The sequence below is a fragment of the Takifugu rubripes genome, chromosome 1 (genome assembly GCF_901000725.2).
Source record: "Takifugu rubripes chromosome 1, fTakRub1.2, whole genome shotgun sequence".
In the NCBI taxonomy this organism is placed as follows: domain Eukaryota; kingdom Metazoa; phylum Chordata; class Actinopteri; order Tetraodontiformes; family Tetraodontidae; genus Takifugu; species Takifugu rubripes.
The window spans coordinates 10,435,384-10,548,975 of record NC_042285.1 but is presented as its reverse complement, the minus strand read 5'-3'; the positions used below and the strand labels follow the sequence as shown (position 1 = coordinate 10,548,975).

The 113,592-nt window shown below is 42.5% G+C and overlaps 10 protein-coding genes and 1 long non-coding RNA gene across 15 annotated transcripts; 8 read left to right on the top strand and 3 right to left on the bottom strand.

The window, feature by feature from the left end:
* Positions 1-1,194: 1,194 nt before the first annotated feature.
* On the top strand, positions 1,195-33,407 carry fam20cb (FAM20C golgi associated secretory pathway kinase b). Its single transcript, NM_001280087.1, is given in 11 exon segments — positions 1,195-1,706; positions 1,849-2,024; positions 4,247-4,325; positions 28,472-28,564; positions 31,619-31,734; positions 32,253-32,433; positions 32,527-32,636; positions 32,731-32,812; positions 32,899-32,958; positions 33,032-33,182; positions 33,291-33,407. Coding segments are annotated over 11 exon segments (1,677 nt in total).
* A 4,647-nt stretch (positions 33,408-38,054) lies between these two features.
* foxl3 (forkhead box L3) lies at positions 38,055-40,005 on the top strand. Its single transcript, XM_011604558.2, has 3 exons — positions 38,055-38,281; positions 38,790-38,958; positions 39,060-40,005. The coding sequence occupies exons 1-3, from the start codon at positions 38,175-38,177 to the stop codon at positions 39,528-39,530; spliced, it is 747 nt and encodes a 248-aa protein (XP_011602860.1). The 5' UTR covers positions 38,055-38,174; the 3' UTR covers positions 39,531-40,005.
* Positions 40,006-43,422: 3,417 nt separating this feature from the next.
* Positions 43,423-53,339, bottom strand: tom1l2 (target of myb1 like 2 membrane trafficking protein). Of its 3 annotated transcripts, XM_029841564.1 has the most exons (16): positions 53,223-53,339; positions 52,754-52,838; positions 52,106-52,184; positions 51,860-52,009; positions 50,884-51,018; positions 50,462-50,611; positions 50,201-50,317; positions 49,954-50,087; positions 49,824-49,875; positions 49,144-49,152; positions 47,821-47,980; positions 47,509-47,638; positions 46,910-46,979; positions 46,183-46,242; positions 45,665-45,701; positions 43,423-45,569 (listed from the first exon to the last, which is right to left on the bottom strand). In XM_029841564.1, exons 1-16 carry the CDS (start codon positions 53,272-53,274, stop codon positions 45,421-45,423), a joined length of 1,569 nt encoding a protein of 522 aa, XP_029697424.1. In that variant the 5' UTR covers positions 53,275-53,339; the 3' UTR covers positions 43,423-45,420. The 3 variants fall into 3 exon arrangements, with proteins under 3 accessions (XP_029697424.1, XP_029697431.1, XP_003961390.1); XM_029841571.1 differs by lacking the exon at positions 46,183-46,242; XM_003961341.3 differs by lacking the exon at positions 49,144-49,152.
* A 485-nt stretch (positions 53,340-53,824) lies between these two features.
* atpaf2 (ATP synthase mitochondrial F1 complex assembly factor 2) lies at positions 53,825-56,623 on the bottom strand. Of its 2 annotated transcripts, none has more exons than XM_029845656.1 (8): positions 56,521-56,623; positions 55,891-55,935; positions 55,616-55,764; positions 55,299-55,396; positions 54,880-54,960; positions 54,619-54,731; positions 54,322-54,437; positions 53,825-54,046 (listed from the first exon to the last, which is right to left on the bottom strand). In XM_029845656.1, exons 3-8 carry the CDS (start codon positions 55,622-55,624, stop codon positions 53,909-53,911), a joined length of 555 nt encoding a protein of 184 aa, XP_029701516.1. In that variant the 5' UTR covers positions 55,625-55,764; positions 55,891-55,935; positions 56,521-56,623; the 3' UTR covers positions 53,825-53,908. The 2 variants fall into 2 exon arrangements, with proteins under 2 accessions (XP_029701516.1, XP_003961546.2); XM_003961497.3 differs by lacking the exon at positions 56,521-56,623 and adding an exon at positions 56,022-56,430.
* Positions 56,624-56,674: 51 nt separating this feature from the next.
* Positions 56,675-59,601, top strand: LOC101065567 (glucose-induced degradation protein 4 homolog). Its single transcript, XM_003961342.3, has 6 exons — positions 56,675-56,952; positions 57,316-57,375; positions 57,585-57,692; positions 57,778-57,879; positions 57,978-58,108; positions 58,222-59,601. The coding sequence occupies exons 1-6, from the start codon at positions 56,761-56,763 to the stop codon at positions 58,283-58,285; spliced, it is 657 nt and encodes a 218-aa protein (XP_003961391.1). The 5' UTR covers positions 56,675-56,760; the 3' UTR covers positions 58,286-59,601.
* Positions 59,602-68,895: 9,294 nt separating this feature from the next.
* Positions 68,896-71,763, top strand: LOC101063856 (NADPH oxidase organizer 1-like). The gene is made up of 8 exons (XM_003961498.3): positions 68,896-69,036; positions 69,142-69,222; positions 69,313-69,385; positions 69,571-69,754; positions 69,858-70,051; positions 70,149-70,256; positions 70,531-70,648; positions 70,735-71,763. Exons 1-8 carry the CDS (start codon positions 68,962-68,964, stop codon positions 71,339-71,341), a joined length of 1,440 nt encoding a protein of 479 aa, XP_003961547.1. The 5' UTR covers positions 68,896-68,961; the 3' UTR covers positions 71,342-71,763.
* Positions 71,764-75,703: 3,940 nt separating this feature from the next.
* Positions 75,704-84,731, bottom strand: tex2l (testis expressed 2, like). Its single transcript, XM_029851540.1, has 12 exons — positions 84,598-84,731; positions 81,088-82,459; positions 80,307-80,507; positions 79,651-79,969; positions 79,159-79,436; positions 78,634-78,783; positions 78,428-78,527; positions 77,795-77,927; positions 77,221-77,352; positions 76,731-76,940; positions 76,295-76,415; positions 75,704-76,208 (listed from the first exon to the last, which is right to left on the bottom strand). The coding sequence occupies exons 2-12, from the start codon at positions 82,426-82,428 to the stop codon at positions 76,026-76,028; spliced, it is 3,168 nt and encodes a 1,055-aa protein (XP_029707400.1). The 5' UTR covers positions 82,429-82,459; positions 84,598-84,731; the 3' UTR covers positions 75,704-76,025.
* LOC115253390 (uncharacterized) lies at positions 76,102-77,539 on the top strand. The gene is made up of 3 exons (XR_003891727.1): positions 76,102-76,168; positions 76,924-77,031; positions 77,231-77,539. It is a non-coding gene; the product is annotated as an uncharacterized lncRNA (long non-coding RNA).
* Positions 84,732-89,420: 4,689 nt separating the features above from the next.
* Positions 89,421-91,263, top strand: neurl2 (neuralized E3 ubiquitin protein ligase 2). Its single transcript, XM_029842031.1, has 2 exons — positions 89,421-90,328; positions 90,711-91,263. Exons 1-2 carry the CDS (start codon positions 89,578-89,580, stop codon positions 90,824-90,826), a joined length of 867 nt encoding a protein of 288 aa, XP_029697891.1. The 5' UTR covers positions 89,421-89,577; the 3' UTR covers positions 90,827-91,263.
* Positions 91,264-91,567: 304 nt separating this feature from the next.
* Positions 91,568-92,906, top strand: LOC101065796 (methionine-R-sulfoxide reductase B1-A). Of its 2 annotated transcripts, XR_012451194.1 has the most exons (5): positions 91,568-91,710; positions 91,897-92,039; positions 92,117-92,234; positions 92,409-92,546; positions 92,661-92,906. XR_012451194.1 is itself a non-coding variant. In XM_074084942.1 (4 exons), the coding sequence occupies exons 1-4, from the start codon at positions 91,656-91,658 to the stop codon at positions 92,423-92,425; spliced, it is 333 nt and encodes a 110-aa protein (XP_073941043.1). In that variant the 5' UTR covers positions 91,568-91,655; the 3' UTR covers positions 92,426-92,906. The 2 variants fall into 2 exon arrangements, 1 of the variants encoding a protein (XP_073941043.1); XM_074084942.1 differs by having other exon boundaries at positions 92,409-92,906.
* Positions 92,907-100,752: 7,846 nt separating this feature from the next.
* Positions 100,753-113,327, top strand: LOC101064528 (heparan sulfate glucosamine 3-O-sulfotransferase 6). Its single transcript, XM_011604623.2, has 2 exons — positions 100,753-101,579; positions 112,084-113,327. The coding sequence occupies exons 1-2, from the start codon at positions 101,116-101,118 to the stop codon at positions 112,700-112,702; spliced, it is 1,083 nt and encodes a 360-aa protein (XP_011602925.1). The 5' UTR covers positions 100,753-101,115; the 3' UTR covers positions 112,703-113,327.
* The last annotated feature ends 265 nt before the right edge of the window (positions 113,328-113,592 follow it).

Genomic DNA, 113,592 nt, shown 5'->3' with positions numbered 1-113,592 from the left:
TGGTGCTTTGTTTTTTTTTTTCTGATTCACCTGTCCTAAGAGGCGAGGGTGAACGTCAGCACTGGAACATCCTGGGAGCGAACAGGGTTCGAACTGGCCTATCATCAATCGAGGAGACGTTTCTGAGGGACGGCTTTATGATGGGGGTGGTGAAAAAGCTGCGTGTCAGCCAGTGGTGAGACGCCCTCTTGTTGCGCAGCCGGGATGTGCAAGGAGGATTTTATTCCAAGCGGAACACAGACGAGCGGTTATACGCTTCACATGCTGGCCAGGCCAGTGCCACCCCCTCTGCCACCCCCCCACCCCATCGCGCTCTATCTCTCTCTCTCTCTCTCTCTCTCTCTCTCTCTCTCCGTCTTTCAGCCAATCTTCGCGCAGTGACGCTGCGCAAAAGGCTGGATCTACCCTCAGCTTCATCATCATATTTAACGCACACACCCAGATTCACACATGCTACAAAGGGCGCATTCTCGCCGCACTCCGAGAGATCGCCTGGCCCTGCGGGAGGATTTCGGAGTCCTACCTGTGCGATTTCGATTGGCTCGCCTCCGGATGTAACAGAAAATACGCTCCTTGGATTGCCGTGCACACGCGTCGACTACTTTTCGGGGACTTCCAATAATAAAAAAAAATATATATTCCGAACTGTTCGCGTACTATTTTTATCCCGTTCCTGGGCACAAGTCCCATGCGAGCTCGGGGTATTTTTTCCCCCGCACAGGATCGAGTCTGGATGTCAGATCTATACGCGCCCCGGAGCCTTTTGGACACGCACGTTTAATTGATCGTGCCAAATCTGAGTCGTGGTCACGCATCTGCCGGTCAGCGCTGCTTCTGAAATCCTCGGCCGGGGACCAGAAAGCGGTAGAAGAAAATGTAGCTTGCGCAATTTGGCCATTGGTCTGAGTTTCCTCGACCTGCTTTACCTGAACGCTTGCGGATGGTTTTCGCTTTTTTTTTTTTTTTTTTTTGCGCTTTTGACTCTTCTCCGGGACAGCCGCGCAAATAAACAGCTCTGGCTGAACACTGTATTACTTACTCAAAACGGCAAGTGAAGATGGCTCCTACGTGTTTAATGTTTATTTCATTAGATTGGCGTCCAGTCTGATCAATATCATCAGCGATGTAGTCAGCTTATTCATCTGCGTGCTGATCATTTGCAGTAAATATTCCTATCTGCTCCGAAGGGAGACCATGAAGATGATCTTCCTGCGCAAATTCCGCTTTTTGATCCTCATGGTTTTCCTCATTGCATGCTCGATGCACATAATGATAGACTTGTTACCGAAGCTGGAGAGGCAGGGCAGCAGCGGCTGCTCCTGCTCGCACACGCCGGACGAGAATCCACAGAGCTGGGGCAAACAGAGCCGACCCAACAAGCACACCCTGCGGATCCTCCAGGACTTCAGCAACGAGCCCAGTTCAAACGGTTCCTCCCACTCCCTGGAGAGAGTCGCGGTTCCAGGAGACAAAACCCAGGCGCTGAGCGGGACGGAGCATCACGGCCAGCGTGGGGAAAAGAAAAGACAATTCATCCAAGACGCAGCGGTGACCAAGAAAATACCGGTGAAGGGGTCAAAGTTGTCGGCCCTCTTTGACCATCCCTTGTACAAAAGAGCCTTGCCTCCTCTGTCAGATGAGGACACACTCTTTAACGTCAACACAGACATCCGATTTGACCCCAAAGCAGCAGAGGATCAGGGATGGTAAAGTCTTTAAAAACTATTACTCAATATGTTATAATTTAGGGAGATTTACAGGCTCAGCTCTGCTCAATCATGTTACAGCAAGTCTACCATGTGTTTAATAGCCTGTCATAACCTCTCTCTTGCTGATTTGCCCACCCAGGAATACTGAAGGGACCGTAGATGAGTTCAGCCCGACGGGGGAGCTGACAGCAGAATCCTACCCCAACTGGCTCCGCTTCCACATTGGGATTAACCGATATGAGCTGTATTCCAGACACAACCCAGTCATCGATGCCCTGCTGAAGGACCTGATCACTCAGAAGATCACCAGCGTAGGTGAGTCAGACGTGAAGTGTTTCAGAGCAGCGGTCACATCTGCGACTCAAGTGGAGTTTGTTTATTTGATCTTGAAGGTTAAACTGTGAAACTAAAGGTATCAAAACATCAAAAAAAAAAAAGAGAAGCCTGTCGTCTAAAGCCTGAAACAGGTTATTTAGTTTGATGAAAAGCTAACCTGGCAACCCAGGCTGGTATCAGGTGACATGGAAAGTTCGGAATTCCACTCAACCTGTAGTCATATAGCAGGGTGAGAGTACAGGAACAACCAGGCGTTTGCGTCAGCGTGCAGAGCTGAATGAGCAGGAGTGGTGGCTGTACAAGTTTGCCCACAAACGGAGAATACATTTCACAACACCTGATGTCACAATCTCACCCGGTGGCTTTTTTATTTGATTGACAAGTGCACTGTAAATCTACCTTTCAATCGAAAGCAACAACTCCTTTTTTAAGTGGATGCCTGAAAGAGACCATAATCCACATGGGGTCAGTTATAGGAACCCAGTTTCTGCTTTTTTCTTCTTCTCTGTGGCAGCTTGTCTTTCTACTTGGCTCTGTCCAGCTCCCACATTCCAGGAGTGCTAGCTGACTCGAGGTCTCCCGTGCTTGTGCTCATCGTTCAAAAGCAGATTCCATGTTAGTCTGCCAATGACAAAACTGTAACTGGCCCTCAGCAAAGATTAAATACTTATTTTAGGAGTGGGATTAGCTGTCTCCAGAACTAGCATCCCTGCTCCTTCACAGAAGGAGGAATTCAGGGCTTGTTTTTCTACTCCAGATGTTCTCTTATTTTTGTCTGATTCTCTCCCTCTTTTGTGCTTTTCGTGTCTCTCGTGCAGGGCAGAGTAAGCAGTCCCCGGCGTCATGAGTGAGCTAAATACATGGTGGCTCTGTAATTACAGAGCCTTAACAGAGGCCTGGGGCAGAATACCAATATGAGCCAAATGCAGTCACTTATTATCTAGACTTAAAGATAGGAGCACTTGGATCTATTATACGCTAGAAACTCTATCAAGCAGTATTTATCAATGAAGACAGCAGGCAAAAGTTGTAAATGCAAGTTCCAGACAATGCGAGCTTGTAATATATGGCTCCAACTAAAATTGGGGTAAACAGGTTACCCGCATAACATCTCAAGAAAAAAAGTTGTTTTTGTTTTGATTCTATTCTGAACACTTCCCTCCTTAAAAGCGCCATGTCAGCATGAGGGGTTGTTTTTCGTTGGGGGGGTCCTCCAAATCACGGCTCTCAATGGATCATTTTAAGAAGAACACACAGCAGCTGTTTGGCTCTGTCATAAGGGGGATTTATGATTTTTTTTTTCTTGCAAGTTCTGAGACCAGCGCTGAGATCAGACTCACAACATCCCTGCACACTGTTCTGGGAGGGAAAGCTGAGGAAGATACCAGGATAGAGAAATATATAGACTGAAATAAGAAAACAAAACAGCATACAAATATGAATATTTTTAATGAATGAAATTAATTTTGAAAGACTCTATAGTTGTATAGTTACAAATGTCAAGGGCAAGAAAGAGCAGGATGTTTTCTGGCACATTTACCTTTAATATTAAGAGTATTGCTGGTTTGGAATGTTCTCTTTTATGTGCAATATTACACTTTTCTTTCCAACAATGATGACTTCTCTGGAGAATATTCAGGATTTAAATACCACCAAGGTTTAAAGTCTACAAATCAGGTGGTGTTTTGTTGGAAATTAATCTTTATAAATGAAGCTCCATTCATCAGAATTTAGACTGAAAAGCTAGAACCAAAAGTTAAAAAAAAGGGTTTTCATCAAAAGGTGTGAACGCGACGAGGCTAAACAGAATGCATCCATGACAACATCAGAGAGAGTGCACATCGTAAATCCCACTGAGGCGTTTGTGATTTGTGATTCTGGCCCCCATAAATCAAACTGACACGTCTTGGCTAAACAATAAACACCTGACTGTTTCCTGAGAGCAGAGATGTTGAACAGGAAAGGGAGAGGCGAATGTCTTCCCTTTACCACAGAAATAGAGAACTGACTGGCTCCTCTTCCTCCCTGTCAGCTGTATTGAGCCTTTTTGGCTATTTCACATCACACCCTTGTAGGTCTGGACATCAAAACAACATTTGAGGCCCATTTTCACTCACAGGGCGAGTCTGCTGAAATAGTAATAGTTGCTTTAAGTTAATAAATGCATGTAGTAACGTGGTTTTGTCTGTTCCCCTCAACAGCGATGAAGTCTGGAGGCACCCAACTCAAGCTCATCATGACGTTTCAGAACTACGGCCAGGCTCTGTTTAAACCCATGAAGTGAGTCATTTTGCGTGTTGTCTGCTGCTGTTTAACTGTCAGAGCTGGTCTGTAAGAACTTTATAAGAACTATTTTCTACTTATCCTCTTCTCAACTTCAGTCTTATTTTCCAGTTATCCTCTCATGTCTGATCACATGACTGTCACTTCTGTACAGCCTTGTTATTTGATTTAGGGCCCACATAATTCTGCTGTGTCAGAGCCAAATGTTGAGTGGGCATCTCGTCACGTAAGCCTGCCTGGTGCCGTCTCATCCCTTAACAGCCACCTTAGTGTTGCGCTACCCTCAGGCATCACTGGCTGTTATTAAACCACTGACTCATCAGTTTTTCTGTGATTTCATAATATTAAACATATATTAGTTGGTGTCAAAGGGTTTAAACACAGAGCTTTTTAACCATATAGTTGTGTTGGCCTATAGTAAAGATGTAGAGGTGGTGAAGGATGGTGGTAATGTTTTAGTTGAGCTCATAGTTCTTCCCCTTAATATAGAAGTAATATTCACATTAAGCATTCTGGTGAATCCCGTGTTGTTTTCACGGTGAGGCCAAGACATTTAACATGAGAGCCAGTAAAATCCTTCTGGAGTCAGGCAAATTAGTGCTGTTAAGCTCAAAAAGCACAATTCACATTTTCTGCGCATACATACTGTATACATGCATATTGTCATGGAAACCAAAAAGTGAAGCAAAGCACTTTGAACGCCCTCCTGTGTTGGGCTGCAGTATAGCTCATAAGTCCTGTACCTCTGTCAAGTGTAAATGAACAAACAAAAACATGTAAACCATTTAAATATATTTTATTTGATAGAAGCAATTTCAGTTGTGCGCTCACAGAGCAGTCACAGTCCTGAAATGCCATCAGTGGAAGTAATATTGATCGGTTCACTACAAGCACAGTGTCCTGCTGGGGAAACCATGGATACAGGCGTTCATGTCCATCTGCTCCAACAGCCTTGTAGACTATCCACACCCCCTCATGGTAATAAGCAAAGGACAATGTGTCCTGCCAAATCACCAAAACTGCTCAGAAATGAAACGTTACGATGAAGTTAAAGTGTCAAACTGGCCTCAAAAGTCTCTCGAGATGGACAAAACGTAAAGATCGCCATCGCCAGCAAACATCTCCACCATTAAAGAGTTTAGACTTTAGACTCTGTTCATTATACCTTTTCAGGATCCACACAGAAATAAAAATTCTGAACATTTTATTTAGCCCTGACATCAGAGGCATATAGCCATAAAAAGCTATATCTATCTCTCCATAGGGAGAGTGCCTTTACATACTGCGAAGGTTTCATTTTCCTCTCGTCCCTACCTTTTTAGAGTCCCACACACAATTGCAGAGAATTTTTTTTTATTTTTATCTAACTGTTCAGGCATTGTTCCTCCCTTCAGCTCATTTTCAGATGCTGTGCCAGCAGTAGCAGCATGAAAGGACCAGAGGACTTGAGCATATCATTAGTACCTCATAAAAAGAGCTGAAGAGCAGTGAAAGCAAACTCTTTCCTTTCCCTTTGAACCCAAACTCTGCAAACCTTGTCATACACTTAACTAATAGTGCAGATAAAACTGCCTCCAAACTGCCTCACTGCTCCACTCTGAATAAATCAAATATTACCCAGTATCCTCTGCTAGATCCTGCGTATCGCTTGATTAATTCCCATTTCCTATGTTCACACTCACATATTTAGACTATAATACGTCCCAAGACGGGCACTCTCTGTTCATAATCCTCCGACTAATGTTGGATTTAAATGTCACCTATTATTTGTAATGGTGAGTGTAATTTAATTGCAGGTTAATCGTTTTTCAACTAAAAAAAACCTGTCTGCTCCCCATACATGTTAGCATGGAGGGGTTAGAGGTTAAGAGTGCTGATGGAAGGGAGCAAGATTTTTCCTTGAGAGGAAAAGCTATTTGGAGATGGTCATAATTACTGTTTCAATCGCGCGACACTAAGTCAGGCCAGATGCAACAAGCTTGAAATCATCCTGACAGGTGGAGAGAAGGAGCAATGAGGATGAAGTGAGAGAAGGAAAAGGATGAGTACGTGGGGAAGGACGACGGGGCGAGGGCTGGAGCTGAGGGGAGACGCGGGAGGTGGAAAGTGTTTTCAATGCATGCACTGGGTCAGAATCCGGAGATTATCTCGGTGGGCTGCCTTGAGTTAACTCAGAGGTGGAAATGTGAATTGACATTTAGTAAGGCAAACAGGAGGAGGCAGAATGGGATGTAAACCTGTTGCATGAGAGTTGTGGCTGTCGAAGCCACCATGATGTTTGATAATTCTGTTGAAGTATTCTTGCTTTAGTACGCTTGCCTTAAACAAAATAGGGCAAATCATTCTGGTGTGTGTGTGTGTGTGTGTGTGTGTGTGTGTGTGTAGGAACTTTAGATTGCAATCAAGCTTTGACAGAACTGTGCAGTCATCACGTTGATCTTTACCACTTCCGTCACAGAGGTCACCCATATTCACTGAACGTCATGGCCGACCTCTGAGAAATCTTTGGGTTTATTTCCATACAGTGCATCAAAGAAACACAGGCTGGGAGATCAAAGAGTTTTCCGGCCGTGCGCATCTGTTCTGCCCCCTTTACTCTAATGCAAATGTGCGTTAGGCAGCGTATGCGGGCATGAATGCACGCGGCGTCCCGCTAACAATGGACTCTCCAACCATCCATATCTGTGAAAACCTGCTCTCTGTGTTTACCCTCAGTATTCTCATCCTTCTCTGCTCGCAGTCTCCTCACATCTGTTTGTTTTCCTTTCTTGCAAGCTCTTTAATGAACAGTGCAGATGAAGAAATCCATTAACAGCTTTGCTGTATCGATCCTTCACGTATTCTCTCCGCTGCTTTTCCTCAGACAGTGAGTAAGGGATCGGGTATTCATTCAGAGCCTGTCGCGTGCTCACATACGTACTTTCACAGTTAATATGACGCACAGCAAATGTCACAGGCATCTTTGTTGAAACGCCACAAAAATGGCTTGCGGTACCTGCATGCTGTGATGTAACGAATCATCCCACTGAGGCCTCGTCTGCGGTGCCACTTTCCAGACATTTAATAAACCCATTCTTAACATGTCTGGTCTAATTTGGGGCTTTTGTTCTTGCGGCATTTGCTGTGAGGCCTTCCCGTCAGAGGAGTTTTTAATACTAAAGGTTCCAACATTGTTTTTGTTTTTTTATGAAAGCATAACACAGTGTGGTTCATAAAAACACATCAGGTCTCCCAAGAGATTGTTCCTAAAGCTTATTGTTCTCCAGACATCAGTGCTCCGGTGTGAAATTGGCAACCGTGTTACTGGAGATTTAATCTAGATATTATCAGTTGAAGTCAAGGTCTAAATACATCCGAGATCAGATTGATTGCGACAGGTTGCATTAACTCTTGACGCCTCAGTCTTGACTCTAATCTCTTTGATGCTTCTGTGGGGTACTCGCTGATCCCAGGCCAGTGAAGGAGCATTTAAAGTCCGGATTGGACGATTTACCATTTTAGTTGAGGAGCTAAATTACTTTGGCATTCAGAGCAGGGTGGTGCCTTCAAGTGTCTCTCCAGGTTAGTCATATTCCTCCCTCCTAATTTGTAGCCACAGGGCATCCCTCCATATTTCTCCATTGCAGTTTTCCGTTCTGCCCAATTGTAAATACAATTTCCACATCTGGCTGTTATTTGCAAAGCAAACACTGAAAAAAACCTCATGGTGATTTTATCACCTCTTTAAACAGAAGCATAAACAATCAACAAACAATTGCTCTGCAGTTGTTACATGTCGACAGCCATCTTGCCTCGACACATCGTAAAATACACTCATAGTGATCTCCTCTCAACTACTGACATCGAGTCTTTGCTTTATTTGGATCCCTGAAGTGTTTCTATTATTGTCAAATATATGATTGAAATTGTTATGATGATGCAACATGTGTAAAGCGAGGGTGTCTGTTTCTACTGCCATCGTCTGGTGGACTGCAGATGATCTGATGTAACAGACCGAAACAGCCTTGTGTAGTCAAGGTGACAGCTCAGAGTGGAGGTATGGAAAATAATGGGTAGTCTTCAAAACAGCACGTTTAAGTCTTTAAATCTTTCTAACCCCTTACTCGTGTGACTTTTGAAATCTTCATGTACTGTTTAGTGTTTGCATGCATCGTGGGGGCCGACAGGGACATTCGTTTCAAAGCTCTGGCATCTTCTCACAGCTCTGTGGTGTGTTAGGTCCCAGCCGTGGCCTCTTTTGAAATCTGCCAAAGGGCATTTGATTTTCATGTTGGTGCTGGCCCATCATAGATACAAAGCTCATTTGCTCAGGAGAGACAGTGTTTGACAACAAAATGTGGCGGAATGACTAATGATTGATGTAATGATGGTATTCCGTTCCTTCTCACTTCCACTTAATTGTATTGCTTGTCAATCAGAGGGCTGTTTGCTCAGGCACAAGCAGATCAATCCAGCGTCTCATTCCCTCTGCACATCCCACCACTGACTGATCTATAACTGTGATGAGCCAAGATTTTGATTGACACGCTGAGGCCTGTGAGGGAAACCCAATAATATCACTTCATTTGTGTCAGGAGCATATTGACAGTAATGCCGTGACAGCATGGAGGAAACGGCTGTGTTAAGTGTGAAATGTGAGCGGAAACTCTGCTGCGTATGCTTGTATCGTCGTGCCGCGTCGGTTGTGGGAGGTGTGAGATTTAAGGAGCTTTGTCTGGAGATGGGGAGGGCATGCCTCAACAAAAACCCTTGTCCTTGTTTCATGTTGTGCAGATTTGTTCTGGAACAAAGGGATGGCTCTGCACGCTTTTGGCCACAAAATGCATCAGAGGATCTGACCAACCTGTTTTTGAGCCCTCCTTTTTGGCCTTATATGCAAGTTTGTAGGTTTTTATGTTGGTCTGCTTGCTTATTTACTGGGCAGCGCTTGTATTTCCAAGGTCTGCTGTGCCTGTGCTTTGACTTTGAGTCATGAAATGCCTCAGGACAAGTCATTCAGAGCAGATATCTGCAGCTCTGTTTGGAAATAGAACCGATTCAATGCTGCACACTGGCAACACAGGAGAAGCAGAAAGTACAGAAGGTACGATTAACCCTAAAAATGCTGGGCACCCTCACCGCTGCAATGAACTATTTAGTGTTCAGCTTTCATGAACAATTCAAAATGTCAGAAATCCTTTCACACTTTTTCACTCGTTGGTTGTAAATTCCGATTGCGTTATTCATATAATGTCATTAAATGGCAACAAATCTGTCTCAAATTCCAAAGTAATGAACTTAAATGTCAACTAATTTGTTCACATTAAATGATTCAATGAAAGTGTCCCTCAGTTCAATTCAAATCTATCAGTGTTTATCAATATGTTTCTTATTGTTTGATGAGAGACGCAACAACAGTATATTTTGGATAAAACTGGTAGGACGTTCAGAAGTATCATGTATCAAAATATGCAGGTCATGCTTTGCCTTAAGGTTATCATCATAACCATTAACCTTTTTGATGTGGTGGTGGTTTTCGGGGGGGGGTTCATTTTGAGGGGGGTTTCCATGAGGGTGTGGGGTGTAAATATGTGGGTGGTGCAAAGAATGAATGCCCAGGACAACACATTGCGATGTGCGATTTTTTTCTTGATGTTGCATCTGATTGGTACATCTTAATTATTCCTGTGTTTTGTGATTTTGCACAATTCTTTTCTATATAAACTCAATTTACTGGTGTCCTTCTATACATACATAAACATATTCATAACATAATGCAAAACAGTCTGTATCTCTTAGCCACTGTTCTTCATGACGATAACATCCATCTAGACAGACCGTATGCAAATGCAAAACATTGAGCATGTTCTCCGCAGAACACTTGACCACCTTAATCTTTTTGTGCGTCTGACCCGCGGAAACATCTTTGTTCATGGTTGGGGCTGCAGAATAATGAATCCAAAATTACAGCCACTGTGAAATGTGAGATTTATCAGCACTTAAGGCTCTGTGCTGCACCCTGTTCCCTGCTTTGGCTGTCATAATCTTTCCACCAGGCTATCACTATTCATACTCAGATACACATTGTGGTGCTACCTGAGCATATCTTCAGTGATAGAACCAGGGTCACAGGCTCTTTCGGATATTACATCAGACAGACTCACCTGGGTGACCCAGCCTGGAGTGATCAGGCCCCACTGTGTGTCCAGGTAATGCACAATGCGATGCATCCCTTCTCAACCAGAGCCAACGTGAACCCCCTTTAGCAGCTTCCATGATGTTCTTCATGGCCTTCTACTGTTCTTGAAATTCATCCATCAAATATTCAGAGAGTACAGCTGGCTCCAGTAGCACCACAACTGGCCGGAGTGTTGAACCTGCAATGATATCCAGGGAGTTTAACTCCTTAAGTCCACCAGTAGTTGCCAGACCCTTGCTGTCTTCTTTGGGGGCTAGGGCATCTCGTCTGCTTGAGCAAAGGTGATGATGTGCTGGGAGGGATGTTGTTTCTTGCTGTTGATGCCTGTACTGCTACTGTCCCTGCAGCTTGGCGTTATGCCCGCCGAGTACAATGCTGCTTAAGCTCCTCCCAGCTACCAGTATAGGAACTGGGTAATCTTTTTCTAAAGATGTGGCACCAGGGTGATTGGGACTTTAAAGACTAGCAGCTAGTATGTTCTGGGAGCCATTGGGTCTATTCTGGCTCAGCTCCTGCTCCATCTAGTACTGGCGCTGTGTTGCACCACATTCGTTAAGCAGCTCATCTTGGTCTGGTGTATCTTCAACCCTGTTGGATTTTTGCAGAACTCGAAACATGTGCACTCGTAGTCCATTGAACAGAGCTGTCCATTGTCCCTGCTGTTCTTACCTCAATTTCCAGGTTGTCAGCCAGCCTTTTTCTGCCAGTCAATGGTGCTACCATGCTGGATTAGTACTGAGCTAAACCTTGTTGTGCAACCTGGACCTATCTTCAGTGATGTAACCAGGGTCTTGCACCAGACACCCTCACTTTGTCCTGGAAAAGAAATAAAACTATTCCCCCTGGAAAATGATTATGCTCAGATGAATAAGAATGACACACATTGACTAGCAATCATGCTCAAATCAAATTCATTGTACTGTAGCTGAATGTGGGCTGGCTTTAGAGTACAGCAGAGCAATATCTATGATCAAATAAACCCTTATGGGTAAGTATTCCAACCCTCTTCTAATCTACCCTGCAGAGACTTTGTCCTCACTGGTGCACCATGATGAGCACAGCCAACCTGAAGTTCTTCCTAACTGCCAGAATGTGTGCATTCCCAGTACAGCATTGTTGTCTGATTTTGTTCCTGATGACGTCTGTGGCAGAAAAATGTTGCTTATCTGATTCCAGAGAAAAGGAAGACAAAGCTACCTCGTTGCCAGCGGGAGCTCTTAAGATAGAGTGCATGTGTTTCAGCGCACACTGGTCAGAGATGACCTACATGGGAAGGCTTTTTAGTCCATCTACTTAAAAAAAAAGAGAAAGAAACTACAAAATGAACCACTATCCCTGAACAAGGCAGAAATAAATAATTCTGGCTCCTCGAATGACTTTTATATTGTAACGGAAAAGTGGCAGAGGAGCTTTTTTATCAAAAAGGTGTTAAAATAGCGAAAGGATGTGAATTCATCCACTGTAAATAACCTGTTAATGTGTTAAAAATCAGGTGTGATTTTTTTTAAAAGCCATTTTTCATTTATTCAGCGTCAGTTTAAAAAAAGCATAATTACACTGATAGATGTTGTCATTCCTTCTTTTCTCTGCCTTTTTCCCTTCACTGTATTCTCTAAATACTCAACATCCAGTCACCTCCTGCCCTCCCTGGTGTTGCCGTGTTTCCACTACTGCCGCTTTGGATGCACAACAATTCATACTGTCACAGTGTTCGTGTTTCAATTGAGACAGATCATGGTCGTGTCGCTCCATGTGCATGCCTGTACAAATCTGCTCCACTCTGCACTGCTGCCAAATGTATGCAGGCCCAGCTGAGGGCTTCCAGCAGCAGTCTTGATGATATTATCACTCAACCGCACCCTTCAGGTAAATATTATCAGCGCTAATTTTGTGCCGACGGAACGATAATAGGGCTGCAGCCAGCAGAAATGACATGCCAACATTCAATCTGTATTTCAAAGCCTTAGTTAAATGCACATGTGTACGCGCATGTCTTCCTGGCCTGCCACAATTCTGCTTAATCCCAAGAAAAAAACAGTTTTATTGTTTTTTTGGTATTATTGTTGAAGAAATAATATAATAGCAGCTCAATTACGGGGCTTCAACTTTTGAGAAATGCAGTTCGATGTCCAGGCAACCGTGGGAAGCCAAGCTTTGATGCCATCTGTCATCCTGTCGCGTTGCTTTGAAGGATCTGCCAGTCAAAGGGAGGCTTCGCTCCCTGTCTGGATGGAGCGCACCTCAGCTGCTGATGCGACAGCTGCAGCAGGCATTCATTCATCTGGCCTGAACCCAACCCTCTGTGCTGCCTCTCTTTGGCATATTGGGACTAAATGGAAACACCAGCAAGTCAGGGTGAGAAATGCAGAGGGAATCAAATGGAACCTTTCACAGTGGCATGAAAAGCATTTTTTTTTTAAGATTTTGCTCTTTTTATGGCATGATCACACTCTGGCACTTTTTCCTGCAGATCTAATCCAAAATTAAATTGGATCCATGTTTGCGGGACTAAAAGCAAACCCGAAGTTAGAACCTAAAGTCATGTTGACTCACAGCTGGCCTGTTGAGTTGACAGAGGTTTGGAAACCTGACATGTTGTGAGCTTAAACTTGGCTACAGGCTACAGCCAAAGAGAAATAACTGTGTTTGTGCATCATTCTCGGCTGCATCCTGTTTGGGTATCATGCATCAGGCACACTTTGCACTTTTGCGTGTTGTCCTACATTCACTGACTTTGATGCTGTTCTATGACAGAGAAGATCAACTCACCCTCAAATCTTAAATGCAGGATGACTTTTATGTCATCGATACCCTGTTTTCTATACCACTTTGTACATACATTTAATGAGATTTAAACTTTGAATCAATATGCTTTTAAAAATATTTTATTCGTAATTAATAATCTGTTGCAGCTACCTGCTAAATTCTAAATGCCATATTTGTTCCTTAGATGATGATACTTATGGAAAGTTGCCAATTCCATACTGGCATGCCACAATTTCATCATTACTCTCTTCTTTAATGGAATAACAGGTTTTTCCTTTCACTATTTATGCTGGTGGATTTTTACATTTAAATGCGATGACACTAATAAGCACAATCTGTTTGTAGCTCGGCTCTCCGGAACAGAGCCGATCATTTAAAAGTCCTGGCAGACCAGTGTTGACAGAAGAAGATGAGACCTCAGAGACCGCCGCACTTTTTAGTAAAAGCATTCCCACCTATCTGGCACTGATCTTTAAGGAAACGGGCCCAAATCTGTCCCAATTTTTTGAAACACAACATATTCGGCCACGGAGAACTGACAGGAAGACATCAGAGCTTCACTTTTTAAATCTTCGGATGCCTGAAAAAAACAGCTGCTCGACGTTCTCCTTATAAAACACACAATATCTGTTCTGCCAAGGCAGCTGTCGTTTCACTGGACTGCTCGGCGTTTTATGGTGTAGTGCAGCTTCATTCTCTCCAGGTTCTTTCACAGCTCTTCCTCATTTCTGTCCTCACCTTCGCGTTGCAATAAAGCTTTCCATCTCTTCGTGTTGTCCCAACGGCAGAAACTGATCCCTTTTATAAGCTGTAGTTAGTGTCAGGGGAAACACCTTGGGGGGATCATTAGACTGTAATGAAGCAGGAGGAAAAAATACCATGTTCAGCCATTGCTCTCCAACGTTCCTGATTGTCAGCCTTAATTATAGCGCCACAAGGTCTTTTGGATGTTAGGGTTATTTTTGATGCGCTTATCTCATTTCTTTGGCGCGACCTCTACCTCGCACGCTCGGCAGATGGACACTTGGTCTAATTAGGCTTTTTATTCTGCATGAAGAGCGACTCTTTGAGACAGGGAACGTGGCGTTATGAAGCCGTGTTGTGATACGTAATTAGTAAACAGCAGCGTGCCGACCGAGGTTATGGTGGGAAAGATGTTGTGTCAAGCACAGCTGTCAGCACTCTGGCAATGGTATAGATGTGGATTAAACAACATCTGTTTTGTGCTGCTGCATTCTGTAAGAGCTTGATTAAAGCAATTCTTCCTTACAATGCACCATCGTGCATTTCCCCCCTGAGCTCCACCAGTGACATCAATTCCAGAGGAAGAGGAGGCTGCAGAAAAAACAAGTGATGCAACCATCCTTAGATGGAAGATTAAAAAGCCGTAACTTCCAAGTCCGGCACTGAGTTGCTGCCTCGCATGAATTCCAAAACAGTGCAAGATACTGTGTAGCAGTCAGCCCTTCTTTAATCTGTTTTTTCTTTTTCTATTTTTAATTACTGTTTCCTGGATTTGCTGAGTTTTTCCTCCCTGTTTTGTTGCCTAAGCCATAGAAACACATGCGTGAAACTAAAAACACCATCTATGCAGATAATACCATGCTGTTTATCGTAGCATTTTTGACCCAATTGTCACATTGTTTTTTGTCAGACTTTTCCACAGACTGTTGTTGCTACTGTAAAATATTAGCATACTAATGATTCTTCAAACAATCTACTTCAGTGAAAATGAAAAAAGCCAAAAGAGGAAAAATAACCAGGATTATTTGAATGTGGGAAGCATGTTTAGCCCTATACTGTCTCCCTGCTCCTACTGATTATTAATGTCAGTGGAGGGCGGATAGAGAACGGATAAAGAATAGACCATATGGTCGGTCTCACCAAAGGATTATGATTTGTTGTTATGCTCAAAAAAAGGAAAGAGAGGGAGGAAAAATTGACTTCAGCATTGTTGGGCCCAGCGAGGAGAAAGCAGCTTGGCAAAATGGCACGGATTAGCATGCTGTGAGAGGGAGCGCTGTCCTACTGACAATGTTGTGTTGTATTTCCAGTCCAGGGCAACGGACTGGAAGAGGGTGGGTGAGGAGGAGGAGGGGTCATTTATGATGTTTGTCCAGCGCTTATTCAAATATGAGCTTTGGAGTTAAACTTAGGGGGGAGGAGAGGGTGTGTGTCTCGTGTCACGTCACAACAGGGACTTTAACCTTTATTTCCATATGATCAAAAGAGGTCGATCCTCTCTTTCCAAGCAAAACACTTCTTTTTCTTATTAAGGGCAGAGTAAAAGCAGTTTGTGCTGCTGTGATCGCTGGATAAGCTGCAGTGGGGTGAAGCATCTTCCACACTGTGTATTTGATGTTTTTGACTGTTTTTATTTGATGGATTAATTGTGCTTGTGTGGACATTTGTAAAAGCTCTTTCTAGCTTATATTGCAGGCCTGGTTTTCCTCTGTTCTTCATTTTCATTGATCCAGCATGTGGGAACTGCTTTAAAGCTTGAATAAAAAGTGTACACCTCTCCTGTAATGCGTTTAAGCCGTGGGGATGATCTCACATCTCCCACGGTCAGAATCAGCTCATTAAAGCACCACCTTTTATCTTCCTTTTCTTCCTGCCCTCATTGTTTTTCTTGCTTTTTTTTCGTTCACATCCCTGCCTCTTTTGCAATCATCCCAAGGCCATTGCCAGTATTTTTTTCCTTCTCTTTTTTTTGTCCCCGTCACTCTTTTTCCCCATCACTCCTACTGTCCTCCGGCCACACCTCTCATTCTTCCATCTTGGGAGAATAGAAAGAGAGGGCAGGGCAGCGCTGTCGCTCCCCAAGACGCTGCCGCCACATCATTTTCTCTTGATTTGATTTGAGGGATCCACTCACTTGCCGTTGCCGCCTTTCCCTCCTCTCTTGCGACTTCCTGTTTTTCTGCTCACGTTCCCGGAAAAATCTAAATCTGTCATTTATCCCCCCCCCCAAGAAAAACTAGTTTTCTGCTTCTCTTGAATTATTTTTCAAACAGCTCTCATAAATGCTTAACAAGGTCAGTTTGGGATTTCCAGCAGCATCCATCCTTTGTGTTTGTCTCGTGCCTGCGGGGTTTACAAAAGCAAGCCTGGAAGGTTGGAGTCGTACGCAGGCTTTCACTTTTATTTACTGTTGTTACGTAGGAGAATGACTCATGATGTGAGGTGGACCTCTTCAAGTTTATTGGTGTGTTTTATTTGTTAAATCTGCTGGATGTTATCCTCGTTCCACCTGTTTACTTCAGCAACATTGCGCATACAACAGAAATGATGGACTGACCGAGAGGCATGATGGTTTGAATTAAACTGGGAATGAAGGCAAGTGTGGTACAGCACACTGTAACACCACAGAACACACACACACACACACACACACACATATATATACAGTATAGGGACAAAACAATGAACTTCTGCTATACCTCTGCATCCTTTGCTCAGTGTCTTCCCTCCCATCATCCGCTCCCTTGCCAGTAGCAGTCCCAGTGGCTCCAGGTTTTCTCTCTGTGCATTGGTGGTGTATTTTTAGGCACTGAGCCCTGTTTTCTGTCTGCTTATCAACAGCCACTGTGTGCCCCACCCACCAATTTAGCAGACACGGCACTGAGTTTTAGGGCACCACAGGCTGTGGCTGCAGTCGCTCACAGCCAACCAGACCTTCATGCCTGTCCTCCCCCCTTCTCATTTGATTTGTGTCCCACTGATCCGGCTCAGCCCTTGTTATTGTTTTATTTCTATATTCAGAGCAAATCTGAGGGGTTTTTATCTAGTAAGTCCAGCGGAAAAGACACCATCCTAAACGTTCTGCTCCTCTGCCACTATCACGCTTTAGCTCTGAGGCGTGAACTGCGTTCCACAGAGATTTATATGTCATAAATCCCTCGCCTCCTGAAATCACATCAGCACGCATGTTTTGTGCAATCTCAGTGTTTGCCCTTTTGCAACAGCGTGTGAGGCAAACGCACAAACGGGCGAGGTAGACTATACAAACAACCATAATTGTCTTTGCTATAAATTTGAACCCAGACGTGAATTTGGGAATTTCTCTTCTGTAATTGCTCACGTAGTTTGTGGCGAATGTCGAGACAGGAGACGCACCTTTCATGTGTGGGAAGGGTGGGTTGTTGGTGATTGTAGGCCAGAGTTGATGATAGTTGTGGCGTGGTTAAAGGAAATTGAGCCGAACAGCCCACAGGTCCTGGAGGCCAACTCCCTGGGCTGCTCCTGCTGGAGTTAGTGGAACACCATTAATGGATACAGGAATGGTTTATTCTCTCATGTCTAATTTAGCTCCACTTTGTGAGGCCTTTTGAATGAAGTGAGGCTCTACATTAAAAGAAGGTCCTTTTATCCCATCCTATCATCACTAATGCCTAGGTGAATTCTGCTCTGACAAATTAGACTCCACATCTTAAAGGGAAGAATATTTTCACTTCAATATTAAAAGATAGCAACATCTATAATTACACCTCTGGGATTGTTTGATGTATTTAGGTGTGTTTGGTTGTTTTTCCCTCTTTCTTTTTAACTGAGACTCAAATGGGATGACTAAAGCCTCACACAGACAGTAGATTCAGGTTCGTGGTGATTAAAAGAAATCCCCTTTAGTTTATGAATTACCTCTCGTAACAAATCACTGCCCTTTCCATCAACAGCATCAGAGTAATTTCTTTGTCTTTCAAGTCCAAAGACAGGAAACAAGGAAAATCCATTAACTCAATGGGTTTTAGCAGCCCAACACACACATGCACACACACACTGTACTTACATGAGAGTGCAGTTATGCCCTGTGGGCCAACATGACAGGAGCAGCGGAAATGGCTGCACATTAACGGCAGCTTTGATTACTCTCCCGTCAGTAATGCAGCGAACATGAAAGACAAGAATTGGAGAGGGATGACTTCAGCCCCAATCACATACAATCCGACAGCGTCTCAGCGTAGTCGAGCCATTTGGAGGTAACAGAAAGGCTTGGAGAGCACATATGCACATTATTCACTCCCTGAACACCTCTCATCTGTACACTCAGATGATTATTTTGCAGAGCTCTTTGCAGACCCAGTGATCTAATCTCTGCCCTTCTTCTACCGTGGACATGCTGGGTGTGGCAATTGCACAACCTGTTCTAAGTCTTCCCGTAAACTTACAAAGATAAAGAATAGACCGTCTGTTCATTGTGTGTTCACCGCTGCATGTGTAGGCTCACATAAGACTCTCTGTTATGTCAACAGATTTGAGGAAGAGAGAAAACAGAGAGATTTTTCTATCCTTTTCCTCCAAAACTGCACAAAAAACACTAATTTAAAGGTAAATACATGTTCACTTGTGGCCTATGAATGTTTTGTGTCTTATCATGTTAAGAGCTAATTTAGTGATGCGCTACAGAGAAATAAAACAATAATTAAGATATGATTAAAAGTTAAAAGACAAAGAATTACTTATTTATTTTTCTTGCTCTCAATAACTTTCTCACTTTGCATTCAGTTCTATCCAGTGAGATTGGGGGAGTTATTCTTCCAACTTTTTATACCTCCTGATTAGCTGTGTTTACCATCCCATCACAAAAGGCAAGAACACATGTTACTTACTCAGACTGTGTCTGAACTTTAGCTCAAGTGTCACCAATGACAGCCACAGTGAACAAGAACATGCTGTTCGTCCTCTAAATGAGACTCTGTAATTCAACCAATTTGGCACATGAAAAGTTCTGGAGTCCTGAGAAGCAGGAGCAAAAACTGTTTTCCAGAGGGACAAAGCTGTTAATTAGACTTTAATTATCTAGGATAAAAATGCAAATCCATATGCCAAAGATTGGCCTCTCTGTAGTACCAGTATGTATCTGTTCATATAGTCTTAGTACAGCATGTATATACAGTATAAGCACTGCGTGTACTGCAGCCAGGAACATCCACATCCTTGTCTGTTTACATCCATATGCTCAGCATTTGATTCAGCCCTTCACCATCTCTCCTCTTCAGTCCCACAAATGAATGGCAGACTCCCCTCAGCATTCCTCCTCTGCGTCTGGGAGTTCATTCAGTGTCAGTGTTGGCCATATTGCCTGCAGTCTGTACAATGGCGACATATGTCCACGAGACCTGCCTGCCTCCGCCGGAAAGGAATCCGCTCTCAACAGAAACATCGCCGCCATTCTCCTCTCCTTTCAAACCGTCTTCATAATTCTATTAGTGCCTCCTATTCAGGAGTGGCCTGATAAGTCTGCAGGACAATGAGCGGCACGATGGAGGGGGTTCTTCTGGGGGTTGGATGGCGCTGGCCTGTGTGATGTTTGAGAGAGCCGCGGTTTTGTTCTCAGCAGTGTAGCCCGTGCTGCTGATACATTAAGCTGCCGCCTATCAGCTCTGAGAGGCACTTGATAAGCTGGGAAAACGCTTGCGTCTCTGCTGCCCCTTTCATGCTCTGGGTCTGATGCAACCAATGGGCCGATGTATTGTCTTACATGTGTGTCTTTATGATTAGTACAGTATTAAACGTTAATGAAATGAGCAAACAGCCGCTGCAAATACTGTACAGAAGCACATGCTGCATCTAAGAATGGATAGAGTGACTGGGCCCCTTGCTCAAATAAAGATTAATATGACTGACTGAGTGTGTATTGATGCCATTGAACTGTGTCAAACATGGCCATAATCTGGATTTAGCAGTCTCTGGCATGAATATAATCTGACTGAGTCATCACTATTTGAGGTTATGTCTAGACTAGATCTGCTGGCAGCATATGATACATAAGTTCAGTTGTTTAGTGAAGTAAAACCCTCAAATGTCACACTTGAATAATAACAACAGTCCAATGTAGATAATTTACTTCTCTCAAAGTAAAAATCCCCATTTAAAACTTTGTTTAAAACCGTACAAATGTAGTTGTTGTCATTTTTCATAAATTTCTCGTGACTGGGTTGTACTGTTGAATTATATATTAATGAAAACACATTTCTTAATTAAAACTGCAGGGTTCCAACCTAACACAGTCTGCAATTTCACTAAATGTAAATACACTGGGGTTAGTTTAACCCCATAATTTAATCAAATGGCCTGAACATTTTCTGCCAAGAAAAAATGTGCTTTAAAATCTCTAAAGCGCAGTACTTGAGTACATTCCATCAAAGAGTGTGTTAGTGTCGTATGAGATGAAGAATCATGTTTGAGATAGTGTCGAGAAAATGCAGTTGCTTCTCTTTGCTGTCCCGTTTGATAAAAAATGCATTTTAAAGGACATGCTGTGGCACTGCTGCTATGTCTTCACATCCCAGCAAAGATACCATACCAACCCAGGACAAGCCATGCGTGTAGCACAGGGTTATAAAAGGTCCCGGCAAGTAAAAACCATGGGAAATGGTGAGGAAGAGGTGGGCATGACTGTCCATGCTTCCATCAGGCCTGGCAATAAGCCGGAACTGTTGGTTGAGTGTTAAGAGGGTGGCTGAGCAGCTAATAATTAGCAGTTAACATGTTTCAGGGAAAGTTCACTTGGCTCCGACCTTGTTTAGTTACACCACATCAGTTTTCAAGCTCTCAAACTCAGCAAAATGTGAAATATTCATAGCTGAAGTTCTTATAGAGCTTTCATCTAAGCCGAAACCTCACAAAGGGAGCCTGCTACCTGCTAACCCTAACCCCTACCCTTCTAAAGCACAAGCTACAAGAGCCCGCTCCCCCACCACGTGTTTTACCACCCTGTGGGTATTTGGAGAGTGAGAGAGAGAGAGAGATGCATATCATCCAAGAGAGGGTGCGGCCAGTATTAGTTGTAAAGAATCGAACCTGTTATATAACCTGGAGATGGCTTTAAACTTCTGCTGATTGTGTGGATATAAGTAAAACCTCTACCTAGATCCTGTCAGGTCTAGGCTCCCAAATAACAATTTTTCGTCAGTTACCCATAAAGAATCACACTTTAAAAGGAATCATGTACCAGCAATTTATTCATAAAAATGTGCTTTGAAGAGGTTTTGCTCATGGTTATGATGATGTATACCGTAACTAACATTTCATCCCGAGGCGTCAACGTGCATCTCATTACTGCAGACAATAGCAATCGCTTACAGAACCCCACCAGTTACATGGATGAGCTGCTCAATTCCAATTACACTCTGGTGATTGCAACACTTTCAGCGAGCGCACAAAGGCCGGTCAATGATGTGTGACCGCACACGTGCGCGCGTGCGCGCACACACCAGAGGAGGTTGCATATTGTTGCTGTAAGGAGAATTCAGAGAGGCTCCATCAATCTTGTCATCAAAAATCAACATTGCTTGTTAATCTCTGTCCATTGGTGCGTATGTGTGTGTGCATCTAAAAAAAATGAGATTCACCTTTCGGTCTGAGCGAGGTTTTACTGGACTGTGGGTCGATAGATCAATGTTGGGTGGAAGGCACACACTCAGCAGAGTCAGAATAGCTCTGGAAAGGCCACTGCAATCAGTCTTACCCGGGCCCGTCTCCTAATCATCCAGCAGAGATGCTCAGTCTGAATGGAGGCTATTTTTACAAACTGGCACTTGAACTACGTCCAGTCAACTCAGGTATGTGGCAATCATATGGATAATTGAATGGGATGACGTGCACCCTCTTGAGCTCCAGATGTGTGTTGGAGGCTCTTATATTTACAGCTCAAAAACTGGACATTTATTAACCCCAACAGGTCCGACTTTTAGTTAATCTAATACTCGGGGGCAGGGGCGGGGGCAAAGGGCGGCAGATAAGTGCAGCTAAAATGTGGCCCGGCCAACAAAATAAAAACAACACCCAGATAAGATCATGCAAATTGGTTCTTATTGTGTTCTTTCATGTCTATTTACAACCACATTTTTACTTTAAACAGCAAACGTCTGCTGCTGTTTGGCCCCCCTTCGCCGTCACCACGTAAACACCATTGTGTAAACAGTGACATCATAGCCCCACCTCGACCGTGGCTGCTATATGTCATACATGCAGAAACACGCTGTCCTAGTACTTCAACGGTTGTAATCATCCCTAATGTCATATCAAGACAAATACGCCACCACCTGTTGGCCTGGCAAACTAAAACATTTTTTATTCAGCTCTTTCTGACCTGTTTGCAACATCCATGTTCTATAAACCTGTACATCAAAATGGTGAGCTGAATTCCATACTCCAAGCTGCTCTGTCAAGTCCACTGATGGTGCCATTACCTCGCTGGTGTTGATAACTGGATGAATGGTGCAGATTACAGAGAAATGCATCATCTTTCCATTCAGTGATTCATTCAGTCTCTACTTTAAAAATGGCGATTAGGGAGATATTCTGGCTGTTTTCTGAGATGGGGTTTATCTCCATAATCCATGCTCACCTTCCGATAAGAGATTCCATCTTCTGCATTTCATCCTTCTCTGAAAATCAAAAAGGGTTTTCTCGGCCCATCGGAAGTCACAACCTTTAATGAATCGATCTAACCCTTCCTTCATCCGTTGGCTTGAAGGTGACAGACAGAGTACACGGGGAAATCCGAGCATTGTGCAGTAATTACATCCCAAACTGAATTCATAATCCAAGGCAATTTAATTAAATCTGAGCCCTTCCTGAATTCCCGCTGGTTTTGATGCATTCCACACAAAAAGGAAAGTGATTGGATGTTTCTACGAGTTTTCCAGCACTGGCGTGTGGGACAAGCCCTCGACCTTTAATGTCAGAGCTGCTGTATTGGTTGAAGGTAAATAAAGCATCAGGAATTCTGTGTTGCCCATGGATACAGAAGCAGTGTGGATGCCTCTGCCAGTCAGAGGCAGCTGGCTTGATGATCTGTTTCACATGAAGTGAAGGAGACAGAGAGCCAAAGATGAGATAGGACCCGCTGTTGTATCAGGAGGTGCGAGGCTGGGACCACCTTTCCCCGCTGTACTGTGGCGGTATATCTGTCATCGATTATGTTGAAGCGATGTCTTCATCGTCTGGCCTGTTTATCTGCCCAGGATATTTACGGGCTGGTGTGATAAGAGCTCGGTGCAGTGGGAGGAGCGCTGTAGCTCCTGGCGTATTACGCTCTGTGTTTACACACTTCTCTATGAAAGATTCATGCAAAAATAGGCCTGTTAGACTCTGACTAATGCTATTGCTGTAGTCGTGCCAGGGTGCTCTCCCTCTTCTACCTCTTGACATTTCACACTGTCTTGCCATGCTTTAGACCCCCTCATAGGTGTGTTTTTCCCTCTGTGAAGCCCATTTATTTCCTTGCTTCACAAAGAATAGGACTGTTTGAAGTGGGTCCAAATGAGGAAGCTATATTAAAGGCAGGAGATTAAAGGAGCTGGCTTCTGGATGGCATCATTTAGATGATGTTTTACCCCCAGAAACGATAGAAATGCTTAAATAGATTACATCTGTTCAATTCATTCAACAATTTTCACGTGTGTGATATTTATGAATCAAGCTCGCATTGATACATTTCCCTCAGATAGAGGGTGTGTTTTAGTTCTCTTTCTCTGGACGTGCGCGTGTCTAACAAATTTATTATTTTTTTCAAGTCCAAAATCAGAAATCTTGAGTAGTCGCTTTGGCCTGTGTGTGTGTGTGTGTGTGTGTGTGTGTGTGTCAGGGGAGGGGGAGGGTGAGGGGGAGGGGGGGGGGGTGGTTCTTGAAGGAAACAGCTTTCTCTCTGCATGTCAAGCCCGAGATCTGAAGGGCTATAAGGGAGGAAAGGAGGAGGAGTAGGAGGACAGGAAGGAGGAGGAGGAGGAGGAAGAGCACCGCAGTGTCTGCAGAGGCATGGCAGCATCACACTTGTAAAACTGCGACACACAGAACCTTAAGTACACATGAAGACATGACTGATACCTGAATGACTGTGTTACGGTTGTTTTGAGGGCCATTTAAATATTTGCTGTTAGGTCAATGAAAGAAATCTGTTGACGCCATGTGTTTATAACCGTAGAGAATATAATATAAATTAGACATCATCCACATGGCAAGATGTGTATTAAATGTAGAAAAATAAAAATGGAACACGACTAATCTACGGTCACTGTGTTTTTCTGTTAACAGAACGTTTTTTTTTCCATCTATTAGTTTCTGTTTTTTTTAGTTTAATGTAGAAGTTAACAGGGCAACTCAGGACAACATGTTCTTTCAGCAAAGAATTCAGTACAAAAGAAAATCGGAAGCCTATATAACATCTTATATAACATCTATACAACTTGTTGCTGCACATGGTGTTTCTTCATATTTCCGCTGCACTCTCCTGTTCCCCTACCTGCAGAACACTCTCTCACACCCTTTACAGTCCTATCTCTGAGCCGTGTGTCAGTCCCTGAGATCCGGTTCAAACCCCCAACGGTAACTCTCGCCTCGTCGGAAGCAGGTACGCCTGCCTCATTTGCCGCCGAAAACCTTTTTCCTCTCAATTTATCAAATGCCATCGCGCAAAAAGGTCAGCGTTTGCATCTCGCTGTGCTCAAGATGAAGCGCATCGCCTCCCCTCGTTCCCAGTTTCGCCTGCGATTTTTCTTTCTCTTAATAACTGATTTGGATTCTCCCCCTCACGTGCGTCTCAAGGTTTACACGACTCCTCACACCTCCACATCCTTCTCTTGAGGCTTACTTTACGGTTTAAAAAAACAATGTGTGTGTGATGGTACAGTATGTGAGTAATAATGTGGTGTGTGAGCCTGTGTTCACTTAGCCGTGCCCACGGGTTTGATGGATGATGTGTGACAAATGTGTGGAGTCAGCCCTTTGGTGGGGACCCAGCAGGGCTGGAAGATGCCCTTGTCTCTTTATATTTTACAGCATATCTTTTTACTCCTCTTCCTCCTCGCTGTGCCCCACCCCTGTCGCTACTGGCTTACGTTGATCGATTGACAGTTTGACTTTGAAATTGCATTTTTTTTAAAAACTCCCCTAAAATTCACCCTGACAGAGATGTGATGCACCGACGTGGGCTCCGTGTTTGCTCCCCTTGGAAAATCCAATGAAAATCTTAAAATGGTTTGTTGGCTTGGCTAAACGGAGATAAATGCTCGAGCAAGGATTGTTTAAACGTCAGAGAGAGAGAGAGCGTGCATTCAGCTGCGGGGAAGGAAGTTAGCGTTCATTTATAACACTGAGCTGTCCCACTGCTGGCATCCTTCAAAATGAATAACTTTCAGTTGCCAGGATGAAACACAAATGTCTTCAAACCCGACACAAGGACTATATATATTATAGTCTATACTACATATTTAAATATGTAGTATTATAAACATGACATGGTTGCATGCAGGTTTGGGATCTCAGAGTCCTGCTTCTAATAAGAGCCTGACCTTTGACCTTTGATGTTGCCGGCATGCTAATTTCTGTCAGTGTCTCTATGAAAATCAGGGGCCCAAATTCCCACTGACATACCTTTTTAAAGCTCATGTAATTGAGTTTACCTGACTGTGGGTCGTTAGATGTGACCACCCAGTGTTTTGCTTTACTGTGGACGACGTCACCTCCAAGCAGACGCCGAAGGAAGAAAAGGCTGATTGTTATTTGGACCAAGTGAACTGGATGAGAATTTTTTATTCTGTAGCATGAGACCGAATACCTTTTCTCAGCTTGATGTCAATAACGGGGCAAAAGGAAAAGCTTCCGTCTCACCCCCCCCCCCCATCTCCCGCTGCTGCCAAGGCTGTCCGTGCCTTGTTACACAGGTAGATTTTCCAAATGCACGCTTGTCGTCTCACACTGCAGTGTGTTAGCCACGAGCCCCTCCTGAGCGGGGAGTGGAGCCAAGAATCTCCCTGACCACCCAGAGTAAACTTTGTGTTTACAGCAGATCAGGGGTTACCAGGCGCGCTTGGATCAGAGCCTCCGTGATGAAGAATCTGACAGGCGAGACAGAAAAAACCTTATCTGAATCAGGCTAAATGAAAGAGACTACAGTACCTGCTTTATTTCCGCCTCCTCAGTGAGCCCAGCACATACTGTGTGCTCAAACATTTATAGACTTTATTATGTGGTCATGCATTTATGTAGGCTTCCTCTGCTTCATGCTTCCTGAAGACACGTGACGGGAATATGCCCAGAGTGGCCTAATCACAGGTGACGCTGTGGCTGGATTCAAACACAAGGTTGCGTAACATGTAACGGCTGCATATTTGTTAGTTCACAGGACTCAAAGAGGCGTTGAGTTTTTCCTCTCCCCATTATTCTTCTCATTTAACTCGCCGCTTCTGTCACATTAATCTCCTCTTAATCTCTTCCCTCTCTCTTCATTTGCCTGCTCCCCGGTCAGCAGGGGGGGCATGCCCTAAATAACTTTATTGACATTTGAATTGGATGTGGATCATGGCAATTACCCAGTCTTCCTGCTTCCTGGCTGGCATTTGGCAAGGTGGGGGGAAGGATCTTAAGCCAGTGCCACAGGCAGAGAAACGAGTTTTAATTCCATACGCATGACCGTAGTTATACGGTCTTCTCATATATTAGTATTAACGGGCACATAGGAAAGCAGTGACACGTAACATGAACACCACCTCAGGCACACGGCTTTATAGCTTATAAATAAAGAAGCTTAGCGTGGTAACTTCCCCTATAGACGGCACTATAGTAGGTCTATGTGAAGAATGCTTGTTGCTTTTTAAGGCCAAACATTCCATCAGTCATACAACTATTTGCACAAGGTTAAGGAAGTATCTGTGAAGACACAAAACCCAACTGTCAGCTTTGCTGTCTGCATTATGTTTTCCTCAAAATTGTTCATTTTGTTTGGTGATCTTGCATGTTCTGTATCGTGTCGTGCTAAGATAAATTAGTTCAAGTTAAATTTGAATTTAAAAAAAAGTCACATTCGAAGTAAATGTTACAAAATTTGGAAACACAACTGAATCCTCATCATGAAATTACACTGCAGTCACCTTTGAAAACAGCTTTAGTTTCCTGGATGCCATGATTCACCCCTGTGAGCAGCACTGGTCTGAATAGATGCAGCGTTGTTGTTATTTTGTTTGTTTTTTGCCTGATAAAACAAATTGAGGAACGTCAGGATTTGGTTCACATTGATGAGGGAGGGGTCCTGGTAGCGCAGTGCAACTTCTTTTCCTCTGAAGCCCACTGTAAAGTGATTGTTCTGCAAACTGGAAGAAAGCGCACGTGTGTCTGACTGCAGGGGGAATGTGGAAAGATGACAAAGACAGAATGAGAGCAAGAGAGAGGGAAGAACACTGAGGCATTTTTAGTGGATGAGTGTGTTTCTGGGCTCCATGTTGTGTTAGTTAATGACGGGTGCATATGTCAGCCACGCAGCTGTGGAGCTACAATCAGCCAGCCAGCTGAGGAGCGGAGCGATGGATGGAAGAGGGGGGGGGAGACCGAGAGAGGCAAATATGGAGCGCTGGATGCGGAAAAAAAAGTGAAATAGAGGATTTTTTTTAGCCATATAAACAGAGAAGTGCATCCAGAGGGAATAGAGGGAGAGACGGAGGGAAAGTTGCCAAGACAGTTCGTCTCGTTCGTCTTGCTGGAGCAGGGGCGGCAGAGCGGCAGCGCTCATGATTACACTCAGCTGCTTTCCTGAAAAGTCCCGGCAAGACAAAGTAAAAAAGCAGAGTGAGAAGGGAGGAAACGAGAGTTCAACTGTGCATCTCCTCTCTTTTGATTGTAGGTTAGGTGGCTGTCCTTGTATTTTCCAAAGACTGGCATTTGTCCTTAGATGGCCACTTCTTGGGGACTTTTCACTTCCTCTTCCTTTGACTTCCTTGCTTTCCTTTCCCCCCTTGGCCCAGCGGGCTGTCCTGCCCTGTCCTGGCCCGGACTCCCATCAACTCAGGGATTTAAGCCTTTAAGAGCCTCTTTTCCCTCCAGTAAGAGCTTTAAGGCGGAATGTGTGGGGAAAGCAGTTTTTTGGGGGGAAGGATCAGAGCCGGACAGAAATAGGTACGAGAGCAGGAGTGGGAGGACGGCTTTGACCTTCACTTGTCTCCGACGGCAGCAGCGATGAGGCCCTTTCGACAGAGCAGTGTGTAGCTCAGTGTAACTGTGGTTGCTATGGAGAAATCTGTGCTGTAACAACACAGTAATACATCTGTTTTGATAAATCTGCATCTAAATCTGAAGTGTGATATTTGGATACATTAGCATCTATTGATTTTGTTTTCTTTTTACACCACGGTGAGGGTCCGAACCCTGGTGTTCTGTGGGGGTTAAAACTGACGTCCCCTCCTGTCCTCCTGTGTCTCTGCAGGCAGACCCGAGAACAGGAGACCCCCCCGGACTTCTTCTACTTCTCGGACTTCGAACGGCACAATGCTGAGATCGCAGCCTTTCACCTTGACAGGTGAGTCCAATGTCTGTCCGCCCGTCCCTCTGTCTGTCCGTCTGTCTGTCCTCCTTCCATAATAAATGTGTGTGCAGCTATGTAGAAGTTTCCTTTGAAACAAATAATAACTTCTGGCAAATAATTTTGTGAATAAAAGTGCTGAGTCACACCAGACTGTCGCTTTTGGGTAAAATATGTTATAAATGATTTCCCCCCACACACATTGCCTAAATAATACATAAGATATGAAGACAAGTTGGGCGAGTTTAAAGGGGTTTGACAGGACAGCTTCACACAAAACAAGCAAATAAAAAAACTTACAATGTTGACACTCGTCCTTAAAGCTTTATAAAGAAGCAGTCACACGGTTCACATTTTACTGTTCCGCGTTTTAGTGTCTCTTAGAAAGTTCTGGTACACTTCCCACTGCGTTACTGGCAGCAATTATGTTTTCATTATTCGCTAATGTTTTATCCACTCATGGTAGCATCGCGGCTCATTTTGAAGGTTATATAACTGACAACTATCCATTTGCCAATTCTCCAAACTATGAAATGCTGGTGGATTTTAGGAGAATTTCCACAATTAAAGAAACATAACAATTCTACAGAGCGCTACACATGCTTTTTATTGCTAATAATACAAACAAGGAAAAGTTTGTGGTCCGCTTGGTTTTAAAAGGCCCGACAATGGGGGTCAAGTCTGCTGGTAGCTGATAAATCTGTAAATAATAAATTAAAGGGTTTTATGTCCATCATATTTCTTTATTTAAGAACCTAATAATAATTAAAGAAACTTTTTTTTTCATTTGCTCTTTATTTGCTTTACACTTCAAAGCTTCAGGCTTAAAAACACAACCTGATGTCTGTGGGACAAACGGCTGTTTGTTCAAGGTGTTTGTGGTGAGAGCCACCTGAGCTGGAGGGCCAGTGTCCTGCAGGGTCTCCCTCTGGCGTTTCTAATCAGCCCTTTCTTGTGTCAACCTCCCGCTGACCCCAGGAACAAGAGCCAGCAATATACCTGAAGGGTGTGAAGCGCTCGCGTGGGTTTTAATAATGACTCATTAGGGTCTTTATTTGTACGCCTCCCTCCTACACCTCAGTGTTTAACTGTATGTCTGGATGAGTCTCCGTTATTGTGTTCATTAATGCGCATCGACATGTTTCCCCGCTCTGTTTCACCCCCCCTAAACTAAATGGTGTTCAGACTGGGAGGTAGAGGCCCACAGAATGAATTCCATCCTCCTGCTGTTTGAGCGCATCTGACTCCACAGTGGCGCCATCGGCCATGCTTAGGTAACCACCACACTCGCTGACCTCACCGCCTTGACAAAGGTTAACGCTTCATGGCCTGCCTGCTGGAGGGACTCTAATGGAAAGAGAAAAAGCTCATGAGGATCTGTGATGGATCAGAGAAGGCGTTGCTTTCAGAGCTCCCGCTGACGTCCCTGTTGCAGTTGCTATTGTGAGCAGAAAGACCGTACTTCAGCACCAGAGCGCTGCCAATATGTAGTGATCCCGAGGTCACGCGCTCGCTTGACACAGGGCCACGGAGGGTGATGCTGAATCTGCTTTTCCTTTCGGCGCGATGACACCGTTGAGCAGCCATCGCCGGCTCAGCCACTTATCCTTTCTTATATAGTCTGCGCTGTTGTAAGCACCATTAATTATTTGATTGAATTTGAATGGGCCCTCGCCGTATTAAGTGGAGGAGAGACCACAAAGCAGCCAGCCTGGGTAGAAACTGTAGCTCAGACACCCGCTCAGAATTCCTACCCAGGCAGCAGCTTCCTCATTTCTTTTTCAGCTGGGTTTTATTGAAACGATGGTTCCAACATTGTTGTTCATGTGCACCTTTGAGCTGGCCTCCTAATCCCACACTGAATAGAGCACAAAATTAAAATGGCTGCACGCGAATGAGGTTTATTAAAAAAATGGAGCCGACAAGAGGAGTCAGCTGTTGACGTGGCGACGGGCCCGGGACCAGTCAGGCGGCGCGTCAGCCCGCGTCCGCAGAACGAGTTGCGTCCGCGTGTGTCTCACTTCGCCTGCCAACATTCAACTTGATGGCATCATTTCTGTGGCGAGCTCTGTTCAGCCTCCATTTCTTTCTCCTCCACTCTCTGGTTCCCTCTAAGTCTCTCTGCCCTCAGGCCGTGGCCATTAGGTGTTGTCAGGGGCATCCATTTTTAAAGATTGTGTGATGTGGTAGTCCAAGCAGTTTTGCTGACAGGGGCCACACATGCATGAAATAAGAATGTGGCACGCACCCCGGAACGGTCCCACGCCATCTTTCAGTTAATGACATTTTTTACCCTTCCTCTTTGCACCCCTGTGTAGATATTACTATGTAAATATACACAGTGACCTGTTCAATGAAGCAAAACCTAATGGCCATACATATTAAAATAGGAACTATAGAAACAATTTAATATTTTAGAATGCAATGCATAAATAAGCAGTTATGAAATTTTAAATAGTGTAACAGTGCCCCCTATTGGGATGACTATATTGGATTTGGATACAAGTGGACTGTGAAGGGATCCGGAACCAGGGATCAAGCGTTTTAATCCCATTTGGGGTGATTGTTAGTCTATAGGCAAATGAATCTTTTCAAAAGTTTAACTCTTCTATCATTTTTCAACCTTCTACCTTTTAAGATAACATATTTTTCCATCATTTACTATATGGGTTGACATGTGCCTACCAGAATTCCTTAATTTTTAATCCACTTTCTGTCTTCCTTGTTAAATGTTTAACATCTTTAATGTTAACGTTAGTCATTTTAAAGAGTCGACTCAAAGGATCCTGCGCTGAAACGGAGACTTATAAGGTTGATAAGTGTGATTTTTGGTTAAGGCACATTAGCTTTGCATGTACTGTGGGCTGCAGCTTCTGACTAGTGTCGGTACAGTCGCTGTATTCCCACTGTGTTCAGAGCACATGCAGCTGTCCCATTTATATCCTGCTGTAGCTTCGATTCATGTCCCACTGGCTCTCCCACGCCTTTATCTTCCCCTTCAGTACCCACTGGAAAAGCTAACCCCTGCTCCAACGTACCTGTGTCTTGCAGAGTCCTGGACTTCCGCCGCGTCCCCCCTGTGGCCGGGAGGCTCGTCAACATGACCAAGGAGATCCGTGATGTCACGCGAGACAAAAAGCTCTGGAGGACCTTCTTCATTTCACCTGGTATGGGCTGAGAATGGACAGAATTATTCATAGGCACAGACAGATTTAGAAATAACCAACGAGTCACGAGATCGAGGCCTAAAAACAACCGCCGCGTGTCCAGAAGAAAGACGGATGGTGCGGTTTTCAGCAAGTTTTTCTCCCCACAAAAGTTGAAGCCGAGCAAAAAGCAGAGTTTTCTTCATAACGTAGACTGATTCTGTGCCCTGAATTACTGCGCTGTTCATTTGCATCGGATTAATATTATCAGGGGACTCTTGCTTGTGCCAGTTTTCCTTATAGGCTGGCTGTATATTATACACCTGAAACGTTTTTACAGGATTAAAGATAGAATTACTGAAAGCCTCAGCAATTAATACAACTGAATAAATGCCCCCAGGTCATTGGAATCTTGTGTAAATGGTTCTTTAAATGAGTGGGATCATTATATGAGAGAATAATTAGCTTCTTTTTCTTTCAGCTGTTATTATTAATGATCTCACTGAGCAGCCACAATGTGTTCTTGTTCCCAATCCCAGCCAACAACGTGTGTTTCTATGGGGAGTGCTCGTACTACTGTTCCACTGAGCACGCTCTCTGTGGCAAACCCGATCAGATAGAGGGGTCCCTGGCTGCCTTCCTGCCCGATCTGGCACTGGCCAAGCGTAAGACGTGGAGGAACCCCTGGAGACGCTCCTACCACAAGCGCAAGAAGGCAGAGTAAGACATCATCCGGCATCCTCTGACATGGCATTTAAAAACTGTACTGTGGGTTTAAATGCATCAGTGCTGACTGACACTGATATTGCTCAGGTGGGAGGTGGATCCAGACTACTGCGAAGAGGTCAAACAGACTCCACCTTATGACAGTGGCACGCGGCTGCTGGACATCATGGACATGACCATTTTTGACTTCCTCATGGGTGAGACAGGACATCTGACACCACAGGGAAAGCCCAAAGAGTGAGAGGTTCCCATGCTCCCGTGGCTCAGTTGTGTGTTTGTTTGCCAACACAGGGAACATGGATCGTCACCATTATGAGACCTTTGAGAAGTTTGGAAACGAGACCTTCATCATCCATCTGGACAATGGCCGAGGGTACAGCACGGCTCTGCTGCCTGTTATTGCGCCGTTGGGTGTTTTGCCTGCACTTCTAAAATCCAACTTTTTCCATGTGACACTAGATTTGGAAAGCACTCCCATGATGAGATGTCCATCCTGGTGCCGCTGACCCAGTGCTGCAGGTATGATAATGAGGACAACGTATCTTATGTGTGAATGTGCTCAGAGATTTAAAATCACCTCCTCTCATTGCAGGGTGAGGAAGTCGACCCACTTGCGTCTGCAGCTGCTGGCGAAGGAGGAATACAAGCTGTCCACGCTCATGGCTGAATCCCTGGTGAGGGACCACCTGAGTCCCATCCTCATCCAGCCACACCTGGAAGCCATGGACAGGAGACTACGCCAGGTCTGCACTTCCATTCTTCAGATTCACAACTAGGTTTTATTTTGTTTTAATTATTCACCTGATTGCGCTCAAATACTCACAAAACTTGTTTATGTTCATCCTCTACAGATTCTGAATGTTCTGTCAGAATGTATTGAAAAGGAAGGGTACAGTTACGTCGTAGAAGACGACCTGCAGGAACAACAAGGGACCGACCACGTCCCCACCAGCCCGCGGTGGAGGTAGCTCTCTCCAGAGGCACGAACAGCCATCGAGGCAGGAGATTCGGTTGTACCCGTAAACTGGACAGGCATCTTGTAGCCCGGACAAGACGGCGTTTGTGTAGAACTGGCCCACGTGCTTGACATGTCTCATTTGATTTTCTCGGAATTGCGGTGAATCCCATCTGTCTGAGGTCAAAGCAGGCAGTGTGGGTATGGAATGGTTGGACTGGATTCACCAGCGGAATGGCCGGATCGCTGCGAGCGATGCCGTAGACATCGCCAAGACTCTTTGAACTCTCCATCCCTGACTGTAGGATCACAAATGATCCAAACAAACAACTCTTCCTCCGCAGCACGGCTAAAGCCTGAAGGTCTTGCAAAAGGCGCCCTTTTTTTCTTTTTCTTCTTCTCCTCATTCAGGACCCATTTTTTGAATTCAGTGAATTCCGCGGGGCTCGTAAAAAGCCTCATGAACCCCCCATCCCACCCTCACGCGTTGAATCATGTGTTGCTGTTGTTATTAAAAGTGTTTCATTTGATGGTGGAGGAGTTGGTGGTGGTTGACTTCCTGTTGTCTTAATTATTATGGGAAATTGTTCTATGGATCTGCACAAGATATGTTTTATTGCATCGTGGGATTTACGTTTCTATTTGTTGTATTTCTGTCATAAAATTTAAAGTTGTATATGATTTGGAGTACAGGTTTACTCCAGATTTCGTCTTTTAATTTTGCCCATAAGTCTTACTTGCACTTAAGAGAGTATTTATTTTTAAAAAGAAAATCATATTTATTATTTGGAATTGATTCTAATCAGCAAAGTCATTATTTCTGTTTGCGTTTGCCACCACGGTGCAGTTCCTCATCGGCCCAGCAGAGGACAACAGCAGACAGCAAAGGGTTCTTGTCTCGGTAAAATGAAACTAATCCATATTTCACACCGTTCTGATCTGAAAGCTTGTTTCAAAACAAATGTTGGTTAGAGCAATTCTCTGCCTGTGTTTACATTTAATTCAACTACTGTTTTTTTTTTTTAAATTGCAACCAATATGAGGTTAGATTTACAGTACCAAAAGCCAAATGTGACAATAATAGTTTTATATTATTATTTTCTTTGTAACATATTTGATGTTGAGATGTTGCTGTTGTGGAGAGATTCTTTTTCAGGATGTATATTTCATTCATAGCCAGCAGCTTATAACTCAAATGTGGGTGTCAACTCTTCAGTCTCTGGCTGAAAGTGAATATATTCAGTAGGAAAACTAGTGCCTGTGCAATGATAGAAAAATACTTGAATGTCAGGTTTCATATCAGAAAGGTCATGACTCCCTCTGGGTACGAATTACAGATAAGAAGGCGAGGCCTGTGTGCGCTGACTCCATCTGTTCAAACTTTTATTCCACAGGTTCCCATAGCTGGTGTCAGGTCAGTTCAGTGTGTGTGTGTGTGCTGGTGTGGGTGGGCAGCGGAGTGCCTCTAGATAATGCCATGTTAAAGTGAAACGCTTCTCTTTTCTTTCATTCAACTTCTTTCTGTGGATTTTTTTTATTTTTTTGTTTTATTTGCATCATGGTAAAAGTGCAATAAAACAAACAAAAAATAATAAGAAGTGCATTTATTAACACCCAATCATGGTGATTGAAACAAGAATGTGTCAAATTTTCCTCACAGTGTAGATTAAAGTAATAATTAAAATGTAATTTTTCTTTTAATGACTTAAATATTCAAAGCAAGATCAGGTTAAGTCACATGAGTGTGAAATGATAAATACTTTTTTTTAAATAAAAATACTTTTTAAAATTATTAAGTTATACTGTTTTAAAAGTTAGTTCTTTTTATTTTTATACTTAAACCTGTTCAGATTTATACGTGCGTTGTAAACCAAGAAACGAATTTGACCTAAAGACAACAGAAAGAAAAACAATTTTAGAGAGAGAGATAAAAATCTCGACTGAATTTGTGACTTTGTATCTTGTAAGGCTCAAATTTGAGTGGATGGGTGATTTGGTTATTTGTAGTCACCAGATACTTGGTATCCGGTTTTACTGGGGTCGTTTTAAACTTTTATTGCAAAGCCAGTAAGATCCCAGTAACAGTCCTAAAAAGCTCTGGCTCACATTTCTTCTCTGATTTATTTTTATCTTTGCACGGAGCTCTACCTCCCCCTTGTGGTGATAGAGGAGAACGCCATGCAAATTACACGCACCGTAGATTAAAAACATTTTATATCTCCTAATTAATTGGAACTAAAAAGTCTGTAATACCTTAGAAAGAATAATGCTCCATTAATATGATACAATATTTAAGTTGGAGAAATTCTTATTCTTTTTATTATCCTACCAGTATTAATACACAATAAAAGTAATTTAGTGCTTATTCTAATTTATAAAGCGGCAACAAATATTTCTATATATATATTTAGATCAACATTTTCACAAGCTGCTTATTGTTTGTAAAACAACTTTAGATGAGCATCTTGATTGACTTTAATAAAATTAGAAATAGTAATTGCTCAGAATCTGACCACCAGAAATAATATATATAGATTTAGTTTCTATAAATAAATTCTTCTGTTTTCAGTATGAAGTTGTCGCTGCAGAGTGAACGCTTAAATAAAGGCATGCTGGTGGTGGTCAGAGCAGTTGAACGGTGCAGTGGCCCTCGGTGCTGTGCTGTTCACAAGCATGTTTACTTTCATAACCTTTCTTCACGGAACAGCCGCCGGAAAAGCTACTTGGCTGGTTTACATAAACATACAGTACACACACACACACACACACACACACATTCAAGCATGCACGGAGGAAGCAAAGTCTCAGACAACAATCAGAGGGACAGAGAGTGACCAGAGATGAAGTGAGAGCTGTAATGAGAGCAGCCCACCGCAGACAGGACGCCGAAGGAAGCCTCGTCATGGGAGTGAAGCATGAGGTGCTTATCAGATCTCCAGGCTAATGCAGCGACCTCCTGCTCTCCCCTCTCTGCCCAATCTGTAACTTCACTTAACTTAGACCTCAGTCTTAACTTGCCAGCGTCCAGCCCATGCTTAAGATGACAGTACCAGAGTCATAAATCTTTGACTCATGTGCGCATAAAACAGTTGAAAATAATGAGGAAAAAAAATCTTCAGTAAAAACAGAGAACACTGTAGAGCTGTTTAATTCTCTATAAGTGTAATGGGACTGACTACAATCCTGAGATCCAAATCACACACCAGAAAATATACAAGTTACAGGTTTTACGTGTAAAAGTAGACAAAATGCCATTTAAAGTTTAAGAATTTTCAATGGTTTAGGAAAGGACTCTGATATAAGGTCACGTAAAACACGGCTGCACTGATCAAGTCAGCGCAAAAAGAACAAAAGCCTCATTTCATGTGTAAAGCGGCGAAAAAACATTCCTGCAGATTTTAGTTATGAGGCCAAGAAAAGATAATTGACTGTTTTCCCGCTTCATTAAGCAGTCAAAAATAAGAACGACCAGGTTTAATGTCTCGACTGCAGCCAGTGTAAGCCTCTCTTGTTTCAGCAGGGGCCACACACGGAGGCCCCGCAGACCTCAGGCTGTTTTACCGGCCTCTGTCGCCTCACAGGAGACCTCCAATTGTCCCGTAAAGAGCCCTTCAAAATACACATCCCCCTGTTTTATAGAGACGGAAACAATTTATGGCCATTAGAGAGCATTATAGATAAGATCTACAAAACTTCCCGTTGTTGTCTAAAAATCTGCCAGAATGCACACACACACACACACACACACACACACACACACACACAGACACACACGAGAGAGAGTTAACAGAGGGAAAACAAAAACAAAGATTCAAAGGATGTTGTTTGTTGGTTTGGGATTAGCTGTTCTAAGTACATTTGCACTAATTTAGACCCAAAAAGAAGCAAAATAAAACATGAAGGCGGTCTGTGAATTTACCAGACCACCCAGAATCCATCTGTTTGTCCAGGACAGATATATACTCAAGGTTCAGTGGGGCAGATTAGCGCTGTGGAACCTTGAAAGCACCAATATTTATGTTATTTAAATGTTTCCATCATGCGTAGTTTTAATGGTGCAGCTTTATTGCTAAATCTCAGAGGTTCTAGTTCCAATAGAGCCTGCAGCTCATTTCATTTACTTTATTACTGCGTGATAGGACATTTTACTCAATTTCAGAGGGCAACCTATTATTTTACTCCACCGGATTTATTTATTGCATGTATGGCTGCTCCATGTTGATAGGAGTTTGGGAAGTGTTTCGTGCGAACACCACTAACCACTCCCAAACAGCCGAAGATTGTTTCTCCCTGTCATGGATGAACACTGGCGAGGCCCTAAATTCACCCTACATGCTTTGTTGAACGTTAAGTTGATTTTAATGAAATCAAACAACATCCTGGAAGTTCTAAAATTCCAAACTACACTATCTTGAGTTAAAAATCTGTTAGTTGGACGCTAGGAAGGTGCATACTGACTGTTCAGTTTTAAGATTATCTTGGGAAAATAAATTACAAAAAAAAAGAAGAAAGAAATACTGAAAGAATGACATTAAGGATTTCTGTATATTTGTGAGGGTGATCACAAGCACAGGGCCCAGAGACCCGGTAGAGGTGGTCCCGGGGCTGGGACGAGGAGGGGGGGAGGGGGATGTGGAGTTCAGAGAGAGTGAGAGGCAGCTGGCTGAACAGAGGATGGTGGCAGAGTGCAGCAGCAGGACAGGCTGTTGCTGCTGGGCTTCGACGGGACATTCAGAGGAGCCCCACACTTTGGATCCCACATCCCGCTCAAAGTGGAAATATGTTTGATAACTCTCACTACCCCTTCAACTGCTTTAACTACGATGGAGACGGATACCCTTCCTCCAGCACTGATGAAGAGAAGAAAATGTGTAGACCCGCCTACAGGTAGGAATGATGTCCTTCTACCTGAGAGGTTTATGTGGGGAAAAAAGGGGGGCTGGGGGGTTGGAACTGTGTTTAATATATATAAAACATTATTAACAAATTTTCATTATTCTAAACTCTAAAAGGAAATTTCCATTTAATTAAAACTTTTAGATCAGTCACCAATTTACCATGAAGAAATAAAAAGAGGGCACTGTTTCATTATTATTATTATTGTTGTTGTTAATAATAATAATAATAATAATAATAATAATAATAATAATAATAATGTTATTTTAAAGATCATCTATGAAAGTTGATAAGCTAATTGTTGCTTAAGAAAATATCATATTTGAGAAGGGTTTCAATTTTTTTCCATTGGTTAAAGTGCTACCCGACCAGACTCTTTACCAGTTGTGTGTGTTTGTGTGTCCATGTGCATGCATGTGTGTATGTGTGTGTGTGTGTGTGTGTGTGTGTGTGTGTGTGTGTGTGTGTGTGCGTGCACGCGCGTGTGTGTGTGTCTCAGCTACATAGCTCTGATTGCCATGGCCATCCAGAAGAGTCCAGAGCAGCGGGTCACCCTGTCGGGCATCTATGAGTTCATCATGAAGAGGTTTCCCTACTACCGCTCCAACCAGAGAGCCTGGCAGAACTCCATCAGACACAACCTGTCTCTGAACAGCTGCTTCATCAAGGTGCGCCAGCAAAACCTTTGCACCAAATATTTGCACCGTTTCCTGTGTTAACAATTGAGACTCCCTCGGTGGGTTGTTAATGAAGTGTTCATCTTGAACAGGTTCCTCGGACGGAGGGCAATGAGAAGGGAAAAGGGAACTTTTGGACTTTTGCTACTGGGTGTGAATCCATGCTCGACCTGTTTGAAAACGGCAACTTCCGTCGTCGCCGGCGCAGGAGGAATATGAAAATCGGTCTTCATCGCGATTCAGCAGAAACCCCCTTCCACCCTTTGGAGAGCAATCATCACGCGCCCGCAGCTCGCCTCCCCGATCCCGACTGTGCCCTCTGCCCTTTGGACCCTGAGAGGCTGCAGCCAGGCCCCCAGCAGAACCACCTGCTCCAAAACACCAACCAGCCGGGCAAACCGGAGTCAGAGATCAAGTTCAGCATTGACTACATCCTTTCCACTCCAGATCCACCCCTGCCTGGGTTCAGAGCCCCTCGCGGCCCCGTTCATAGAGGAGCCGTGGCTCCGGCGGTACACGTCCTGGAGCCCCAGCACCTGAACCTGCACTTCTGGACTCTATAGGAGGAGACAGAACTTGTATCATTTAGCGTCGCCAGTGAGAAGATCAGAGGAGAAGAGAAACACCACAGGAGGGATTTTGCAGACACGGAAATGTAAAGGGGCTCAAAGGTAAAGGTACAGTACCACGAGCTTCATTTTAATCACGCTAAGAATTTGTCCGAAAGGTACAAAAGTGAATACAACTGTGTTTAAACTGTATGTGCGGTGAAAATGTAGAATAGATTTAAGATAAATGTAAATGTGGGAGATGTGAGCTTAAATATGATGACTTTAAAGAGGCTTCAACAAAAGATGACATTAAATTAACCTCGCATCATTTTAATTTTAATGACTGTGGACAAATGGAAGTAACCATTACTGGCTATTGTTGCAATATTTGCTTTTCTTTTTCCCAAATATTTCCTATGTAAAGCTTCATCATTGCTTTAAAACCTTGTTGAAGGTATGAATCTGTAAATATATTATATTTTGTCAAGGATTTTTTGTTTGTTATAAAATTTGACTATAATTTTTCTCATGAAATAAATCCAATTTATTGTTGTGTAGAAAAGCCAAAATGTCAACTCCCACAATCAACGGCCGAAGAGAAAGCTCACAGCTGGAAATGAATCCGTGGTTCCACACGAATCGCCTTCAGATTTAGCATCTCAGCCACTCACACCAGGAATTCTGCTGAGACTGTGATAAAAGATCCGAGTTGACAGTTCGCGTCCTTAATCACCTCGTCTTTTATGTCAATAGTACGGAACTGGGATGAAACACTTCCTCGAACCCAGCAGCCCTTCCTTATCCCTGCTACAGCATTTACCTGGAGCAGGCAGACGTCGGCAACGCTGTGTGTGTGTTACAGATTACAGTTTGGAATTAAAGTTCAAATGTAAAATCAAATAAATAGTGGGGTAGAGTGAAGAGAGCCTATTTTTTCCTAATTGTGATCCACAGCTGCCTCTTGTCTTCAACGTGCAACAGCTCGCCGCCGCCTGGGGAGAACGTTCCGTGTTCCGTTTGGCTTCTCTGCCCGCGCTCAATCATTCCAGACCGACCTCTTTCCTGCATTTTCCTAATTTTGTCACTGACCTTTTGGAGTCCTGATTGACTGACACTTAAATTCTAATCCGCTGGCTCCTCATTATAACTTATCGCTGCAACAAACTTGAAGCCGATTTCACCAAACAGGGCTGCCCAACAGTTCTTGCTTTTACACGAGAGATCAATCATGCTGTTGTTCCTGTACCGTTGAGGGGACATTTTTCAATTTAACCTTTAGATTATGTCTTGCCTACATCAGAGGAGGGCTTCGACACACTTAACATGAGTGGCATTTAATATAGCAAAACACTTGCAAGGTGAGGCCCAGATGTGACCCTATTTAAATACACGGGCCCCTGCACGAGCCCTAAACAGCAGCAGCACCTCCCCCCGTAAAAACACTTACACACATACACACAAACAAAAGTCGCCGTTATAATTAAACACACCTTGTGCCTCTTTTGCAAATGTCCCTCATCGATCTGGGGTTTTTTAACATTCATATGTGAGCTGCCCCCCAGCAAACGTCTGTGGTGGCGCGAGTGTTTATGGATCAGCAAGTTTCCATTAACAAAGAGGTTGATTTTCAGTAGCGGGGGCTGCTGCGATGTCGTGGATATATTTGGGTAAATTAACTTAGCATAAAGTGCTCCGAGGCTGCAGGGGAGGGGGGCTAAGCAGTGAAAAGTCAGTGCACATGTGTTGTTACAGGAATAGATGGAGCTGCAGCAGCGTCACAAAGCATCTCTTTTCCCCCCTTTTTAATAGAATTATTCTCTCACCGATAAGAGTGGAAGTGTGTTTGAAGCTTCATTATGGAGCTTGGGTGGCAGCGGTTAAAATGAGCAGCTCACGGGCAAGACAGCAGCCATGCAGGTGGGAGGAAATACAAAGCTGCTGATCTGCAACGCTAATATGAAATGAATCATAAACACAAAGAGGTCATTTAATCTCGAAAAAGCTTGTTTAGCTGTTTGGACCCACTGAGGCCGATCTGGGGATGAAAGAGATTGAAGATAAACACGATGCCACGGCTTTCCTCTTGAACTGTTTGTTACAGTTGCAATGACTGGAAGATCATGAGCCATGTGCAGTGCACATGCTAATGCTGCATGAGCTGTAGGTTAATGTAGATCAGGGAAACAGCCTGAGGAGACACACATACACACACACACACACACACACACCAGTCTGCCCTTTAGCCATTTCATAAGTGCAAAGCTGCTTCAAAGTTCAAATGTGCTATTATTTTGAAATGGTTTCATGTGTGTTAGTAAATGAGAAAGTCAACACTGTACATCAATCAGAGGCCCCTGTTAGACGTGTTTACATTTTAACTGTATAGATCTGTATAGATCAGTATCCCTTCCAGAAACACAATGACTGAAGGTGTGTTTGTTTTTTTAAAATCGATATATTTAATTCTCGAAAGAGAAACAGGAAGTGTTAATCAAGAAAAGAGCCTAATACTCAAATAAAAATATTCTTTCAGAAAGCCTCCAGATACATGTTGGAAGCTATCAGTTCTTATCGTGTATATATTTGATGTGATGTACGTCTGACATTCATAATTTCACTGAACCAGTTATGAACTGGTGTGTCTCAACCATCGATCAACAAATCTATTGATTTAACACTGAACTATCTTGATATGTTAAGCAGCTTCTGACATTTAAATTGGAGTTTCAGCATATAAAAACAGACTTTATTTGCAGTACGAGTGCACAGTTTCTACTGATGGAACTTGAAATAAAAGCATACGGGCAACATAGAAAACCAAAGTCTAAAAAAAAAAAACAATTAGTAAACAAACATGGTGTATTTTCTTAATATAAATCAACTTTATTGATCTGATCAGACAACCATCTAATCCCCCAGTCATACATGAAAAAACAAGATTAAAATAAATCACACTACTGCCTAATATAATAATATAATAATAATAGCTATAATGATGTATGGGACAGCCCCCCCCCCCCCCCCCCCCTCATCCCATGCTGTGGCCTGGTTAAGGGAACAGGGGGTAGAGGATATTTGCATACATCTATATTGCAAAGACAGCAAATTTGCACTGCTGAGTTGTGATATCACCAAGTTCTGTACTGCAGAGCAGATTCATTGCACTGTGTGTACAGCCAGACGTGCAATGCAACTACAATGCACCACAGCTCAGGGCATCGGTGGACCCCTCCACACTTCCGCTCCTGCGGTGCATAACCAAGCCTCCATCGTGCGACCAGAGTGTGCTCGTGATTCCTGAGAGGATTTGCTTCTCTCTCTCTTCTCCAGGCCTCTGCAACACATTGTGTTGATTATTTAGACTTCTTAATAATGACCTGTGAAAACAAAGAGGCAATCGCATTAGGCAGACCGTCAGCAGTACGTCAACTGCTACATCAAAATAACAAAAATAAACATACATCCAAAGCTTCTGGACATTTTCTCTGCCTAAACTCAACTGGAAAGAAGGAATAACTTACCTGAAAAGTAGAATTCCAGCAGCTCTTTGTGTGGAGGGAGAGCACGTGTTGAGTCCAACTGGGCTCCTGTGTGCCGCTGCGTTCCAGTCTACTGTCACAGACACACCCCACTTTCTTTCTGTCCGGGAATAAACGCTCCAGTGGCTGAGGCAGAATGTGAGGGGCCATGTTGTGGGATGAGGCCATTCCCAGTGACCAATAGGGAAGTTCCTGGTGTGGGGCCCACTGACACCCAGAGAGGAGAGAAGGAGGTAAGGGTTTACTACGGGTCAGCGTGAGCCAGTCGAGCCTGGAGAAATGGAGGTCGGAATGCCAGGAAGATGACAGAGGAGCTGGTGGACTTAATTCATTCAGGAAATCAAGACAATCAAAGAAATCCAAGCTGAATGTCAGCACATTGCTAATGTTTTATTAGAGTTCATGCACAAGTCAAACAACACAAAGAGAAAGGAGACATGAGGCAACTCAGGAAGGAAGCAGCCAAACAGTGCAGCCTCCATCATGAGCGACTTTTCCAAATCTGGAGATACAAACAAACAAACATTGTTGCTCTGCAAAAACACAAGCCTGAGATGACAACACGCTGAGATTCAGCTACAATTCACCGAGAGCTCACACCCACATAAACCCCAAACACTCCGCCTGGTATCAAACAGGATAGAAAGGACTTGCTTCGATGCTTTTTAAAAAAAAAAAAAAAAAAACAGAAACAATTTTGGGTTACAGAACAGCTGACACACACAAGTTCAACACTAAAACAAGGGAACAAAAGGAGGGGAAAAAATAAACAATTCCCTTTGTAAAAAGTGCAATGCTGCTTTGTTGAAAGGGCCAAAAGCAGGTTCATTATTCTTCCCTTTATTCTTAATCTAGATAAATTAAATTCTACTTGAGATAAGGTTCCTTCATGAGAAAAATAGCAAAAGCGGATATAAACAAAGGTAACCATGACAACAACTTACCGAACTCCATAAACAAAAGCAACACACACCAAAAACATCGTCCATTGATTTCCCCTTTTCTCCCATAATATATTTCCCATCCATAATTTTGTAAAATAATATTTAGAATTTGATGAAATTATTTCAACATTTAAATATATTCTAAGCAGTTCTCATAACTTGCAGCTGGTTAAATGATTTCCAGCCCCAGCCGTGTATGTCTTGGTGAGTGCTTGTGATTGGTGTAAGATGGAGCATTTATTATTCTCAAAAGAGCAAAATATCTCATTTGTGGGGCTGCGTCCACAGCCGGCTCATTTCTGAAAACAAGTGTTGTGTTGAAAGGTCAGGTCTTATAAAATATGTGAGGGTAATGTGCAAACAGCTTCTGTAGTGTGATATTCTCATTTACATCCCTGGATATTCAAGCAGCAGACTATTAGAGGACCAACGCAATGTGTAGCAGGTGCAAAAATCTGGAATCGTCCCTTTTTTTTTCTTAAAAGAATTTGGTCCTCTGGAAAGAAATCATAATGAATTATAAACCTGCTGTACATGTTAACGTATTGGGGGGAGAATAAAGGATCTGACTGGAATTCATTTTACATCAGGACAAATAAATCTAAGCCACAAATAAAAATAATTTATCTGCAGCTTCAAATTAATGTATAAGCAAAATCACCAGCATGTCATTCAATAACTGCAGCACAGTCACAAAAATCAAGAAAAGAGGTGGGCAGCAGTTGTGCCCGTCCCTAAAATAACTCCGTTCATCTTGAAAACGATATAATTCCTTGTGAAAAGCTCTAGTGAGGTACATCCCTAATATCACAGCAGCTGAAAGATAAACCCCTTTCAAAAACCCTATATTAAATCAATCTCTTTTAAACATCTGCAGCATAAATATACACATAATTCATGACTTTTGTCATTTACAAATTTACAATTCATCTCAAACTGACATGTAAAGGGACTCACAGAAACACAAAACCACTATACTCACATGAGTGTTCACTCCCCAAGCCCGAAAGGAAAACCTTTGTTTTCTGCTGAGGGCCCTTTAACGCTCAAAAACCTAAATAAAATGATGGTAAATACATGTTTGGGCTCAGGTAAGAAAAGGATTCCCGATAATGGCCAACAATGTGGCTGCTTCTTTTACAAACCGGACATTAGCTGCAACATGAAGCTCTGCAGTCCACAACAGAAGGGAAAATACTTCAAAAAAAGATTAAGAGCAAATATGAGGGAAATCATCTGGTGGCTCCAAATAAACAACTTCTTTGCTGAGTTTTCCCCTTTGTTACGAGCGATTTACACAAGGACGTCTTTTCTCTATTTCACAAAGCTCTGTAGTTTGAAAATAATGTTGAAGGAACAGTTGTGATGCACTTTAGTGTCAGGTTAGTCGGTGTTCAGGTGTTGGATCTGAACGGACGTCTACATGGCGAGCAGTCCATCCTCTTGTCTCGCTGGTTTCTTGCGGTTGGGAGTTCCCTGTGTTGTGCCTGGATCACCACTGGGGGGCGATGGCAAGCTGGGGGTCACCTCCGCAGCTTTGGCTCTCTCCTCCAGGAATTTATCGAATTCTGAGTGTTAGGTTGAAAAGAGAGGGGAAAGGGATGGATTTAGGAAGAGGAGAGGCTTTAACCTGATATAAAACAAAGCATTTACACTCTCCTACCTTCACTCGTCACACCTTCCTCAACTTCATCTCCAATCTGTTAGGAACAAAAACAATGTCAAGTCTGGACTCCACAAAAGTCTGGACTCTGATTTATCCACAAAATATGCACACATGTTCTGAGTGTGCCTTAAAATCACCTATAAACCAAAACCCGCCCCAGTGTATCTGCTCAGCATTCTGATTTAATCCCACCCATGTGCCATGAAATGTCAGATCATTATTTTTAAAAGGAAATCACACACAGACAGATTAGAAATCTTAGGCGTCAATAATCACTGCATACAACTCACGCCTCAGGCTCATGTGATAAAGTTTCATCGAAGTCAACGTTAGTCCATCTCCACAGCACACGGTTAGTGATTTCAAGTATTATGACTGAGAAGTGGGGAAATATGTGAGGATAAGTTTTGGTGTCATTCATGTTAAAAGGGAAGAAAAGGGTGGAGGTGAAAAAGGGGAGAAATAAATAAGAGTAAGCACAAATAATAATAAAATAAAATTTAGGATGGGCTCACCACATCAGTACACAGCCACTGCTCTATGTCATCCATGACAGAATTCTGACGGTCGACACCCTACAAGGTAGCCAGACCGCCACAGAGGGGAGGGGGAGGGGGAGCGATGCCATCACATTAAAATAAATCCCACCAAAATCACAATGAACAAAAACGTAAATGGACTAAAAATGCAAAGTAATAAAAAATCTTGAGAAAAAATCAAATAGAAATGAATGTTTGCGAGGACTGTTTCCAATATGCAGGAGAATACAGTGGAACCCCAGTTGTGTTACACAATTAACACTTGATTTGTGTGAAAACTGCTCTAAAAAGGTTGGTGCTTCGATAGCACAAACATAAGAAATCCAAATCTGTTGCTTTAAAACCAATATTAAACCTTCTTTTTGTAAAAGATCTCATAACCTTCATTTAACCTAACATTATGGACAACGAGGACTAAGATACAATCATTAAAACACAATAATGATATCATTAAAAACATTTTTGGTCACTCGTCCTCAAAGAATATTGGACTGAATTGTTTTCTGGGGCGGCGCATTAGCTTAAGTGCTTTTCACTCTAAATTTATAGAACAGACAAATATTTATAATTATTGTTCCAAATAATATTTCCTTCCTTTTTGTGCACCAGCTGCAAATATTACAGTGTATGAGAGTATTGGAGCTATTCACAAGGCATAAACAGCCTGGAGGCCGAAGCATTAGCCTGTGGAACTGGGACTCACCGCTCCTGGTGCTGGTTGCAGGACGTCCAGAGTGGGAGGGGGGCCGCTAGTAGTGTCTTCTGCTGTAGTGCTGAAAAAAGATGTCAACATTTCTATAATAATCAGGACATCTCTTCATGCACATTTATTTGCTTTCCCTCTTAAAATCCTTCCAAAATGCTTCATTTTATGAAACAAAGTGATGTATACTTACTGGACAATTTATTAGGTATAGCTGTACAATTGCTTGTTAACACAAATAGCTAATCAGCTGATCACAAGGCTGCAACTCAATGCATTTAGGCAATACAACTTGTTCAAACACAAATGTGTGTTTTACTCCGTGGGGGTCGATAAAACATGCTGCCACCAAAGTGAAAAAAGGATAAACAGTGTGGGGCAAAATGGAGTGGGTAGAGTCTGAGAAGAGGTGTGGGAAGGTAATGAAAGAAAACAACTGTGCACTTCTAAAGAAAAGAGTGGTGTGTAAAAAAGCCTTGATATAAATACTGTAATTGCAGAAGCAGAAATGCATAGCTGAATGCCAACAGCACCTCTTAGTTCTGACCCTATGATACAGAACGTCTTCATAGAGGTGGAAATTTCTGGGGCATCCTTACTTGGTGTGTGCTGGGGTGGACAGAACTCCGGTCCTGGTTTGAGCAAACACATCAAAATCATCCTGGGTGGGGGGAGGCTTACCGCTGGACAGGGAGCTCAGGGTGCTGCTTACACTGTCTGCCCCCATGTCTGGAGGGACATAAATACACATGGTATCAGCAAATGGTTCTGCTGACTTAATGGAATACTGCTATGACTTCTAATCCAAGGCTTATTATAACACATACGGTACATTATCCATTTTAGACATAATAAGATAACTGCTACATAGTAAAAGTCAAAGTCAAAAGTCTGAGAGAGGGTTGACAAACCTAGACCAGCCAGCCGGGAAGCCAGAGTGGCTGGGGACGAGGGCCCCACAACATTGGTGGAGGGCAAATTGGTTGAGGCTGCATTCACCATGTTGCTTACAACAGCAGGGGAGCCCGGGCCGAGATCAATGAGATTGTCCTCTGTTGCCTCGCTCAGGACCTGTGAGGAAGAACAAGAAGCTGTAGAGAAAAAGTCCCTCGCTAGAGATGAGAGAATAAGACTCACAAGCACTGAGACAAACCCTTCTGTGGGAAGGTTAAGGAAAAGCTGGGCTATAACAGCAAAGAATTACATGACAGAAGGGAAATTAAAAAGTGTGTGTATAAAATAAGAGCTTTATTAGAGCATGAAAAATACTTGTTTCTTAAGGGGGAGCAAAGAAGATTTTAATTGGTTAAGTGAATAAATAAATTAATTTAGGGTAAAAATTCCAAGACAACCCCCTTAAGAAGGCAGTAATAGCAGCAGGGAGGAAGTGGGCAGATTAAAGTAGGCTTTACACGATCAGGATTTTTGGGGCCGATCACCAATTACCGACTTTACACAAACCGATAATCGATCACAATCCCATCACATGATGGAGCAATACGTCTATTTAAATAACTTATTAATTTACTGTTTACGCCTGTCTACTGTTTACAGAGTAATAAATTAAGCAGTCTTAAACTGACTGAGATGAAAAGGTTAAACACTAAAGATCTGTAGAGGGCTGTCAGTCATTCAATTCTTCCATTTAGACACCATTGCAGGGTCCATAGTGATGTTAAGAGATTATAAGTAAATATTTAAAAAAAATAATATAAATACTGACATTACATAAATTTTCAACACTGGCCAGATCAGTCAAAATTTAATTTAAGAGAAAATAAAATAACTTAAGACAGAAATAATAGCTGTAACAAGTTAAATTACTGTAATAAAATGATTTTGTCATAAAAATTATTTTGTTTTTTTAATCTGTTGTATTTAACATAAAAAAAATGACAGCTCAAAACATGAATGCCACCAATACCTAAAAAAAACAACCAAACATTTATCTTCCTTCAGGTAATCCAATATAGCCAATTAGATTGACGGAAAGACGAGATTAAAGACCTAAAATTTGCATTGATTAATCTGAATCCTGAGTGCAAACACAATATGAGAGCATTTCATCTCGCTGCCATCTCAATTTTGTCATCACTGAGATATTGTAGAGGCAGCTCGGGACTGTACGGCAAAACATGCAATATGGGGTGACACAGTCCACATTTAACCATATTTCAACAGTGGTTGTGATGGCACTGCTTGTTTGAGGAGCCGGATAATGGTTTCATACTTGCCTGCCTCAGCTAGCCACAGAAACAGAAAAGAACAGAAAGGAAGAGACATGAACACCATTAGCATGCCTGTGCAGGGCCACAGTGTAATGATAACTATGGAAGAGAAACCAGGCCCATTACGATTGGAAACCTGATGAAGAAGCAAGTGCGCAGCAGCACCAGAGGCTGCCAGCATTGCTTTTAATCACATGACTGGCATGTTGGTTTCAGTTTAATTTTGATTCTGGTATGCCTCAAAGATCACACAATGCAGAAATACAGAAGAAGAAAATATTTAAGAGGTCTTTGGAAATGATGAGGTTAAAATTTCTGGTGAGACATTAATGGAAACTTGTGAAATTTGACTGCTATGCAACAGTATTGCAACAAAATAGTAAATCTTTCTCCCTCTTGTAGAGGAAAAAATGCAAAAGACCTTCTTTAAATAATTTGTACAAAGAGAATAGACACAGCATTTGCATTGTCTGGAAGAGCTAACTGTACTATGCACCTAGCTGGTTTCTCTTTGATCAGACATTGATGTTGTGTAAAAATCAATACAATTTTAACAGAATCCTGACTTATGGTGCACCATGCAAATGGGCAGCGCTCAGACTGGAAGGTGCCAATATCAGACAATGGCTGACTATGAGCAGAGATGCAAATATTACTTTTCTCCCAGGCAAGAGCTGCTGACTCACCCCATTGTTGACACTCTGAGCTGAGGACCTCCCAGTTCGAAACCTCTCATACCTGAGCAAAGAACACAACAGCTGACAACTCCCTACACAAATATGACATTAATTACTTTAGATTATCTGTGATTCTTGCCTTTCATAGCGTAGAAAAATGTTATTGAGATCATCGTTGACATGCAGCAGCTCCTCGGTCACAGACTCATTTGAAACGCAAGAGATGAGCTCCATCATTCTCTGCTGCATCGCTCTACAAGTCCTGTTCAGCTCCTAAAAACAAATATGGAAACAGAGTGGAGTCACATTACTGTACAAAAGCTTCATCAAACCCAACAGGGAGACACTGTTTAGAGACACAGGCACACACACACACACTTCCTTGCCTGCAGTAACTCATAGTCTGAAGCATCCTCTTGTCCAGGGACCATCTCAGTCAACATCTCCGACATCACTTTGGTGTTCCCACGAACAATGTCTAACTCACTGCGCAGTCGGCAAATCTAGATGTCAGAGATTAAAAGCTGAGGTGCGTTGGATAAGAAGCAGCCCTCTCGTAAATCAGCCCTGATAAAACTACATGGGGTTTGGTGTTTACAACTTCCAAGATGGAAGGCTGTAGAGCTTTCAAGGGACTGTGACTCTACCTGTTCCGGCGTTGGGTTGATGGCTCCTGAAGCATGAATGTTGGGGACCTGAGGGGTGGTGTAGGCTGGTGGAATAGTTTGTGATGTTGGCTGACTTGTGATGTTACCATATTTAAGCAGAGTCGAGTCACCCTCCGGAGCAGATGCCGTCTAAGAGCAGATACAGAGAAATAAAAGAACTGACAAATTGTGGGCACTAATGATTACAAAAGGCTTAGTCGATACATATTTTTAGATATAGTTCCACAGCTGGTTGGTAAAAAGCCTTCAGTTGTGGAGATATATCAGGGGTAACTATGTAGCACAGCTTATTTGCATATTCAGCACAGCTGACTTGCATTAAAACCATGAATAAACAGCTCTTAAAATAAGAGGATGAATCCGCATTTTAGAGTTTGGTGTGAAAAGCCAACACTACCTACCCGTTGAGGTGTCTGTATAGGAGACAGGGTCTCAAGCTCTGATGTGGGGAATTCAATGCCTTTTCTCTTAAGTTCCTCATAAACTTGGACCACCCCTGTAAGGTCAGGGCTGCTCCGGAATGCATCAGCCCACGCCTGGAATGAAGAAAAAAGGGCACGGGAAAGAGTAAATAAGTGGAGATAACAAAATGAGAGCAGCTCTGTGATCACTTCTGTCTAGAATGAATACTCTCAGTCAGCACAACACACAGCTCTCAGGATCAACCTTCCCCCCAGCTCAGCGATTTGTAGTTATAGCTCACTTTTGCAAATATCACCCACTGTTTTTAGTCAGGGTGATCTAAAATTAAAGCAGTTATTTGGGGTTAGGAGCGTCTGAAACACCCACAAACGGTAGGTATTATAACAACTAATAGAGGCTTCAGGTTGTTAGGATGAGACAGCACAACCATAACTTGTCATAAAAAAAAAAAGTACTTTAGCCATTTTAGGAAAGGGAATGACAACAATCTTGCCGTTACATCAAAGTAACGACAGGTTTTCAGCTCACCTCCAATCACAGACTTGTTCGGGTACTGACTAGACAAACAGGAGAGAATTATATACCTCGCGCCTCCAAACAGTTACTGTCTGCCACCTTCTCTAGAATTCTTGCTGTCAGCTGTGGTCATATGGTTTCTTTGGTGGAAATAAGAGAATCCCAGGCTGAGCAACGTCACCTGAGCTGTAACAGGTAACTAGAGCTGCTCCAGGACTAAGGCCCCAAGAGACAGCGGTTTAACCAACAGCTTGGTCTGCGGACGACAGAATGCCCTCTGTGCCACAGCACTGTGACAGAAACTCATGCTGCAATTCTCCCACGGACTCAGACACACATCAGTTTTCCTAACAAGATTTATGACATGCATTAAATGTGCTTGTGTGACACAACATTGGTTCATAAACTTAGGTGAAAATAGGTTTACTGCTATCTTACCTGAATCAGGGCAAGTACTTTATCTTGAACAATTCTAGGTGGGTTGTTTTTAGGTGAGATGATTTTAACTAGGACACCGTCAACAAAGTCCCTGCTAGTGACCAAGGCATGAAAACGGTGGCCACAATTCTTTACACATGTCTCCAGAACCTGTTTGGCATGAGGGGAAAATATGTATGAGGATTAATAATCATGTTAAAGCAGAACTTGATATATGATAATCTAACAAGATCATTTTTTACTTACCGTTAAGGCCAACATCACTTCCCTATAGTTTCTATTACCATTCAGTCTCTTTTTCATTGCTCTAATGGCATCCTTTGGTCTGCAAACAAACAAATGGGACAATAAATGAATAAACTGGGAAAAAAAGACTTGAAAAAGACATTGTTCAGATCATCAAAGAATAGTTGGAGGTTGGAGAGTGATTTAAAAAAAAACTAGAGAAAAGCCAGGTGTGGTCAAAGGTCAATGATTCTCTGATGGTAATCTCTGCATTGACAGTGTGGCTTGTTAGTAATTATTAACATCTGTAACCACTGACCTTGACAATCAGATTAAAAAAACAAAACCTTATCTCTTTGCATAGACAATTTATAGCACAACGTTTGTTTGTAACTGACAAAACAAAATCTGGAGGACAGGCAGGCATGATTAAGCATTACAAGGATGGGGGAAGGATGAGATAAGCAATGAGGCCTCGCATTAATCCACCTCACACTGCCAAAAATAGGTGTTTTTTTTCACTTTCCTAGAATCCATCTAAGTAAAAGGTTTACTCTAACTATTATATCTCAATGCAGCCATGCATTTTGCGGACAGTACAATGATGAGACAGGCCTTAAGTAATGGATAAAAGCTAATCAATAACAGATTACTAACTGGACTACTCACCCATCTTCTGTTTCGTTGATGATGTCACATATTTCCATGTTCAGGGTCCAGTCTTCATTTTGAAGAGAGCCATCGGTGGCTCTCTCTGGGAAAGAATAAAAAGGGAAGAAAGACCAAAATACCACAATTATATGACCACGGTAAATGGCTAGCTGATCTAAGCTAACCTATTGTTTACCATGTCAAGATCGTTGTGAATAACATATCAACCGTTCAAGATTTAACACCGGCAAGAACAAAAATAGGCATTTAACCCATCAACACCAGCAGAATGGCAGCAGATGTTACAGTACCTAATAGTTAGCTAGGCGGCTAACGGTGGCTTTCCAGCTGTATGTAAGTAATCCTGAAAAGCTAGCATGCTAAAGGCAGCAAAGCGTAAATGACAGACAAAAGAGATCCAAACAAGCTTCAGAAGACGTAAGTGCACCTCCACACGTCGCCATTCCCGAAACATAAGTCAACTCACCGATACAATGACCCACAGGAGTACTGAAAGGATTTCCCAAAAGGAACTCCATCTTGTTCTGCAACAAACAAGTCAGTCCATGGGATGAAGACACTACAGGAAACGCTCAGTGACCCCGCCCACAGGAGCGCAGCGATTGGTGAAGAGGATTGTAGCCTTTAATGTGATTGGTCGCTGGGAACATCCGTCATCCGTGCGATTGTAAATAACAATCACCAAAGGTTGCGTTGCTCGATTTGTTTTATGATTCCAAAAATGCAACAACATATATTAGCGTTGCCTAAATACAGTACATATTCCAAAAATTTAAAAAGAAACACTCAAATTTTACTCTATACATTTAATTTTGATTAAAAAAATATCTTGTGGGGTTTGAACACTTCCACTGAATAAAGTTAGATTTTTTTAAAAAATGTAATATCCACAGCAACAGAAATGCAAGAACGGAGCACTTTACATTTCATTGATCAATTGCCATTTTTTTGAAGTAATGCACTGTCCAGAACATCATGAATGACAAAAAAAATTCTGAAAACTTCCTAACTTTCTAACAAATAGCAAGCAAAGGAGTGGTTACTCCCGAGCAAAAGAAATATGCTGAATCACAATTCATGGGTGCTTTATTTGGAGATACAGCCACATTGAAGAATACATTTTTTCCACATTAAGACCTGAACTCATCTGATTCAGTCCTGCATCAGTTTATGTTTGACTGTTGAACTCTCAGATGTCAGGTGAACAAAAAGAGCTCCAGCAGCCGTCCTCGCCCTCAGCTCATACGTGTCATAATCATGGGCCCACTCCACACTCCCCCAACAACGAATCTGCGTGAGACAGAAAACAAAATGAACGCAAAGAAAACAAGTGTTGTAAATCCAGGTTTCAGAAGAGAAAAGACAACTTTTACATCACATTGCACATTTTGATGGTAGATGACAACACACAAGGAGGCAACATAAACACATCAGATGACAAAAATCTAGAAAATTGACTTTTAAGGGTTCTGGATCATGTCTGGTTCTTGAAATTGAGCTAGCATTTTTAAACATATCAACACCTGAAATGGCTGACAGAATTACAGTATGCTCTGCCCTCCTACCTGATATTCCTCCTCCAGTCTAGAGAGTAGCACAGCCTGTTCCACACTCAGGTGTCTGTCAATAATGCCAAGAGACAGCACAACTGACTTCAGCTGAGTGATCACATACTCGAACCCTGCAAGGAAGAAATGGTCTAGTCTGACTACAACTCATACAGCTTGTGATAATTCAATCACTTTTTTTATGTTTGTGTTTTTACATTTACACACATCCAAAAACAAAAAACAAAATAGGGTGTACATTTTTTTTAATGAAACTATTAAACATGCCTTGGATACGTTAGGGGCAATGTTTACCTGTCAGGGACCAAAAGTTGTAAGAATTTAGGTGTTGCCTGAGCGTGTCTTTGGTTGCCTCTGGGATCTCAGGACCCAAAATGCTTGATGAGGAGCCAATAGTAACATTATACCTGCAAAAGAATTGTAGGACATAAAAACATTTAAAAAGGGTTGTAGAATATGGGCATGTAGTTGTCATTTTGGAGAGCACTTAGTATGTGTAGTGGCATGAGCTGTAGCAGTGAATGCAACACAAGCAGAATATAAGTTTTTATTTACCTGTTTTCAGTCCACTGCAACACAGGGTCCCATTCATTCTTCTGTAGTTCAACCAAACCATAGGGCTCATCTACTCTGTAACTACACAGCACTTTGAATTCAGTGTGACTAATAAAACTTCAGTGACTACTAAAAAAAATAAAGCTTCTGCACACGTAAATAGGGTCATTATCTATGGTGGGATTGTGTTGAGCTGTTTTTAGTTGCCAGTAAATGCACATTAAAGAGTCTGGAAATAGCAGGTATACTGTGAGACACAAACATTATACCTAGAAATAAGACCTTGGGAATTGCCATCACTGGACTGCCTACATGAAAGTTCATAAATTTAATAGGGAAATAAATTAATTTAGGTAGCTGGATTAAATTCTGATTCATTTACTAAAATATTCAGATAATTGAATAAATGTATAATGTACCAAACGGTATCAGTCTCAAGGAACTTCAGGGCAGCAGTAATCATCTGGTCGTTGTTACGCTGGGTGGGATTATCCAGAGCTGTGTTGCACAGGGTAGTCTGTTGAAGCAGTTTTTATTTACAGTCAGTAACATGTAAAATAATCAATTCTCTGTAGATGACATTACACAGGAAACCTTTTATTACTATATAGAATAGTATTATCAACAGTTTCTGTCAGTACTTACAAAAATAATTACAATGTTTTTTTCTCACATAAAATGCAAGAACTGGGTGTTAATAATACATGAATATTCTATACCAGGTAAAGTGTCATACCATATGCATGGTGTAGAATTTGAGTGTGTCTTTTTGTGCATCCCATTCTGTTGCCACAGCAATGGCAAGTGCTTCATTTGGTACAGTGAACAACTTCCCTCCAGGTGTTTTCAGTTTCCTTCTGTCTAGGTTTATCTCAAATAACCCACCTACATGAATATAATAACATTTGAAATTGTAAAAAAGCTGAAGATAACATGCTTCAAAAAGTTAACCAAAATGGAAATGGTGTCAAGACACGGTAAAAGTGCTTTTGGATAAGGTGGGACACCTACCTTCACCTTGAGATATTGTGACATCTTGATAAAATCTTTTTCTTTCTGGAAGGAAAAGGTGTGTCAGTTAATGGTAGACAAGAATTCAAAAATATAGTCGACATGAATGGATTCAGTTCAGTCATTCTTACCTGATGTGGCTGTGGAATAGTTCAAATGGAAATTACAAGACTGTCTTCTTGATGACAACAATCTGAGTGAAGACGTATCCCTAAATACCCCACTAAATCTAACTAGAGTCCTAAGCATTGCAAAGAATTTTCCAAAAAAAAACCTATTTGAAGAAATGTCAGCACAATTAGCTACTTGGTTAGGCTAAGGTAGCTATTAATTGAACGCAACTTTCTACATAAGCTAACTGTTTGCCCTTTATCTTTTTGTGAAAATACATGGACTTAGAGTTTGCATACAAGGGATATCTCCTATTTTGGCGTCGACATACTGTTTAATATCCAGCTTTCACGATGCAGCTTCTGCGTTCAAAAACACGCGTGTGACCTTCTGTTTCACAAATATCTGAACGCAAATGAGTGTATGGGAAATGTAGTTTTTAAATGTTTCAATTCGACGTTACTAAACAGGAAGGGACTACAACCGAGTCTTCCGCACTTTTAACAAATGAGCGCTCACAATCTTTTCAACGTGATGCCCGTTGTCCAATGAAAGAGGCGGATTCTGCTACCAACGTCTCTGCGTCGAGGTCCACTCACTTTCTGGAAGCTTGGCAGTGAAACTAAACGGAGGAATCAGAGGGGTATTAAGTAGTGGTAGAACCCTTTAGACCTCCTTTATCTCGTCGTAGTCCCCAGCCGAGCCTTGCGCTCAGGCGACACTTACTCACGATCGGTGTCCAGCCAGCGAAGCGGGAGCATGCCTGTCCCCGCTGGATACCTGAGCGGTTCCACGGCGGCGGCCTTCGGATCCTCGGCCTCCCTTATCCCGCCGCCACCCATAAACACACAGCAGCCCGGTGTTGTCACCTCTCTGCTCTACAGCGGTTCTAAATTCAGAGGCTACCAGAAGAGCAAAGGGAACTCCTACGACGTGGAGGTTGTTTTACAGGTATGCGTGTGTGGCGGATATGTGGCTCTGAAGGCGAGCTGTCAGGTTAGCTTGGTGATCTGTCAAATGAGCGGTTGGATGATTGACAGCTCGGAAATCACTGAGTCCTGGCCTGCTGCGAGCAGCTTGCAGCGCTAGCTGGGGTTTAACCAAGGTTTTACTTACGAACCGTTCATTCAATCGTTGATCCAATGCATGACAAAATATTGGTTTGATCGTCTCTCATCGTCGGTTAAGAAGCAAGATAGATGTGCAAAAAATGCCAGATAAAAATTTCATAGCACTTGGTGTCATTTACGTGTCGACAGGTGGCAAAATACTTAAACTCTGCAAATAAGTGATGTTTGTTGTGTCTCCTTTAAGCACGTTACAATGGAGGATTCCTACTTGTGTGGCTACCTGAAGATAAAAGGACTCACTGAGGTGAAAATGTAATTTCTGTTGGTAGCGTTTTCTGTGAGCTGCTAATGAAAGGGTTAGGTATTTGTGTTCCATCTTAATTTTAAAATATTTTTGCTGTAATTCACAATGTCTGTCAATATTTCAAGAGTTTGAATGAAAGATTTCCCGATAAAGGAAAGGCAAAGTAAACTAATTGCAAAATGTAATTGTAAGACTACTTTATCTTGCAGGAATACCCAACACTCACCACATTTTTTGCTGGAGAGATCATCAGCAGGAAACGGCCTTTTCTCACCCGGAAATGGGACGCAGATGAGGACGTGGATCGTAAGCATTGGGTACATTATTGATTTCTTTGCTTCACGGTTAAGAAAACGTATGCAGAATGTGTTTTTAACTGTATCTTTGTTGGTGTGTGCACAGGGGAAGTTTCAGGCCTTCTACCAGTACGCGAAAACCTTCAACTCAGATGACTTTGATTATGAGGAGTTGAAGAACTCTGACTATATTTTCATGAGATGGAAGGTATGGTGTTGGCTGAACCAGGTTTTAGCATATCCTGTCAAGAGTCATGAGTAAATTGCATCTTTGATCTACCTCACACGGTCTATCCACCGCTTCAGGAGCAGTTCCTTGTCCCTGATCACACAATCAAAGACATCAGTGGTGCGTCTTTTGCTGGATTTTATTACATCTGCTTCCAGAAATCCACAGCCACGATTGAGGGGTACTACTACCATAGGAGCTCTGAATGGTAACTAATGTGTTTTTGTTTTGAAGTCGAGTTTTTCTGTTTAAAGAGTTTGTTTAAAGGACTGATTCATTTGGACTTTTGGGATTCTAATATACTGTTTTCATTTGCTGCAGGTACCAGTCTCTAAATCTCACCCATGTTCCCGAGCACAGTGCAGCCATCTATGAATTCCGGTGACATCAGCCAGCACTGTGGATTTTCATTCATTCTTTTTTCTTTTGTTATTTTCTGGTTGTTGATGGAGAAAGACTTTGAAGACAAATGCTACTGAGGGAGAAAAAGTCTCTGAAAGTATGAGAATTGCAAGGCCGGTTGCATCCGCTGTTAATGGAAGGCGCTGGCCAGTGAACAAGATGCGGGACAAATGAATGTATGTATGGATGAGATTCTTCTGGATTCAAGGTTAGCATGTTGAGGCCAGCGGCGGAGACTGACTGTGGCTCCTGACTGCAGCTGTTTTGCGATCTGAATTTTGCTTTCTGTGGCTGAAGACACTCTCATATAAGCTGATTTGGGAATTTCCTCTTGTGTCATCCAGTCCGGAATATTATCCAGCTTTCATTAAACACTGAGTGTGAGCAGTGAGCGGCATGAACACATGTCGGCACATGTTGGACAAGAATTCCTCTGAAGCGTCTCCTCTTATCCAAAACGGTCCCTCAAGAAAGAAATCGCCATGGCTTTGTAAGAGATACATAAGACAAGTGTGTAGGTCCGTGACTGATTGGAGCTTTAATCAGCCGTTAAGCTAGAGTGACAGTATTTTTTTAATGCTAAGATGGTTCCTTGTTCGACCACCAAGAGAATATTTTATTATTTTACTTAATAATAGATGCAGAGTGGCACTTTTTAAAGGCTGCATTAAGCAACATACACAGTTGCTTTGGAGATTGATATCACATGTGATTGCTGTGGATTGTGTTCTGTTAAACTGCTTTTGCACAAAGATGGAGTTCCTGTTACAAATGAATGCAGTCACAACTCACAAGATCTTGTATGCATGCGTCAAGGTGACGAGTTGAACTTTTTTGACGAGGCTATGATGGGTTTACAGTGTGGGGTCCAAATAATCACAGAAAAGTACTTAAAATAGTATTTTTACCCTGCCTGCTCCCTTAAATTGTTCTTTACTTTATTTACAGACCCTAACCACATCTACCTTCATGTCTTTTTTGCTATGCAACATGTTAAACATGACTCTACAAACAAAACCCAATTTTCAAAGTCAAATTTTATCCTGTGTGTCTGTGTGTGTCTGTGTCTGTCTGTGTGTGTCTGTGTGTGTGTGTGTGAACACCATTATTTTATTATTTTGTTAAACTGTTTTATTCTTTTGTTAAACTCCAGATGAAACTACTCCCCAATAATTTCTCTTTTCATGTGCTGGTGCCATGTTTCTTAAGCTTGTGAGAGTTGTAGTATATTTAAATTGTTTGAGAAGTGAATTTGACAATGTGGATGAAGAGAACGGATTATAAACAAGTTCAAAGAGACATTGTTTTCCTGTCTTTTTTGACTGATCACATCCTATCATCAGAATTTTGTCATCCACAACTATTTGTATTGAGTATTTTAAACTTAAAAGCAGAAGCCCTTATGAAATGTACCACATCTTGGATCGTTGAAGTTTTACGTGCGTGCTGCTCATTCTTTAGCCCGTGCTGCCCTCTACTGGGGAACATTTTATTTACAAGTTTGACTTTTTTTACACCATGCCTACAATCCAGTAGTAAACCCTCGTAATAATGTGTTTCTATTGACCAGTCAGCCTCAGAAATTGGTTGATCCAAATTTGTCAGTACAGGGTGAATAAAATATAATGGTATGCCGCAAGGGGGCAGGATTGCACATTAATGTGGGCCTCGTGATCAAAAAACTTCACAGTGGCATTGTAAGAAAAAGTATTTTGCTGTAACCCCTCGTAGTATGTTGTGGAATTACCATTAAGGTAAAGTAATCACCCTTGGCTCTCTGCTGATCTCTTCATTACAATAAATCAGATGATTGTAGCTATTAGTGACTTGCAGCACACTAACAATGGAAACTAAACATGTTGCTATTGTTTCAGCCTCATCAATCCTGTTCTCAGCATATTCTCATGTAGCTAAAGTTGTTTAAAATCATGTCCTGCAGGTGATGACTCTAGTATGTATCCTATATTAGTAAAACACTCGAACAGTAAATGCCCGCACTTTTCTGCAGAAATGCCTGGATCATAGGGTGGTAAAGCTGCCATGTTCTCTTTCAATGGAGACATTGTCCTGCCTGCAAACCACAATGATAAAAAAAACCCCATCCCTATTATTCTTGGCACACACTGCTTCCTTACTAGGTCAAGTTTCATGAAGAGACAATGATAGGAAAAAAAGTACTCTAGTTTAAAACTACCTATTTGGCAAATGAGTTGATTATGTAAGTGACCTACAAAAACAAATACTCAAGGATCCTCTGCCAACAGCTCACACAGGAAATGATGCTGGGTGTCCATAGTTTAACAAAATGGCCAAGGATGAAATTTCTAAATGAGGCTTGGACAGATTTTTCCCATTGGCAGATTTTGGTTGGGAGAAATTTTAAAGACAATAATTTAATGTCAATGATTAGATTCTTTCTTTAAGATGTAGCTTAGACATTTTTAGAGTATAAATAAAGTAATTTCACCTCTGTGGGATTATTATAGATATTGATCTCTCAAGATTGTGATGATCCAAAGAATATTTTTTTCCTCCAGTAGGTTTAATTACCTCTAAATCATTTTTTAAAAAGCATAGCTTAGTCCTATATAATTGTTGTCCAAAAAAATAAAGACAATAATCTACTTTGAGAAGATGGAATTATCAGCAGGCTGATGACAGTGGAAAGAACACATCAGACTAAAAAGTTGTTAATTTTCTTCTTTAGCGCATCAACGCCTCAGAAGTGTCATGTTTGAGAGGATGACAGTGTGCTCGCAGGTTTGTTGTGAACTCCTGGTACTCCGTAATGGATCTCTAAAAAGCTTTAGGTTTAACCAGAAGGACACACAAGATCTTTTGTGTGTCAGAATAGTGAGTGGAGGATTATGCAATCATAAAACTGGGTTGCGGTTTGGCAACTATCAACCACAGGTGCCTACTCAGCCTCTTGAAATGTTTTTCCTTCCTTAATTCAATTATTTGTGTCAATGACGCTGCAACCCGTTTTGTGACGAGCTGCCACAAAGTCTCAGCTCGTTGACAAACGTGGCCTGCTGAGGATTTTCCACGTCACGCAGAAAAACGAAATATCTGCCCTTTTTAAGTTGACTCTTGAAAGCAACGTTGCCACTCATCCCAGAGGACTCCAGTTCTAACTGGTTTGGTGGGAGTTGAAAATACTTGAAATTCTACTCTCTCCAAACAGGTAAACACGCATGCAGACATGCGTAAAAACACACCACTCGCTCCCCAATGACTTACTCGATGTGCATCCCCAGTTAGTGGTTTCCACGGGCCTTTGTGGAGCTGTCAGCCCCCAATGACAGCTACTCATAAAACCTAGTGCCTAATGACAGACATTAAGCCCTGTCACACAGCATCAGCTCAAATAGTGGGTAAACACATATGGTGTCATGAGTCTGACTAGATGAGTATAGAGACATTAAAAAGAATGTTATTCCTGTAACGTCTGAAGTGTCTACCCTTCCGCTTTTCTGACTTGTTCCATTTGTTGTAATTCCATCTTTTAAAGTCATTCTCATGACTCTGAAAGAAGGAACACGGTAATTTATGTTTCAAATCTTCACTTAACAGCAACTACGGCTGTAGTTGTGTTTACCACCCATAGGAAAAAAACAAACAGGCTTTTAAAGAACCCATTGTTGTTTTTTGTTTTACTTTCATGATTGCAAAATGTTTCAGTTAGCAGGTTTCTTTTCCCCCAGATGTTACATACCGGTAATCTTACACAAGTTTCTCAGGCAGTCAAGACGGACAAACAAGTGGATTAAACATTCAAAGACTTGTTAATTCTTCTGCCTGTTTCTTTTTCCCACCTCAGATTATTTGTATCTTTATGTCAAAAGCTCTCGTTGTGCTCTTTTTTAATGTCATGGATTATTCAGTTCATCCTGTAAATCCTGTGATCATTGTTTTGTCTGCAGCATTCAGGGAGGGGCAGCTCGTTTCCATGACAGAACAAAATAATTATAGTAAAGGTATGTCACCAGAGTCCTTATAGGACACACTTGTGGATTAGCAAAACTTGTCATGTCTATTCATGGAGCGATGAGGGGTTTTATGATTCTGTCTGATCCAGCTCGGCATATTTTCAGCTCATTTAAATCATTGAAGCCTTGTAACTTTTTAAATGCCCCATAAAATTTAAGTTTTATTTTTACCTCTTCTTAGGCACTTGATTTACTTCTTTAATTGTTGCAATTTGAAAAACCCGTGACTTTGCACTGAGAGACCTGTAGTTCTTGCGTAATTTTATGAAGATGTGGCAGTTTGGGCACATGTGGCAGGTCAGGGAGGTGTTGCCACTGTCATGCGGAAGGAAGAATGTCAGCAAATTAAAGGAATAGAACGGTCATATAATTTCCACAAATGCTTTTAGGACGAGGAACAAGGAAGAAAATGTCTAAAACAAGTGACTCACAGATTGTTTCCTGCAGCGCTTCCTTCCACGTTTCGGTAAAGACCTATGCTAAGGTCAAGGTAAATTCAAATGTGTGATTGTATCGATCTATATAATCTATAAATCTAAAATTCAGATTAGTTTAATAAAACAGTTGTATTAGGCAAATGCCGTATTGGGATGGTGATGCTACTTTTGTCATGCTCCTTGCTCCTGAATGGTCACCTTCCTTTAGTGATTCCATAGTATCAGAAGACTTAAATGACTCTTTTTTCAGAATCCTTCCTTTATCAACAGCTCCAGCATCATCTAAGCATCTCCTCTCCTCCCTTCTCCTTCTCCTTCTCCTTCTCCTTCTCCTTCTCCTCTCCTCTCCTCTCCTCTCCTCTCCTCTCCTCTCCTCTCCTCTCCTCTCCTCTCCTCTCCTCTCCTTCTCCTCTACTCCCCTCCCCTCCCCTCTCCTCCCCCTCCCCTCCTCTCCTCTCCTCTCCTCTCCTCTCCTCTCCTCTCCTCTCCTCTCCTCTCCTCTCCTCTCCAGTCATATCCTATCCTATCCTATCCTATCCTATCCTATCCTATCCTATCCTATCCTAACTTCCACATCCAATGGAACATGAATAATAAGAATGTCTTTAGCAATTATGGAGAAGATTGAATTGATGCTCTCTTATTGGAGGACGTGAGCTAGTGCAGGTATAGGTTGCACAGTATATCTAGAGTTAAATATGTGCCTCTGACTAAATATAACTCAGACCTGTCACATGGTTCATTCTCACTGGCTGTGCAGTGTGATGTCTGAATCATGACTAGACGGAAGTACATAAAATCTTTTATCTATGTCAATAGTCTAATTCTATTTAGACTTTATGACCAGCATCAACATCCACATCCCCTGTCAGTTCTTCATGGAGCATGTGGAGACAAATACCATGACATCACTGAGAGATCCGTGACATTCCTGTTGATGGAGAAAATATCTTGCATCAACAGGAATATCACAGGTGGATAAGGGAAGACTTAAACCTTGACATAAGGTGATGATCAAGGTAGATAACGTTCAAGTACGAAGCACTTCAAGTGTTCATTTTTATAATGCAGATCAACTGGTTTAGTCTAGAACAATAGCTCCAGGCACTGAGAGGTTTATGACGTCAAAGTTTTGACAGATGTTGACAAAAAAGCATCACGTCGCTCCTGTCCTACTTCTTCAGTGGCTACCCGTTAATGCTAGAAAAGTTTTCAAAATTCTTCTTCTAGACAAGCTCAAGCTCATCCTACCTTGAGGAGCTACTAGCACCTAGGAGCTACATAGCAGCCACTAGAGTGCTCTGCTCTCAAAATGCTGGTTTACTTATGGTCTACAGAATCTTCAAATGAGCGAGCATTTAGCTACCAGCCCCCCTGCTGTGGAACCAGCTCCCTGTCCAGATACAGGAGGCTGACTCCATCTCTACTTTGACAATTAGACTTAAACCCTTCCTTTTTGAAACATTTATAGTACAGTAATTCTGTAGTCATTATTCTAGTCACACTAATCATTATATTAGAGATTACAGGAGTACAGAAACATGGTCTACTCTCCTCTCCTCTGCTAAGGAAACGGGATTTATAAAGTAATTCTTGACCAAAACAGGAACAACCTGTACCACTTCCTATTCCAAGCATTCATATATCGTTGTGGACTCATCTGGGCGTATGTTGTATGACCACTGTGTGATTATAGGCTTAGAATATTATTGTTGTGGCACACAATGTTATGAAGGAATGGTTACATAACTATGAGTTTACCACTGCAGAACAGCTCTAATGACTCACTTTAAAAGTCACTTTTTGGTTTTCCCAGCAGGTGTCACAGACGGGTTGACTAGGACCCAAACACAGGCCAGGACACAGTGGTAAAATGGTCAAACAGCTTCTTTTTTTTTTTAAACAGGGGGAGGGGGCACACGGAGCACCCAGGGAACAAAGGCGGCCCTCCAGGGCGCAGGGAACAGGGGCGGCCCTCCAGGAGACACGAAGCTGGAGCAGCCCCCCAGGAAACAAAGAACACCAGCACACGACGAGGAAGACGAACAGACACGCTGACAAGACGAACAGAACAATCTCACAAGACGAACAGAACAATCTCACAAGACGAACAGAACAACCTCACAAGACGAACAGAACAATCTCACAAGACAAACAGAACAACCTCACAAGACAAACAGAACAATCTCACAAGACAAACAGAACAACCTCACAAGACAAACAGAACAACCTCACAAGACAAACAGACACCCTGGCATTGACAGGCAGGCTCAACCTGCTTAAATTGCCAGCCCGATGTAAATTGCCTACAGGTGCGCCTGCCAGCAGTGCCAGCTGCCACCAATTGTGCCCCACACCACCCCCTGCAGGACAATGACCGACACAACCCAGAAACCCTGACAGCAGGAGTATTGTAATTTCCTTAAGAGTTTTTTTTGTTTATAGGCACACTATCTGTCCCAGTAAAAGAATTATATCGATAATAAATCTAATCAGGGTTTATTTAAGTCTTTCCAAACAATCTGGTTGTACCCCCATGAGCGCTTAATTACAATGTCCCATAATACTTTCTAAATGACTCTGTTGAAACTAAAGGACTCTGAATGATGACACATTTCTTGAAAGCTTCCACCTTTTCTCAGAACTGCAAACATGAAACCCAATTTTCAGGGTGTATTCACAAAACCTCTGACTCTTTTTTGCAAAATGGCTCAAAACATCTGTAGTCAAAATCAAACAATGTTTTAAGATTGTCACACAAGTCCATCAACATTAAAACACTACCGAGCATTCATGAAAGATGACATAAGAAAATAGAAACAAAATATCTAAAACAGTAGCACAGTTTAGATAGCTGTACCTACAGTACAACATAAGGGCCAAAGGACACAAGCTGAAGGTAAACAAAAAGAAAGTTACAGAACATTCTAAACACAATGGTCACGTTTTTGTGCAGGGTCAAACAGATTACTTCATCAACATCACAGGCAATATTCTGCCAACCCAGAGAACAGGGGATAAACCCACTGCTGTGCCTGATCCAGCCTTGGCAAGACTCCACATCTACATATGTCACCACAGGCCAATTCCATGGCCTGGAGGAGATTTTCCCTCCTACAGGGTTGTCAGTTGGGTTGCGAAAAGGGGTGGATCATGTAAAGCAAACATTCATTAATAGCTGGTTGATGATGAACCATTCCCATATCAGGACACTGCAGGGAAAACCGACATTGTCCTAAACTATAACATGCAAGACATTCTGAAGACTGCTCAGAAATGTAAGAAGATGGGTGTTATATGGCTCGAAGGGAGCAAAATGGCAGGAGAGCCCCACAATTAGTTATAGCTGCAAAAGTGTCACATTGCCACCACGCTGCAGGGACTTCCACAATGTCCCGTTGGCCTATTATGGTCTGGCCTCTCCTTCTCTTCTTCATCAGATTAAACGTAAAACAGACTTGTGGTGAGGATTACTGTATGTACTATATTTCACTGTAAACAACCAGCACGGAATGTGTCTGTGCGAATGTGGACGTACTTTCACATACTGAAGTCTTTGACCTTTAGACCTTTTTGAGTTGCTCTTTATGCTTGCTTCATGCGCTCCCTGCCGTGAAGCATTTGCTGACACTGTTGATACATTTTCTTAAACAACTTTTTGCTGTCTTTCCTGTAGTCTAATGACCTGGTTTTGAAGGACAATGTCAACTATGAAAGGCTCTTGCCATTGGGAGGATATAGGAGTCCTTCCTCCCTCAAAAGGCAACACTACAAAACTGGAATGTGCAGTTACAAAAATATGAACCTGAAACTTCAAAGACCAAAGGCAAACATTGACCCAGTGCCCTGATTATGGTCGCCTGCTAAGACTGGGTCATACTCTTTATCCGATTTCCCTCATTGTATTTCCATGAACAAGAAGATGGTCCATCACAGCGGCACAGATTTCATTTGAAATTATTGTTCTTGCTCTTCCACTCTCTTCCTCCTTGTACACCATCTCCTGAACTCTTCTTCCTCTGCCTCTCAGATTGTTTACATCCATTTTTAATATCAACTTTCAACTCCGCCTGTGCAATATGAACTGGCTTATATTGGCTTTATCACATCATTAGCAATAAGTGTGAAGAGTTTTGGGTGTTTTTTGGGGCGGTGTGGGTAAGCTTTAGTTAGTGAGAATGCATAAAGGATAAATGAGTTCTGCAAAGTATGTCTAACAAAGTGAAAACAGTGTTTTAGAAACACTGTTGAAGACGGCAGAAACTGCGATGCCATTTGAATGAATAAAAGGTGTATGTGAAACCTAGGAGCCCTGCACCTGGATTTCACTGGCACTCCTGCTGTCATATTCTGAGTGAGTTAGACAAAGATGTGATTGTTTGGTAACCAAATAAAATGAATTAGTGTGATGCTTTGTGGAACATCCTCATGAAAACAGGTTTGACTTTCTTTTTCTAATTGCCAGGAAGGTAATAGATTTTCCATAAGTGATCCAGTCTGGCCTCAACTCAAATTATAGACAATGCTTGTTCTATCTAGACACTAAAGACTGCATACTGTCATAAATGGATGTAATTTCTATTACAATAAAAACATTTTTGGGTGGCTGGAGGTGTTTCTGTTGCACAACAATGACTGCTGACATCAACTCTGTTCGTCACCCGCTATTGTTCTTGTTCCAAAGGCTTAAAACAAGATCTTTTCCTTTCATTTCAAACTTTATGTGTTGTTTAATATTTTGAGTCCATTGAATCTCAGTTAAACAAAGCGTTGCCTCAAAGACATGGGCCGAGTCACCTTCAAAGCAACTTTCTTTTCAACTACAATTGTGTGACAAATAAATCAAAGAGTTGGATTAAAGAGGAATGTAAGTCATTCCTCTGTCACCCAGAAATGATTGTCAAACAGATCTAAGGCTCCTTTACATTCTGGGAGTTTACACATTCCATAATGGTAATTTGTACATATCCGCCATGCTCAGTGTGAGAAATGACATGGTTATAAATCCAGGTGTTGAAATATTCTTAGGTGTCTTGTGAGGTTGGAAGGACTGTGTGAAAGGTTGAGACTGTCTTGTGTACGTGTATGTGAGTGTGTGTGCACGTGTGTGTGTGTGTGTTTGTGTGTGTGTGTGTGTGTGTGTGCGCGCGCGCGTGTGTGTGTGTGTGTGTGTGTGTGTGTGTGTGTGTGAGAGAGAGAGAGAGAGAGAGAGAGAGAGAGAGAGAGAGAGAGAGAGAGAGAGATTACTGGCATTACTTCAGTGGAGGCCCCCACACCCATGTCCACCTGATAAGTGTCTGGGATTGCCCCAGCTCACCCAACCTTTGAAGTAACACCTGCTCCCACCCAAACACAGACGTGCACGTATACTGTACGTGCTTCCCTGTTAAGAGACACTTGTGTAAACACAGCTCTCCGCACCATACCCGATAAGAGATATTGCCGCCAGATGACAAGAATGAAGTTATGGCATGTGCAGAGATGTATTTATGGACAGCCAATGAGAAACAATGATATAGGAAAGGAATATAATATTGGAGAGGAATATGGGAATGCAGAATTGATGCTGTCAGATGGTTTTCAACCAGCATGACAAAAAAAAAAAAATCTCAAAATATGTCCATAAAGTATAAATATAAAATTTGATTGTACTTTTTTTTCTAGAAGGCAAGAATATATCTAAAACATGCCTGGAGTACACCACCGACATAATATGTATAACAAAATATAATATATACCCTCAAATGAATATTAGCAAGAAGATGGTATTTTCCTTGTTGAAAGGATAGCAGGTCAAGGTTATTCTGGTTTAAAGTTGCTGCTGACATCAAGACATTTTTAATCATGCTTAAACTCATGACATATGTCAAAAGTCATATGTCATGAAATGTATAGTATGCAGGCAGTGTGTAAACAGGTCTGCCCATCATCATGACAGTTACACCCAAAGCTGGTCGGATGAGATGAGCGCGCACCGACTGTCCTAGCGACACGATTGCGCAAAATAGGTTTTTCCCCGTGTCTTGCCTCTGGGCCACATCCCTTGAGCGTTTTGAACACACCTGGGACATCTCTGGTTAACGTGCATCCTTTCCTCCAGCCTCCTCGGTTTTTCACTCCGCCCCCTCGTCTTTGGAAGGTATATTTATTGAAGCGGGATGCCACTGGAGTCAGATGTAATTGGTGAGTGGCTCCGATCTGTTACCGGTGATCAGAACCCAGAGCACACCATGACTGGAGACCAGCGGTTCGTGATCAGCGCACGCGTCATTGGAGCGGTCCAGAGACAAACGCCTAAACTCAAGGTGGGCTCATCTAAACTATACCAGAGATACTCGTGATGACCTGAAGCTTTTCTGTGCTGTTCTCACTAACTTTTTAAAAATGTTATTTTCATTGTGGCCACGCAGACGTTCATGATATCAGTCTCATGGTCTGACCAGACCGAAGTGATCGTTTACAGATCCTTCCAGGACTTCAGGAAATTCCACGTAAGCACTTTAATGTATATTTCTACTACTGCTATAGATCATAACAGCAACCACAATATTAATAATGATAATGCCAATATATTCATTCAGAGGCTTCTGAAGAAGAAGTTCCCTCAATTGAATCCTTTCCGGAAAAATAGCAGACTGATTCCCAAATTCAGAGGTAAGTAATCCCCCCCGCACGCACGCACACACACACACACACTCACACACACTTACACCAAAAAATAAACATATATATAAAAGTTTGAGTGGGGAATGATTTTATTTTTAACACAGGCTGTTAAATATCTTAAACATCACCACTTTTCCCCTTAATTAAATTTGGGTGTTTTTTATTGCATCCAGGTGAGGCCAGGAAAAGCAGCCTCCCAAAGAAAGGATCAGCTCGACTGGTGAAACGCATGAAGTTCCTGGAGAGTTACTGCGACAAACTACTAAAATGCGAAATGACCGTAACTCGGAGCTCAGAGGTGACGCAGTTCTTCACGCCCAAAGATCATGATTTGCAGGCAGACTTCACCAAAAACAGGTGCCACTCACAACACTCACTCATAACAAACTTCAGTTTATTTTTTTTTCCTATTACATTACAACAGCAAAGTGACAGTTTAATGTTTTTTCTTGCTGTGCAGCATCGTGATGCTACTGTCTGATGATCTTCCTGATGGTTCCGGTGGAGGAAAGGTTGAGGCAAATAACATCACCCACCCGTTTGTCACCCAGACCTACCGCTGCGTTGATGCCTTTGAGACCAAGGATACCAAGAATCGGCCGTTCAAAGTCGCTGTAGATGAGAAGTTGGATGTCCTGATTAAAGACCCTGGTGGTCAGTCCAGAAACTTTTGACCCTTTATGTCTGACCAGTTCCATATTTTTGCATTCGTGGCTATAATACGGAGAGCATGTTTGTATTTCCCTGCCAGGCTGGTGGCTGGTGGAGAATGAGAGCAAATGCTTGGCGTGGTTTCCTGCTCCTTACCTGGAGCTGTGGGAAGCAGCGGAAGATGCAGAAGCTGAACACCAGCGAGGAGGTGTGTCCAATTTTTCAGTATCTCCTGACAAACCCACACATAAGGCATTCTTTGTCTAGAGTTGGCATTCACGTTATTCCACATGCCTGTGCCCATTATGCATATTTTGCGTTTTTAATGTAAACCCTTGCTGTTTCAAATATTAGCCGCTAGGATGTGCTATTTACCAAAAAGTGGTCTTCTATTATTCTCTAAACTATTTACCGTACTTGGTCATTCAGTTGTAATTGAGGTAAATCGTTCCTTGCAAAGACATTAAGCTTGCTTCTTTCAGGTGTCCTTTACTGTGCCGTGAAGAACTACACCACTAAAAAGGAAGATGAAGTTTCTGTGCCCATCGGCTCTGTGGTCGAGGTGCTGCGGAAGTCTGACGACGGCTGGTGGCTTATCAGGTATAGAAACAAAATGAAATGCATAGATATGAATGAGAGAGAGAGAGAGAGAGAGAGAACATTTTGTAAAATAACTCTCCTCTTAGGTTCCAGGGTAAGGCGGGCTACATCCCGTCTATGTACCTGCAACCATACAACAATCCACGGGCCGGCCTTTACAACCTGAGAAAGCACCACAGCTCCACCCTGAACCTGGCAACCAGCAGGGGGCCTGAGATGTCTCCCATGTACAGCAGCGACACAGAAAACAACCCTCAGCTGGTTTCAGGAGAACTGTCCAGCATAATGCCCAGTCGTCTTCTCAAGGCTCAGTCTCTGGACATCCTCTCTGAAACCTGGTCTTCAGCTCACCTCGATCAGGACACCTCAGTTAACACCAGGGAGCGCAGCATCTCCCGGGTGTCCCAGTTCTCCTCTAGCAGCGAGTTCTCCTCGAGCTCGAAAGAGGACCACCAAAGTGGGAGCAGCAGCCCCGATATCAGCCTCTCACTTCACCACTCAAACATGGATTCCGAGAGCGCTGGGTCTCTGGTGTCCAAAGACAGCGAGAAGTCCCCCAGTCCTCCCAGGGTGCCGCCAAGACCCAAAACAGAGGAGATCATGAACCGCTGCACCACCATGACCCGCAAGGCAGCCCTAGCCACCAAGACCCGGCTTCAGATTCAGCGGCCAGAGTCCAGCCACATTCGTTAGAGGACATCTCCGGGGCGTTTGTCAGTCAGGCTCTCGTTTCTGATTTTGATATATTTACATACAGAATATTTAACCTGTTCAATGCCACAGCTCTCGCTGTCAGATAAACGTGCTTTCGTGCAGCACGTTGAACGCAGCATGAATTCGATGACGCCCTGTCAAAGGTTTGGCATCTTAAAATTAATCTTATACTTTGTAAAAGAAGTGAGGTAGCTTCAGTGAAGCAATGAAAGGAGCAGATATAGAAGAGAAAAGTCAGGCAGACATTTTCAGACTGTAATATATTAAAAAAACAAAACATTGGAAAGGTTAAATGTTTACATAATACTTTATTTAATGTATCTGGCTTTTCTCCTTTTATTATCAAGCATTTAATATCGTCGATTTGAACTCTTAAATATGTAAATATACATTATGAACCTATATTTTTTCTTTTTTTTTGCTTCCACTGCATATTGTTTTATCTTACAATAGATACTGCTTAAAAAATGTATGGATCTGTAGCCGGTAGCAAGTAGGTTAAAAATAGTACGTGATGGTGAGAGATTAAACTAAATACCTGTGCCTAAACTTTGAGCTCATCATATCAGAACAGATTAAATGACCTGTCAGTAGCACAAAATAATCCTCCTAATTTTTCCACTTGTACTTTTTCCTTGTGCATGTTTTACGTACCAGGTGTTGTCATTCACAAAGACGTTCATAATTTATTCTGTGTACTGTATGTTGGGAAGTATTTACACTTAAGATACAGATACATTTTTGGCTTCTGCTTCACTTCTGATTTCTCCTTTTCTGGTTTGCTTGTATTAAGTGTGACGAGAATTGGAGCTGACACTCAAGATTTCAGCTCAAGTGAATGACAACATTTCTGGTGTTCACATTGTATAAATTTATTCAGTATGTACTCTTTACCCTCCATTTTCTTTTCACTCCAGTCGAATGAAATACTAATAAAAACAAAGTAAACAGAAGGCCTCAGCCACATCCGGTGTGATCATTCAAAATAATTGTGTTATTTCCTTTAAACTGAGCACAATTTTGTTAAAATTCTCCTCTAGTAGCGAAATGCAGTACTTCACCTGGCGTCAATTCCTTCCCCTTTCACACCCTTTCCTGCAGACAAGAAATTAATTTTATGACTGCACCAAGCAATATTTCCAGTCCTAAATATCCCTGCTGTTGAAGAAAGTGGTTGCCAGGCAATTATGTGACTACCTCCAAACCATCACCTTCTCTTACAAAGACTTGAAAAAGACTCGGTATTGAAGGGTCTGCCTTTAAAAGGTGTAGATCTTACCTTACGGTCTCAGTGTAGTCTTACGGTCTCAGTCTGTCCATGTTAACAATGAATCCTCGGCTCCCACTAAAGTTCATCATGGAGTTCCACAAGGTTCGGAAGAGGTCCAATTCTGTTTAATTTATAACTGCTGCTCTTGATAATATAACCCAAGAGATGCCCAATAAACCCTCAGAGACATAAGGGCCTGGGTTACCAGAACTCAGATAAAACTAGATAAAGTGTGTATAAAGTGCCTATAGTGTGATTACCGGTAAGCTATCACACTATAGGCAGTACCACTGTAAGGAACCTTGGATGTAAGGATGAGTGGGCCTCCATTTGAGAACATCTAAAGATACTTCTGGGCCCGTGGTGCTGATCTTCTCTGTATATGTGGCATCTACTGCACATTTGTCCGTCCCAGGGAGCGGGATCCCTCATCTATGGCTTTTCTTCAGGTTTCTTTAACCTCAAAAGAAAGTTTTTCTTTGCCTAGTATGAGGGTCTAAGGACAGAAGATGTTAAAACTGTACGGCCTGTAGAGCCCTCCAGGGCTGATTTTGGGCTCTAGATAAACTAAACTCAAAATTGAAACATTTGCATCAGCCATTAAAAACATGTTCTGTCTTTGAATAGACCAAATATCGATTCAATTCCAGGCCTGTTTGCATGCTACACAGGCCGCCAAGCAAAATAAGAACCACCCTGGAAACTTTGACACATTTATTCACTGTAAGATTGCGCAAAAGGAAAAGAAAGATTTGAATTATATCCATGTTTTCATTATGTTTGCAAAGTAAATGTGCTAAAAAAAAGGGTGACTGGCATGACAGTAATAGGCTGTCAGAGGAGCATAATTCAGAATGGTAATACAGGTGACCTGTGAAGGGATGTTAGAAACTTCCTCAAAGTCGTCAGGCCACACGTTGTTTCTTCACCGTTTATCTAAACTTGGTCATAACTGCCAAATTTTTTAAATTAGTTTTTCTTTTTTCCAACTTGAACGTATGGTCAAACATCGCTCACAGATGAAATCGCAAAAGTCAGACATAAACATCTCTCGTCTTCAGCCCACCTTCAGTTTTTCTGCAGACAGGAGATCTGCACGTGCGCATGCAGGCGGTGGCGGTGGCGGCGGGGGGAGGGGGCAGTTCTGTGGCAGCAGATTACACTTGAATGATTTAATGTGTGACTGAGTGTTCTTGGGTTTTCCCTGTTTCTATCAGTGGTGAGTGATCAAACACTGCAGCCCTCCTTTGTCTTTCAGGCTTATCCAAAAAATCTTTTCGCGGCAGACAGTTACTTCCTGTTGAAAGGTTGAAGAGTTGAACTGTGACAGCATGAACTTTATCACTGCCAGCTTATTATTACAATTTTTAACAAGCTAATAAAAGATAAAAACACCTTATTCATTTATCCACTTCAAAGGTGCCACCATCATGGGCCTGACGGTTAGGGATGAGTGTTTGCCTTCCTTATTACGGTTTATTTACTGCACCATGAAGTTCCAGCTCACCACAATAAATGTTATGTTTATTGCATTTACAGAAAAAAACAAGGAAACCAGAGGGACAATTATTAGTCAGATACATGCTACTGTGTGTGACCTCATTGGAAGACATCCATCACTTGGGTTGCAACCATATTCATGACAGTTATTGTTGTGACTCATGTTTGCATCGGCTGACGAGAGACAATGAGGAAGTCATGCAAGACATACTTTTGGTAACTCCAGAAAGGTTTTTCTTGGTAACCATAAAGCGACTTTATTGTTGGACTATTGATCAGGAAAAAATGACTTCAAATGCTTAAGATCACGTACAATCCTCCGGGGCTATTTAATGATTACAGCATATAAATATACCAGTATGCCCAATAAAATACTTTTTCTGTGCCATAGATGTGTGAAACTGCCTGTTTTTGGATTTAGAATTTGTCTAAAAAGACGTTCCGAGAGATGGTCCAGTCAGGAACTCCAGGGTGAACCCAGCAGTTTTAGTGAATCTGAATAGCCAAAGTTCTTGTAATGTAGTCCTTCATTTTTATGTTCCTGTTTATGTTCCTTTTTTGATTTTCAAGTGACCTCACGATGCAATTACTTCACCACTGTGTAACACTGCAAATCCAAAATGGTATTGAATTAATTAACAGGAAAGAGATGTTTACCAGTTTTCATTTGACCTTTGACCTGAACTGAAAAGTACTGGTTGCCAATACATATTTATATTGTGTTTTTCAATATATTAAATTGTGTGTTCAGTGGGGAAAAAAAAGAATTTTCGTATCCGAAACATTTAATTTCTCAAAATATTCATAGATTTTTAAATAAAACTAGGATTTCAAAGAGTTGGTGGTTCTCTGCTGCCCTCTGTTGGCTACAGGCTGGAAGCATGAACAGAATAACAACTACGGTTTTGTAATTTACGTGCCGCAGATCTTAATCACAAGTTCCAGCTCTGCAAATAGAATCTATATTGACAATTAGCTATAGAAATATGCTTTCTGACTGCCTTGCTGTCATCATTTAGTGATAACTCCGTGGAAAAACCTCACAATAGAGAGAGGAAGTGTGGAGGGATATTACTGTGATCATGATCATTCCAAATGCGTGGTAACCGCAGAAAACAGTTACAATTATTTTTTTCTTTGCTGCAGAAGGCGGGATACTGCAGACTTTATCCATGGTGTATTCAGATATGCAATTCTGTCTACATTTGTCCAATGAAGCACGCTGGGAGTCCCACGCCTGAAATCTTACCACTCTCAGTCGTGTCATTTCGCATTAGCATTTCTTTTCCTATTTTCCATCTCGGGACGATGGACAGAAGTATTGTAATATTGGTCATTTTATTTGTAACTGTCAACAGAAAGTTAAAAATTCTGTCTCAAATGGGAATGTTTTATGTAAACCCACCAACATTTAAATAATAAATAAACAAGGGGCCTACAAGTAAAACATGTAATTAATTTAACAGTTTTTGCTAATTGATTTAATGTATCATCTTGCATTAATAATCCGAAGAAAGAGGTGAATAAGATGCACTAAAGAGGTAACGTCCAGTTTTAGCAGGTTTTATTGTTTTTAAAGTAACAGCTCAATAAAAGTGCTACACAAGAAGTAATCTGAGTATGAGGAAGACAGATTCACAAACATGAAATTCTTGATATCAAGTGAATAAAGAACCTTTTCATATTTTATTAAGGTAATTGTAATTTTTACATTTACAGCTTTTGAGCTGTTTTTCATCCATGATTAAAAACAACCATCTGTAAACATCTAAAAAGCAAAGAAATGTGTGTGTAATCTCATATGGATCACTCTACATGTAAACATTAAACTCTGCTTAACCTTGGAGGCACAACTTCATCTTCTCCTCCTTCTCCTGTGGTTCTGATTCTCCTTCAGTCAGCGAGGCACTGGTTCAAGTCTGCTGGAATTCTCTCCATGGATTCCACGGAGGAGCTCCGAGAGCGCGGCGACTGAGGCGACTGCGACGACTGATGCTGCCCCGCGTGAAGACAGTCCACCCCCGAGTGCATCAGGGGTAAATAAATGTCATCCATGTTTGGCAGGACAAAGACTTTCTGGTGAATAAGTGGGGAAGGTGAGAGGAGAGATTAAAACATAACAGATGACAGAATTCAACAGTCCCCGCTTTTTTTTCTTTTACCTGGAATTCATCTTGGAGCTTCTTTTCAATCCACTCAGTCACATGACATAAAGTCACCTCCCTCTCCCCCAGTTTGGGACGGACATGCAGATCCAATTTGGGGGGCACAGAAAAGCTGTACCTAAAAAGAGATAATGACATCTTCAGTATATCACAGTCTCGCTGCACCTGATCCCTGTTTTCTTTTAAATGTCACTCAAACTGGATTCACTGCATGTGTCATCTGCTTTTATATAACACAAATATAACAGAATTTTTCTTCATTACTTTAATTACAAGTGCGAAGATGAGCATTCATTTTAATATTGCCTATTTTTTATTGCATCTGGAAACATTGTAAACACTATTAAATGTGTTTTATACACACTTTAATGTCTATTCAAGGGGTGGGGTGGGGGGGTTATAGTAGATAATTGATGGGGTTCTCTTTTCTTACCATATCCTGTCTGTTGGAGGTGGGGGCACATTGATGACCAGGGTCCCTGACAGCTCCTGCACCTCCACAGTGAGCAGCAGAGGCGTGTTGGACATCTCTTCAAACTTCTTCTTTATGAACTCATTCTCTGTTGCCTTTTGGAAATATTTGGATTTTGCGATTTTGTCCACAAATCTCAAAATCTTCTTTCCAGTCTTCCCGGCCCCGGTCCTGTACAGAGAGGATTAACGGGAGGAACGGAGCAGTGAGTCACAGCGATGCCAGAAGATTTAGTGTTCAGATGCCGAAAATGGGGTCTGAGGTAAAAGCACAGCGACGGCCATCTGGGGCTTGATGTCAGCACCGTCTGTTTTCTGTGCTGTGAAAATGAGCAATCGCAGCACAGATGGGGATGCTGACATTCTGCCGCGTCACCAAATGTTTCATTTTTCTCCCTTTTTAAGAATCTTTTGGGGGTACATATCACAGAACACCTTGTTTATTTATTTACCCATCCGTAGGTGCTGTAGATCCCTTCTCCCCAACTGTACCCTGAGGATCAGCCACAAGCTGCTCTTCTTCATCAGATGAATCAGCACTGGAGGACTCTTCATCACTGTCAGCCAAAACACTGAAGATAGGCCTGCAGTAATGGACAAAGGGACACCAAAGGGAGAATTCTCACACATTAATGGTGGCAAAAATGAATTTTGTGCAGTCTGGACCACTGACGTATGGAGCCTCATAAATCGTTTAAGTGTGATCTTTAATCTATTCCTGATGAACACTTGTTTTCTAAATGAGCACAGTAGTTGGATCATTAACTGACTCCAAACTCCATCTCATCTTATAACTGTTTAATAATGTGTGCTTGGAAAAAAGGAATAACAATGAATATAGAGGTAATGATCCTTTCTTCTGATTTGCTTTCTTATTACTAAAATAGTTAAATGGGCCCAGATTCTTGTGTGTATGTGTGCTCTCAGTTCGTGTGCATTTATCCATTGCACGCTTCCACACGTACAATCTTTGTTCCAAACATTCATGTGTAAATGGTTTTAGTACGTGGCCTTTAGGGTACAGACCTTGGACTGGGACTTTCTGTCATACGGTGTGTATCCTGAGCGCCATCTTTACCCAGCTTGGACAGGTTGAACTTAGTCTGCAGAGTCATCTGCAAAGCGCCAGTGTAGACCAGTTGTAATTCAACCCACAGACCTGCAGGGGGCAGAGCAAAGATGTCAATTCAAAGTATGTGGAGCGCAGAATAATCTGGAATAAACATAATAATCCTCTACACACTGCTCATTGGGCAGATTAAACTGGGTTTGCTGCGATTATCGAGACTTGGAATTTAATCAACAATAAATTACAACACATTATAAATCATCTCCTGCTGTGGAATCTAACAGATTAAGTCAGAAAAGACAAAAAATAAAACAAATTTATTGGCTAGAAGTGACATAACAGGTAAATGGGCAGATGGAGGATAATGCGCTCACATTAAAGGGCATGTTCTTAAATTCCAGATACACGCACCAATGCTAATATGCTCGAAATGTTGAAGGCCAGGGCAAAGTGGCCTTGTGCACTTTGAGATTACAGCAGGATAACAACATCTGATTGCTGCGTAGACCTCAGATGTAATAACATCAACCATAGGTCATCTTAGGTCCATCAGTGTTGCTTTAGATTTACCAAATGACCACTGTGCTCACCTCTTTGGTTGAGTTCAGGTCTTGAGGTTGAAGAGATTTGAGGCATGGAACATCCCATATCCAACTCAGTCAGACTCAACTCATTCATAAAGTAAGGCAGCTGCACAAATACAGCACATCAGAGCTTTAAAGGCTGTGAAATGTGTAGAAGATTAAACCTTTTTCTGACTCGATGCTACTGCAGCATTTAGGGAAGCAGCTCTCACTCTGATTTTGCTCAGTTTCTTCTGTATCTTGTGAGAAACCACGTTGGACCAGTGCTTTTCTTGCAGGAAATCCCAGAAGATTCGACCAATTAGAGCATTAGCCCATGCGGTTTGGCTCAATCCTGCCTGTTCTGCTACTTCACAGGTACACTGGAAATCAGAGCATGCGAATGAATAGTTAATTATCTAAGCCTAATTAGACAAGTAGATGTATGAACAAGGGACCCTCTGGCCCCAAATAATGGCATCCTGGGAATTGCGGCTGTCTGTGGTCTGTCACGAAGGTAAACTCTAAATGCTGGTCTAGGATCACCAACCAGTGCTGATGGCATCAATATTTCTTGTAGTCAAACTGACAACTTGAAACCCACATGACATGAAGACCAGGGCAAAGTTCTGTAGCAGAAAATTCCACTGTAATGAGCTTAACATTGCAAATTGACTTCGACTGTCAGGGGTTTTAATGCTTTGACTATATAATGGGAACATTTTCCTTGTTTAACTTAAAGCTTAGGCTTGACTTACACTTCCTTTGATAGTGGGGCTCGTCTCTAGGCTGCCGGCTCCAGGACTGGAGAGTGGGGTTGTCTCCTCTATGGCCAGGAGATGAGTCATGTAATGGTGGTAATCCAGCACTGATAGAACCTTGGTGGTGGCAGAGGGTTTACTAACGTGAGCTGCACAACTGTCTGAGGCAAGAGGGCTGGGGTCATCGGCATCATAATTGTTGCCCTCTGTGCTGGAGGCAACGCTGCTGAGTAGATGACTTGCTGAGCTAGGGTTCAGTGCTGAGGCTGCATCACCTGGGAGAGTATAAGAAACACTCACCTGGATTGCAAAGAAAGTCATAGCAGAAAACTTTTCAGATTAGTTTAAAACGAGCAGTAGTACGTCTGCACGGCGCACTGTCAACTCTAGTTAAAGCTTGAAATGCAAAGAATTGGAGCACGTAATCCATAATCCACACATACATGTATGAGAGGACCTCTCTAATGCAATTTGAAAGAGTTCTCATACCCGATCTGGACACACATCCGCCAGAATGCTGTTTTTCCATCTCTGTATCCTTGGCTGCGATCAGGAAGTGATGGAACCACTCTTCTTTCTCTCGCCCCGTACGTCCGAAGAGGTAAAGTGTGACGGGAAGATCACGGACATGTTCGGAGAAGCTTTTTTCTTTACATGCATGTTCAGGTCCTGTCTCTGTTCCCCCTAAATTCTCTGACATTCCCACGTCACCCCCCTGGGAATTTGCTCCCTCTGCCAGCTGGATACAGATGGGATACTTTGGATTCCAAATCCTCTTCCTAGCCAGAACAGATGGCAGTAGGAATACCTTTTGGGAACAGTGGTCATGATTAGTTAGGGCAAGTGACAACAGTTAATTGCCGAAAAAAGGCGAATTGATGTACTGATAGTGAATATTTAAAAACATGTCAAGGTTTCTGTCTAATATCTGTTATCTCTAACTGGTTTTCATTGCAGTTTTTGGGGATTTGGTTAAAATTGCAAGCAAAGTAAGGATTTTTTGAATCATCATCATCAATATCATCATGTTACAGTTGTCAATGTGAACATTAAAATCAGTATTCCAAGATTCTCATTTTTCAGAGGGTTGAACAGTTTCAAACAAGCCTCAGACAGGGAACAAAAGCACAGCTATGCACTCATACTCTGCTCTTTGCAAGTTGAAAGGAGCGTGACTTGACAAAGGTGGCATCGAGGACTTTCTCATCATACATGGCCCTGCGGCTGATGTTGGTACGCGGCGAGTCCAGACGGAGATGGGATCCCTCCAGGGTGGCAAACACAGAATGAGTCAGAGCTGGATGGTAGGTTTCAGGATCGTATTCCTGAATTTGATTCATCCAGCCCTGAAAATTAAGAAAGTAACGGTTACATTCACGTCACAGCCTCACGGGACTCATCACGAGACAGCAAAGCCCAACCCCTCTCCATAACGCCTTCCGCACTGACAAATTACAGCTTCCTCCTGTCTGTATCCAGAAATAATTGCCTTTGAAACGGACAATGTCTTGGTGGTAGCTGTCTGCTTACCCCGCGTGCAGTTTAGCCAGGAGTAGAACAGTAATTATGCCAGCAGCTCAGGCAGTTTTCATTAATGAGGGTTTTGCAGTAATTGCACTCTGGGCCCTTTAGTTTTAATCCATGAAAGAAAACAGACATGCTCTAATTGTTCTAATAGCAAGGCGGAAAACTAATTAAAAGTATTTTGACCAGTTTATACTCTTAGGTATCGTCTTTTGGCTGGGAATGCTTTAATGTGTACGTACTAAGAGGGTTTTTTGATGAGTCTGCAGGCTTGGCTGGGAAAATCCTCTAGTGTTCCTATTCACTCTGGTCATGAGCAGATTGTGCTTTCTAACCCACACATAATTGCTGGGTCAAACCTCAGAACTCTTTTGGATAAAATCACAGTTTGAATCGACTTACCTTGAGAGTCTGAGGCTTGCTGCAGACAGTCGCACTCGCCAGCATCCTCTCTTCGAGCAGTGTTTGTGGTGGTGTATGTGGAGGGCCTGGGCAGTGACACCAGGAGGAACCCATCCTAATGAGAAACAATCCAAGCAAAAACCCCAGAGCCAAGCCCAACGCCAGGCCTGACAGGTACGGACTGAGTGGTGTTACGAAATAAACATAGGACAGCACTGCCACACAGAATAAAGTCATGCGTGGAAGAGGTCGTGGTGGCTGAGGAACAGGAGTTCCAGAGAGAGCTGATGCATGAACCTGAAGGCCGGCGGGCGGATCTCTCGCTTTTGCTCGAGTGTCTGTGGCTAACACCTGCATCGTGTCACCATCTGTGCAAACCTCTAGCTCCTCATCCCCGCGTCTGTCGGAATGTATGGGACAGTTTTTACGGCGGCTTCTTCTAGTCTTTCTCACAGGAGGCCAATCAAACACAGGTAAAATATCACCATCTAGTTTTCTCAAGCTGCCCACTGGAGACTCAGGTAAAACCATATCCACACTGCCGTCCTGGACCAGACTTTTAGGGCTTCCTGCACCCAACCGCTGGTGTTTTGGACTTCCTGCGCTCTCCTCTCGCATGATTTTACTGAACATGCTGCTCAGAGGTTCGTGAACTGCCTCTGAAAGCTTCCTCTTGGTGTCCTCTAACTCCATTTTAAAGAAACCACCTTTCAGACCCTCTCCGCTTGGAGACAGCGAGCTGGGAGATGGAGGCGCTGTGCGGGAGTCCCCACTGCTGCGGGTTTTTGTTTGGGTAAGCTGCTTCCACAGGTGGAGGTTGAGACGCGAGTCTGACTTGGACTGAGACACCTCGGGCTCTGATCTGGAGAGCTCTGTTGAGATCGACTTGACGAGGTTGAGCAGGGGCTTGGGTCTGAGGGTGGAACCTTCTTTGAGCTCCAGCTCTGTGGACAGAGACTTGACCAGGCTTGCAAGAGGTCGTTGGCTAGGTGAAGACGGTCCTGGGGAGAGGAAACTAGGTCCGATTTTAGTGCAGTTGCCAAGAGAGCCAGGGGATGAAGGTGAAAGAGGGACGTGGAAAGTTTGGGATTGCAAACCTCCGTCATCCCCAACAGAACACTGCCTCTCTTTGGACAGAGAAATGGAGGGGTAATCATCCTCATTGTCAAGGGAGAAGATGAGCTCGCTGTCATCCAGACTGTCCCATTGTCCTTCTGTACCGGTCAAGTGGATCTCAATCCCTCGAGGAGTGTGCCTCTTGGATGCTGGGGAGCAGCCTGGAGTCAGAGGCTCCCCACCTTCACTGCTTCTTTTGTCTCCATTTTTTCCGCTCTCTGCCATTTCTTCACATTACTTGACATAGTCGAGGCACCTAAGAGTCATTGAGAGATAATAAAGCAGGAACATGCTCAGCTGCGTTACATAGCCTTGGAGGCAGAAGAAATAAAGGCAGTGAGGGAATAGGAGGGATGATATAGAGGGGTGTGGGGGTGGGTGGGCTTGTGCATTTTCACAGAAACTGTTTCCAAGTGCAAACTACACAGAGGGAAAATCAGAGAGTTGAGCTCCAAAAAGTTAAATAAGTCTAGAATATTCTCAAATCTATCTGGCTTATATCTGAGGCTTTCCTTCCACATGCCAAATTTGTTTTTAGAGTGTTTTAAAAATAGACAAAACAGCCTGTCTCCCCCAAATATTGCACAAACTAGGCCAGCGCAGGCTTGTATATCGCTAATATCTTCTGGGGATGATTGGATGCTTATACAGAAATTCATTCAGTTTATGTACTGCAAAAATAAAACATGCCACACTGAACCATTATGTTTATTTAAATTTAAAAAATGTCATTTTAATTTATTTTATGAAATCACGCACATCTGGATGGAAATGCACTGCAGGAGCTGGCAAGTCTATGTTTAAGGAGTAGCTCCTCACATTGGACACGAGCTGAGAAGCAGCTTTTTGGGAACTCGTTTCTTTGTGTGATCTCTTTGAGTCACTTGCCCTCCTCTTTATGAGAGTTAAACCCAACCTTTGACTGATCAGATTTACGTAACTATATTACAGCGGTGCATGGCGCAATTTCAACTAATTCTGCAGCAGCTGGCGGATTCTAACTAATCTCCTCTCACCCAAAATCTATGAAGAGGAGATAAACCTCACATACAGTCAGGCAGCATTAGTCTTTCCACACAGGGGCCACAACCTGTGAGGTGCCAGAAAACACACATATGCCCATAAATGCTCATTAGACTGGCTGCAAAATTTCCCCTGAGCTAATAATATGACAAGCCATGTTTACCAGGTGGTAAATGAATGCTCTTGTTATGGTTCTTCTTTCTAATGTGAATATATACTTTTAATATGTTTAAATAATTCCAACCCAATGGTTAATATGAAAACTGTGACGCAGACCATGTTAAATATCTGCCTTGGCTGCACTGTAATGTTCGATCAATGCAACACATAAACGTTACATGCGTGTGAATGCGTGTGTGTGTGTGTGTGTGTGTGTGTGTAGTTGATCAGACACGGACAGTAACAATCTCAGATTAACATTAATGCAGGGTTTTACTGTGAGATCTGACAAATCACATAGCAGGATTATAGGCTAAAGCAGTATGTGCTGGGGTGTTTCCAAGCAAGCTCCTCTCTCTGATTCAATGTTGACTGTAAATTATTAGCGACATCATAGCCACATTTAGTTCTTTCGTTCCCCTAAAATCAATGGTCATACATTTATTCATATATTGAAGGATGATTAGAATTAGTTCATTTATAATACTTTGAATCAAGTCAGAGTCAAATGGTCTAAACATCTAAAAAAAAAAAAAAAAAGTAATTACATGCTCCAGTCTATGCTTGATAAATAAAAAAAATCTGCAGTTCTTTCACAGTGACAGCAGCCCCCTTGCTAGCACCTAATTGCAACGGTTTTATTACAATGAGCTACATCCTGATTATACAAAGTTACAGGAAAATCATTTTGAATAGGAATAAAAAGGATGAACTGTGACTGCTGCTCTGCAGTCTACATGTGTGACTGTTATAAAATCAGTATGAACAGGTTTTGTTGCGCCTCTTCCAAGTTCTACCTTCCTAATTTCACTCTAATCAATAAATCTCAGCAATTTGAACATAAAAACGTCAATGTCAATCCAGTAAGTATGTATGCAGGAATGTTGCTTAAATCAACACAAACTAAAGTTATTAGCCTTTTTCAATATTCTCTTCACAAATTGAGTACATTAACTGTGAACCTATGTCAGATGTATTGTTATTTTTAATAATAAAAATAAACCATGAGCCTCTCAAAAAACAAATAAGCACATGCAGATGGAGCGGGCTGCTCGATCAAAATCACAGTTGCATTCGACAGAGGAAAAACCAGTAAATGTGAAGTAGAAGTTACAAAAATAACAGCAAATCACAGTGGGCCTTGTTTACCGCACCACCAGAAGGGTGATGCATGTGAAAATGCAATAGTTGCACTGAGGAGTATTCACTTACCCAAAAGAGTAGTTCTAGCATCATGGATATGGGACTGTGCGCTCCAGCTAGTGTTGTGTTCTGCTTGGGTCTCTCTCCATTTGTGAGTGCAACAACTGTACAGAGAGGAGTCTCTCTCCCTCGCTCTCTCCCTCGCTCTCTCCCTCGCTCTCTCCCTCGCTCTCTCCACGCTCTCTCCCTCGCTCTCTCCTCGCTCTCTCCCTCGCTCTCTCCTCGCTCTCTCCCTGCTCTCTCCCTCGCTCTCTCCCTCGCTCTCTCCCTCGCTCGCTCCCTCGCTCTCTCCCTCGCTCTCTCCCTCGCTCTCTCCTTCGCTCTCTCTGTCTCTCTCTCACCTTCCAGATGTGTCTGATGCTCTGCTGAGAATCACAGCTGATTATGAAAAGCATGGCTTCTGTGTATCGTAATCCAGATTAAAAAAAGACTCCTACAGCTTTAACACACACATGCACGCATGCATGCACACACATGTACGCACACACATGCACACACACTTTCCTAACACAAAGTCAACACACAGAGTGTAAATGGTGCCTAATGGTAGAAAACATGACAGATTAGATCCCCCCAATGTTAAATGGCATTGTTTTCTGTCCTGATGAACAGTCAGATTAGAATCATCCAAATTTTTAACAACAGCCCCCAGGTACGATTATGTGCCCTGATTTGTGTGTTCACTGGCAATGAGGTGAAATTCCTTCCTCTCCTCATCCCTTTCTCCATCTTGGCCTACATAAAAGAGGGTGGAAGTCCTAGAAATGACAGTCTGAACAATGAGGACAGATGAGGGATGCCCCCACAACCCCCATGTAATCGCAGCACAATAAATCAAATTAGAATACGGCTGACAAACTCCACAGCCATAAATTTCTTATGTAGAATTTAGAAAACAATTGAACAATTGTAGAAAACAATTGAAATTATTCTGTATTCAAACAAGTAATGAAATAAGTATATCTGTGGAATATAATTGATTGATATTTACAGAGCATGAAATGGTTTCGTGAGGAGTGTGCTATGAGAAACGAGAAAAACAGCAAGTGGCAAAATATTTCTGAAAAACCAGGAACTTTGAGTCACTTAGTAAAAGGATTTACTGGAGAAAAACATTATAAGAGGGACAAATACGCATTAACTAACATATAAAAGAAAAAGGGTTTGTTCTTGCATAGCCAAAGTCAAATAGCGACACCTTGCGGTAAGATTACAGATTGCACAAGGCTCTTTGGGGGGGAAAATAACTGCATATTTTTAGAGATTAGTTCTGCGATTGTACCTTTCGATGATGACTGTATAATATAAAATAATAGTTCACTGGATCAATGTAGTAATATCATTTTTAAAAATATTTAAAAGAAATCAACAATTAGCCAAGTACATGCAAACAAAACATTTGAGAGACAGCAGCAGCTGACATTATTCTGGTATATCTTCTCTGCATTTTCATTTAATTTCATTTCCCACTATTATCACATAACCATTCCTAAATCTCATTAAAATCTGAGTTTAAATTCTGCAGTCCGCATCATCAGTGTGCCAGTGATTATTCTTCCATGTGCTGATCATGGCTACTCTCAGAAGTGATAAAATAGAAAAAGAATAAAGTCAGCTGGTGCTGTCTGCAGCAGCTTATGCTCCTACAAGAGTTCCCTTTACTGATGACTCATCCTTATATTCTAAAATTATAATTTATAATTTATATTTTCCACAGACCTCTGAGCCCTGGTACATTACGTCAACTGGTGCTTCATGTAAGAATAAAAACCTGAACAAAAAGCTGAACAAAAGACATGTATAGCACCTGAATGACCTACTTGGCTGTAATAGCAAAGAGTGAGATTATTATATGATTATTCAGCTTGTCTTTTTTTAATTTGCAAACAAAAATATCTTAAATTCTGGGTTTGGGCTGTCCTACAGTATACATCGATGAGAGACTTTTTGTTTAAATTGTGACAAGAGGCTTTACCAATAGAAAAACATTTGGACCTCTATTTACGAACGTCTTGACATGCGGAATTTTCAGGTTACGACACGCCTCAAAGGGAAAATATTTCCTCTAGTTACGAAAGACAAAAATACGCTACCGCTGATACTCACAGCTCGCGGAGTTTAGCGAACGCAAACATGCTTGTAGCTGCTCTGCCATTGGCTATCGCCTAGCATTTTCCTGCCATCCCATTGGCTAGGAGGGACGTCAATATGTACAAGTTTGTGTGTATCCCAGCGTCGCCTTCGTTTCACTTTTATTCGCCATGGACCTCAGGAAAGTGGAGAAAAGTGAAAAAGAAGAAAAGAAAAAGAAGAGAGCTTTTTGTCCATACAAAGGAAGCAAGAAATAATAGAAAAGCATGAAAAAGGGATGCATTTGGTTGATCTCGCCAAAGAATATGGCCGTAATACATCGACGATCGGCACGGGATTTATTGTGGGTGTTCGTATGTTTGTCCATTAGATGGCGGTGTTACCACTAGTGTTAACGTTCGTTGCTAGTATTGACGGCTAATGTAAGATTAGCCTGTAATAAAGTTAATTTTGTTCCTGGAGAAGCCTTGCACTGAATTCCTACATTTATTTGCGGTAATCTAATTGTAACATGTATTTGTTACATGTTTTGATGCATTTTTATGATTTATAAAAAAAATTATGTCCGAATTGTTGGGGACTTTAAAGGATTAGGGCATTTACATGGAAAATGCGTCTCTACGTAATTTTCAGGTTACGAAACAACTTCCGGAACCAATTAATTTCGTAAGTAGAGGTCCCACTGCAGTGAAAAACATTAGAGGGTGTAAATATGAAATGGTTTCTGTCTGTCTGTCTGTCTGCCTGCCTATACAACCTAATTACCTTACTACCGTATCATCAATAAAAAAATAATGTAGGTAAATACCGTGTGTGTGTGCAGACGTTGCACCCTTGGGTGCCAATAAAGAAACACTTAAGAACTCCTGCATTCTAAATTCAAACTCCCATCAACAGTTTATTTATTGAATCAAAAAAGACATTGGTTGATATCCCCTGGGTTACCATGGTAACACACTCCTAGCGCATATTCTTGTGTTCTATGTTGTGTGTTAATAGCCAGTCATATAACAGCAGGACTAAATAAACCTGAGCGGTTCCAGGAAAGCACAGAAGCCCTACAGCTTGGATGGAGAGCGGCTCGATTCAATGACTGGTCGAAACGAGATGGGAGCACTGGAATCCACTAAAAGGTCCTCAGTACTCCAGACACACTGGATCCGAGCGATCTTCATCGATCTGTAATTAGTCTCAGCGCATTTGCTCTGCATACTCATTCTATCCAAGGTAGTTTTCTCTGTCAACTGGACTGGGTTTCTTCTCTTCAAGAGAAGAGAGAAAACTGACAGAGAAAACTACCTTGGATACAATGACCTGGATGACTGAGAATTTACACAGACATACTCATTCTACAAATCCTACTTATTCTCTACCTGTGAACTTTCAGAGTTGGGTGCATTTTTAAATCCAGCAAAGAGCCAGTGCCATCTCTGTAACTGAACAGGAAACAGGCAAATTCGGTTAACTACACTTTTAAACTGGTCGAAATGATTAGATTCATATCAAAATAATTTAGACAAATATTGATGTTTACTTTTTGTTCATTTATTTGTCCGTCACGAGGAAGCTTCAAAGCTTCGTCTGAATGCGTCACTAATACAGACTTTCTAAGACTGGAATGTGAAACCACGTGATCTGATTGGTCGTTATCCGCACTATAATGAGTGTTTATCACGGATGTTCCTGATATTACTCCACATCTGCGCAACGACCACAAACTCCTTGCTTAAGTATTCTAACCCCACTGATAGTCTTGTTTCTACTACAAGAACAACTGTGACGAGTGCAATTTGGACCCAAAAGCAGCACTCTGGAAAGCTGGAACCGTTGGTAGTGACTCTTTATTAGTACACAGGCAAACAGGAACTCTGGCAGACAAGGAAACCTGCCTGCAAACCTTCAACCTTATTTCCTACAACCACCCAAATGAGAAGATGGTTGTTGCAGCAGTCTTTCTCTCAGCATCCTGTCTGTCCTCATCACTTCAGAATATGTTTATTTTGCCTCCTCTTGAGATGGTCTCCATAGTTCTCCTTCAGGTTTTCCAGTGAATTAGAATTGTTGACCACAAAAATGAAAATCTGTGTTTGAGATGAACTGGACCAGAACAGACTGACTGATGGACTCACATAAAAGTCCACAAGCGCTGAGTAATTCAGATGAAACTTACATCTCCAGTGTGAGATGTTGGTCTTTTCGCAAATATCTAGTTAATTATATGGCTTTATTAAAAACATCCATCCTTCATTTGTGATTTTGAGCTAAAATACAAGCTCATTAACAGTTCAGCTGTACTACCGGTAATATAATGACGGCAGAGTGTCAAATCATCACTTTTGTGACCTCGGTGTCATGTGACTCCAGGCACTCTGAAGGGGGCCGACATAAAGGTCCACCAAAGGACAGAGCAGCCCCCACCCCCCATGTCTGTGGTAAAGTGCCCTTTCATTTGTGAGCAGTCTATTGGATTCATCCTCAGCTCCATATCTCATCTGGATGGACAGAAGAAACCTTTTAGCATCTGTGAGCACCATCGAGGAGTTATGGTTCAGTAACTGGGGAGGGTGAAAGTGAATGAACACCTCAACTTTGTGCTCCAGTTTGGTGCTTGACTGTAGGCATGTTCCCACCTCCAACTACACACACACACACACACACACACACCCACACACACACACACACAGTCATCTGTTGACATGTGCAACTGTTCAAAAATAGCACCCTACCAGAATCTCCCCTGAGTGTCCCACAGACTGACAGAGCAGGAATCTAGTGTGTCGAGCCTGGAACCAAGTGTTGGGCAACAGTGTCTCTGATTTTTTTTTAAATTCTTTTTTAAAAACTCTATTTCCATTTTTGAACACTAAAACAAGAACGGAGCCTATCCCTGACCAGTTCATGGAGTTTCACCCCATCCACGGATCCAATGTCAGGCTGGATCACACAGGAACTCAAGCCACCCGAGTTGACAGCTTTGCTAATGGAGTGTGTTTCAGCAAACAACCGCTGCAGCCTGGGGAGATTTTCCTCGTTGAGATTGAGGATAAGGAGCTGGGCTGGTGCGGTCACCTGCGGGTTGGCCTGACGGCCAGAGACCCCAGAGGCTTCGAGGAGGTGCCAGAGTACTCCATCCCGGATCTGACGGATCTCGGGGACAGCTGGGTGTTTGCCATCACTCGCAACCACAACAAGGTCGTCGAGGATTCTGAAGCAGCAGGAGGAGAAGGTGGAGATCTGGGCAGGGGCAGGAGGTTGGGAGGAGGGGAGGCTGAGGACGACGATGGAGGAGGTGGAGAAAGAGGCCGCAGCAATAACAAACCAAAGATGTTCTTCACTGATTCCCACTTGCACATAGAGAACATTTGGATCCCCAGAGACAAGCTGGTTGGAAGGAGCAGGCCGGGACGGTACAGTCACATCCTGGACGATTTGTTCAAGACTAATGCTCTGCCCCCTACAGCCAGGCGCAGCAGGATAGGTGTGATTTATGTCCCTAAAGGAAGCCAGCTGGCAGATATGCACATTATTATTAATGGGGAGGACATGGGAGCTTCTGCCAAGGGGATCCCCACCACACAGCCTCTCTACGCTGTAGTGGACGTCTTCGCTGCCACCAAGTGTGTCCGCATTGTGCAGGTGGAGTATGGATGTGAGTGTCACAATAAGCATATCTAATTCTTGTTTATTTGTTTTGCAAAGGTGATTCTGCCCTTTTCATGCTGCTCCCTGTAGTTTAAGGGCAGTGTGGTCATTTTAAGATATTAAATGATTTTGAATTTTTTTAATGAGTCTTTTTGTTGCACGTGACTATGATCATTTGTTGATATTTGTGGACTTTTTTTATTTCTATATTTTTCTTTCTACTTCTCCTTTTAATCTTGTTTTTGCTCTTGCTTCACGACAATCAGTTTTTGGATATGGTTTTGTTGTTTGTTTCCAAGATTCAATTCACTGATTCATCCATTTTCACCGTGTTTTTCTTCAGTGATCTTTAATCACAGCCTTCGCAATGCTTGTGTGTTGTTTTCCAGTTTCATCCCTGCAGACACTGTGCAGGAAGGCCATCCAGAAACACATCATCCACAGGATGGCCATCGATTGGCTGGAGCTGCCAGAGGCACTGAAACACTACTGCAAGTATGAATGAAGAGAAAGCAAACAGCTATGGACAGAAATATCATGGAGCACTTTATTTAACAATGAAATAAAGCTCAGGGACGTCTTCTTAATAAAATCAAGACAGCTGAAACGCTGAAATAAAATTGAAATAAAAAAACAATTGCACATATTGGATGTGTGAGTGTGAGGTTCTAATTGGCACAATATGCCCTTCGATGGAATCATAGAATTAAGATTATGATGACAATTATGTACTTTACTAAATGTACTTTGTGATTGTTTTTCATTAATTGCTATTATAGTGACATATTGCCTTTTTAAAATGCCAGCAATATCTCCACAGGCAACAACAGTTTGTTCAAAAGCTAAAGAAAAGCCAAGAAGTATTTTAACACCATGTTAGCTTAAAATTCACGCAAACACATTTACACGTGCCATGCTGGGTTTTTGAAATAAAAGATACACAAGATGTAAAATAAAGTAGTTCAGGTGTCTTTTGTAAGGAAATAATACATTGAATCAAACATGAATGCAGAAATATGATAATTTAAAATAAGAACGTTTAAAAATAGTTGCATATATAAAACTGGTGGATTGTAGGGACTGTTATAATAATAACAACAACAATAGTAATAATAATGATAACAACAACAACAGCAATAATAATAATAATTTGACCTAAAAATGAAACACTGACCTCTGGTGGCAGTACAAATAACCGCAATGGGCGGGGCCAGCCAGAATCTCGTCTCACGAGAGGAGCAGAGGTGAACGAGAGTTACTGGTCCCTTCACCCTTCTGAAGCGGATTAACATCGAGTATATACAGTATAACACTTCATCCACCACACACCAAAAATGTCTTCTTGCCAGTTTTTCGGCGGCGAAATTTACAAAGATCATTTTAAACCAGGTGAGGAAAGCGATGACGTGTATTGATCCGCATTGATGCAACATAACCTGCATCTAGTAGAAATTAGACATTTGAATGTAATTTAGATTACATGTGAACCATTTTAATGTCATATATTATATCGCAGAATGAGGAACAAATATTCCAAATCTCTTTTCAATGAGTGTTATGACCCTGTCCCCGTAGGTATTTATGTGTGCTCCCAGTGCAACCACCCCCTGTTCTCCAGTCGCTCCAAGTTCCCCCACTCTTCTCCTTGGCCAGCTTTCACAGAAACCATCAGAGAGGACAGTGTCACCAAGATGATGGAGACTCTCACTGCTTTCAAGGTGGACCTTAAGCTCTTAGACCTCACTAATGACTGTTTATTCTATTTCTACTGAATGTATATTGTTGATATTTGCAGGTCCTTTGTGGAAAGTGTGGGAAGGGGCTGGGCCATGAGTTTATCAATGATGGCCCCGAGGATGGAGTGTCACGTTTCTGAATATTCAGCCACTCGCTCAAGTTTGTCCCCAGTAAAGGTAGGATGAATAGATTGTTTTGAAGACATTGGTTGCCTGGACACAAAGTGAAGTTCTGCTGCAGTAGGAAATTCCAGAGTATTTTAAAATGATTTTTGATTTTGATTAACTAATAATTGTATGTGACAATACTGAGAAAAGTACTAATATTTTTTTTTCAATTTCATTCCTCAGGAAAAGATAAACAGTAAAGAGTGAGACATGGACTTTGACCTGCTGAACTGGTCAGATCAGTGGATGATGTGGACAGGAGAAAAAGCCCCGAGAGGGACCTCCTGTCCGCTGAAGATCAGCCTTCAACTTAATGACAAGGTCAAAAATATGGAAATATTATATAACTAATGACATATTCATATTTAACGTGTGTGGTATTGCTTTCACACATATTCCTGCAACAACAATTTTGTAATCTTTTCACTTTTTCAGGACCCCCGTGCGTTGCCATCTATTTATTGTTTTAATTACTCCTGTTCACGCTTCAAATGTACCCCAAAGGTCTATACACCAAAGAAGCCCCTGCAAGTCATGAAACAGCATTTTTCATTATTCTGCATTATACACATACAAGGATAATATTGCATTCAAGCATTTGCATTTAAATTAATTGTTGTGGAGAATAATTACAATATAATTGTATTCTTCCTGCAGAACAAATAAATAAACCAAAACGTTTGGAAATTATTTTTATTACTATAGCTATTCATGATTTTAAGTAACATTTTCAATGCTGAAAGTTAACATTTCAAGTTATAATTAATTTAATTGGTCGTCATACCAGGTATGGCCGCTAGATGGTAGCCTCGTCCTCCATTTCATAATATGCAGAGGCAGCCTGAACACCCGGTCAAGTGAGTACTTTTATATAAGGTTTGTGAATTTAAGTATAACATAATTATATCGGCTGTTATATTCTGGGATCAGACTCTTCATGCAGCAGGTCATATTCTCTTGGTTTGGCTAGGGTTAGGGTTATTAGTGAACGATGAGGCCATTATTGAATGGAAGTAAAGAAGAAGAAATATGAGAAAGGTAACACACTATTATACTCCCCCTCTATACCACACACATCTCTTACATTAGACTAGATATTAATAAATTCAGACATTAAAATCATGGCCAAGTCCACCGTCATCCACTTTATTGGGCCCACCAAAGACATGTGAAGTTAGAGGCATATTTTCTATCAAAACATCACTCTTTGTAATGTATAATTACAAGAGGCCAGCATAACATTTGTTGATGAGCTCTCAGCATCCGCGGCGTAAATGTTCTGAAGCCATTCCCCACATCTGTGCAGCTTCTCTTTTACACGCTGCCAGAGGTTTTAAATCTCACGCCTCTGTGGTGGAGAACGTCTGACCTTACTTCGAGGCCGTCGTCACGGCTGAGCAAGTTTCCTCTCCTGGCTTGTGTTTAATTCTTTTAACACAACGTGCCCTGTTTTGTTGGTGGATGCCCTAATGTTCTTTTGAATCTTTACTTGTCTATTTTTTAATAGGAGGTGCAAATCCAGAGTCTGGCAGTGTTCTCTTCTGCTGTACCCTTTGAGTTTTGCAGCTGAAGTGAACTCTGTAATTAAAATAATTAAAATCTGTGCCATTGTTTGTTGTGTTTGAAATTCAACTTACTGTATTCTAACTTGTCATTTATCTCCCACATCTAGCAGTTTCCCTCAGGACTCTTCAATTTTCAGCTGCACTCCCCCCCCAAAAAACTGCAGCCATGCTAGCGCCTGTAATTGGATGATGCTATAAATAGAAACCAGAGTGAAACACGATAAATACGATATGCTGATGTCAAGTTATTTGGGTTAATAAAGGTCTATTGTCTTGACATTTTTCCATGGTTTTGTCACTGTGTCGTTTAAATTCCTATTTCTTAAATGAAACATAAACACACCACGACAATCTATCTGTCTTCAACACTGCTCTTAATTGTCTGACTGGGTCTGACTTTGTTTTTCTGGCATAGATAAATGAGAATATCATCCCTTTCAGCAGTATGTTCTGAAATTAATACAGCGTATTAGTAGTTACAAGTATGTCTGGACCACAAACACGTTAATTGCTAAACCTGATTTGAATGCAGATTTGGTTGATAGAATTGTTCCTGCTGCCACTTCATGCTGCATCGATAAATCCTCCCAATACTGATGTTTAACACGTCTGTCCCAGTCATATCTTATCCGAGGACATTTCACCTTTTCCTAGGAGCAGTGGAAGAGCCAATTGTGAAGTTTGGTTTGGCATTTCATGACCGCTAGGTTAATGTCTGATTCAGAGGGATGAAAATATGCAGAAAAAGTTAGTTGCACAGTATCTTAAAAAGATATTTGGCAGTTCCACCAGCAATTAAAATTGTCTTAGGTAAAGATCCTCAAGTCAAAAGTGATTTAAACAATAAATTAAACTAAATGTCTGAAGTTACCAAAAACAAACAGAAATCCAGACGTGATAAATATCAAAACAGAGCTGAAGTGCTGTTTTAGCCCCTAGATGGACAAAACTCCCAGTTTGTTTTGGCATATGCGACTTTATTAAGTTCCTATCAGCACAGGAACCCAGATCAGATAAGATTCTGAACCCTAATCGTCTCATCAGTCACCACCCCTCCCCCCGACCAAACAACAGGTGGATTACATCATGGTTATTAGAGCATGTTAGTGCAGCCTGCAAAGCCAGAACACACAAATGTGCAACGCCAGCAATGTTCGGTAAGAAGTTTGAGCTGTGAAATGTTCAAACGCGCTTAATCAGCCCAGATTCTGACCCATCTGCCACCAATCTGAGCTGGTCCGACCCTAAATCTCCCGTCTGTCATCACGAGACAACAAACTTCTGCTGACAGATGTCATAATTTCTGTCAATAATTAGTTCCTGGTGCCAGGATGCTTCGGTGGTCAGGCCTAAACCTGCCCTCAGTGCCCATGATGCAGTTGGGATTTTGCTGTTGCAACATCAACATGTTATTTTCTTCACATGTTGCCAGTGCTAATGCAAAGAAATAAAATCAAAGTGTGTTGGGGGGGGGGGGGGGGTGTTAAAATTCTGCTTTTGCGGTGGCTCAAACAAGACCAAGACCAAGACGCTCATCAAAAGAGAAAATGTTAAACTGGCTTCTGGGAGAAAAACTTTTTAAACTTCCTGGTTTCATCATCAGGAGTTGTAAAATCACCTCCTGCTCCTCAGCAGCCATCACTGTGATCTGGCTCTGAGCTGTCCAGCAGTCCTCTGGACAATCATCCGTCTCCACATCCTGACACGTGATGCCGCTAGACTCCAGCTCTCGGCTCATCAACCAGGCTGTGTGTCAGCAGACCTCACACACACACACGCCTGTGTGCCGGCCTCCATACATCATACCCGGAGCGTCGGAGCGTCGGAGCGCTGGACCGCTGGAGCGCTGAAGCGCGGCTCAATAAGTCAGTCAGAGCGGGCAGCACTGACAGGAATGTATCGACACCTTTCAATTGGAGATGGGAATCAGTCGGAACGTGATGGGGGACTTTGCTGACTGATGGCCTTCAGCTTTACAAGCACTGCTGGCATTAACTCAGGGCTAAAGCTGGAGCATCTCTACACATGTTGCTGAGCTGATCTGTGCCACATTAAAGACGAAAGATGCGTCCAGGGCTCCAGACAAAGGTTTATTAAAAGAAAATACAGGTTCAAATGGATGAATCCGATGAAATGCCCTTTATGGCCATAAAATGGCTAACAGACAGTAGTTCTGTCTGCGTGTTATCTGCAGCCCCGACTGCAGATAAGCGCCAAACACAACGTCTGAGGATCTGAGCTGCCAGAACTCCCCGAATTAGAGCGACGCAGGCTCAGAAACGGTGCAATCAGGAGCTTTTCTCTGCTGCGGCCCTGCAAGTGTGATATGATTTATCCTGTGTGTGTGTGTGTGTGTGTGTGTGTGTGGTGGTAGTGGTTTTGGGGGTCATGTTTGTTTAGGCTGTCTGTATATGCGCGGGTCGGGCTCACGCTCACAGAGGTATAATTCTGTGGCCAGGCTGCTGAAGATCTTTCACATTCCCTCGAAGCCCCACAGTCCATCGACCTCAGCGGCTCGAATGTCAAACAATCAAACAGGGAATTCTTCCTGTCTTATTATTCACAAACACTGTGTGGCCACATGGTCGGGCGCCCGTCTATATTTACAGTCGTGTCCAGTTTACCATCCTCTTCTGAAGCAGATCATAGCAGAGGGGGGAAAGGAAGCGGGGATGATTATAGAGGAGTGTTTGGTGCATGAATGACATCACGGCTGTAGATCGGCGAGTTGGACGGCTTTGGAAATCCTCAGCGCAGTAGCTGCAGCGCGCCGTCCAGGAATCTTGGCCAGTTTTCCAAGAGGAAGATGGAAAAGCAACAAAGGGATGCCTGAGCGTAATAGCACACAGGCGCGCACGTATAACTGCGCTCACTTAAACCGAGGGTGCTGTTGGCTTCACAGGGTGGTCTGGACCTGGAGTTACACCTGTCAGATAGCTTATCAAAGACATCGACTCTTTGCGGCCGTCAAGTGCAGCAGAGGTCAACTGATAAGTGATCCAACTGACGTCACCTCATCTGTTGCCTCGCAGATGTTTGGAAACCATGATCATTTGTGCTCCGTATGCACCCAAATCCATGATTTATGAAGTCATTTATGAAGCTCTGGCTGACCTGCAAAACTCACCCGCACTCGAGTTTCTGGGAAGTGCGTAGTAACGCAGGATATTTAAGCAAAGAAAACCCAAAACCTTAGGACATAAAGGCAAAGTGAAGTTAAGTAATTAATAATACCTTAGTAAGAAAAAGTTCTCCCAAAAGCAAACTGTCAAAGGATCGAATCAAAAGAAAGAAAACCCATCGGCTGCCTCATCCAGACTACTGTTTGATATAAAACACAGGCTCGCAAATTATATTTCTCTTTCCTTGTTAAACAACTGTCTATATAGAAAGGAAATCGTAAAAGCTTTACAAAAAAACCCAACAGCCTCACAAATGCAAGACAGATGTTTTTCTTCCTATTTCTGAACCCATTTCATGTCCAGACATTGAGGGCATTAAAACGGTAGACTAAAGGCAAAAAATAAGACTAAAAAGACTAAAAAAAAAGGGAATACTACACAGGTTAAATGATATTTTGAAAGCTTTTCTGAGTGCACTTTAGTAGCATTCTGAATGCTGTTAGCTTTTAGCAGCATAAATGTGCAGAGATGAGTTGATTTCTCTGAGTTGTTTTGTCTGGATGGCAGTGCAGCATGAATCACCTGAATGTAATCTCTCTCTGCATTGTTACTCCACCAGGTTATGAATGGGCCCAAAAAGCTGCAAAAAAAAACAGTCAGTCAGCAGCCAGTCATCATGAGACAAAAGATCAGCACCACGATTACACTCACGAACACATTCAGAATGTCTGAGACACGTCAAGGGGTTTTCTTTGAGACTCAAAACTATCTGAAATTCAAGTCCCCCGACCCTAACCCTGCCCCGACAGACATTTTTCTGTTCTCAAGATAAAAACACATCAAATAAATACAAGCGAGGAGCATTGAGCCATTAGCGAACAACTGAAATAGGTCTACTTTTATTGGGTATCAGCTACTGTTTAGCCACAACCACCTGCAGTGTAAGCTGAAACCCAACCAACATGATCACACAGGGTCCCTTTAATGACTCTTTAAGCTGCTAAACATTTTTATTATTCCTTTCTTTTCCCTCCTCATCCTGTACGGGCATGCCTGGCACTTTACGTGCCTCCTTTCCACTCCAAAACATTTTTTGGGCAACGAGGTCGTAGCCACACCCGTGTGATAATGCACGCTGCAGCCGTTCCCTATACTTACCCAGGCTGCCGCAGAGCTCTGCCCTGCAGTTACAGCTGAGAATATGCTGCCACCACCGGCATGGACGCAGGCTCGCAGCACGCAGATGCTGAGGCCTGTGTGGGCTGTTTTATCCATGCTCTGTGTGACTTTTTCAATTGGCCTTCTGCAGGCTGCACAAATTCCTGCAACGTTTTCTCTGTTCAACTGTCAGTCAGACTTTGCGGAGGCGGATGCAGGCCCCCCTCCCCCACGCAGATGTTGAGTTGTTGTGTCTGGAAAGGCTGATGAGGTTGTGTGGCTGTTTCAACCTCAACATTTTTATTTAGTTTTAAACATTAGAACTGGGAAGCTACATAATTCACAACATATTGCGTTCCCTTTCTGCATGGTTCACAGGCAGCAAGGGAACAGCAATAAATGCAAACGATTATTTATTATGTACATTACATTCAATGTCATTGAACGTAAGGAAATATTCAACAGTATGCAAGAATACTGAGACTTTCTAGCAACAAAATGACCTGGAAACACACGTTCACACCTGATCCAAGCACTGGTGAAGAGAAGAATGCAGTAAAATACATGTGCAGATGTGCAAACCTGATCGACTTTGTGCTCTGATAGTGTCAAAAGCTGCATCATTCACTTTAATGGGCTAAAACTGCGTGTTTCCTGCCTGCAAATCTTCCTGTGACTATAATAGAGGGACCAGGCCTTTTGGATGGTTCAGTACTGTATTCTCTGTGATCCAATAGTGGGATGGTCCTTTGTGTTAGGATACAATGCCCCTTGGGTACATCAGAGAAGCTGCATTCACACAGAAAACCAAACATTTGATATACACTGAAAATTTGTGGAAAGTTGTAAAAACGCATCGACATGGAGCGGTTTTAGTGGGAAATCGTGGACATTATTGAGAGAGGAAGGCTGCAGGCTGCTACAGTGATGGAATTACAGAGTCGAACAGTCGCTGCCGAGCTCTGCACAGCTGTCCGCCTTCCCACCGATGCAAGAATCCTGCAAAGTGGAGGTCACTAACAGACGCAAGTATGTGGGAAAGCCACCATTCAGGTGTTCAGGCTGACAAAAAAAATGCAAAGCGCTGGGTCACCAGACACTCCGCTGACAGGATTAACGGCACGCATCGGAAGGTTGCGTCTCTATAAGGTGTCACTCGACTGGTTTAATAACTCTCTCTGTTCTCTCTGTTTCCTGTTTCAGCCCCTGTATTTTGAAGACAAGTTAACCGTGCATAAACCTGAGTGTAAACACTCCATACTCCCCTAACTGCCAATATTAGTCTTTCCACTGTGTGATGAGAGAAAATTAATAAGGAAAAATAGGAAAGGTGGTCCGGAGGGGCACCAGAGAGTTTAGCTTAGAACTGCTAATTTAAATATGAACAGTACAAATCTGTTTATCTTAAAAGGACCACAGAGTAGGTTATCATCATAATGTAATATTGTTTTGCACGAATAGCCCCCACAAGTCAAGCAAAGCAGCACTGAAGCTTGTTTTAAATTAAATTAGTTCTTATAATCATCCTCAAAACACCGGCCGCTGTTAGCGCATCACATTCATGTGAACCGTGCAAAAAGCCATATCCGACGTTAGCTCCAGGAGAGAAAATGGCTCAAATAAAGGAAAAGCAGGGCACATTATCGAACCCTTGGACTCCAGAGTGCCACGTCTCTGTCTGTTTTCCTACATCACAGCAAATCAATATTGAGGAGTGCTCGAAGAGTACAGAAGGATAAATGATGCCTTCTCTGTTTAGAGACTCGGCCAAATTGACAGGCTGCCATGTCGGAAGAGGTTTAAGTCAATATATCGTCATCCCCCACAAATTCATCATTCACGTGGCTACGCCTGCACGCAACCTTTAAAACAATAAACAGCATGTGTATTCTAATCAAACGGCAGATCTCAACAGGCCACCTCAGGCTGACAACCCCCACAAAGGTGGTTTGATTAGCATTTATCACAGAAGCTTTTGCTTTTACAGAATCAGGAACAGGATTGGTTTTTCCTTTTCTTTATTACATTTGCCACTTTATAGTCTAATGAGTATTGGAAATCATTCCTGCCACTCCATTGGACATTCTGTCATTAAAGGAAGTTCCACCAGCCAGCGGGTTTACTTTATGGAAGTCTGGCAAAGAAAAGGTTATTTTTTAAGAAAGGTTTGCGGGAAAAGACAGGATAAATAGATGGAACGAACATCGGTGATGACATTATAATCTGCGCCACCTTCGGGTTTTTAAAACATCTCCCATATAAACTAGAGTGACTTCTTCCAGTCTCAAACATGTATTTTCATGGTGCTTCTAAGTATTTCGCAATGGAAAACAGTTACAGAAAATTTTACAGGGGGACAGAGTTGATGCCTCACCTGTCCGGCCCTGTCGTGCAGGGGTGCAGAGGTTAAATGTGTCCGGCTCCACGGTGGGGGGTGTCAGGATGGCCAGCAGACAGCAGGTGGCCGAGAGCCGCGTCTGCAGCGAGCAGTTTGGGAAAGAGTGATTGCGCTCAATTTCGCGGAGTGGATGGAGTCATTGAAATGGGAAATGGAGGAAAAAATACATCCTCCGTTTGCAATCAGCAACTAATAACCTTCAAGAAGAGTCGTCGTGGTCCAAGTGGATGCCAAGGGAGACACTAATAAACAGACACACAATGACTGTGTGTCTGTTTATTAGTGTCTTTGCTGTTTTATTGTGGTTGAAAATGGAAGGGGCGTGTGTTTGATGAACAGGGCGTGGATTTGGCAGCCTGGACTGGAAGGCTTGAAGGTTTTGGTGCCGTGCCGCTGCCACAGGAGACCCGGGAGCGCGAAAGCAGTGCCCTGATGACAGTTGAGAATCGCTGGACTAATTCTGGAGTAACTGGGGGGAGAAAAAGTTACGTGGGGCTTTTGGATGCGCGCAGGGCAACCTGCCTCTTGCCGCTTGGGCAGGAGCGCGGTGTTTTCTTTACCGTTTAGTTAAACCAGCTGTTTAAGGATGTAGTCCTCTGATATGGAATGTTTCCTGCCTGGTGTCCTCATGCTCAGGAGCTCGACTCATGGGATGTAGTAAATGGAGAGCTGCGTTCAACTTTGGACACCTGAAGGCGCAGTCCAAACTGTCCGTCTTCTTTACCATGATCCTTCTCTTCACTTATCTCTTTTACTGCCTCAGTGGATACTGTGACTCCGCACCCAGGCCCGTCTATGTCCAGCAAACTAGTTTTCAGAGTAAATTTCTATTGAGTGATGGACCCGAAGCTTCGTCGCAGCAGCCCGACGCGCGTAACGCGTCCCGCGTCTCTTTCGTCCGGGAGCAGATGCCGGACTTGTCTCCTTCTAACATGTCGATAGCCAATAACTTCGGAAGCAAAAAGTTTCCCCAGGCGATAATAATCGGAGTGAAGAAAGGTGGCACTCGGGCTCTGCTGGAGTTCCTGCGCATCCATCCGGACGTGAGAGCCGTCGGGACAGAACCACACTTCTTTGACCGCTTCTACGATAAAGGGCTGGAATGGTACAGGTACGAAGCTTATTATTTACTTATTTTATTTACATGCAGTGAGAAAATACGAATTTACATACGCGCAAATAAGGGTGGCTAATTAGGACGTTCTGCCATATGTCTGTGAGGGTTCTCTGACGTTCTGCCACTTTTGAAATGGAACCTTTCATAACGTAAAAATTACAGAAAATCGGATCTCTTCCCCAACATTGTGTTGAATTGTTTAAGGCTACACTAAGGTCTTCAATAAACGCAATAATATAAGTAATAAAGCAATTAGTCGAATGCCTTAAAATGTGGCCGTAAGGAGGAAAAAGTGCATGAACGGTAGCAGAATTGTATCATTCATTGTTTCACTGATGATATATTTTCTTTTTAATTATGAGAAGATTGCAATTAAAACATTTTGTTCTATTGTGGATGTTTTTTTTGTTTTTGTTTTTTAATCTACTACCTCAAAAAAGTGTTGTTGTTGTTTTTTTTTAGCTCCAGAGCCAAAAGCACACAATCCCTTATTATCATGTATTTCTCTCATCATTCTGACCAATTTAATTCTGGGAGTTCATGCGCAACAAAACCTGAGCTAACTGAAAGGCTCTCTCCTCTCATTAGCCCACCAAATTGTTGTTTTGGTGCACACATCTCAGTTATCCCGTGTCTTCATTAACATCCCTCCTCACCACCATTATGAGCCCCTGCCTATTAAAATGCTCTTCATTGAGTGTAAATACTGCCGTGTTGGCTAGATTAGGGTTGAGGTGCGTTGTGAATGACCCCCTATTATTGTCATCTTCTAAATACACCACGAGTCCTCATGTTCTGAGTTTCTCCTCCATGGAGATGCAATAAATCTAGTTTAAAGATGTGTTTAAATTATTCAATGAAAATGTATAATTTCATATGTTTGTGTCCTGAGTTGAAGAGGAGAGACACAGACTGACGGGCTGAACAGGCCTGGGGAAGGAAATGAGAGTTTGATAAAGAGACGAGGAGGGAAAAGGAGAAGAGACAGAGGTGCGCAGAGAAAAATGAGGCGGTGACAGATTGAGGCAGAGAGATCAATACAGTGGAGTAATGATCAGTTCAGTGTTGAGCTCAGGTGGAACAGAGAGAAGTGACACCGGAGATCAAAGAGTGCGTGTGTGTGTGTGTGTGTGTGTGTGTGTGTGTGTATAAGAACCTGGAGTTTCCTGCTGCATGCAGAGATGTGAACAGGTGACAACTTCAATTAACTTGAGCAGAAGAAAATAGCTCCTCAGCCATTATGGAAATTTTATTCTAAAGGTGGAAAAGTCTGAAAAATGCCTGCCTGGAATCATTCTGCAATTTAAGAATCCAAAAGCCTAGACTATGGCTATTAGCTCAGATTTGATCTCTAATTTGCTGATCGCTCAACTTGTGGATTTATCTTGAAGTGCTCTCTTCATACTTTCCATCCCAGCAATCTCAGTAACCTTATGAGGTTGCTATGGACTGACAGAATACAAACAACCTAAATAAGTCATTCTTTTTTAACCATCAGTCCCCTCTCATTCTTTCCACCAGGATTTTAAAAAAAAATCTCAACAGGGATCTGACAGCAGGGGATATAATGAATGACCTCGGTAAAATCCTCTCAATAGTTGTTCCCTCAGACTGATTTTGACGACACGTTTAGCATGGCGCTCTCTGATGTACCATCTTTCTTTTCTTTTCTCATCTCTCCTCTCCTTGACAGTGTTATGAAACATGTGCTTTCACTCTGTCGTAATCCGCTGACAGCTCTTGCTAACGCAGTGTGAATTGGACCGGTGTAATGACAGGTCAGGGACACGCACACAGTGGTTGAGAGGGATTACAGGCTCCTGCATGGAGTTAAACAAGGCCTGTGAAGACATGTACAGTACAGAGTCGTGTTGTTCCTGAAGTTACGGCTAAGTCATGAGACTCAACACAGAGATGCAGATGTGCAGCGCTGGATTATGTTCAATTTAACATGACTGAGGGATGAATAGACAAGCGCAATCATTTCCTTCTACTTGAGCTGTACCGAGGAGAGAACTTTAGGATTCTGGAGGCAAAACAGAAAACTGGTGGGTCAATTAGTAAAAAAAAAAAACTCTTATACCCTTACAAATACAGAGAATTGACTATTTCTGTATTTACATTCTATCAACTGTGAAATAACAATAAATATGGATTAATCAAAGTGGTAAGTGTCAGGATTCAGATAAAATCAGTGTGTTTATTCAGTCCAGACCTAAAACCAGGCAGGCCGAGGTACAAAACCACTGACAGACTCGGAGGTCAAAAACAAATTTCTGGTCAAACACTAACTGGGAAAAACTCAAGGAAAAATCTCTGGACCACTCACGCATAACAACGAGACCATCTGGCCAAGGAGGAAAGGGATCCATGAGGCAAGGGAGACAGCAAGACACAGGTGGAACACATTAGGCTGGGCAACCCAATCACATGGGGGAAAGTAGACAGGAAGCCGAGGATGACACCGCACTTCAAAATAAAACAGGATGTGAGGAGGACAAGGATTAAAACCCTTACAGAATATACGCTTGACCCTAACTGGTCCTGACATCACTCACTCGGGTGCAGCAGGACTCCTGCTGAACACAGATCATAAACTCTCTCGCGTCAGACACCCACGCAGCCACTCTGTTTCCTTCTGGCGTTTACATCAAGGACAGCTTGGCTAATGGTGAGAGTCTCTTTCAAGCTTCCAATCTTCTTCAGTGTTAATGGAGTACTGTTGAATCCCCTCCAAGGTCAGTTCCTCCTTTTTAACAAGGAATTTTTTACCATATCCTGAGGAAACCTCTTTGGTACTTCCAGAATATCAGCTGGAAAACTTGAGCACTGCAGAATATTTCATAAAGTTGCTGTATGAAACATGCCCCAGCTTCTCACATGCTTCATACATCCTTTTGTCTTTCCCCTGTTGTTCCAGATTTTATGAATTCAATGTAATTTAAAGTTAAGTACCTGGAGCGCCGCACAGCCGTGTTTGAACAGGAACCTTTTTGTCTGAGTCCTTGACAATATTTGAAACTGCCTGGAACACATCACTTAAACATTTATGCACCGCCTGAGCTCTTCATTTCAGAGCGCCGTGGCCCCTGTGTGCCTCCAGTTGGTAACCAAGTAAAACACATGAACGTCCTGAGAGAAAGCGTTCTGGCAACGAGTTCAAGAAAAAAGTGAATATGTGGAAAAGTCTTGGCTGTGGCATCTGCTGGAAACCATTCTGTGGTTTTCTAGTGGAGGATGAGGGTTTCAACAAGTGAGTCTGACAATGTGTGTGATCTCAGCTCACAGTGGAGCTCCATCCGCTCCCCTGGTACCATAAAAATGCAGCAGCTATACCAATGTCATTTCCAGATATTGATCAAATATGTGTTCTCACTATTGATCGCATTCTTTCTGTCTCCATCAGGCCGTGGCAGCAGAGATGAGCTCACTTCTGTTGACACGGTGCTCTGCGTGTATCTGGAGTGGAATCATTGACTTGGTCAGGTTGCTCTGACTGGCTTACAGCATTGAGCTATTGTTTATTATCTCTCATTTTATGTCTGTTTGTCTCGGCTGAGCTGCGCTTGTCTCACGTCATGTCAATCGGCCAAAGGCCGGACATGCTGCCCTAACAGGAATGCGCTTTTTATTCAGATCGACTCTATTAACAGAGGATTCTCTGGTTAAATTTCTCCTGGATCATTTTTTTTGGAAGCTGTACACTTGCGAGAGAGTTCTTACGACTGACAGGGGGATTTAGGGAAAAGAGAATATTTGGAAAAAGGGAAATGTTTAGATCTCAGTGGAAGAAAGGGGGCTTTGTGCAGCAGAGTGTGTTCAATACTTCACCAGTATTTGTAGCCGCATCAACACAGGAAGCCATGACAACACTAATCAAGCCTGTCTGTAAGAGCTAAGAAATAAAACATGACATCTTGTCACAATTAATGTTTTTTTTTAAACCGATGCAGGATTTGTATAGATTTTCAGCAGCAGAAATATTGACGTCTGTGTCATCAGTGTTTTGGCATTTTATCATCAACTGACCTTTTACCTCTTAGGAGATCAGTCATCTTTTTGTCTTCACATTTCTAGATTTCGATTTTCTTAAGACTGTGCTCCTGTATTAAACGGACAGAGATCAGTCTGCCTGATGTTCCTGATCTTGCACCACTGCTCTTCCTCTTTGTCTGCTCAACACTAATTACTTTTATTGTCCTCCCACTGATGGTGGACCATTCCTTACATGGTGGAAATGCCATAAAGTGTAAGAGGACAAAAATTGCTAATAATTAGTCAAAATCATGCAAACACTAATTAGAAGAAAAGCATAGCATCACCATTTTTGTACCTTGAATTGCAAAAATTACTGAAAATTTTAAAGGACAACTTTCACCACCAGTATTTCGGGATTTAATTAAACAAAGATGGTGCATTTTCATCTCGCTTACTGCAAACTTTTAGACAAGGTTTAAAGTGAATATTTTCCTGGACATTATTGCTACCTCCTAATAACATTATTATGAGTGCATTGTTACTTTTAACTGAACCAAATTACCCACAGTTACCTTAAATTGCAATAAAAATAAAAACAGATTTTATTTGAACATGTTTTAGAAGGATTAAAATTTTTATAGGTATCCATCTCCATTATTATTTAAAAATCAATATCTATTCATTTTATTTCCAGAGAGCTTTTTTTAGAACTTAAACTTGAAAAACAATAAGAATTGGATAATCACAATGCTTCGCAGTTGCTCAAAAATATTGTATTGTATTATTGTTCTTATCATGTACAGATGTATAAAAGCACATGATTTGATATTTGTGGCAGTTTTCAGTACCGAGCATCACTGCTGTCTGGGAAGGCAGGTAATCACTGACTCTGTGTGTGTGTGTGTGTGTGTGTGTGTGTGTGTGTGTGTGCCTGTTAAATGTCAGGCTGCCTGTTTGGAGGAGTGGAGGTCGTGAGAACCTGCAGCCACCCAGAGAATCCCTGGGAGAAACACACCTTTCTTTGTGTGTCCTTTAAAGCCCCCCCCAGAAGGCTCCTGTAGCGTTGACCGGACTGGCAGGAACATGTCAGTACTGCCTGTTCTGGTTTTGAGAGGAAATTAGATTAATTACTCCTGCAGCTTGGTGCCGAAATTGAGGACAAGTGAAAACATCAAATAAGAATCTGCGACTGCAGGAAATCTGGATGGCAACAGCAGCCTCTGACTCATGTCCATCCAAACTGGACTGTGCCCTGCGTGGTGACTGCACACATGAACAAAGCAGGCTCTGATGAGCCTGTCAGATGACACTAATAGCAGACCACAAAATGGACTGGGTCCACTGCCAGAAATGACCCACCCCCACCCCTTCCAACTTAAGATCCTGCTAACAATGAGGTGAGAAACCACTAGGAGAGGCCAACATCTGCTCAGAAGTGGGATCAAACCGTATCGAATGTTCTGATTGGTTGGGATCTGGGAGGAGGCCAGCTGAGTAAAAAAACAGGAGTCAATTCAACGGCCGGGTGTGTGTTTGTCTCTATTCATTCAACAAAGCTGCAGTATTACTGTGATCAACATCGAGATGGGAGGGAAAATATTGTAATTTTTCCCAAATGAGCATATGCTTTCATCCCTCAAAATTCAGTCCACATGAACACCATGGTACCACTAGCCTAATTATATAACTGTGGCTGCACGAGGCACCAAACACGGTTCTGTGCGATCCAACCATCCTTTCCTCCCTCCATTCTGCATGCACGAGATCGGATGAAGGCAGGGAGTGGCCCCCGAGGCTCCTGGCAGCCCAGAGATAAAGCCACACAAGTAGGCCACTGGTGGGCTGGGCAGGAACACGGCGGCAGATTTTCCCAGTTGATAAGTTAGGAGGATTTGTAAGCTCTCATTGGCAACACATGTGGACGAATTTACATTGCCCTCATGTACATACAGATTAACACACACACTCAGCGGGCTGCATGTGAGGTCATTATGAGGCTGCATGCGAGATCCAATCGCTGCATCTTTGTCTTATTTTCTTCCTGTGTTTAGCAGTTGGTTGGTGACATTGTTTTTGACCTACCTGTTATTATTTTCCCGGCGACAACAATGTGCCAGTGCGGCGCTGACTGGTGCTTTTATGGTTGTGCAAGCAGTGGAAATAATGACGCTGTCGTGAACTTCACAGTGCGCTTGACTTGAAATTTGTTGATGCTAACTTCTTTAAATTCAAATGAATACAAAGCGTGAACACATTAACCTTTTCCACAACACATTTGATTCCCACAGAGTGACATCACTGTCATGAATAAGGTCACATCTTTCTGTGGTATTAGGCTTCTTTTCGCAGAGGAAACTCTGACCACCTCTGATTTGCTCGGCCTCGCGTTGCCTTTACTGCTACATCTTGATTTTTCCCCACAGCTAGACACATTCTACAGCTCTTTCCTACCGACCTACCCCAGCGATGCAAACCTCCTCTGTAAAAAAGGGCAACCTTCAGAGAGTGTTATAGTCTATCAAACAGGCTCAAATAATCAGATTTGAGGTGGGAGCAGTGTGTTTCTTTGATACGGAATGGTGTCTAAAGCCACTGTCTTTGAAATATTATATTCCCTCTAAAAAGAAACCATGGGATGAAATTTAAATGGTAATTCAAACCAGTCTTAAAAATCTTCCTCTACTTGCCCTGAAAAAGGGCAAGACGACAGATGTTCAAGACGAACGGTTAGATTGACTTTAACAAAAAGCTAATGGAGCGGCCCAACAGACAAGTTACATTGAGTTTCTGTTTTATTGGGCTTCAAGTCTTCTAATCAGCCCACAGGCGGTCCTCAGCCCTGTATTTGCTGTCAGTAATGACAAACCTAAGCCTCTACGCCGCGGACACAGGCAGACGCACTTAATCTGCCTTCGTTCTGCTGCGGCTCACAGATGTGTGTTTTGAAATTCCTTCTTAGAAATGCTGTCAAAACTTTCTAACGTGTCAGAGTGTCGCATCTATATATGAGGATGTGTTGCAAACCTGATGTTTATACCTGATTGGCTTTTGCCCAATCACAAACCTCTGCTGCTGAACTTTAATGTGAAAGAGTGCAGGTTAGTGGGAATTAAGAGGGTCCAGGGGGTCTGGACCAGCAGAGCCAGTGTGGATCAGAGACGAGCGGGAGCAGGCGGGGACTTCCCCGCAGGAAAACACTTCCTTCATCTCTGAACACACACATACACACTCATCAAACACTGAGAACATCATTGCTCCCAGATGTGGCTCCCTGTGTGTGTGTCTGTATGTGTGTGTGTGTCTGTGTGTGTGTGTGTGTGTTTGTGAAACAGGGTACAAAATACAGAAAGAAAAAAAGATGGGTGGTGTATCCCAACAAACAATAGCCTACTGTAAAAGTGACAATAGTGGCTCAGGGCAGGCAGGCAGGCAGGCAGGCAGGCAGGCAGGCAGGCAGGCAGGCAGGCAGGCAGGCAGGCAGGCAGGCAGGCAGGCAGGCAGGCAGGCAGGCAGGCAGGCAGGCAGGCAGGCAGGCAGGCAGGCAGGCAGGCAGGCAGGCAGGCAGGCAGGCAGGCAGGCAGGCAGGCAGGCAGGCAGGCAGGCAGGCAGGCAGGCAGGCAGGCAGGCAGGCAGGCAGGCAGGCAGGCAGGCAGGCAGGCAGGCAGGCAGGCAGGCAGGCAGGCAGGCAGGCAGGCAGGCAGGCAGGCAGGCAGGCAGGCAGGCAGGCAGGCAGGCAGGCAGGCAGGCAGGCAGGCAGGCAGGCAGGCAGGCAGGCAGGCAGGCAGGCAGGCAGGCAGGCAGGCAGGCAGGCAGGCAGGCAGGCAGGCAGGCAGGCAGGCAGGCAGGCAGGCAGGCAGGCAGGCAGGCAGGCAGGCAGGCAGGCAGATAGATAGATAGATAGATAGATAGATAGATAGATAGTGTCATGTTGCTCTGTCCTACACAGCTCATTCCAGCAGCCATAAACAGTAGCCTATTTGGCCATAGCCCTTTTTTAAAAAGGGCCCTAATAAAGGCCACCCATGCAGGGCGCCGCCAAAGGCGAGCATTTGAGAGCATCTGGACACGTTTTGCATGCCGAGATAAATGCTAATCTGCATGAAGCATTCCTGCTACAGATGCTAATGGTAAAGGTGTGATGAAAACAAACATCGGTACACAGTTGCTCCAGTGCTGAAAAGTCAGCCACACTCTCAGCATCTGGCATCAGATTAAGAGTAAAAAGCTCTGCTCGCCTGCTCTTTCTCTGTCCTTCTTCTTTGTTGTGTGGCCTCCTCCTGTGTTTTGCACAGCCTGGCTCTTCTGTAATTGCAGGCAATTGCCCCAAAATGTAAACATGTCAATCAAAGTCTCACTCAGCCTCAAACTGACCACTCCAGGCTTCCATTAGACGGATACAGATACACTTGTGAAACACCAAACAGAGCTGACACGATTTATTATTTATTTTTGCTGCCTGAGTTTAAAAAATAAATAAACGTGTTACGTATTTATTGTGCAGCATTTTCATACCGTTTCATAGATGCAACTTACAAACTTCTAAAATAAGGGAAATACTGATGGAAAAAAAAGATGGATTTCTCAAGAAAAAGTCATTAATCTATCATAAAAGAGATACAACTAATATGAAACCTTATTAATACTGTAAGTAGTGTAATAGGTGGTACCCTGAGTGTCTGTGTGTTGGATCGCAGACCTCCATCACCACACACCAGGGCTCTTTTTACAGACCAACCACATTGATGGACCCAAACCTCCAGCTCATGGCTGCTGGGTCTGAGGGGTAAAAATGGAAATTAGCCGGAGGGACCACTCGCAGTCACAGCGTTCCTCGCTGCTTAGATTTCTACAACAATCTCTCATCCTGAGTGTTGACCGTCTTTGAGCCCAACCAAAGGAGCTGATTCTTATTTATTCATTTTGTTTAAAGAAAGGAAAATTGGCAGGATGTTCTATTAAACGCAGAAGTCACTGAACTCCATTTTAGCTCCGTTTTAGCATTTCAATGACATCAAGGATAATATGAGACAAATAGGTTTTCCTTCCCGCCCATTTCCTCTGATTTTATATACAATCTGCTCTTGCACATTATATGGTTGCTCAATCAAACGTAGACTCTGGTCTGGGCTCTTTAAGCTTTTTAAGGTACTGCTATGTCTCCTCAGTTTGTGAGTCATCTAAGTAAGGGAAGCGATCGCGTGGAAGAGGGCAGCTCGCTCGTTTAAAAAGGCAAACTGTGCCAAAATTACCTCAACCACAACTGGTTACAATACTGAGGCCAAAGGCAATAAGGACAGAATGTGAGCACATATGGCTACCATAAGATTATATTTGACTAACCTGTGGTTGCAGCATCCTGTTGGACACTGTATGAGTTTGATGGATGATAAATTAAAGAAGGATTCCCGTAGATGTTAGTTGGTTGTTATTTCTGGCATGTCAGATCTCATTTCTATCTGCTTCGGCAGCACAGCTCTCCAGATTCATTGGTGGTATCTTCTCTTCACGCTGGCACTCACAAGGCTATAAATGTTCCCAGATTACTTAAATTTGGCTATCCCAGGGATTTTTTTTTACCATCTTTCAGATTATCAATGTATTCCTGATCTCCTACCCCATTTGTCGGTAATAAACCTTTTCCAAAGATGACATGTTGACATATTAAAGTAGGAAAAAGTAAAGATTTACATTGTATGTGCTGGCTCAATGAAACCATTATGGCGTCAGTGGAGAAAAAAGAACTGTTTTCTTTTGCATAATGCAATACATTTATTGCAAATTCTGTAAAAACTGCTAAATTTATAACCTAGTAGGGATAATTACAAGGCTCCAGTGCAGTTTTTCTCTCAACGCAGCTCTTAAAAAATGTGGGAGCACACAGAGAATTTCATAGGAGCTCTGTTTTTGCTCGTTTGAGTTGAATTAAATGATTAAAAACAACTGCGTCTGTGCAGGTTTGGCCAGAAAACGTAGATTCGGAAGCAAATGAAGCTTTGAGGACTCAGTTGACCTCTGGAAGTCTGGGAATATCTGTGAACATAATATGTAATTCATTTCATTTTTTTATTAAGTGTAAGAAGAGAAAAACAGTTTAACGATTAAACTAAAAACAATACTATCCCACTGTAATACAGTAATGTGACTGTACCTTTTTTTTATGACAGCAGCAGAGTCAAGGCTGCTATGAGCCTGGTTAGAGGCAATGGATGAGAGGAAATTACTTTTCTTTTTTGAGGTTATTATAAGCATGTGGTTTTCCTACAGTAGCCACTGACTGCCTCCCAGTCTGCGCTAACACACTCTCTCCATCAATAGCAGCTGCCAGCATCATGTTTATCTCCCTTTAATCATGGATTTAGCCCACTAATTACAAAAAATAAAATAAAATCATAAAAGCCTTCAAGCCAAGGGAGATATCATCAAAAGAACATGTCTCATGCTTTCTGAGATAATATGTCAATATTATAGAATAGATGTCGGCATTGTTTTTGCTATTAAAATGGTTTCTGCTTCCATGTAGGAATCTGATGCCCCGCACACTGGAGGGTCAGATCACCATGGAGAAGACCCCCAGCTACTTCATCACCAAAGAAGCTCCTCGCCGTGTCTACTCCATGAGCCGTCGCACCAAGCTGATCGTGGTGGTGCGGGACCCTGTGACACGGGCCGTTTCCGATTATACACAGACTCTAACCAAGTCTCCTGGGCTCCCATCCTTTCAGAACCTGGTGTTTCATAACTCCAGCACAGGCCTGATTGACACGTCTTGGAGCGCGGTGCGCATTGGCATCTATGCCAAGCACCTGGAAAACTGGCTACACTTTTTCCCGCTGCCACGCCTCCTTTTTGTCAGCGGCGAGCGCCTTGTGACGGATCCAGCAGGGGAGATGGGCCGGGTTCAGGACTTCCTCGGACTCAAGCGTGTGGTCACTGACAAGCACTTCTACTTTAATCAGACCAAAGGCTTCCCTTGCCTGAAGAAGCCTGAGGGGAGCAGCAGGCCACGGTGCCTGGGGAAGTCAAAGGGTAGGCCCCATCCCCAGATCCCCTCTGAGGTCCTGCTCAGGCTCAGAGACTTCTACAGACCTTTCAATCTCAAGTTTTACCAAATGACTGGCCAGGATTTTGGCTGGGACTGAACAGCTACTCACCAAAGCTCAAACAGAAACTATACAAAAATGTACAGACCACAATTCACCTTTACTTCATTTCACCAGCCAAATTAACAGCAGAGCCACTCGCTTGAATCTCTGGGAGAGTCCCTACAAGCATTTGCTGCCTCAGCAACAAGAGCACATCTCACTAACACACATTGGGTATTGACTTTAAAACATGGCAACCTGGATCCCAGGAAGACCCTTGTAGCAACAGCACCAACTTTAAACTCAAAATTACCCCAGAAAATGTGCAAAAAAGACACGTGCCTAAAGTAAAACTGGCAAATGAGTAGAAATTGTGGAATAAAAACCCAGAACATGTTTTTATTGATATAAAGTCAAAATATGGAGACATTATCATATTCATACGGTTTATCTTCAGCTATTTCACTGTATGCTCCTTGTCTGTAAGCTTTATATTTATGTGGCCAATACAAGCTTACAATGTGCTATACAGGCAAAACCAGCATCTGTGACTCTTTTTCCATGAATGGTACTTACATGCAGCTGTATAATCTAATTTATAAGATCACTGTTGTTGGGATGTTTTCTCTAAGAACTTTGTATTTGAAATTTTGATGGAAATTATAACTAAAACCTTTATTCTGAAAATTGTGTTTGAGTTCACCTTTTGCAGGTTATTTGTATTCTCACCACACAAAACAATGTTGCTTCTAGCTGGAATATCAGATCCATCTGTTCAGTAGATTTTGCTGACTCATACTACGGTAGTATCGGTATCACCCAAAACAAAGCTGGCTCCTCATACTGTAACTAAAGCAGCCTTGAAATCGCATAAACTCCAGCCTTTAATAATATTACTTTCTTCGGGATTTCGGTACCCCCTGAGACAGTTACAATAAGTTAACGTT

Coding starts and splice junctions, on each gene's coding strand:
- foxl3 (XM_011604558.2), top strand. CDS start 38,175: ATGTTTGATAACTCTCACTACCCCTTCAACTGCTTTAACTACGATGGA. Junction 38,282..38,789: donor ATGTGTAGACCCGCCTACAG/GTAGGAATGATG, acceptor TGTGTGTCTCAG/CTACATAGCTCTGATTGCCA. Junction 38,959..39,059: donor TGAACAGCTGCTTCATCAAG/GTGCGCCAGCAA, acceptor CATCTTGAACAG/GTTCCTCGGACGGAGGGCAA.
- tom1l2 (XM_029841564.1), bottom strand. CDS start 53,274: ATGGAGTTCCTTTTGGGAAATCCTTTCAGTACTCCTGTGGGTCATTGT. Junction 52,839..53,222: donor TCCTGTGGGTCATTGTATCG/GTGAGTTGACTT, acceptor ATTCTTTCCCAG/AGAGAGCCACCGATGGCTCT. Junction 51,019..51,859: donor AAGTACTTGCCCTGATTCAG/GTAAGATAGCAG, acceptor TCTTCATTCCAG/GCGTGGGCTGATGCATTCCG.
- atpaf2 (XM_003961497.3), bottom strand. CDS start 56,139: ATGCTTAGGACTCTAGTTAGATTTAGTGGGGTATTTAGGGATACGTCT. Junction 54,961..55,298: donor CTTGAGACTGATACCGTTTG/GTACATTATACA, acceptor AGTGCTGTGTAG/TTACAGAGTAGATGAGCCCT. Junction 54,732..54,879: donor TTGCAGTGGACTGAAAACAG/GTAAATAAAAAC, acceptor ATTCTTTTGCAG/GTATAATGTTACTATTGGCT.
- LOC101065567 (XM_003961342.3), top strand. CDS start 56,761: ATGCCTGTCCCCGCTGGATACCTGAGCGGTTCCACGGCGGCGGCCTTC. Junction 57,376..57,584: donor AGATAAAAGGACTCACTGAG/GTGAAAATGTAA, acceptor TTTATCTTGCAG/GAATACCCAACACTCACCAC. Junction 58,109..58,221: donor TACCATAGGAGCTCTGAATG/GTAACTAATGTG, acceptor CATTTGCTGCAG/GTACCAGTCTCTAAATCTCA.
- LOC101063856 (XM_003961498.3), top strand. CDS start 68,962: ATGACTGGAGACCAGCGGTTCGTGATCAGCGCACGCGTCATTGGAGCG. Junction 69,223..69,312: donor AGGACTTCAGGAAATTCCAC/GTAAGCACTTTA, acceptor ATATTCATTCAG/AGGCTTCTGAAGAAGAAGTT. Junction 70,649..70,734: donor GACGGCTGGTGGCTTATCAG/GTATAGAAACAA, acceptor CTCTCCTCTTAG/GTTCCAGGGTAAGGCGGGCT.
- tex2l (XM_029851540.1), bottom strand. CDS start 82,428: ATGGCAGAGAGCGGAAAAAATGGAGACAAAAGAAGCAGTGAAGGTGGG. Junction 77,353..77,794: donor ACAGAAAGTCCCAGTCCAAG/GTCTGTACCCTA, acceptor CCATTACTGCAG/GCCTATCTTCAGTGTTTTGG. Junction 76,941..77,220: donor TCTACAGCACCTACGGATGG/GTAAATAAATAA, acceptor CTCTCTGTACAG/GACCGGGGCCGGGAAGACTG.
- neurl2 (XM_029842031.1), top strand. CDS start 89,578: ATGGAGTTTCACCCCATCCACGGATCCAATGTCAGGCTGGATCACACA. Junction 90,329..90,710: donor TGTGCAGGTGGAGTATGGAT/GTGAGTGTCACA, acceptor GTTGTTTTCCAG/TTTCATCCCTGCAGACACTG.
- LOC101064528 (XM_011604623.2), top strand. CDS start 101,116: ATGGGATGTAGTAAATGGAGAGCTGCGTTCAACTTTGGACACCTGAAG. Junction 101,580..112,083: donor AAAGGGCTGGAATGGTACAG/GTACGAAGCTTA, acceptor GCTTCCATGTAG/GAATCTGATGCCCCGCACAC.